This window comes from Dendropsophus ebraccatus, chromosome 11, assembly GCF_027789765.1.
Source record: "Dendropsophus ebraccatus isolate aDenEbr1 chromosome 11, aDenEbr1.pat, whole genome shotgun sequence".
NCBI classification, from domain to species: Eukaryota; Metazoa; Chordata; class Amphibia; order Anura; family Hylidae; genus Dendropsophus; species Dendropsophus ebraccatus.
The window spans coordinates 59,943,665-60,066,880 of NC_091464.1; the positions used below are offsets into that span (position 1 = coordinate 59,943,665).

At 44.7% G+C, this 123,216-nt stretch overlaps 3 protein-coding genes across 5 annotated transcripts; 2 read left to right on the plus strand and 1 right to left on the minus strand.

The window, feature by feature from the left end:
* Nucleotides 1-954: 954 nt before the first annotated feature.
* On the minus strand, nt 955-35,029 carry GET1 (guided entry of tail-anchored proteins factor 1). 2 transcript variants are annotated; one of them, XM_069946335.1, is made up of 5 exons: nt 34,905-35,029; nt 32,033-32,198; nt 17,538-17,605; nt 3,423-3,537; nt 955-1,287 (listed from the first exon to the last, which is right to left on the minus strand). In XM_069946335.1, the coding sequence occupies exons 2-5, from the start codon at nt 32,154-32,156 to the stop codon at nt 1,214-1,216; spliced, it is 381 nt and encodes a 126-aa protein (XP_069802436.1). In that variant the 5' UTR covers nt 32,157-32,198; nt 34,905-35,029; the 3' UTR covers nt 955-1,213. The 2 variants fall into 2 exon arrangements, with proteins under 2 accessions (XP_069802436.1, XP_069802433.1); XM_069946332.1 differs by lacking the exon at nt 34,905-35,029 and adding an exon at nt 34,668-34,893.
* Nucleotides 35,030-35,316: 287 nt separating this feature from the next.
* HMGN1 (high mobility group nucleosome binding domain 1) lies at nt 35,317-41,496 on the plus strand. 2 transcript variants are annotated; one of them, XM_069946338.1, is made up of 5 exons: nt 35,317-35,577; nt 37,275-37,340; nt 37,950-38,006; nt 38,990-39,118; nt 40,650-41,496. In XM_069946338.1, exons 1-5 carry the CDS (start codon nt 35,563-35,565, stop codon nt 40,689-40,691), a joined length of 309 nt encoding a protein of 102 aa, XP_069802439.1. In that variant the 5' UTR covers nt 35,317-35,562; the 3' UTR covers nt 40,692-41,496. The 2 variants fall into 2 exon arrangements, with proteins under 2 accessions (XP_069802439.1, XP_069802438.1); XM_069946337.1 differs by having other exon boundaries at nt 35,322-35,577; nt 38,987-39,118.
* A 17,074-nt stretch (nt 41,497-58,570) lies between these two features.
* Nucleotides 58,571-119,087, plus strand: BRWD1 (bromodomain and WD repeat domain containing 1). The gene is made up of 39 exons (XM_069946136.1): nt 58,571-58,691; nt 68,575-68,633; nt 74,734-74,763; nt 75,602-75,661; nt 76,989-77,136; nt 80,967-81,065; nt 81,148-81,308; nt 82,051-82,272; nt 83,168-83,268; nt 83,358-83,428; nt 83,552-83,652; nt 94,254-94,294; nt 95,077-95,178; nt 96,956-97,103; nt 97,204-97,338; nt 98,946-99,074; nt 101,204-101,429; nt 103,263-103,409; nt 103,509-103,677; nt 104,770-104,863; nt 105,058-105,210; nt 105,377-105,444; nt 107,264-107,462; nt 107,542-107,664; nt 107,754-107,861; nt 107,961-108,085; nt 108,999-109,081; nt 109,941-110,052; nt 110,134-110,195; nt 110,405-110,560; nt 111,310-111,430; nt 111,525-111,650; nt 112,848-112,929; nt 113,086-113,199; nt 114,341-114,493; nt 114,638-114,801; nt 114,961-115,199; nt 115,549-115,728; nt 116,659-119,087. Exons 1-39 carry the CDS (start codon nt 58,643-58,645, stop codon nt 117,576-117,578), a joined length of 5,580 nt encoding a protein of 1,859 aa, XP_069802237.1. The 5' UTR covers nt 58,571-58,642; the 3' UTR covers nt 117,579-119,087.
* The last annotated feature ends 4,129 nt before the right edge of the window (nt 119,088-123,216 follow it).

Below are 123,216 nucleotides of genomic sequence, written 5' to 3' on the forward strand. Positions count from 1 at the left end.
ACAGAGTGTACCATGTCGCCACGTGCAGGTGGTCGCTGACCGGCACAGTGATGTTTTTTGGTTAGGGACTCATGTGTATCAGAAGACCTGCACGTGGTACATGAGGCAATATGGTTTGGCCAAATTATATACTAACTTCTGATGTTGGTTTTAAATGTAGCTGAATAAGCTTTCGTGTCAGCCATGGGTGCGATGTGCAGCCATTTCTGTCTTTTTGGCTTGTGCATATTTTATGTATTCTGTCCCTTTTTTCATTGTGGCTAGCATTTGTGCTTTGTAAGACCCATGTGATCCAAATTAGCAGGAAGCACCTGTGTACATAAGGGGAGGATCTCCTAGTATTCTCCCATTCTACCTGCAGAGGAATGAAGAGAGCGGTAAGAGCTTGTTCACACTTGTGTTGCTTGGCGTCCACTTTTTCCGCCGGCGGTGCCTGCGGGGTTGGGGGGGGGCCCTTTAGGGTCTGGTCCTGTGACAATGAGGTTGCAGGGCCATTCCGTGGTCCCCCTTCTCTGCTTGCGCACGCTTTGTGGGGATTGTGGTCGCTGACCGGCACAGTGATGTTTTTTTGGTTAGGGGCTCATGTGTATCAGAAGACCTTCACGTGGTACATGAGGCAATATGGTTTGGCCAAATTATATACTAACTTCTGATGTTGGTTTTAAATGTAGCTGAATAAGCTTTCGTGTCAGCCATGGGTGCGATGTGCAGCCATTTCTGTCTTTTTGGCTTGTGCATATAAATACTATAATATTGCCTCCTATATACAATATAACTACTATAATACTGCTCCTATATACAAGAATATAAATACTATAATACTGCTTCTATGTACAAGAATATATACACTATAATACTACCTCCTATACATACAAGAATACATACACTATAATACTTCTATAACTACCGTATATTTTATCATACAGAGAATACAGAATGAATGCACACCACTAGTTATTGTATAGTTGTTCTGCTTTATTTATGTTACAGTGTAACAATAAGACATAATGTAATGATTAGATACGGTCACCTGATTACATACATTGATAAGATATCAGACAGCGGCTCTGACGGACGGATCAGCACAATAATACATGATCTATATACCAGCAATGAATAAATAGCTCCTAGACCTCCCATGGACTGTAAACAATGGCTGCACGAGGATGAGCGGGATGTGGACTGGTAGGTAATACTGTCTTTTCTGCGGGTCTCAGCTGATGGGGTACAGCATAATGGCCACTACTTTGTTGCACACCACAAGCCAACAGGTAATCCCTACACCACCTGGAAGTAGAAATTCATACATGGTCAATAACCTGGGTGCATGAAACAGTCAATAAAGGGTTAAACATGGCTGACACTACACCATAGCATTGCATCCACATCCCACTATCAGGGGTAACAAGGTGACAACCATCTTTTCCAAAGTCTCTAAATAATGCTATAACACAGTAACCATATAATACTACCGCACAGTGTTCACCACTGCCATATACAGCTGTGCTAATAATTGTACATATACCAGGCAGGATTTATGAAACTGTTGTATGTCACAATGTAAAGGTAGTATGGGGAAGGTAGTATGGAGCGGGCTCAATAGCTGAAGCTGGTTTATACATCTGGCTGCTGGTTGTGTGTTATGGCTGACATTAGTTAGGAGAGGAGATCACTCTGGTCTCAGATGGTTCTCCCTCTAGATGCCATAGTAAATAGCAAACATGGCATCTAGGTTCTTCGACAGTGGGTTATACTTCCCTCATCCAATGGTGCTCAATGGTTAAGAAGGCAACTAGGCCTCTTGTGAAGGCCTCTGGGCCTGCCATATTACAGCTGCCTGGCGGATAAGTGGTGAATATGGAGGACAAGTCACCATCTTGATCTCTTTGTCATGTTCCTTATTGTCCGCAGTGTGGCCCCTGGGGCATTATCCACTGCTGTTAGGGGGTCCCGCTGGCATGATGGAGTAGATTTGGTGTGTATAATGGTCAGGTAGGTGATACATGTCACAGTAACCTTTCCGAGATGCCAGGACACAAGGTCTTCAGCAGAACATTACCCATTATGCCCGCCATGTTGTCTTCTTCCCATGGTGCATCCTGGTGCCATCTCTTCCCCAGGTAAGTGATGAACTTGCATCCAGCCGTCCACATGATGTAACGTGACCCATCATGGAGCTTCTTCCATTGCCCCATGCTCCAGTCCTGATGCCCTTCGTAGACATTGTTAGCAGTGGACAGGGATCGGTACAGACACTATGACTGTTCACACAAGCTGCCATGTCCTGAGTGATCCGACTCCTCCTATTAGGAAGTTTTTCAGCAGTTGCTCTACAGCAGCTCCTCTGTATGATTGGCCCTCATAGGCCAGCCTCCACCCCCATACATCAATGATACTTGGGCCATGCTGTCTCTATACATCACTATTCGCCCTTAGATCCTTACATTTATCCATTTTTCCTTCTTCCACTATCAACTTCACCTGCTCCTAATATCTCCTCCCTGACAGACGCCATTGTCACCAAAGCATCCACATGATTCAAGGTCACTGACTACAACACAAGGACGCCCCCCCCGGACACTATCTTATCCACCCATGGGTTTCATTACCAGGCTAAATGTGTATCAGTGCTCTGTGAGTGCGGCATTATCACTGCTGATCAATCTGTCCAGAATATCCTTTCATGTCCCCTGCATGGCTTGATGTACATCCTCCTGCTGCCTGACACCTGGCGGGGAGGGGTCGGCACCATGTCTTTTATCACAATTTTCTCAGAGGACTTAAGTAGAAGTAGTAGAGATTTCCTCCCGGTCACAGTCACTTCACCGTCATCCCTGAAGAATCTAGTGAAAGCCCGAAGAGCTGGCGGAGTAGTTTGTGGTTCACAGGAATGGAGTTTTATTGCAGCCACAAACCAGTCATATCAGCCACAGCGCTGGCTATATATATTAGGACGTGTGTGCGGCCGGTGCCAAGACTTATAATAGCAACCTAAGCTTATAACAACAACGCTATAATAACACAGCATTACCAGCAATGTGCAGCCTGCAGATTATTATACTAGGATTATAGGCAATGGCAGTGTCCCACCAGCAGAACAGTGAGTGCAGCTCTGGAGTATAATACAGGATGTAACTCAGGATCAGTAATGTAATGTATGTACACAGTGACCCCTCCAGCAGAATAGTAAGTGCAGCTCTGGAGTATAATACAGCATGTAACTCAGGATCAGTAATGTAATGTATGTACACAGTGACCTCACCAGCAGAATAGTGAGTGCAGCTCTGGAGTATAATACAGGATGTACCTCAGGATCAGTTCAGGATAAGTAATGTAATGGTGTTCAAATTCTTGCTATTTTTGCTGATAAAGTTGTAAAGGTATTATTAATATTTGCTTGAGATATTTTCATATGTTTTTACCTGCTATCCCAGTGGGAAAAGCTACCAGGCGTTCCAGGGGTGCGATCCACTTACTGGGCAGCACAGTCACCGGCTCGGAGTAGTATTTCCATATAAGTGAGATCATCAGAGCAGCCTGGAAAGTCAGAGCAGAAATACAACTGTCACACTTTCTGCTTCTATATATGATCCAGCGGACACAACCTCTGCTCTACAGACGGCATCCACTGTAGTTTAGAGGGCTCCTGTAATCTTACCACACTGTTTAGTTTCAATACTGTTCAAGGTTTTTATTAAAGCTATATTTTTCAAAAATTCAAACATCTCTAGACGTATTCCAGTTTTTTCCTCTAGTCACTGGAGCATACACAATGGAATGAACCTTTTAGATTCCTATAGCTCACTTTACAGCTTTGCTGTATACCTTGGGACGGACTGAGCAGAGAAATCTCATTTTCAGCAAAGGAATAGATGAATGACAGCTGTACTGTATTACAGGAGGCCTACATAGGGCAAGCTAGTAACACTACATCCACAGAAATAAGGCTATGTATGTCCCCTGTCGTTTTATTGCCTCTGGGGGAGGAGCTTGTAACTTCTTAAAGGGAACCTCTTAAGTTGTTTTCATGCTCCACCAACCATAAAACAGGTGCTGGCAGTGTGGTGTCTGGAGTACATGATTTTTTCTTAAAAAAATGGGTGTTCCAGAGAGATCTTAGTTTACAAAAGATGCCAGGAAACTAGTAAATGGGGGGATCCAGCAGCTGCTCCCTTATGGCCACGATTGGCTGAGCATAACTGTGCTCAGCCAATCGCGGCTGAGCAGCTGATGACGCGGCAGAGGGCGGCCGTCACGAGGGGTGGTTGGAGTGGTTCGGCCGCCCGCCCGAAGATTACATTATTGTCGGAAGATGGCGGACGGGGGCTGACACGGATCAGGTGAGAATAGAGCACTACACTTTCGGGTCTAGCGTGGGTGGGAGTAAACACGGGGAAGGGGGCCATTACCTAACATAACATACATTACAAAGTTGTATAACTTTATAATGTGTGTTATTTAGTGAATATTTGTTTAGCGCCGCACTACCCCTTTAAAGACAACTTAGGCAAAACTTCTTTCCTCGGTGATTTAGCTTTCTGGCCTGCTTTCCCAATGTCCCCGCTGTGTCACTAGTATAGGGAAGGGGTTGGCCTAAACACGCAAGCAGATGACTCACAACTTCCTCGGCTCTGATTGGCTGAGCAAGCTGCGGAGACCTTTGAACAGCGGGAAAGTCAAACAGAGACAGCGTCAGGAGGATTGGGAAGTATAAAAAGTATGTTTGTAAGTGTTTTTTTTTTTTTAACCATTTCCTGCCTTGGCTACTTTTTGTTTTTGAACTTTTGTTTTGTCCTTCTCATGTTTAAAAGTCCATAACACTTGCTTTTTTCTTTACCTACAGACCCATATGAGCCCTTACTTTTTGCGACATAATTGTACTTTGTAATGACAGACCTCATTTTTAGGAAGGGGGGGGGGTTGGTGCATCACTCCTACTGATCTCTATATACTATAATGGGCGTTAAGGTCAAGCCCTTTAACATATGGCAAATATTTGTATGAAAAAAAAAAAAAAAAAGTAGATTCATGAAAATCAAATCTGTAAAAATGCAACCATTCAGAAAATGTAAATGCATGCCTAAAAGGCTTAAGTGTGCATCTACTATACAACAGACTGCTTCTCCATGCCGTACAGACTTGTTTTAGGCTCCTCCTAACCGAACAACAAAACAGAGGGACCAAGGGGAGATAAAAGTAACTGGATCAAGAAGCCAGTGCTGACCATTTGTATGCAGGAGACATTGCTGGTGTGTGTGTATGTATGAGAGACAACACATGTGGCTGCAGGATGTCCTGTACATATTACTGAGCTGTTATGCTGCGTTTACACGGAACGATAATTCGCCCGATTGTACAATTAACAATTTCGAAGTAACGATTTTTTTTTTTATAACGATCAGCGTTTACACGGAACAATATATCGTATGGAAAATTCGTTTTGGGATCGCTTAAGCCTATCTCGCACATAGGTAAAACCGGTGAACAACTGTTTACACGGAACGATCTGCGAATTTTTTGTGAACAACGATTTAAGAGCATGTTCAAAGATCAAATTGAACAATTTCGCGTTCGTCGTTCGATGCGTTTACACGTACAATAATCATTCGAATTTGATCGTTATCGTGCAAATTCGCACGATAATCGTTCAGTGTAAACGCAGCATTAGTGTCCCTTGTATCACTACTAGGGGTGACCACTGTCCTATGAGATGGCCCTTACATTATCATACCAGAAGGGGGCAGTGTCTCCTGCACATCATCACACTGGCAGGGGGCAGTGTGTCCTCTCTACATCACAACAGTAGGGGGCAGTGTGTCCTCCTCACACCATCAGACAAGCAGGGGGCAGTGTGACCTCCTAAGCGCAGGCAGGAGAGAAGTGCTCCCCATGAGGCTCCGTACACCAACCCAATTGCCATCAGATCCCAAACAGTTCCGGAATTCATCATTAGGCCAGCTTCACACGTACCGCAACGGAGTGGATTTCATGCAGCGAGTTCCGCAAAGCACTGCAATTCTCTGTAGTGTCATTCCCTTGGGCTCTATATTCTCAAAGCAGATTTTCATTCCGCTGCGAGAATGTACCCCCTGCTTTCTTAACCAATCAGCTGCCAGGCTAATCATCCTGCCCACGCTCCCGTCTGCTTCTACGGTTCTCTGAGGTCCGGCTCAGCCAACCAGTGGCTGCAGCAGGACAGCGTACTGATTGGCTGAATGGGACGCCAGGGAGCCGAGAGCCAGAGAAGCAGGAGTAAGCGAGCAGGTAATGTATTAGCCTGGCAACGGTGGGTTAAGTGGGCATGGGGTACATTCTTGCAGCGGAATGAAAATCCATATTGCCATATTGGAGTTGGGAAGAAATTTTTCTCCCCGGGGGCAATTTGCATCTGCCTCATAAGAGTTCTTGCCTTCCTCTGGATCAGCACAGTAGGGCTATAGGTAGAACTTGATGGACTCTTGTCGTTTTTTCAACCTTATTAACTATTCCCCATAAATATGCATGCTCAGTATGACCGAGTGTGCACAAGTTCTCAATAGGGAAGAGGGGAATTAGCTGCTGCCAGAAACCTCTGGTAGTGTCTCTTGAGAATAAACCCGATGTCATCTAATGTGTATGGGGTTGCGCTAACTAATGTACCACACCCCTATATTCATCAAGTTCATCCATCATGTAAAAAAACTATATAAAACTCCTTTTCATTATATTAGAACTCTAATAATATTTACATATACTTTGCCAGAAAACGTCGACCTGTACAAGTAGGAACCTGCGTCTGTATTACCCAAGGCATCGTGTAAGAATAGCACAGGCTATATGAGATCTGGTCGGGTGCATCCAGTACAGCCTCTGTATACAGGGAGTTACTATGGAGGACTGCACCTTTCTGGCAGAACGCACCAGTATGGCGCCTCCGGCTCTTTGGCTCTCACCCTCTGTATGGCATCAGGGGGGATTTCTCGGCATGTGATAAAATAACATGAAGGGGCAGCACACTGAATCCCTGTCCCTCTGTATTAGGACAGATCTCTCTGTTTACTCTACGACAAACATGAACAACCGGGTGCAAAAAAAAAGAAAAGAGAAAAACACGGTAGTGATGGTCTTAAAGGAGCAGGTGTGTTCTGTGAGGACATAAAGCCTCGCCGTGTGATCTGCACAAACCAGTAAGAAGAAGAGGATCATCCAAAATGCTGTTTTGTAAGTCAGATCTTGCCAAGGGCAAAAATTTCTACCGTGTCAATGCTTTTCATGCTCGAATTCTTTAACATTAGGGAGGGGCAGCTGCCCGGGCATGAAATGTGCTACAGCTACAGGGAATCCACTATAACCATTCTACACAAGTGTACTGGGTGTGGCGAGACAGGAAAAACCCTGAGCGCAGAAGAGCGTGGAGAACATGGCAGATATGTACAGGGTGCACTGTATGTTGTATCCCTCGCAGCAATGTGTCTTCTGTAAATAGTGGCCTGTCACTTTAAATGGACTCTGCCCATCCGAGGGACTGCTCAGTGAAGCTTATGTTTGTTTTGGCTTTGTATGTTTTCGGTGTATATGTTATAGATATTATTGTATTGCAGTAACTACTGCATGGCAGCTTACTGCTTTTGTGTTAGTAGTCATGGGGGGGGGGGGGGTACTGCCATAGTGCTCAAAATGAAAACGCCCATGATTAAGTTCATTTACTACGCCACAAAGCATACAAAACGCAGAACTTTGGCACCAATCAGGGAGTCTAGATAGATCATGAGAGGTGCTGTGGTCTGCATATAGAACGAGTAGGCCCGAGGCCTGCGAGCTTCCCCTGTAGAAGGGTTGGTGGACTGGAGGCATGAAATGGGCCTAGGAAAGGCTACAATAAGAAGGCTGCCTGTACCGCCAGGAGTGGCTCTAAAAGAGAAAATCGTTTAGTTTCTTATCCAAGAACAGCCTGGTTGTTGCTAAGCCCCTACCGATAAAGAACACAGGAACGTCTGGCCGTGCCGAACACTGTACAGGGAGAACTGGCAGTGGGCAGGAGATATAACTGTTTGTCCGTCAGTTATTGAAAGTGCATGGGGGCCTTTATAGGGTTCTATGTGGGCCATCGCATGGTAATGTCGTATTTCTAGAAACATTCAAGCAGCACCAACAAGGGTGAGGATAACCATTCACCTCTTGTACCTAATCTGAGAACCGTAACCAACAAGACTTCTGTGCCACTGTAGCTGGAGGAGGGATTTAGTAAACTTCATTTGTTTCAATTACTTTTGTCTGCAATATCACTACTACTGGCTATAGGAAAAAGGACAATATACAAACACGTGCAAAGCCATTACTACCGGCTATAGGGAGGTACTACACAGAACTCTATTAGCAATTCTCTACCAGTAAAATGAATCGGCAAGACTGGAAATTACAGATATTATGTAAGAACCATCATCACCATAATTCCTTTATACTCTCTATAAAGTTTAGGTTTACATGGCCTAGAGGGATAGGTGTGGTAGTAGAAGCCGTTGCAACCACATTTGGATTGTTCTGATGACTTTAGCACAGCTCAGTGTGGAAAATCACTATTTTAGAGGGATTGTCCACACTACAGTCTATTTTTGTTAGAAGACTCCCTACGTTGGGCAGTTAGAACCCCCAGCGATCATCTGGGGAACCTTAGAGCAGGTGTACAGTTTCTCTGCAGCGCCACCACAGGAGAAATAAAGCATTTCATTGAGCTCACCAAAATTAACAGTTGTTCTGTGTATTGCACAGACATACTGGGTCCTCTTGGAAAAAGATTTTAATTTTTTTTATACTCACTATGCTGAAGTTATCAGGAGCTTATGAACTATGGAAAAGCAGATCTCCAGTTCCAGGACAAGAACTGAACGATTCAGCATTTGCTAATGGCATAGACTCCTGGGCTGTGATACCCTTTGAGGAGGCATTCCTACCGGAGATTGTTATTAATATAACATAACAAGCTGATAACTAGGGGTCCCATTGCTACAATCCCTACCAATCTATAGAACGGGATGCAATCGCCTGCCAATGAATGGAGAACTCAGGGCAGGGCACTCAGAGTGCACTTGGCATCGGTGGTCAGACCCCCAGCGATCAGCCGGGTATCCCCTATGACTAGGAGATAATGATCTCAGATGGGAATACTCCATTTAATGGAGAGGAAAATAATAGACTAATGCAGTCTCTTCTACCAAGTACCAGAGTATCAGGGAAGCAGCGTGCACAACATTTTCTGTATGCATACTATTAAAGGGGCACTCCAGCTAAACTTCTAGTACTTATCAGCTGCTGTAGTAAAGTAAATGGTGTATTTTTTCCAGTCTGACAGAGTACTCACTACTGCCACCTCTGTCTGTCAGAAACTGTCCAGAGCATTAGCAGATCCCCATAGAAAACCTTTCCTGTTCCTGTCACATACAGGGGTGGCAGCAGAGAGCACTGTGTCATACTGGAAAGAATACACCACTTCCTGCAGGACCTACAGCAGCTGATAAGTACTGGAATACTTGAGATTTCTAAATAAAGTAATTTACAATTCTGTATAACTTTCTGACACCAGTTGATTTGAAAGAAAGAATCTTTTTTTTTTTCACTGGATAACCCCTTTAGGCTGTGCTGGCTGCCCATCTAACGTGTATGGCGGGCTTCTGGCTGTGTAGGGGGGAGTAGTTGACGGCTGCTTGACCACTATCTTATCTCTACAGGCAGCTTTATCAACCAGCCTAGTCTGGGCCCTTGAACAGTGCAACACATCTTTTAAATCTAATGATAATGACTCTGTAGACTCACTCCTAGTCTACACAGCAAAGTTAAAGAGGATGTACCACCCGGTACATCCTCTTTAATCTGAAGCCACGGATCGATCGGCGTCGGCACGGGGAAGCCAGTGCCACGGTCCGTTTTTCGGACCGCTGCCCGGGTCCCATGCACGGCGCAGTTCGATCCAGCGGTACCGGCCGCTGCTGAAGCACTGGAGGTCGGCGGGCCACCTTCAGTGGGAGGGAATTCCCTCCACTGTATGACGCGGCTTGCTTAGAATGAATGGAGCCGCATCATACAGGGGAGGGAATTCCCTCCCACTGGGGGGGGGGCGGCCGATCTCCAGTGCTTCAGCACTGGACAATACCGCTGGATCGAACGGCGCCGTGCACGGGAACCGGGCGGCGGTCCGTAAGACGGACCGCGGCACCGGCTTCCCCGTGCCGGCGCCGAGCGATCTGTGGGTTCAGGTTAAAGAGGATGTACCGGGTGGTACATCCTCTTTAAGAAGTAATCAGCAAGTAACAAGAGATAGCAATGAGAAATGACTGGAGATTGTGGGGATGGAGGGCTTCATATTCCCCTTTAAGTCAATTCAGTAACCATAGCAGCGATATAGGAATCCCTAAGACCTCCATACTGTTCACTAGATAACACCTTACACTAACTACACCTCATAAACAAGTGACGCATGTGATGAGACGTCCATCACCTCAGCAGGTGAGAGCAGTATTTATGCAGCTAATATTTATACTGCTAGGTCACCAAGAGAAAAAGATTAGTAGAAGATATAGTCACATGTCAAGGGGTAAACAGCTACAGCGCTGTACAGGAGTACAGTGACAGGTGACACCAGTATATAGATAACACAGACAGGAGTACAGTGACAGGTGACACCAGTATATAGATAACACAGACAGGAGTACAGTGACAGGTGACACCAGTATATAGATAACACAGACAGGAGTACAGTGACAGGTGACACCGGTATATAGATAACAGACAGGAGTACAGTGACAGGTGATACCGGTATATAGATAACACAGATAGAAGTACAGTGAGAGGTATCACCAGTATATAGATAACACAGACAGGAGTACAGTGACAGGTGACACCAGTATATAGATAACACAGACAGGAGTACAGTGACAGGTGACACCAGTATATAGATAACACAGACAGGAGTACAGTGACAGGTGACACCGGTATATAGATAACAGACAGGAGTACAGTGACAGGTGATACCGGTATATAGATAACACAGATAGAAGTACAGTGAGAGGTGACACCGGTATATAGATAACACAGACAGGAGTAGTGACAGGTGACACCGGTATATAGATAACAAAGACAGGAGTACAGTGACAGGTGACACCGGTATATAGATAACACAGACAGGAGTACAGTGACAGGTGACACCGGTATATAGATAACACAGACAGGAGTACAGTGAGAGGTGACACCAGTATATAGATCACACAGACAGGAGTACAGTGACAGGTGACACCGGTATATAGATAACAGACAGGAGTACAGTGACATGTGACACCAGTATATAGATAAGACAGAATCAGACTATTCGCCCTGGGGAATGGTCACATCGCCTTCTTCCTAGTCACAGATTAAAGGGGGGCATGGGGCTTGGAGTACAGAATATATCTCTAAATACTGGTAAAAACAGGTCAGGCAAGATTGCTGCCCCCTTAAAGGGGTTATCCAGCGCTACAAAAACATGGCCACTTTCCCCCTACTGTTGTCTCCAGTTCAGGTGCGGTTTGCAATTAAGCTCCATTTACTTCAATGGAACTGAGTTTCAAAACCCCACCCAAACTGGAGACAACAGTAGGGGGAAAGTGGCCATGTTTTTGTAGCGCTGGATAACCCCTTTAAGAATGTACTAAAAATGAAGGTAAAAGTAAATAAATCAGGAAAAAGAAACAGATTAGTGAGAAAGAACATGATTCTGTATGTGGCCCTGTTCAGTAAAAAAAAAAAATAATCTAGGTGATTCTCTTAAAGTAAATATGTACGACTGAAAAGATTTTTCCAGGTGAAAGGAAAAAAAGGCAAAGTAAAAGTGAAGCTTTTCATGGCTGTCAGTCATCCGGCATATGTTATGTTTAGGGGACAGCTGTTGTTTCTGTGACTACCGGTGTGTATAGGATGAGAAGACGACGCGTAACCTTTGTTATGAAGAGCAGTAGGCTCCTGCGCTGACATCACAGCTCACCTCATGCCTCCTGTGAATGTTTGGTGATGTCATCATTCGTATAGAAGCTTTTCAAGCATTGTATTTAGCTGTCACATCTTCTTGGACAGATTGGGTGACAACCCATCATTATTCCAGACGCAGTTTTTTTTTTTGTTTTTTTGACAGGACAAACTGTGGTAGACACAGGGTGTCCGTCCAGGGGTCTTCGCTCACACTAGTTGTAGTCACATACAGTCAGATGTCCGCCATCTCAGGTCAGTGTCATGCCTACTGCCTCATTTTTACTCACAGAAGAGTGTGTGTGTGTGTGTGTGTGGGGGGGGGGGGGGGTTCTTTAGTTTCAGCGATATACTTAGGCTGGGTTCACACTACTTTTTTGCAATCCTTTTTTTTCATCCGTTGTGCGGCCCTTTACATCTATCATTCATCATCTGCACTTCCCGTGTTGTATTGTTTCAACATGATTAAAAATGGAATGATTGCTCGTTCATTGGCTGATCATTGGGTCTATGACACAGGTCGATAATCTCCATGTAAAAGAGATTCAAATAGAATCGGTCAGCTGCAATTCATATTCAGAACTGCTGACACTGTTAGATGCTGTTAGGACAATGGGACACCTGGTACTTTTCATATATCTGTCTGTGTTTCCAGAATGTAGAAAAATGCTTTTATTTTCCTGTGCAAATTGTCAAAGAGGCATTCCCAATCTCCTAAAGTGCTGAGGGCTGTGATACCACCTCGCTCCCCCTTCCAGCCCTGTCTCTGCTTGGGCCATTGCTTCCAGCTGACTGTCAATCAAGCAGGGATAGGGATGGGAGGGGGAGCAAAAAGGTGCTACAAAAACATTCTGCTGTTATGGAAGTAGAGCCAGATATATGAAAGGTACCATGTATCTCCTTAACAGCTATATAATAGTGTCAGCAGTTTGGAAGGTGAATTGTAGCAGTAAGGCGTTTTCACATGGAAGTTAACACATATGGTTGAAATGCCGCTATGTGCTCAAGAATGGCCATGAGCACACCTTTTGTAGAATATGGCACAAAATAAGGGAGCAACTCTCCAAAATACATGGTCAAACGTGCCTTGTTTGTCCATGGAGAGAAGGGGAGCAAGCTACTGTCAGATTCTTATTGTGTTGGCTTATCTCTCTAAGAGCTGTGCAGATGGACTCCAACATACCCGATCCATCTCTCCCCTAAATATCTGTGATTGAACAATCGGGAGACCCCATACAAACTAGATGGCTTGCTGGTCCCACCAAAAGTGGAAGACACAATGATAGCCATCTGTCTGTCCTTTCTGGCCCAGCACGAAAGGGCTGGGTCTATGAGTGTGAGGTCTGCAGCGTCTTAGAGACCTTCCATTCTGGCTCAGGGAGGTGGCTCTCAAACAATAAGGAGATTGCTGGGATGAGAAAACTAAGTTTGTGCAGACACCTTGGCATGTTTTGTATATTGATCTTTTTTATTCTTCGAAAAGGTACAAAAAACCATAAGGTCTTTATTAAAAAATGTGCTCATCTTTTCTTCTACAGCCCCCTGCTCTGTCCTATCATAGAGTCTTATATCTCTTCTTCTGAAGGAACTTTAAAGTTGATCATGACCAGATAAAAGGTCTATAAATGTGATCATAAAGCAGCTTAGATGTTTCTTCAAAAGGAGAGAGAAGGACTGATAACCTGTCAGAGAAAAGCTCCTCTAATGGACTTCACTAAAAACAGGACACTGCAGAGGCTGTTGAGGGGAAAGTAAGCACTTTGGGCAATACCTAACGATTAGAAAGATGCCTAGACAATAATATAATTACAAAATTTTCGCCCTGCTAAACACTCAAGGGATCCCCTTTAATATGTAGGGAAACCTTCAATTTCCCTGCAGCACCTCTACAGGTTAAATAAAGCATTACATGGTGTTAAAATTGCTGATGGGTTCTCCAGAATGGGAGATGTTCCTTGTAAACAGCGACAGATGAGGAGCCCTCCATTAATTTAGACTTTCCAAAAATATTTGGAAACGCTCATATGTTCTGCTCTCTAGAAGACGATTACTTAGAGGAGCTTTTCCAGGATTTTGCACTGGTAACTTGTGAGGATAAAGCGCACCGCTTAAAAAAAACAAAACATGGGATACCTATAGCTATATGGGCTATACAGTATATGTGACGCCCATATCATGAGAAAATTTACAGTAGTAATGAAGCAAAGTGTTTAGTTATCTCTGCAATCTGCTTATCAGCTGGCTGCTTAATGGTACTTTTACACGGAACGATTTATCGTTCGAATTTGCACGATAACGATCAAATTCGAACAATAATCGTACGTGTAAACGCAGCGAACGATCAAACGACGAGCGAGAAATCGTTCATTTTGATCTTTCAACATGTTCTCAAATCATCGTTGATCGTTCCCAAAAAATTCGCAGATCGTTCAGTGTAAACAGTCTTTCAACGATTTCACCTATGTGTGAGATAGGCTTAAGTGATCGCAAAACGATCGCATAGCGAATTTTCCGTAAGATCTATCGTTCCGTCTAAACGCTGATCGTTATAAAAAAAACATTGTTCATTCAAAATCGTTAATCGCGCGATCGGGCGAATCATCTCTCCGTGTAAAAGTACCATAACTCACTGCAGCTCCATGCCGCTCATCCCCTGGTGCCAGGAAAAGCTGGATTCAGTCCGGGTAAACTTCTCCTGCTTCGCTATTACTGTAAATTCAATTATCTCTATATATAACATAATAAGCAATTCCTTCAATACCAGAATACCCAACCATTACCATAGACTCTGATTGATATTTCTATGTTGCAGTGTTGTTGAATAAGTGGATGGTGTGAATTGTTTTAGTTCAGGGTTTTTATCACCTCTAGGGAAGGTGTCAGAAACTGCTTAATTTGTTTCCCCCACTGTGGCGTCAGAATCCTGGAAATCCTTCCAGCTCCCACATATGTTGTTAAGTAAGACTATAGGGCTGTATCCTGCTGGGCATTTCTGTAGACTTTATAAGCAGTGGTGTCATCACGCTGGTCTCTGCCGATATAAGAGGCGCAGAGCTTTCCTTAGAGTTACTATTTTAGCATTTATATTGTCAAGCTATGTTATATTCTCCCTCATTTCAGTAAGAGGGACCAGGGCTGAGCTATTTGCTAGTAGTACACACAGTAATATCCTCTCTTACATCTATAGCCAGACACAGCACAACACCTTCTCCTCTCTGCTATGCCATGACATAGTCCTGGTGAAAGTATACTGAACAGGCTTGCACTGAGTAGGGTTAATGATTTCCAAAGTAGACTATTATAGATGGTATATAGGAGAAGAACAGGTTATTGATGCACTGGATTTTTGCAAGCTATTGTGTGGACAGACATGAAAAACGGAAGAATAGCAAGGAAAAGGTTGCAATGAGCACTGAAGTAGCTGGTGCTGTGCTGGGAGGTGACATACATAATATTATAGATAGCATATGGGGGGAGGGGTTACTGATACACTGGCTTTGCAAGTGGATATGAGCAGCAAAGCAAGGAAAGGATTACTCTGATTACTGTTGCTGAGCAGAGAGGGAAGCCTTGATTTACCTTGAATGAACAGTGCAGATCCTCTGGTCATTCACTAATACAGATATACACAGTCTCTTTCTCTAGTACAAAGAAAATGCTAAGCCCCACCTCCATGTCCTGTAATCCAACAGATAGTGGAGAGACAGCAGAGAAGGGAGACACCTAGAGCGTGACTGTCAGGATTCAGCACAAAGACAGTGTATAGACATAAATGGGGGGGGGGGGGCACACTAAGGATATCATTTTGGGGTGTCATATCTGCTCTGTAGTAGGCTACAACCATGTCGGGGGGAGCAAAATATTTTCCCCCTTTTTTTTTAGGATTTGAAGATCTTGTGCTCTGTTATTACTATCCTAAAGAGGCATTCCCATCCAAGTTTGTTGTCGCCCATAAAGGGTCAAACCGTTGGACCCCCACCAATCACCAAAATGAAGACACAAACGTCCCTCTGGGGTACATGGTGAGCGCTCTATTCATTGTGGGGGCAATTGGTGGTCAGACCACAAGCTTGCTATTCAGCTCAGATAGGGATACTCCTTTAAGTACATGCTGAGATATGAGACTCAACACTTGAGATTCTCATTCCTGTCAAGTGCTAAGTTGTTATAAGGAATTTGTATGGTTCCAAATACACAGATGTCTCCACATATACACAATAGACTGCCATGATTTAAGTGATACTGTCACCAGTTTTCCTGTGTGCTGTTATTTCCACCATAATTTACAGTGTCACTAAGGCGGGGCTTAGTGCTTGTTGAGAGGGAGTTCAACGGATGCTAAGACACACCTTAGTGGCACTAAATAACAGCACACAGAAATCTGTGGTGACAATATCACTATAAGACAAGTAACATGCAGATTTTATTGTATTTGGCGATATTGATCCACACAAGACTTATTGTCATACATCGTGTCATCGCAGTAGTGCAGCCTCAGGCATTGGGCCTGTAACTTCATGTGTTTACATCTCAGCATACAAGAACAATGAGCGAGATTTATGGCCCTGTATTATAGTAGGATTCTGTATTGCCCATAGCAACCAATCACAACTCACGTCTCATATTGCTCTGGTAAAATGAAAGCTGAGCTGTGACTGGTTGCTTTGGGATCTGTGATTGGTTGTTATGGGTACAACAGAGAATCTTACTAGAAGACAGCTACATAAATCTCCTCCGGTGATCTTATTTTTATACTGATGGGACTTTAAGTCTTGTTTTTACGTGATTAAGGGGCAAATTAAGCAGTAGCCGTACCATTACTAAATCTAAACCCCAACTGCACTGCAGTCACTCAAAAAAAATGTTTTGTATAATTTTATAGTCTTGGTGACCCAATTCCAATGGTATTTTTACATTTTTACTACCCCCTCCAGTTCCCAAGATATAGGGATTTTACTATTTGGCTGACTGCAATTAATAGTCAGATGGGCGTGGTTAAGGGGTTGTCTGGGGAGCAGAGGACAGCTTAAGTGGTCTGCTTCCCTGCGCTCAAATTTTGAGATTCTACATCTTGAAGTAAGCCTTTGAAAATATGGAGGGGCAGGGCTACGTAATAATCATTCTGTGTGGGCAAAACTACACCAGCATATGATGTAAAATAGCTCCACGGTGTCTCAGATATTGAGGAGACACTATGTAGCGATTAGACTTTGCATATGGGCATGTTTCGTCTGCAAGTGAATGCTGGGCTACATAATCAGCCCCCTCAATTTAACTGATGTCCCCCCATATTCATAACCCCTAAGAATAGCAGTCACACCTCATTTCTCAATTGGCTAAGCAGGAAGTTTTTGTGAGGTTCACATGCCACAGAAACCAGTGGGAACCGGGAGCATCAGACCAGCATCAGCAGTCAATCTGGTCAGGTACATATGAATTTTTATTTTTTTCTTCATTTTGAGCCAACTTAACATTTTCTTTCTAGGACTGGACAAACCCTTTAAATTTACTAAAATTTAAGATTTTTAAGAAATGCAACGTGGGATTCTGAAATGAAGCGCACCTACCTGCAACACATAAAACACAATGCTGACCACCCACTTGATCTTCGCTAACTGAGCCGTCCTGGCCTTTACTGTTGGAAGAAAAAGAGAAGAGAGAAAATCAATAAAAATAATTAAAACATTAAAATATTTTTTTTAAAAGGCATTGACGATCTTTACATTACTTTTTTTTTTTTACTGACCCAATAAATTAAAAAAAACCTTTTGATATGTTGTTGAGACATTCCAAAGTTTTGATCAGTTCTGGCCTGAATATTGAGATCCTGGATCGCACACATTTCTCCTCATTTAACACTACCAACCAAAACTTTTGCCATGTCTCAAGGACATCAAGATTTTTATAAAAGCCACCAGCACACTTTAAGATTAAGGCTATATTCCCACACAACATTTTTGCTCAGTATTTTTCAACCAAAACCAGGAGCGGATTGAAAACACACAGAAAGGCTAGGTTCACATACTGTTAAAATTTAGTGGATGGCCGAGATTTAACGGCAAATTACGGCCATTATTTCAAAACAATGGCCATTGTTTTAAAATAATAGCAACTATTTGCCATCACATGGTGGCCATCCACTAAGTTTCAGCAGTGTGTGAACCTAGCCTTTCTGTGTTTTCAATCCGCTCCTGGTTTTGGTTGAAAAATACTGATCAATAATACTGTGTGGGAACATAGCCTAATATGGACATATTCTTTATTTTAAACATGTTTTATTGGATTTTTCGAACATTACATTAATGTAAATAAAACAAGTTCTATTCTTGGACGTTTCACATTTAGTAGCGATGTACTTGTATGGAGAACAAATATATGAGTTGAACATATATACGGCTGTAATTGTAAGGTTAAAATGCAGCTGTGTTTAATTTAATAATGCGCTCTATTGAAGTCAATGGGACATTAAACACCATATTGAATAACGGCAGTAATTGATTATGATCAATAAGAGGAACATGTTCATTATTTAGGACTAGAGATGAGCGAACCGGGTTCGGGGTTCGAGTCGATTCGAACCCGAACGTTCGGTATTTGATTAGCGGGGGCTGCTGAACTCGGATAAAGCTCTAAGGTTGTCTGGAAAACATGGAAACAGCCAATGACTATATCCATGTTTTCCAGACAATCTTAGGGCTTTATCCAACTTCAGCAGCCACCGCTAATCAAATGCCGAAAGCTCGGGTTCGGATAGACTTGAGCATGCTCGAGGTTCGCTCATCTCTATTTAGGACCTTTTTTTACCAACCAAATGCACACAGCTTTATTTTAACTCAAAATTACGTTCGTATTTAGCTTTTATTTTATGAACCTAGCCTAAAAATAAGGTAACTTTACAACAGGTCACTATAAAAAGATAACGACTACAGGATCTGACTACAGATCAAATGGTAGAGAATATTTTAATAACAATTGGAGATTTGCTCCATTTTTTTTTTTTTTTTTTTATATTTAAAAGTTGGAATTAGCAAAAAAATAAATAAATAAATAACTTAATTTTCCCTTTAATTCAATGCCATGTTAGCACTTCCAAGAGGGAAAAGGAGCTGAGGAGGAGTTGGAGGGGGGGCAAATTTAGAGGCTACATTTTATTCTATTTTTTTACCCCAGTTACAGCCTATATATGTATATATGAAATACCTGTACATTTACCTTTTGTGAGTGTGGCCTAGTTTATATCTCCGCATTCATTTCTAAGGCCATAACTTCTATTTTTTTTTCAATTAGGTGTATTTTTAATAGCCCCACATTTGGGGTGTTAGGATGCTAGATTGCTGGAGCGGTATGTCTGTACTGTACTGATATGGAAACTGACAGCATACAGTATATACATATCCGTGCAAAACACAGCAATCACTGAGCTCAGGGAGACCAGCGACAAATAAATCAAATGGAGTACCCACTGAGGGGTCTCCACCGATGCATTGCCCCCTATAAATTTAAATATGCAAAAGAAGGGTCCGTGGAGTCTCAGTTACGAGTCTCAAAACATGGGAATAGCCAGATATCCCTCCAGAGGAGGGAAGCCTATTGTCAAGGGGGTGCCTCCCAGTGGGGAGATCACCAAACCACCCTGATACGTAGCTCCTTAAGTCCCACTCGGTTGCGAGTATTGGAACATAAATAGGGAAACACCAGGGTGGCCCCTTTTACGTCAAAGTATAACTCTGTGGCGAGTATTGCTACAAGACAAGGATTTACCAAAGCAGGCATCCATCCACAGACGATCGTTTCGGGGTAGTTGCCCCTCATCAGTGTGGAGTAGGATTCTGGCTAACGGGGCAATGAAAAAAAAATCCGTCTGTGGATGAATACCTGCCTTGGTAAACCCTTGTCATGCAATACTCACCACAGAGTTAGACTTTGACGTAAAAGGGGTCACCCTGGTATTTCCCTATTTATGTTCCAATACTCGCAATCGAGTGGAACTTAAGGGGCTACGTATCAGGGTGGTTTGGTTTTCTCCCCACTGGGAGGCACCCCCTTGTCAATAGGCTTCCCTCCCCTGGAGGGATATCTGGCTATTCCCGTGTTTTGAGACTCGTAACTGAGACTCCACGGACCCTTCTTTTGCATACATATCCGTGCAGCCTCATATAACCCTGTTTACATGGAAGAATGTACGGCCGATGACAATATATTTTTTAAACCTGCACTAAACAGGCAATCTGCAGAGAATTGGGCGTTTGGTCCGTCCTCAGCTGATTTTTACACTGCCTGATTATCGTTTCTTGCAACAGTCCTGGCTTATAATCGGCCCGTGTAAAAGGCCCTTTATACACACCAAAGGCAGGTTTGACTGACTAGGAAGACAGCGGCCATGAATTTCAATGGCTGCAAGCGGCGGATACAGCTGATAAAAATGTATAAGGTGTAACAGCCTCTTAACTTTCCCACCGACAGATTATGTTTGTCAAGATAGCAGGGCTCCAGATGGCGACCAAAATGGTCGCCAATGCGACTGACTTTTTGCAAATGGCGCCCAGATTTATTAATCTGGGCGCCATTTGCGACTGGCCCCGGCGGCGGCGCGCTGTCTCTTTAAGATGCGCGGCTGATGCGCGGCTGCCGGGGGTGTCCCGTCCTATCCCCGGCAGCGCGGCGCATCAGTGAGCTGCCTGGGGCCCTGACTTCCGGCACAGGAAGCGCACGTCAGAGACGCTTCCTGTGTCAGAAGTCACAGCCCCGGCGTACAGGAGCTCACTGATGCGCCGCGCTGCCGGGGATAGGACGGGACACCCCCGGCAGCCGCGCATCAGCCGGGGACAGCGTCCGAAGAAGAAGAGGATCGCCGGGGGAGCGGGTTGTCAGGTGAGTTTGTGTGTTTGTTTTTTTTTAAATATTGCTTAGCATAGAGGAAAGGGGGGGGGGCATCTATAATGGGGGGAGAAGAGGGGCCATCTTCAAGGGGGGGAGAGGGGGCCATCTATAAGGGGGGGAGAAGAGGGGGCATCTATAATGGGGGGGGGGGGAGAGGGGGCATCTATAAGGTGAGGGGGTATCTATAAGGGGGGGAGAAGAGGGGGCATCTATAATGGGGGGGAGAAGAGGGGGCATCTATAATGGGGGGGGGGAGAGGGGGCATCTATAATGGGGGGGAGGAGGGGGCATCTATAATGGGGGGGAGGAGGGGGCATCTATAATGGGGGTAGAGGGGGTCATCTATAAGGGGAGGGGGCCATCTATAAGTGTAGGGCAGACTGGCTGCAGACACTGGGAGATAGATATATGCACAATTATTATTATCAGGGCCCCTCAGGTGTCTGTATTGTAGGGGGTCACTTGCATTAGTCACTAGGTGAGAGATATATCTATCTATATACACATCTTGTGGGGGGTCACTATGGCTGCAGTCATAAGTCTAGCTCAGTATGTATAGACTGTTGCAAGCTTTTAAAGGGAACCTGTCACCCCCCGTGACGGGGTGACAGGCTCCCAACCCCCCATTAGAACCCCCTATACTCACCTCATCGCGCCGGGTCCCGCTTCTGAAGATGGTCGGGTCACGGAGATCTCAGCCGCTGCAGCCCGGCGCGCACACTGAGAGATGAGTCCAACGCTCAGAGAATGACGGAGCGCTGGACTCTCCCATCATTCTCTATGAGCGTTGGACTCATCTCTCAGCGCACGCCGGGCTGCAGCGGCTGAGATCTCCGTGACCCGACCATCTTCAGAAGCGGGACCCGGCGCGATGAGGTGAATATAGGGGGCTCTAACGGGGGGTTGGGAGCCTGTCACCCCGGCACGGGGGTCGACAGGTTCCCTTTAAGTTCAAGTTCAGAAGAGTAAGCCTCATTAAAAGGCTAGCCAAGTGAGGCTGAAGTACTGAGTCAGACTGGATATGGTTGTCAGACTGTATATGGTTGTCAAGTTGCAAGTTTCCATGTTGAACGTTTTCAAACTAAGAAAAGAAAGGATCTAAAGGAGGAGGCTGCTGCCGTGGCCTCTGCACACAGTAAGTCCCATTTAACATAACATTAATTTTACATGGTTTAAAATGTTGGCGACCAAATATTCTATTTGGCGCCTAAATTTTTCAGGTTAGGAGCCAATGGCTCCTAGGTAAATTTTTTAGTCTGGAGCCCTGGATAGGGTTCGGGCGTGTTGGATTTTCTGCCCAGGAGATAAAACCCTGCTAGAGGTGTCTGAGTGCAGTTTAAGACCCTATTAAACAAATCGATTATCGGCCGTATTCGGACTATATCAGTTGTTACAGCCAATAATCAATTTGTGTAAGATGCAAGATGTCAGCTGATTGTTATCTTTCAAGAGACTGAAACGGCAATAGGCACAGCAATGATCTGCTGCCAATGCTCCGTGTAATAGGAGCGGTGGTAGCAGACTGGACCATCTGACAATCACCCGGGTAGCCCTCCGGCTTTTACCCGCTCCTGCTCACTCACTGCCGGCGCCTGTAATAGCGCCGGCAGCGGGCAGGGGCACGGGGAGCAAGCAAGCGCTGACCTGACAGGTTGCCACTTGCTTGCTCTCCATATTGCCCCGTGTAATAGGGGCTTTACCCATCCCCATAAAGGAAGCATTTACCATCCCAAATAGTTTTGTTCATTACATTTTTTTTTTTTAAAAGCACACAATGTCACCTGTACCCCAAAATGTTACGAATAAGAATGTAAACTCATCTCAATAAACCTCAGTATGATACTTGTGCTGACTGAGGCTGATGAGGAGCCCTAGAGCTTGAAACACGTAGCTCTTTTTATAGTTGTGCACATTGGTTTTTAGCGTGGACTTCAATACAATCAGTAGACACTGGTGAGGACTGTATGTAGTGGAGACTAATAAGACTGTAGAACATTAGATGTCGAATAACAAAGTACAAGAAGAAAAGCTGGGCTAAGAGTTTCTCACTATTTGTTCTTCTCTAGGTGACTTTGGCCTCAGGCTCCCAGCAGACAATTCACATGATGCTTCCTGCTGATCCTTCTCACCTTCCCCAGACTACCGGGCATTAACCCTTGTTTACACGGACACTTGAGGTGAATCAGCCTTATTTACAAGGTATTCAGATTCTAGCGCCTGCGCTCTCTGCCACACAATTGCCTTTATTATGGAAAGACGCTCAGTTAATAGGTGTGTTCTCCCAAAACAAGCCTCTCCGAGGGGGCCGAGACAGAGAACAGGTTCGGGCCCAGGCTATTCATATGGAAACAAGACAGGAGGATACAATCAGCACATACAGCCATTGTGTGTATACATCATAAAATTCCTTTAATGCGGATTCCTGTAATCCAGAATCGGCAGACTGATCAAATTTAACCGAAAGATAAATCTGATGAATACATTTTTTATATGAGTAAGACATTTGAAATCATCATTATACTTGTAAGATTATATATCTATATATATATATATATATATATATATATATATATTTATTTATTTTTTATTTTTTTTGCTTTACCATATTTAGGTTATACCTTATTTCTATTGTATATTCTGTGTTATTAAATATAATATATATATATATATATATATACACACACACACACACACCCTTCAATAATCCAAAATATTTGATAATCTAAAATCCATCCATTTTATAAGGGGTGTACTTTTTTTTTTTTATGCACCATTGGCTTATGTATGGAAAAAATTTTATTGGCTAAAAACAACATGAAGATTAAAAAAAAAAAAAAAAATTGGACTAGTACATTTTATTGCAAAAACATAAAAATAATAGTTTACATAAAATGCTAGCGTACAGATAAATGTAGGGGCCTTTATCTTATTTTAAGAAAAACATGGTCCTGGAAACGTTTCCTTTGAAAGCCATATTGGTATAACCATGTCAGCCTAACTCGCAGTGCTGCACAACGTGCCAAATGGTGAGTAGGCAAGCTGAGAATTGTAGTTTTGTAACAGCTGAAGTGCATCATGTTAGGGGATAGAAGAATCGGGCAGATTGCCAGGAGCAACAAGAATGGTGAACAGGGGTCACCATTAGGGGACAACTGACCTCAAATCTAATGATCGGTGGGCTCCCAGCAGTAGGACCCCACCAGTCAGCTAGCTATTTCCCATCCTGTGAAAAACTTAAATCCTGGGATAACCCCTTTAAATATAATGTTAAGTTCCACAGTTGAATTAATATTAAAGGGGTTCTGAGGGAACACTGACCGCCTATGCTCAGGATGAGTACATGAGGCCCCTCCAATAAGCATAAAGAAGGGGCTGCATCACTTCCCTTTGTAGGTTGCACCGTATAGGCCGCCATGTCTGGTATTGCATAACCTTGCAGGGATGTTGCAGACCCCTACTGGGGGGTTCAGGAGACTGGCCTTCTCGAACAAACATTGGAGGCCATCGATGTCGAAGTTGATATTGCATCTCTGGATTTCTCTTGGCTACTGTCGCCATGACATGGATTCTGAATGGAGCGGTGGAGTGCATGAACGGCGTCCCAGAAACCAGATCCCTCCCAAAATAGCAGTTATCGGAGCATGAGCGACTTAAGAGATCAAGACTGTCAGAGGAAGATGGGAGCTGTGGTTCAGCAATCGCTGTAGAGCCACAAGTTGGAGAACACTGGCCTAAAGGCAACCATACAGCTACAATAGCTTTCAGCTGAACATTTGTTTGGCTGACAATTCTCTCTCCGAGAAAAAAAACGGTTAGGCATTAGAAATCCAACACGTCCGATCCTTCTCCCCCAACATCATATATCTAGTGAGAGAAGGAAAGCTTCTGTACATAGTAAATGGTATGCCACCATAGTCAGGAGGCTGCAATACATGTCAGACAATTGGGTTTGGGCACCTTTTGATTATATGAAGACTTTTAGAAGTCAAAGGATCGGCCAAAGTCTGCCAGGCTATGGTGGGAGTTGTAGTTGTGCAACTGCTGGAGAGCCACAGGTTGGGGGGACACTGTACCATGAAGTGCCCTGAAGAAGTTTGGGTCCTTGTGTAGTAACAAAAGACGTGGCTGGTGCAAGGGCTCAACGCTCTTAAAGGGGTTATCCAACGCTACAAAATCATGGCCACTTTCTTCCAGAGACAGCACCGCTCTTGTCTCCAGCTTGGGCGGGGTTTTGCTGCTCAGTTCCAGTGAAGTGAATGGAGCTTAATTAAAAACCGCACCTGAACTGGAGACAAGACTGTCTCTGAAAGAAAGTGGCCATGTTTTTGTAGCACTGGATAACCCCTTTAAGAAAATGTAGAGGATCCATAAATAAAACTATTGATAACTTATACTGTTACTACAGTTGTGTAAACTTCGAGCATGCAGCCATAGAATGTATCCATGTTTTCCAGGAATCCCTAGAGGTGCATCCAACTTTAACAGCCACCGGTAAACAAATGGCCCATGCTTGGGTTAGGACGAACCTGGGAGTGCTCAAAGTTTTCTCAACTCTATCTGATACAACACCATCAATCCTGGTACAGAATTATTGTCATTTTAAATAAATCCCAGTCTATATTGTGCTCCAGAGCTGTATTCACACATCTGCTGGAGATAGGCAGTGCAGACACTTATCTTTATTTCTGCTGTTACTTATTACGTGGCTTCTCGGTTATATAAATAAGGGTTTAGTGTCAGATGCCGATGCCGAACACCATCACAGGAACATTTGGTATCAGTATACATTACTCATTATGCTAAAGGCTCTCCTCTTTATGTGTAAATCGCTGGGCCTTACATAATGCAATTTGGAGGAGTGAGAAGGTTCATTTTGAAGACCGCTGATAAGGGCCATTTGGCCAAAGGGGTCTTCTGCTAATCACTAAGCTGGTTAGGACACTTGGATGGAACAGATGTAGACCTCCGCTGAGGACCCTGTTTATTAATTATACCCAAAGGTGATAACTAGGTTGGGATTTTCACCATGTAAGGGCCACCCACTTAGAACCATACGGGTATTGGTGATAGAGCAAGGTCACAGGGTGAAACTCGTTGTACAAGTTTAATAACTGCAAAGGAAAAAGTTATTAGAACAAGTTCTCACTGGTTGAAACCAATCATAAGTATCAATTGTTGGTTATATAGTGTATAAGGCTGAAAAAAGACCAAGAGTCCAACCTTATGGCTGTGGTGGGGAAGCTGCCGCCCTCCATCTGTTGCAAAAGTACAATTCCCATCATGCCTGGACAGCTAAAGCTTTGGCTAGACCAGGCATGATGGGAATTTTAGTTTTGCAACAGTTGGAGGACTAAAGGTTTCTGTGTTGACCCAGAGGAAGGCGTAAACCCACATAAGGCAGATGCCAATCGGCAGACAAATTCCTTCCTGACTCCAGTATAAATCTCTGAATTGATATCTCCAATGAATACTATACCATGGATGCCCACTGATTTTCTCTAGCACACCAATATTCATTATTATAACTATTACAAACACTCATATACCCCTTGTGTGAAGTGTCAGGTATATTGGATTATTGCATGCTCAATCCTTTGATTCCCCAAGAAAGTACTGGATCTAGGACTAATGCAGGCTCAGCTCTCTTTGCATTAATATCAGTAAGGAATTTACAGCTCGGAGGGTGGTGGCTGACGGGGACGGACATCAATGGCCGTAGATAAGACATAAGCGGGAGGTAGACGCTACGGGAAGATACCATTGCCATTATATTCTAGAAGGACAGTGATATGAACTACGGTGGGGCTGTCACACCAACACATTGTCCTGCTTGCAGACAGGACAATTACTAATTTCTAAGGCCTATTATATAGTGGCTGGTACAATTCATATAAGATTATGGTAGTGTATTAGGCCTTATTCACACCACCTGTGAAATTATGTCCTATGTTTTCGCGGCACGGATGGTATGAATAGACTCTTAGGATAAAAGGGACTTAAAATTGTCCATGGTCACGGATCAGCAACCACAGACATTTTTAAGTCCCTTTACATCCAATGGGGGAGATTTATCAAACATGGTGTAAAGTAAAACTGGCTCAGTTGCCCCTAGCAACCAATCAGATTCCACCTTTCATTCCTCACTTTGGAAAATGAAAGGTGGAATCTGACTGGTTGCTAGGGGCAACTGAGCCAGTTCTACTTTACACCATGTTTGATAAATCTCCCCATATGCCATCCGTGCCGCAAAAACATAGGACAGGTCATAGTGAGGAGGAGGATTGCAGCACAGATGCCCCAGGACTTACGCGCCCGGGTCATCCGGCGGCTGCGGTCCGGGGGGGGGGCTTGTTGGGTGGATGCTGTCCGGGGAAGGGGGGGCGGGAGGGGGTTAAGTGCATGCTGTCCGGTCCGGGGGGGGCGCGGGTAGGTGCATGCTGTCCGGTCCGGGGGGTGGGGTGCGGGGGTTGAAAGCTGTCCGGTCGGGAGGGGGCGGAGTTGGTGGAAGCTGTCCGGGGCGGGGGTCGTGGCGCCGGGAGGGAGGCCTGTGCTGCCGCTGCCTGTGCGGTTGGGAGGTAGGGGTGCCAGTGGTTGCGGGGGCCGGCCGGCCGGCCCTCAATTATCCGGAATTACGGGCACTTTCCTGATGTACTTCAGGAAAGTGCCCGTGATTCTGGCGCTCCCATAGACTTCTATGGGAGTGTCCGGGGCGGAATTCCGGATAAAAATAGGACATGTCCTATTTTTTCCGGATATATTTTCCGGAACGGACACCCTTCCGGAAAAATCCGGAAGGGTGTCCGTGACTAATTAAAGTGTATGGGTCCGGAAATCCGTCCGGATTTCCTGATAGGAAATCCGGATGGTTTTTCCGGACGTGTGAAGGGGGCCTTAGAGAAAACATTGCTGCTTTCTTGCAAAAACAGTGCCACCCCTGTCCTCAGGTTGTGTGTGGTATTACAATTCAGCTACAGTCACTTTAATAGAACTGAGCTGAAATTCCCCCCAGCAAAACTGGAGACAAGAGAGGTGCTGTTTCTAGAAGAAAGCGGCCATGCTTTTCAAATTCTGGCTAACCCCTTTAATGTCGGTGGGACAGGCCACCCATCTAATGTTTGTGGGGGTCTCCTGACACTCCAGTGATGGCAGATACCAGAGGAGGATGTTATTTTATACCAAGATCTTTGGATTCATCTACCATTGATTTCCACTATAGACCCATGAATTTTATTGAATGTAAAGTGCAGGGGAATACCTAAAAATAAAAAGGCATTCACATGTACAAAATGAAATATATACTAAACAGTACACACTTTAGGCGGACATTTACATATTGCAATCTTATGGCAATATGGGGCTGTGACTGATAGAATAAGTTCAGTATTGCAGACATAAGTTCAGTAGAGCTACAGACATAAATATGTTATGCTATGGAGGGCAGTATACCTTGTGGAGACATTGTACGTGTTTTACTAGTAGTTTGTGCTATACACTGTTGGATGCTGAATGCACAGAAGTCAGTGGAGACTGAGAAAATACATCTGAACATATGTGAACAACGCAACTCAGGCAAAGATGATCAGATCTGGGGCAGAACACAGCCCAGAACTCGTATGGATCTCATATAGAAATATACAGTCCAATATCCAGCACTATATGCCGGTGTAGCATTCTGCACTCTTACTTATTGCTATTGATCTTTCCCACTGAGGTTTGTATGAATCCACAGGGTGCATTCATGTGCTGCGCTGAAAGTGTGGTTTTACCCTACACGCAGTAAATACCCTCTTAGGGTCTTATTAGACAAAGCGGCTTTTCGATTTCTCAGATTAACAGTAAACAATCGCAAACCAGGGACCTGAAATCATTCACCATATTGCTGGTAACCAGAGTCATTATTTAGTATGTTAGTTATTAAGATCACTCCTGCAAGTTCCACATTGAAATCCGCTGTGATTCCCGTCGATGTCATTCTGTATGGGTTTACATACTAGCAGAGGATTTTTTTATTCCACTGCCAGTAAGTAAACACCTTCAAAAATCACTGACAATTCCACCTGTAGATTTGGTGGACAAGAGTGTACTACATGTGTAAAAAGACACACTCTCACTGAAAACATGTAGATCTAAAACTTAATAAATTTTATTAGGTATACATTAAAAACCTGGTCCACAATAAATAATTACCATATAGGTCAATCAATTAGATACAAACTGCACTAACCAAAAATTCATAGTGTGTTTCACAAATCGTGAGATGACACATCATACCCCTACCAACAAGTATAAAGGTCTTGCATAGTAAGTGGTGGCACCTATCTGCCACCCCGGTCTCTACGCGTTTCTCCCCTCTGGGATCATCAGGAGACCAACCAGCAACAAGCAAATAAATGGGGTCAAGACTACCACTAATCCAACATTTCACTCTGGACAATAAAATATAAATAGTGGGAAAGCACTGAAAAATTCATACTTCACCCTTTGGTGTCAAAAAACATACACAGCTCAATCAGGTAAAGAGTGTCACGATGGACCAACAGTGCAGTAATAAAACGAGGCTCACTCAGAGCCACTCACGATCCCCGCGACCAGATGTACGGTCTCGTATAGTAGGTCCTTGGCACTACTACTACTTCCCCTCAACCCACCGCTGCCCGTTTAATACTCTACCGTCCGTGCTTTAGCCTGTTTCTGTGGTTCCCGGATGTCCCACTCAGCGCTATCCCGTCACAACCACTGATTGGCTGAGCAGGATGCCAGGATGTTGGGAGCCTCAGAAGCAGGCCAGAGCACGGACGGTAGAGTATTAAACGGGCAGCAGTGGGTTAAGGGGGATAGGGCTTTACATATTCGCAGCTCAATTAAAAATCTGCTGCGAGTATGTAAACACATACAGAATGACGTTAACGGGAATCACAGCTTGTAATTGAGTAAACCCACCCTTAGGTCTTGTTAATATGTCCGTAGTTCTGTCCGCAATTGTGGACAGAACATAGGCCCAATATTATTCAATGGCCCTATTCACAATGTGTATACAGGGCCACGACCAGATCGCTATGTTAATGGCCTTAGGCTATGTACTGTATATAATGCAGACTTTATGCAGTGTTTGGCTACTTATTTATATTGATTTACATGGCATAAAATCTGCAGTGTACACAGTGCATGTGAACATACACCTAGGGCTGTGTGGCAGCTTCATGCACAGCCTGGTGCGTATAAGGTGCATCGAGCCTTTCCTGTATGTCTATATACCCGAGACCTGTATATGGAAGGGATCCCTTCACACTAAGGATCAGCAGTGATGTCAGATCATAAGCCGATGGCACATCCTAGCTATATATCATCACCTTACAAAGTAGGAATACTCTTTCATGGTGCGTTCACACCTACAGGATCTGCAGCTGATTTTCTGCAGCAGATTTCATTTAAATAACTGAACACAGCATCAAATCTGCTGCAGATCCTGTAGGTGTGAACGCACCCTCAAACAGCAAACAGGTGCAGACATTCTGCTACAATCTGAATTTACCTAGAAAATCAGGTCCAATCATTGTGGTAACATGCACAATGGACGATTTGCATTGGCCTGTAGTGTAGGGAGGGCGTGCAGGAACATCTGAGACTTCTCAGCCACATGTGAGAGGAAGTGCAGAGGTGTGATGGTGTGTTAGCATTGTACAGTAATGTAATCACTAACCTGCTATGCATACGTATACCTCCTGTTTATAATGCACGGTAGAAAGTCATTGAACACTATGGCACCGGGTTGGGCACTGGTGGAGATTTTGCATCCTAGACTGACTGTTCCTAATACTATAACAATGAATAAGGTATGGAAATCATTACATTGTCACTATAGACATGACATTAGAGGGGTTTTTCTATGGCAGACATGGCCGATTTTGCAAGTCAAGACAAGGGTCAAAAGTCAAGGGATTTATAAAAATGGAGTCCCTTCCCCATTTGGTTTTGGGTATATCTAGCCTCAACCAGACGTTTAAGGTCCTATTACACGGAGCGATTTTTAACGACTAATGATAAACTATCGCAAACGAGATTGTTTATCGTTAACCTGAAATCGTTCACCATATTATGGTACGTTTACACAGGCAGATTTATCTGACAGATTATTGAAGCCAATGCCAGGAACAGACCATAAACAGGGAACGGGTCATAAAGGAAAGACTGAGCTTTCTCCTTTTTTCAAATCCAGTCCTGGCTTTGGCTTCCAAAATCTGTCAGATAAATCTGCCTGTGTAAACGCACCATTACACAGAACGATGGCCTTAAGTTACGATCGTTATTGCGATCATTACTATGATCGTTTACTCCTTCTGATCGTAGCAAAACAATGAACAATGTGTAATTACACTGAACGACTAGTGAATTACATGTGTAATTACAGCTAACAATTAACGATAATTTCAGGTTCAGATCTACATCAACGATCAATGACATACAAAAGAGTTTTCTATCGTTGCTTGCAATTACACAGAATGATTATTGTTTAAATTCGAACTATAACGATTTTTTGCACGATAATCGTCCCATATAATAGGGCCCTTAAAGGGGTACTCCGGCGGGGGGCATTTTTTTCTGACATCGGGGAGGAGGTGGCTGAGGGAAACAACATCCACTCACCTCCCAGTTTCCAGCAGCGGGTCCCGCATCGTGGCACTCTGGTACTGGTTCCCGGCCGCTCCCTGGTGTCTGACACGGGCCTGAGACGATACGTCAGGTCTGCTCAGTCAGTCAGTAACAGAGGCAGGATCTGAGCGGACTTGAAACGGATCCCGACTCTGTCACTGACTGGCTGAGCGGACCTGAGATGTCACTATCTGTATTGCGCTCATCGGGCTGCGGCGCTCTGAAGTGCGCTCCGCTCCTTGCCAGGTGCTGGGAAAAGATGGATCCTGTCCTGGGAATCTTCTCTCAGTTTCCCTGGACGGGATCCATTTTTTTTCCAGCACCTGGGAAGGAGCAGCACGGAGCACACTTCAAAGCTCCTCAGCCTGATGAGCGGAATACAGATAGGGATGAAGCGCTTCGCTTCGTCCTTACTGTATATTCGCTCATCTCTACTAAACACTATAACGTGTAACAATTTGCTACTGGATCCCGATAGATCAATGGATGCCGTTAATAATAAAGCACTGGCGTATACTCCTAAGTGTATTACCATGGGTTTTCAGTTTGTCAGTCATCTTGTTGATTTTCCGCTCCAGTCTGGCGTATCTGGCGAACTCATCCATCATACTGATACTGGAGAGCTCTTGTCTCATACTTTGGATATCGGACCTCATCTGCTGCTCCTGCTCGGCATCCTTCTGCAGCAGCCTTGACACCTACAGGGAACAAACAGGGTTTTTTTTCCCCACTTTAGAACTATTCACAGTAGATGTAGCAGAGTTGGGTTTGTTATTTAGAACTTATCCTGGCGCATTGTCATAGGTCAACAGAAAAACATATTGCATCTTAATCCCCATATACTTTAGAGTAAGGTTGGCCAACCCCACGAGGACTCACTATGCTTCTCTGATAGATGATGGCTGGGGAGAAAAGGGTTGGGCATTTTGGATTTCAACTATCCGATGCTTTTTAATTTCTAAGATGATGAACGACTGTCAGAGCTGTCTGGAAACCTTACCTACTCTTTCCCCATTTACAACTTAAGGCTGGGTTCACACTACGTATATTTCAGTCAGTATTGTGGTCCTCATATTGCAACCAAAACCAGGAGTGGATTAAAAACACAGAAAGGATCTGTTCACACAATGGTGAAATTGAGTGGATGGCCGCCATATAACAGTAACTAACTGCCATTATTTCAATATAACAGACGTTGTTTTAAAATAAAAGCAAATATTTGCCATTAAATGATGGCCATCCACTCAATTTCAACATTGTGGGAACAGATCCTTTCTGTGTTTTTAATCCACTCCTGGTTTTGGTTGCAATACTGACTGAAATATACTGACTGAAATATACATATACTGACTGAAATATACGTAGTGTGAACGCAGCTTTAAGCTGTGTCATATGGGGTAAACGGGATAGCTTGTGGCTGAATGACTGTTCATCCAACAGCTGGTACTGGTGCCTTAAAGGGGTACTTATAGGATAGAAGATAACTAGCTGATTGGTAGAGTACTGACCACTAGGACCCCCACAAATACAAAATCCTCCCCAACATTCCACTCATTCTCTGTGAGGCCACTAAACATTGGTAAGCTGTGAACTTCTGGACATGGGAATACCCCTTTAAGACTCCGTCTTGTGTTGTGGATTATTCCCCGACTGGTGATTGATGTCTCCAAGGGTAGGCCATCAATCTCAATTCCTGGAAACCCAAGTTAGGGCTCTGTTCACCCTACGTTTTTCTCCCCCTGTTCCATTACAGTCTGTTTAAGGTTTATTTACACAAAATTTGGTCCACCCTCACTTCAATCTCCGTCCGTGCCATAGGCTCCATTCTATAGAGAGGCAGATTCCGCCTGTGCATAGAATGGAGCCTATGGCACGGGCGGAGTTTCGTGCAAGCATCGGATTATCCACCCGGATTCCATATTGTGCACATACCCTAAAACAGGAACTAAAATATTTGTAAAAGATCTCCCTATAGAGAGTACTTCAGAAAGCTGTGGCTGAAAACTGGATTCCTTCCACATCCGGCCCGGCGGATCCACACGTGGAATACAACTAACTTGCAGCTTCATAAACAAACTGTGATGTCATTTTCGAAAATTCCCACATACAGAAAATGCACCCACAGTCACCAGGCGGGGGCCAGAAAACCCGCACTGTGGCCTCCGTTCAGGTGGTTTCTGTTGGGGTTTGCGTTTTTTTCTTCTTTTTTTTTTTGCTGGTGACATAGAGCAGTGCTTCTGGATTCCAGTCCTCAGGCCTCACCAACAGGTCATGTTTTGAGAATATCCCATACAAAGAATACCTGTGCACTGAGTATAATTATATCACCTGTGAAATCCTCAAAACATGACCTGTTGGTGAGGCCTGAGGACTGGAATTGAGAAACACTGACATAGAGGATAGAAAACAAGTATACCACTCTTAAAAAACACAAACAAAACAAGAATCTTCATATGAAAACTGCCACTAATCTATTGCTGTAACTGCCATAAAGTGTGACATCTATCATATCTATCTATATGGAGGACGGATAATTATGTATTCCCAAAAATATGGTGTGTAAAAAATAAATAAATAAACCCGGGCATGCGTCCTGTATTCCACACAAGGTATAAACCACCACAGTCACATCCACAACCGATGGAATGTCCACAGAAGAACAATGCGGCTGAAGAATACACCCCCCCCCCCCCCCCCCCCCCCCCAACATTGTGTGAAGGTCACCCCTGTGTCACACATACAAGTGATACTAAGTATATATATATATATATATATATATATATAGTGAAGAAGCTTCCAGACAGATGACATGCATGCAGATAATAACAAGTCCACAGTGGAGGAGGAGTGCAGCTCTGGCGGACACAATGGTGGCACTGATGTGTTCTCTTGTGTAATCCACTGGGGAAGGAGGGGGGGGGGGCACCCTCCATACTGGTTTCCAGCAGCAGCCTCCAGTATAAGCTGAGATGCTGGATGAGGAGGTTACATAAGGTGACAGGGATGGAGGAGCTGCTATCTGCCCCCATCTCCCTGGATGTTGGGGGGGGGGGGTATAGCTACATGCTGCAATCCTCTCAGGGGGCTACTGCTGCTGGTCTGGTTGTTTTTATACAAATGGCGCCCACCTCTGCCTGCAATCTCCTCACAAGCTCAGGCTTACTTACTATTGAGGATAAGGAAGGAAGCTGAATTTTAAAGAGATTGCAGAGAAACACCGTGCCCAGCACTAAGAACCAGGCACAGCTCTCCGCCATGTTTCCCAGGGATCAGCACCGCGCGCACACACATACAATAGCAATCAGCCAGGCCCCGCCCCCTGCTTATCCGCCAGGGGGAGGAGCCTGGGAGCCTAAATACAACTCCCAACAAGCCGCCACTGCCGCCGCCGCCCCGGCCCTCACGTATAATAACCGTGTGCGCGGGCGGGAGCCGCCGGCCCGGTCACCCCGGTGGGATCCTCCGCGCTTAGGCCGTTGGGGTCTCGTGACGCTCCATCCGCCCCGCCGGCCAATCCGCGCGCAGCCTTCTATTTACCACCAGTGATTCAAACCAACGTGAAAAAAAACAATGGAGGGAAAAAAATATATATAAAAAAAATCCTAAAGCCGATTTACTTACGCACAGGGAGGGGAGGGGGCAATTACTGGATGACTGACAGACTAACCTACCCAGACAGGTGCCCGTGTTATGGTTTAAAAGGCGCTCTTTGGGCGAGCTCAGCCAATCACTAGGGGGAAGTGGGCGGGGGTAAGAACAAGCCCCGCCCCTCGGGCCCCCCTTCTGCCCCCCTCAAGCAGGTTGAATAGATAAAGAGGCGGAGGGATCCTATCCGGATTGAACTAGTTCTCTTGGCTGTGGCATATTAACCGCTTGCAGACGCCGAGCAGCCAGCTAGTTCTTTGTGAGGACTCCATCTGCAGGAGGAGGGAAGGGACTTCAGCGCTCGCTCCATTCACTACAGGCGCCTCTGCCGTTGGAAATAGCTGGAGGGATTTTTTTTAGAATTTTTTGTTTATTTTTTTGGCATAGAAAGCACAACCCCAGCCCGCCGTAATCGCCATGCCTAAGAGAAAGGTAAGAACGGGACGCTTTCCTCCGAGCGCCGGCTGCGGCCAGGAGACGCGGAGGCTCGGGGGACGCACTGCGCGCGGTACCGCTGCGGCTCCTTTAACTCGTGCGCTTGTTTTACCGCCAAAAAAAGTGCCCCCATTGTTCCGCCGGCGCGCGCTCCAACATGGCGCCTTTTTATTATTTATATATATATTTCTGTTCTTCCTTGTTCTCCGTGTGAACTTGTGTGCGTTTTACCTGGTTTCATTGTGTGCGGTTTTTTTTATTTATTCTTGGTGGTTGCGGCTTTGTAGTGTAATGGCGCAGGAGATGTGGTGGGGGAGGGGGGGCAGTAATGGCGCGCAGTGCTAGGAGAAGGGATCAGCTCCGTCTCCTTCCCGCCCGCCCCGCAGCCCTCCTCGGTGGCGGGTTCTCCTCCGAGCTCTCCTGAGCGGACTGGTCAGCCCCAGAAAGCGGGGAGGTCCGGACGTTCTAGAACGTTCACGACGCGCTTTAGCCAATGGGAGAGCAGCGGGCGACAGGCTGCAGCCAATGGGAAGCGGCTACGTGACGTCACGGCCCAACAAGTTCCCCCGTGTGTGTTGTATGTATGTCGTTTATGACCCTGACTGGGGAGGAGGTGGGGGAGAAAAGCCACTGTCTCCATGGATAGGGCATGTTCCACTCGTGCACACGAGGAGGGGGAGGCGGCCAGCGCCATGGCTTTGGCTCTTGTTTGTTTATAAGGCAGCTTACATTCTTGCAGCGCGCACACCCCCCTCACTCCTCCTCCTCCCCCCATTCTTTACTATGGATTTCATGTCCTGCGGTCATGTCAAGCTTAGCGCCCTCTGCCGGCTGACTGCTGTTTGGAGGACTGTAAGCTTGTTGCAGTGTAAGTCAATGGCAGCTGCTGTGTTTTTCCCTCCCAGCTTCACCAGTAATACTTGTTGTGGGTGCTTCTTGCATTTGCACTTTATTAAAGTGTTTTTGGTAGAAATTTGTATGAGTTGCAGGTGATCAGGACACATGTTTTTCAACAAGTCAATCGATAAACAATTGAGATTTTTTTTAACTACAGTGTTTTATGTAGTTGGCAGGCAAAGTTGTAAGGTGATAAATCTTGGCTTGTTACTGTGACAGCAGAGGGCATTTTCTATGATAGTTTTGACATGATGTAGTGTAAGGTCACGGTTCTATACGAGTAGTTATGTACAGATAGGACACTAGGGGGTGCTGTGGCTGCAATGTCAACACTTGCTGGTGGTTGTACTTGTTGGTTTTCTCTGCATTTTCTGATAGAGATTAGGCTTGTTCTCAGTAATGCTCTGTGCTGTCAGGTCATCGGGCTTTAGCAGCAATACAGCCCTATAGGGGAGGGATGGCTGATCCCTATAGGGTGCAGGAGTTAAAGGGGCATGTAAGGTTGACCTGTTACAGTAGATAGCCAGGTAACATGAATCCAATAAAGACTGTATGGCAGAGTTCTGAACTGTCAAAGTCTCTTAAAGGTGGTAGAAGTGTTAAATGAGTGAACTCATTGCTTAATGTTAATACACCTGGAATAATTGCTGGACTCCCAGAGTGAATACCAGGCAGGCTCTTGGCCCTGTGCCGTGTGTGTTCTCCTATGTGGTGTGTGATGGTACAGAGTCTAAAAACTTAAGTTTTGCCAATAGAATTTCTTATCTAAAGTCTAAGTTGTCTTTGTTTGTTTTCAGGTCAATGCTGCTGATGCTGGAGATGCCAAGGATGAGCCCAAGAGAAGGTCGGCACGGTTGTCAGCTGTAAGTATTATTCCCTTTAGAACAATTGCAGCTCAGCCTTGTAGAGGTATATAGATGTTATGTACAGCAGATACCCCCGCCAGTGGTTAAAAGCTTGTGCAGAACCAGAACTCTCAGCATGTACTGTTTTGAATAGGCTTAGAAGCTTTCAGCATGATGGGAGTTTTAGTTCTTGCAACAGGTAGTCACCCAACAGCTGATGGATGCACGCCATGACTTCTGCAGTCTCCATAAACAAGCTGGTTATGACTGTCAGAGCTGAGTAGCACGAAGAGTGACTAATGTTACTGCAGCAGGATGTCTTTTAGTCTCTAGAGATAAAAGCTGAAAAATTACAGTTCTACCAGAAACAGCACCACTCCTGTCCTCAGGTTGTGTGTGGTATTACGGGTCTACTCTAAGTAAATGGAGCAAAGCATAATTCTTCTAGTTTTTTACCTAATAGGAAGGAAGTCTATATTCAGTAACCTAATAGAGAAAAGTTACTATATGTTCTCTATACATGGGGGGGGCACCATTGCTCCAGCGTAGGTTTTATATGTAGACGCCTTGCGTCTTGGTGTTACGTTCTTGTCAGAATCTATAAGACCTCTTGTTGTATTTTTTCAGAAACCAGCTCCACCAAAAGCCGAACCAAAGCCAAAAAAGGAAAAGGCAGCAGTAAAGGTGAGTGTCACCTTTTGCAGTGTTCAGTCGGCTGACGCACTAAGACAGATGTGATTCTCCCATAGGGGGTAAAATACTGAGCAGCTGCCGGTCACTCTACACATACAGCTTTTGGCTACAGCCAAACAGGTGGTGCCAACAGGTGGCGGCCATGATGGCTTCTCCAGTTGTCTTGGTTTTGCATTCCTGTACTTTAGTCCTCATTCGGTTACAACCACATGTATGTCTATAGTCACATGGTATTTTGCTGTAGTACAGCAGAATTTAGAAACACAGCCTTCTTCCAGAAATGGTGTCACTCTTGTCAGGTCACGTGTGGTGATACAGCTTGGTAAATGGCGTCAAGCTGTAGTACCACATAACAGCCTGAGGATAGGGGTGGCACTGTTTAGGAAGAAAGCAACTGTTTGTGATCCTGTAAACCCCCCCCCCCCCCATGATGCCCTTACACAGAGATTCTTCTGACAGATTTTTGAAGCAAAAGCCAGGAATGGATTTGTAAAGACAAGTCTCAGTCTTTTATGACATGTTCTGTTTGTTCTGTTCCTGGCTTCGGCTTCAAAAATCTGTTATTTGTGTGTGTAAAATGGCCCTTCGAGCATGGGTCTCCAAACTGTGGCCCTCCAGCTGTTGCAGAACCATAATTCCCATTATGCCCGAACAGCTAATGCTTTTGATTTGGCTGTCCAGGCAGGATGGAAAATGTAGTATTGCAACAGCTGGAGGGCCCATGCTTTAGGGCAGGGATGGGGAACATTTGGCCTTCCAGCTGTTGCAATACTACAATTGCCATCATGCCTGGAAAGTCAAAGCTTCGCTTTGCCTGTCCAGGCATGATGGGAATTGTAGTTTTGCAACAGCTGGAAGGCCAAAGGTTCCCCATCTATGCCTTAGGGGGACACAAGAATCACTTATAGTACACCGCTTACTGAGAGTGGTGACTGCAGACAGCCCATACTTACCTTTTTGTCGTCTTCTAGGAGAAGTCTGAGGACAAGAAAGTTCCAGCAAAGGGAAAGAAAGGAGCTAAAGGCAAACAGACTGAAGAAACTAACAAAGACGAAACTAAGGAAGATCTGCCATCCGAAAACGGAGAGACAAAAAGCGACGAGGTGAGGAGCGCTCCCGGGGTCTGTGTGAGGGAGGGACACGAGGGTACAGCGTCTCGTTGTTAATGGTAACCACTTGGGGCTCTTGAAAAGTGGCAGCTGAATTCAGTGGTTGCTATGGGCAACAAGATCAGTTATGATTTGAATTATATCGTGAATGTTAATCAAGGGAGCTGATTGGAGGATCCTGGGAAGAGTGTAACAGTTTTGAGTTAACTGTCTTCAGAGACTTAAGAAGTTTGGCGAAAATTTTTATTTATGTATTGTATTGCCCCCCTAATGTTATGCAAATTCCCCAATATACACTTATTATAGGAAATGCTTATAAAGTGCTTTTTTTCCCTGCACTTACTACTGCATCAAGGCTTCACTTCCTGGATAACATGGTGATGTCACGACACGACCCGACTCCCAGAGCTGTGCGGTCTGTGGCTGCTGGAGAGGATCATGGCAGGGGGGATACTCAAGTGTCCCTCTGCCATCATTCTCTCCAGCAGCCACAGCCTGCACAGCTCTGGGAGTCGTGTCGTGACATCACCATGTTATCCAGGAAGTGAACCCTTGATGCAGTAGTAAGTGCAGGGTAAAAAACACTTTATAAGCATTTCCTGTAATCAGTCTATATTGGGGATTTGTATAATTTTGGGGGGCAATACAATACTTTAATATTTTTTCCCCAAACTTCTCCTTTAAAGGCCCTATTACACCAAAAGATGTCTGACAGATTATCTTACAGATCTTTTTTTTTTTTTCAGCCAAAGCCAGGAATGGATTTGAAAAGAGAAGAAATCTCTTATCTTTACAACCTGTTCTGTTTAGTCTTGGCTTTGGCTGAAAAAAAATCTGTAAAATAATCTGTCAGACATCTTTTAGTGTAAAGTCCGTATTACACTGCCCAAGGGAGTGCTGTCAGTGCTCGTTTACTCCCCGCTCGCTGCTGCCGCCATTCCATGCAGCAGCAAGTGTGTGAGGCTGGTGGGAGCTGCGGGGTGGCTGCCCGGATGATTGCTAGATTGTTCGGGCAGCCCATAGGGTGTAGCGGTGATCTGCTGCCGACGCTCTTATATGGAGCGGCAGCAGATTGCTGCTATATAAGTCGTTTTGTCTTTTAACATGTTGCCTCCTATTCCACGGGACGATTATCGGCCGAATACGATAGAGCCCTTACCTGAAGTCAGGAGGTGGTTTCCTGAGGGCAGTGTTGTACAGCCTGCAGCTATCCAGCTGTTGCCACAACCCGAGGACAAGAGTGGTGCTGTTAGAAGAGGGCGATGTTTGTCTAAACTTAAAAAATTCCTCTTAAAGGGGTTTATCCAGAATTAGGAAAAAGCACGGCTACTTTCAAAAACTGCGCCACTCTTGTCAGTCTTGGTGACTGGGACGGAGTTCTAGTAATATGCACAAAAACAGGAATGGTGTTGCTTTTGGCAGAAAGCAGCCATGTTAGTTTAAACCTGGATAACAGCATGTGCTTATGGGTTATTCTTCTAGACCCTTCTATCACTCATCCTAACAGTCTTTCTTTTCTCTTCAGGCCCCAGCATCCGATGGAGACAAGGAATCCAAATCTGAATAACCTACATCTGTTCAAGTCTTTTATCAGTGGTTCCTGTACCTCCCTTGTACAATTCAGAGGAATATTTTTATCAGCTATTTTGTAAATGCAAGTTTTTTAGTAGTTTAATTCTAGAAAACACATTTTTAAAATAGGAGGGAATCCCACCACGTCTGTTTGAGTTCTTATTTTTTACTGTTAAGTATTTGGAATGTTTTATGCCCATATATTATATATATATATACAGTTGTCTAAGTTGTAAACAGAGTGATGCGAGAGAGGAGCAGGATCTGATCCTGTCTAGTTTACGGTTAAATGTGAAAACAATATATATTTTTCTTTTTTCTTTTTCCAACTTATTGCCTTCTGCTATGTTACTAGCGGATTCCCTGACCAGGCGTGGGGATGGCAAAGCCCAGTGTTCCTATACTGGCTGCTGACATGGATGACATCATTATATATAAACTTTTTTTTTTTTTTATTTGTCTTAACATTTTAACTGTTCTCTGTACCCATATTGTCTTGCGTTTTTACAACCTAATAAAAAAAGAATCCCCTGGTGTTGGATTTCCCTCTAAAAAATTGTGTACTTATCTGTGATGTTACCATATTTTTCCTATTTTTGGGTAGTGGTATTTTATTTTCATTTCAGTAACTCTGTAAAAGTGCTGTGAATCTTTTTGAAATCCTTCGAGTGTGTAGTGAGTGTGATGTGAAGTACTGGGAAGTCATGAAAAAAAAATTACTACAATATAAAGCGGTTACCTTGTCAACCACGTCACTCCCCAGGGCGGCTGCATTTATCGTTTTTATGACTTTTTTTTTTTTTTTTTTTTTTCTCTTCTCACCATCTCCCAGACAATGGGATTTTAAGCTATTACATATGAAGATACTGGTACGAGGGGTGCTCTGTTTAAATTTTTTTTTTCTTTTACAAAGAAAAAAAAACAACTTGTATTTTTGGAGTTGAGAAAAGCCGCTAGTTTTTTTTTTTTCATTCTGATTTTTCATTTTTTTCATTCATGTTTTTATTCCTAAATTTCCATTCTACTAGAGTTTAAGGATAAAAAAAATGTACAGATTGTTCATAGTGTCTGTGTACTGATCACCAAACCAATAAAACCTGGTTGAAAAACAAATTATAGCTATTTTGTTGGATTGTGACTTGTAGCTTAGTGTGTAGTCTGCAGTATGGGAGTATACAATGCGTCATTGGGGGGCAGACTATTTGCCTTATGTTAACTTTTATCAAGGGGGGGGTTCATAGATAGAAGTATGCAAGACAGTCATGTTCATCACAAAGTTACTAAGTCTACAAAAGGTTAAAGGTGTTATTCAGCATTAGAAGAACATGTCCGCTCTCTTCCAGAGACGACGTGACTCTTGTCTCCAGTTCCGTGCAGTTTTATGCTCCATCCACTTCAATGGAGTGAAGTTTCCAAACTAGAGACAACAGTGCTGTTCTTTCTGGAAGAAAATGGCCATGTTTTTCCTAATACTGGATAACCCCTTTAAAGCACCACAGGCATTTTGAAAAATTTGCTGTCACAGGGACACATCAAAAGTTTTATATTATTGGTGTCTCACTACTGAGATTCCCTCCAGTAAGAAGAATGCAGAGTATATTGTACACTACTGTGTGCTGCTTCCTGCTCAGACTTCTGCTGCACTATAAGTAGTAATGAGCGAATGCTAAGGCTTGTCCAAACCCTCAGACTCCTGGAGAAGTTGGATGCAGCCCTAGGGAGTCCTGGAAAACATGGACACAGCCTATGGCGTACCTGAATGTTTGGCAAGTTCGCTCATTACTAATTTTTAAGTCTATAGGGTGGTGGGGAGATGTCCTGATCAATAGGGAGTGTCAACAGTGGAACCACCAATCAAAGCGTAAGATTTTTGTTGGCTCACATTCTACACTATCCTCTCGAACTGCATAAGCTATGCTAGTGGCATCTTTGGGGCAACTAAACTGCCTAATACTTTGACACATCTGGCAATCTTTTAGACAATTAGGGTTAAGTATTTGCTCGTCTCTAATATACAGTAAAAACTAAGCGAATTGCTTTGTAAACTTGGCGGTCAGCTTATTGGCTTTATAACTCAGTGCTGCGCTTCCCTGGGAAAAAAAACCTGGAAAAGCTTTTCTTAGTTTCCCAGGGCTCGATCCAGCTTTTCCCAGGGCGGAGCAGCACTGAGTTAAAAGGTAGCTAAAAGACTGCTGAACCAACAAAGCAATTTGCAGTATTACTGTATATTCACTCATCTCTAGTAAGTATGGTGCATTGTTATGGCACTTTTACACGGTGCGATAATTCGCACGATTAACGATTTTGAATGAACGATTTGTTTTTTTTTATAACGATTAGCGTTTAGACGAACGATACATCGTACGGAAAATTAGCTATGCGATCGTTTTGCGATTGTTTAAGCCTATCTCACACATAGGGGAAATCGTTGAGAGAATGTTTACACTGAACAATCTGCGAATTTTTTGCGAACGATCAACGATTTGTGAACATGTTAAAAGATCAAAATAAACTTTTTGCTCGTCGTTTGATCGTTCGCTGCGTTTACACGTATGATTATCGTTCAAATTTGACCGTTATCGTGCAAAAACGAACGATCAATCGTCCCGTGTAAAAGTACCATCAGACTTTCATGTAAAAGCTGCAAATAATTGCTGATCAGCACCTGTTACCAGCCGTCTACAAGGCTTGGTCAGTTGTACAGCTGGCAATCTGCTGTCAGCTGCACATCCACCCTGTTACACAGGGAGATGTGCAACTGACATGCAGCAGGTCGGACCACCTCAATCTGCCATAGAACAGTCTTTTGTGTGGTCTATTGATTTGGTGTAATACTATGTCAAAAGTGCTTGACAATTTAGTGCATTTAAGCAGCAACATCTGAGAATTGTGCCAGTTATGCGAGACAGCTTGTTTGTCTTTTTTTCTCTTTGGGTGTAAATGCCAAAACAAATTTTGGTGCAGACAATAGTCTCTCACTTACTGTGTATGTTGTTCCTGTACTGATCTTCCATAAGTTTGTATTCATGCTCTAACATTAGTTTATATACAGAGATGCTTGAGTGATATCCTGTATTATACTCCAGAGCTGCACTTGCAATTCTGTAGGTGTAATTCTGAGTGTAGGAATGTCATAATTATTTTCATGCTCAGTACCTGTACAGATTTGCATCCTGGAAATCACTTTAAACACCTGCACTATTAGCTGCTTGGTGCTATGGGGATGGAGCAGTGCACCTAACAGGCTTAGGCTAGGTTCACACTGCGTTTTCAGCATCCGTTTAACGGATCCGTTTTTTTTAACGTCCAGAAAAATAGGGTCAGCAACGTTTTTTGGTCCGTTTTGGTCCGCCAAAAAAAAGGATCCGTTTTTTTTTATAATGGAAGTCAATGGAAAAACGGATGCACACAAATGAATCCGTTTTTTGCAATCCGTTTTCCATGCGTTTTTTGCAAAAAACGGATGCGTTAAACGGATGCTGAAAACGCAGTGTGAACTTAGCCCCCTACTCCACAGTTTGGTAAGGCTAAGTGCTGAGGATTAAAGTAAGAGACATGCCTTCATCCTCCGTGTCTCCTGCGCAATAGGGGGCTGTCAGCAGGGATAAATTCATCTAACCTGCTTTTAGTCCTCTTTAAATACAAAGGGTCCTACATTATTTGTAGTGGCAGATAGTATATGGACAGTCTTGAATATTTACACCTACCCTGCCTGTGATGTTCATTTACATCATGAGTTGTGTGAGGGAGTATGATGCAGGCTTTGGGAGTTTACACCTTTTGGTAATGACCGACATCAGAGATAACACAGACGCCGGTTACTTAAATGCTTAGATGGCACTATGCTGTTTCCTGACTTCATAAAAGATTATTTGGTCAGGTAAAGGGTGCCAGAAAAAATAAATTGTCCCTTAAAGGGAACCTGTCACCCCCCGTGCCGGGGTGACAGGCTCCCGACCCCCCGTTAGAGCCCCATATACTTACCTAATCCCGCCGGGTCCCGCTTCTGGAGGTGGTCGGGTGACGGAGATCTCAGCCGCTGCAGCCCGGTGCGCGCGCTGAGAGATGAGTCCAACGCTCATAGAGAATGACGGAGCGCTGGACTCTCCTGTCATTCTCTATGGGTGTTGGACTCATCTCTCAGCGCGCGCCGGGCTGCAGCGGCTGAGATCTCCGTCACCCGACCACCTCCAGAAGCGGGACCCGGCGGGATTAGGTAAGTATATGGGGCTCTAACGGGGGGTCGGGAGCCTGTCACCCCAGCACGGGGGGTGACAGGTTCCCTTTAAAGAGACGTTCATGGCTCCAAAATGCTCTGACAATCCTTGCTCTGTATGCAATGTAAGAAACATGTATGTGTCTTTGTGGTGAGGCTTCCATGGCTTTAGCTGTCCAGGCATGATGGAAATTGTAGTTTTGCAACAGTTTGAGGGCTGCTGCTTCCTCAGCACTGGACTGAGTGGTTAGAACACTGTGGGCAGCCCCCAATGACCTTCACTTTCAGGACTGTGGAGTGGTTAAGACTAACTAGAGATGAGAAAAAAAGGCTTTGTTAAAGGGGTACACCAGAAAGTTATAAAGTGTCAGAAAGTTATAAAGATGTGTAAGTTACTTTATCCAGTTCTAATCAGCTGCTGTATGTCCTGCAGGAAGTAATGTATTTTTTCCAGTCTGACACAGTGCTCTCTGCTGCCACCTCTGTCCATGTCAGGAACTGTCCAGAGCAGGAGAGGTTTTTTATGGGGATTTACTAATTCTCTGGACAGTTCTTGACATGGACAGAGATGGCAGCAGAGATCACTGTGTCAGACTGGAAAGAAAACACTTCATCTAGGGCAGGGGTGGGGAACCTTTTCCATGTCGAGGGCCGGTCGGGCATTAATAAAATGATTCGAGGGCCGCATACCGTGTGCGGCAGTTAGTAGCGTGGGTTTGCAGCACCCAGGGCAAGGCAAAGTATTGTTCCCCTAGTTCCCCTGCTATTGTAGTTAACCCCCCCAGTGATGCCCCTTGTAGTCTAGTTAACCCCCAAGTCATGTCCCTGGTAGCCCAGTTAACCCCCATCAGTCATGTCCCTGGTGGCCTAGTTAACCCCCATCAGGCATGTCCCTGGTGGCCTAGTTAACCCCCATCAGGCATGTCCCTGGTGGCCTAGTTAACCCCCATCAGTCATGTCCCTGGTGGCCTAGTTAACTCCCATCAGGCATGTCCCTGGTGGCCTAGTTAACCCCCAAATAAAAAAAAATAAACATCCCACTCACCTTACCTCCGTTCCCACGTTGCCCATGTCCTCTTCTCTCCCAGGTCCTCTGTGCCGGTCTTTCTCCTGCAGGCGGCGCGCGATGAAATGACGTCATCGCGCGCGGTCCGCAGGAGAATGAAGGCACGCGCCGCTCTGCTGGGGAAGAAGTCGGCATAGACAGCATCCTCCTCTGTCCGGCAGCTGTCACAGACACCGGAGGATGCTGTGTATGCCGGCTCCTTCCTCCTCCAGAGCGGCGCGCATCACAGGGGAGCTGCGGGCCGCATCGGGAGGTCTCAGGGGCTGGATGCGGCCCGCGGGCCGGAGGTTCCCCACCCCTGATCTAGGGCATACAGCAGCTGGTAAGTACTGAAAGACTTGAGATTTTAAAATATAAGTACATTTACAAATCTGTATACTGTACTTTCAGAAACCAGTTGAAAAAAAAATTGCTGGAGTATCCTTTTAACGTTTGTAAGAAGCCAAACAATCAGCTTTTGAATCCTGCCCCCTGGAGAAGATGAATACATCCCGAGCACCGCCAAGAAAACATAGATACAGCCTGTGGCCAATGGCTGTATCCATGTTTTTTTAGGCAATCCTCAGGCTGTATCCACCTTCTCCATGGAAGGGGCAAACGGCAGGATTGTAAAAGCTGATCACTTGGCTTTGTAGGAACTTTACTCATTTCTATTTGTAACCTGAGTAAAAATAAAAACTACTGACATCAGAATTTGGCATTAAAAGCAATTTGATCTCACTATGATCGCAGACAGGCAGAACTTTTCCATTTTCCACAAATAACTATTTAGCACTATAAAAAATGCCTTTAATAATACAAAAAAAATTATGGCTCTTAGAAGGCAAGGAGGAAAAAAATTAGAACACTGGAAAATTGGGATGGTATAGAAGAGTTACAGCTCCTCCTCCCCTTCTTTCTCCTGTAACATACTGTATATAAAGGTTTCCATCATGCCCTTTCCATTCTTCCCTCCTGTAAAATATATATTAAGGTTTCCATCATGTCCCCCCTTTCCCTTCTTCCTCCTGTAACATATAGAAAGGTTTCGATCATGTCTTCCCTTTCCCTTCTTCTTCCTGTAACATGTATAAAGGATTGCATCAAGTCCCCCTTTCCCTTCTTCCTCCTGTAACATATATAAAGGTTTCCATCATGTCCCCTTTCCCTTCTTCCCCTGTAACATATATAAAGGTTTCCATCATGTTCTCCTTTCCCTTCTTCCTCCTGTAACATATATAAAGGTTTTAATCATGTCCTCCCTTTTCCTTCTTCCCTCTTGTAACATATTTTCCATTATGTCTTTCATGTAAGGGCCCTATTACATGGAGTGATAATCTGGGGAATCAGGCCGATTCGGCAGATCATCGCTCTGTGTAATAAAGACAACGATCAGCCAATGACAATGATCATTGGCTGATCGTGTCTTTAGGTCCTGACCTAAAATCCTTGTCCCCCGGGCACAGATTGCTTCATGTAATAGTAATGCCCGACCAATGGCTGATGAATCCGTAAATAAAATAATAAAGTTCATAGATAACCTGTCCATGCTCCCGGTGTTTTCTTTGCATTTCCTCGCTCCCTGCAGCCTCTGGTGCAATTTCAAAGCCAGTCTCTGAAGTGACAGGCCACTCAGCCAATCACTGGGCGGAACAGGACTGCAGCAGTCAGTGATTGGCTGAGCAACCTGTCACTTCCCAGACACGCTGAAATTGCTGCGTGTAATAGGAGTGGTGGCAGCAGACCCCTGCTGATTTCGATGGGCAGCCCAGATGATATAAGGATAATTCTGGCAGCCCCCCTGCTTGCTGTTTGTGCATGAAATAGCACAGGCAGCGAGCGGGGAACGAGGGGCAAGCGAGCGCTGAGCTGATAGGTCGGTGATCGTTTCCCCCAGAACATACAGCCTAAACTCAATTTAGGATTGCCTTCCACTTGTGTACAAATCATATGCCAATATACGTCCAATAACCTATACCGTGGGGGAGTACAGTTTCTCATTGAAGAGAACCAGCAATGCTTCATGGGAACACAGTATGCAAATTAGGTCTCTTTATTCTGAATAAAGGTCCTTACTTTGTAAATCAATGTTCGCCTTTGCAAGAAGACCAAAAGCTCATCCGTGCACAGCTGTTTCCAGGTACTTGGACCTTATAGAAGCGGCGGCTCCCTAATGATGAGATATATAGAACCTCACCATTGTTAAATGTAATGTTTCAGCCATATTTCCTGATATAGGAAGCCCCCAGCCGGTGACCTATAACCTCAGCATGTATGTAAACACTGGGGTTCCATTGTTCAGCTCTGGACACGCCGTCGTGCTTTGTTTTTCTTGGAGCCGCTCCACAGGGAAAGTCTTAATAAACATTGCACTCTGTGAGATCAGCTGATCGAGGAGCAACGGGAGGGAAAGTTTACAAAGTAAACTAAGTTTTGGTAATGTACTACTCTATTATGTTTATATCACAACATTGTTCTTTATGACATGTGTCAACCAATTTATTTACATTTCCATAAACAGCGGCTGTTAAAGTGTTTCTGTTACTTTGATCAGTCATGGTCTGGGTGCTGAGACCCTCACCAATTGTTGGCTAAGAAAAGGGAGACCTCAACTCATTAAAACTTTTGACATTTCTAACTTCTCCCAATGACTGGTTTTTCAGACAGTGTAAAAGTGAAGACAAATTCTCTTTAAGAATGTTTAATATTTGTTATAGTGCAATCCAGCATTAGAAAATACCCCAACAATAAGGATGGACTGGACATCCGGGGAATAGCTTATAGGACAGGACTCATTACCAGAAACCAACATTTTCTTGATCCAAAACCTCCTAACATCAACAATTCCCATGCCGCTAAACCATCACGCATAACTTTTGTGAACACGTACAACCCCTTCTCTCTCCTGATACATAAAACAACCAAACAGAACTGGCACACACTCCAGAAAGCCTACCCTCAGATTGAAGAGTTCAGAACTGTTCCCCTGATCTGCCACAAGAGACCGCCCAACCTGAGTGACAAACTTATCAGAGCTGACATAGGGTCCTTCACGAAAACTGAACACCAAACTTTCCTACAGACATAAGGGAAGGGCACATTCCCTTGCCTCCACTCTAACATAACCAAAACCTCATACATACCTATTACAGACCTGTAAGTTGGCAGCATAGTCATTCAGCCTCCAATGCTGTATATACGGCTGTGCCTGTCAGCAGGTAAATATGTGGTGCCTTAGATTACGAGCATAATTCATTCCGGGATTGTGCTTGTAATCCAAATTACTCTTAAACCAAAGCAAATTTTCCCATAAGAAATAATTAAAATGCAGATAATTGGTTTCATGCCCCCAAAATAATGATTTTTTATTCCGAATAACATGTAAAACAAATAAAACGAATATTTAAAAAACAACTGGATTTGTGATATTATAAGTTACTGTACAGTATAGCAAGCAGCATGTGGAGTATAATGTATAGTAAGTACATAAACCTGAAAATGAAATACAGCAGCAGTTTGTAGATACAGGATGGAACTGCAGATTTCCATAATGCAGTAGCGTAGTACTACAGGCTAGAATAGAGAAGAGGTCTGTGAGGTCACATGATCACAATGGGAAAGGTGTATGTGTTCAGCATGGACCAATCAGGAGGTGAGAATCAGAGAGCTGTGCAGGAGGACAGTGACAGAAACTTTTCTATTCAGCAGTGTGAATGGCTGAGTGTAAGTGCAGACACATTATAGCAGCAGTGTGTATAGCTGAGTGTAAGTGCAGACACATAGCAGCAGTGTGTATAGCTGAGTGTAAGTGCAGGCACATTATAGCAGCAGTGTGTATAGCTGAGTGTAAGTGCAGGCACATTATAGCAGGAATGGGGAGGATGGGAAACACAAGGGCTGACAGAGACTGCAGGAAGGAATGAGCAGGGCAGATGTGGGCAAAGTATAGCAGCAGTCTCTGTCCAGGGAGAGAGGGGTTACAGCTATGGAGAGATTATCTCCACAGTCCTGTCCCCTATGGAAGGTGAGGGAGACTTCCTGGGCCAGAGTACAGGGCTGTAGATCACGCTATACAGACCATGCCCCTCCCCGACTTTCCATCCCACCCAGTACAGCAATGCTCTTAAACTAAGTTATAATTTTGAAAAACTGTGAGCTCTTCTTACAAAACGCTCTCAATCCAAGTTACTCTTAAACCAAGGTACCACTGTATATAAATGTATGTATATATATACATATATATATATATATATATATATATATATAGACGTGATGTAATGGCATAGGAGAAAAACAAGCTCTACTCCTGCTGCAGGTTCTCCTGTCCATCCTGTTATCCTGTGAGAAGACAACACTGTTGGCACTTGTAGCTGTCAAGAAGCCATCACTGAGAGGAAGCTGGAGCTGAATATGTCTCTAACAGATTCAATGAGCACCCCATGTGTCACGTTTAGAAGTAGTAATGCAGACTTATACTAGGAAAAAGTTTTAAATACATTATGTACGTTATTATGTACCTGTCAATTTAGAAAACTTTTGACGCGTCAAAAGTTTAGATTTTTGGGCGGCTAGGTGACTCCCACCAATCACTAGAGGAAAGAGGGACAAGTGTGGGGTCCGTCTTGGCTGTGTGCACAGGCCTGGGAGAGGATGCACTTCTCCTGGATTTCTAGTAGGAAGGGACATGGGGCTTTAGACAGGTTGCCACTAAAGTCATATTGAAGGAGTGTGCTGTCAGTGCTAGGAGGAGCCAGAGTTAGAGAGTCAGGATCAGCAATCAGTACAGAATAAGTAATGTAATGTATGTACACAGTGACCCCACCAGCAGAATAGGGAGTGCAGCTCTGGAGTATAATACAGTATGTAACTCAGGGTCAGTACAGGATAAGTAATGTAATGTATGTACACAGTGACCCCACCAGCAGAATAGTAAGTGCAGCTCTGGAGTATAATACAGGATGTAACTCAGGGTCAGTAATCAGTACAGAATAAGTAATGTAATGTATGTACACAGTGACCCCACCAGCAGAATAGTGAGTGCAGCTCTGGAGTATAATACAGGATGTAACTCAGTATCAGTACAGGATAAGTAATGTAGTGTATATACACAGTGACCCCACCAGCATAATAATGAGTGCAGCTCTGGAGTATAATACAGGATGTAACTCAGTATCAGTACAGGATAAGTAATGTAATGTATATACACAGTGACCCTACCAGCAGAATAGTGAGTGCAGCTCTGGAGTATAATACAGGATGTAACTCAGTATCAGTACAGGATAAGTAATGTAATGTATGTACACAGTTACCCACCAGCAGAATACTGAGTGCAGCTCTGGAGTATAATACAGGATGTAGCTCTGGATCAGTATAGGATAAGTAATGTAATGTATGTACACAGTGACACCACCAGCAGAATAGTGAGTGCAGCTCTGGAGTATAATACAGGATGTAACTCAGTATCAGTACAGGATAAGTAATGTAATGTATGTACACAGTTACCCACCAGCAGAATAGTGAGTGCAGCTCTGGAGTATAATACAGGATGTAACTCAGTATCAGTACAGGATAAGTAATGTAATATATGTACACAGTGACCCCACCAGCAGGGGGAGAAGTGCGGGGTCCGTCTTGGCTGTGTGCACAGGCCTGGGAGAGGATGCACTTCTCCTGGATTTCTAGTAGGAAGGGACATGGGGCTTTAGACAGGTTGCCACTAAAGTCATATTGAAGGAGTGTGCTGTCAGTGCTAGGAGGAGCCAGATTTAGAGAGTCTGTTGGAGACTGTGGGAGTTGTCAGCCCAGGGGAGAGTCCATGAGGCTAAAGATGTGGAAGTTTTCAACCCTTGGGGCATCATGGCAATGTGAGCTGGATTGAAAATATGGAAAGGTGAATGACCCTACAGAGCCTGTGTAGTGCTGGTATATGCTTAGTGCAGGGTATGTAATGTATGTACACAGTGACCCCACCAGCAGAATAGTGAGTGCAGCTCTGGAGTATAATACAGGATGTAGCTCAGGATCAGTATTCACAGTGATCTTTTGATGTAAATGAATTCTAATAATAAACCTGATGTAAGGTGGACATACCTGTTATATATTCCCAGCATACTGAGCGCTGTACACAACATAGATGAAGTCACCCTCTGGTGTAGACAACTGACGTGGTATGTCAGAGTCTGTGACAAACCTAAGTAGATTACACTGTGATATGTAAGAGCAGGTGGACATGCTTGGACCCCAGGGGGCACTGGGCAGGTTTACACTTGATATAAAAGGATTTTATGATACAAATCCAAGTCAAAGGGCACAGGGTCATTACACAGTGTGGGATCAGATACAGTATACAGTTCTTGTGCTGTGTATCCTATGTGTTGAATTTTGTCTGTAAACATTGCTGAGCTGCAGTACCCATCACAGCCCATGGACAAACATGGCGCTGTTTCTTTGAAAAACAAGGAAACCTTTTTCCCTAATCTTGGAGAACTCTTTTGAGGATATGTTCACATCTCGTTTTTCTCCACACGTCGGGCTACACGTCAGGAATCATAGAAAAAAGGATGCGGAGGTGTGGCCGACGGCCACATTGACTTTAATGAGCATGACGGAGTCATTATGTGACAACGTTCTGCTCATTTGCGTGATGTACCACGCTTTTGACCACGCTTTTGAGTGCTGCACAAAAGCCATGTAAATGAGCAGAACAGTCACATAATAATTCCATCCTGCTCATAAAAGTCAACGTGGCCCGTCATGTGGCTGTCAGCCGCGCGTCGGGCTGCACGTCCGCATCCTTTTTTCACTGATTCCTGACGTGTAGCCCGAAGTGTGGAGAAAAACCAGATGTGAACATGCCCTAAGGCTCATACCAACTTTGCACCCACTTTTTATTACGCAAATTCATCATCAACAAAATGATGCAAGCTTTCAAATACCCTATAATGAATATTTCCTAGAGTTTGTTTCAACAGCTCCTATGCAGATCTCTGTACATCCATGGTAACAAACTACTCAGAAACCTGTGTACTCTGACGTATGTGTCTCCATAGTAACAGACTACAAAAAAATCTGTGTAGTCTGATCCCATAGTCATACTTCTTTCCACCTTTCCCTCCATATTAATAACATTTAGAAGGTTAGCAAGTAGTAATGGCAGAAAGAGAATATTACTACTGATATAGTATAATACGAATCCTACTATTGCCTGTATAAGAGTTCCCTACATCATCCATATTGTCTATATTAGTACCCCTTATGGGGCGTTTACACAGGCAGATTTATCTGACAGATTTTGGAAGCCAAAGCCAGTAGTGGATTTGAAAAGAGGAGAAATTTTAGTCTTTCCTGTATGACCTGTTCTCTGTTTATAGTCTGTTCCTGGCTTTGACTTCAAAGATCTGTCAGATAAATCTCTCTGTGTAAACGCACCATTAGCCTAGCATTCAGTCATGTTTTTGAAATACAGTTCCCGCCCATCTGATTAGGGAAAAGCACAGATAGTCAACCACATAGTAAAACCCCTACATTAGGAGTAAAAATAGCATAAAAAGTGTATTGGATATAAAACTCCATTTTTCAATTGACCACATGTCCTCTTTAGTTTAGTTTTATGTATTATTGTTTTTTTTTTTTACTTAAAAAGATGTGTCTGACTTTTCAGGGTAAAGTGGTCGAGTCCTGCAGTGATGTGCATAAATGTCATGATTACAGGTAAGGTCTGATTACACGCTGGGTCTTTTCACATGGAGGAGTAAAAGTGCTTCCACCACTGTACTATAAGAAGGCTCTCAGAGGCTACTTTTGGGAAGTGTTCCAAGCTCTTAGGGGGTGTTGGAAGTAGTGGTTACATGAGGGGACACATGGTGGACAGTCTCTGGATGGCCCAGACAAATTAACAGGATTGGAGGTGTAGTAGTGATGATTCCAACACACCAACAGATAAGTGATGTGTACAGGACATCCGGCAGCCACATGTGTTCTCCCCCCCCCACACACACACAAAGGTTTCTAGCAACGTCTCCTACAGATTATTATATTTCCTTGTCTGCCTGATCTCGAGGTTTATCACCTCTATGTGCAACTGTATCTCATCTTATATCTAAGCTAGAGGTGCCCAACTGTATCTCATATTTTATAAAGGTCAGAGGTGGCCAACTGTATCTCATCTTGTATCCAGGTTAGGCCATGTTCGTATCTCGTTTTCGGACCAACATATACTACTTTCGGACATATACTACTTTGGTGCAGGACTCAAAAGCATGGTTTTCCTGCTCAAAAGCAGTAAACGTCCGGCAAATGAGCAGAACGTAGTCACAAAATTACTCTGCCCTGCTCATTCAAGTCAATGTGGCTGTCATGTGGCCGTCAGCCGCTCGACGGGCTCCACGTGAACATCCTTTTTTCACTGATTCCCGATGTGGGGCCAAAAATGAGATGTCGACATAGCTTTAGAGGTGCCCAACCATATCTCATCTTGTATCCATGCTAGAGCTGCACAACCATATGTCATCTTTTATCCAGACTAGAGGTGTCCAACAGGTTCCTAGAGCCTCCGCACAACTGTACAGTATTCTCCAATAAACTTCTCCCTTTGCTCCAATATTCACACATATGTCATCATTACATCACACATATGTCATTATTACATCACACATAGACCACCATTACATCACACACAGACCATCATTACATGACGCATATATCATCATACTTAGATCATCATCATTACCTCACACATAGACCCTCATTACAGCGAACACATAGATCATCATTACATGACACATAGATCCTCGTAACATCACACATAGATCATTGTTACATCACACATAGATCTTCATTACATCACACATAGATTCTCGTTACATCACACTTAAATCCTACATCACACATAGATCAGTGTTACATCACAAATATAGATCATTATTACATCACACATACACCATCATTACATCACACACAGACCATCATCACATCACACATAGATCATTACCTCACCCATACACCATCATTACATCACACATAGATCATCATTACATGACACTTACATCCTCATTACATCACACATAAATCATTATTACATTAAACACATAGATTATCATTACATCACACATAGGTCATTAGTACATCACACATAGATCATCATAACATCACACATAGATGCTCATCACATCAAACACATAGATTCTCATTACATTACACATACATCATTGTTACATCACACATAGATCCTCATTACATCACACATAGATCATCATTACATATGATCTCCCATAGATCATTATTACATCACACATAGACAGCTTCTTTTGATTCCATCATCTCTCTCTTGGTTTTGTATTTCTGCTCAGTCGGTGTAGGTGGTAGATGAATGGTGGAGAGCGGGGTACAAATATTCAGGCTCCGTCTCTGGTTCTGTAGTAATAAAATAAGATTTCTATAAATGACATCCATCAAAGCCATGGGGTGTATGTGGCGATGACTGGAGGCAGCGCAGATCTCCTGCTGGGGAGGAAGGGGTTATGTATAAGCCGCACAGCATTAGTTCATCTTACAACCTGTTGAGTAGGATTATATGTTATTTTTGGATAAGTAAATGTTCGCTGGTTACACTGAAGCTGACAAAAAGAAATACCATCTAATTCTTATATCTGCAAAAATGTTTTACCATTCTTTTGTGCAATATTAATTTCATTTCTCTTAGAAAACGTTATTTTTCTTAGTCACTTTTAGATCACACGTTTGTGGACGATTGACCCCGATTTCTCAGTCTTCCTATAGCAAGTGATGACAGCTCAGCTTTCAGATCTGAACCATCTGTAAACCTAAGCTGTGATTAGTTGCCATGGGAAAATCAGACAGATTGCCCATAGCAACTAACCAGTCTCTTAAAAAATCCACATCTGTTCCCAGCAAACATTTACACCATAGTCTAGACAAGAGCCTATAGAAGTGGAATGAATTAGATTTGTTTTAAATTTCCCAATTTTTCTAATTTAAAAAGTTTGGTTTTGAGGAAATTTCTCAAAATGGCGGCCTTCATTTTAACAGAAGATGAGTTAGGCTGGGTCCACACTGCGTTTTTGCAATCTGTTTTTTTTTCATTGGTTGTTTTTTCTTTCTCCTTTTCCTGAGGAAAACACTCAGGAAACACTGATCAGGACAACTTAAGGGGGCTTGAGGTAATCTTTAATGTTTCCTGGCCTTAAAAATGGAGGAAAAAAATCATACTCACCTGCCGCAGGCTGCAGCGATGCTCCTCTCCAGCTTCTCTTTCGCTCTTAGGGCCTGTGCACACAGACTATGAGGTTGTAACGCCTGGAGTAGTGGATCCACTGGACCGTCACCAGCGATGGCACTAACCTCACCAGGGAGCGGAGTCTAAGGGGCCGCTGGTTTTCACCAGAGCCCGCCGCAAGGCGGGATGGACTTGCTGCGGCAGGCGACCCCCAGGTCGCTACCCCTGGCTTGGTTGCTAGTGACGGCAGGCGAGGCGTGGCAGGAGCAGTAGGCAGGAGATGGTGCTGGCAGAGGTCTGTAGGCGTAACCGCAGGTGACAGGCTGAACACAGGAGCAATGGTGAAACAGGGGAACAGGAACCAGGAACAAGGACTAGGGACCAGGTAGCGGATAGGAATCAGGAACAACAGGGGGCTGGGCCAAACGCTATGGGAAGCATGTAGAGGCTCCAACACAAGGGACAGGGCATGCTGGGATTTATAGGGAGTGCTAGGTGCAATTAACCAATTAAGGGCGGACTGGCCCTTTAAATCTGAGACAGCCGGCGCGCGCGCGCCCTAGGAGGCGGGGATGCGCGCGCCGGCCGGCACAGACGGAGACAGGAGCGGGGGAGAGGTGAGGCGCCCCCAGGGGCCGAACTAGCAGCAGCGCCGGGTCCCCGCACAAGGACGCCGGCGGCTGCATGGGGCAGGAGGAGGTCGCAGCGGTGGCCCGAAACACGGGACGCCGCCGCGGCCGTGACAGAGGTGTCTGTTTTTACTTCAATAAAGCGTTGCAAGGGAACTAAGTCTGGAGCTGGACATTCGTCTTTCCATGTATCCTGAATGGCTGTTTGCCGAACAGCAGTCCTGTGCAGCGTCTAAAGTTCCCAGGAGAATCAGTGAGCTGCAATAGAGTGTTTCACAGAGTACAAATGGCGGAATTCTCCGCTATGGAATCCCGACAGCCTCCGTGTCATTCTTGCAGTCTATGGGAGGCTTGCGCGCCTCCTCTCTACAAGCGGAATAATGGACATGTCAATTCTTCCGAGTGGAGGCCTGGAGAGGGGAGGTGCGCAAGCCTTCCATAGATGGTAAGTATGACACGGAGGCTGGCGGATTCCGGCAGTTTAACTCTGTGTGAACCCGGCCTTACTAAGCTGTGTGTGCATGAGTGACGCCACTTGTGCGCTGCCACACTGTGGTGGTGGTGGTGGGGTAGCGGCTACTTGTGGCTAGAGGTATAATGCTGCCTCTGGCCACAAGAGCTTCCGGCCAATCACAGTGCTGCATTTAACTGTATGTGCTCCTGTTTAGGAGTGGTACAGATAAAGGGCCAGCATCAGCACTCGGTGACACTTGCCCGGTTGCTGGGTCTGGCCCGGGTTGCCATGAAATGCATCTGGAATTGCGGACAGATTCCAGATGTGCAACCAGAGCTGTCTGGAATTCTGGATGCCCCAGTAGGGTTCTATAAGGCAACCGTGCCAGAGTTCTGGACAAATATAGGACGTCCTATATTTTACGTCTCGGCCACCCTCCGGGAAACATCCTGATGGGTATCCGTGCCCAAAAGAACGGGTCCAGAAATGTATCCAGACTTCCTGATAAGAAATTCAGATACATTTACTGCATGTGTGAAGGGGCCTTACTTAGGGGTACGCTGTATTATGTGTTAAAGGGTCTGGATTTGGAACTAGACTAAATCAAATCCAATGGCGGATTTCACCATATATATACAAGCATAGAACAGTGTTCCCCACATTAAGGCTCTCTAGCTGGTCCAAAACTACAACTGCCATCAAACACAGACTCTCAGGGCATGCTGAGAGTTGTAGTTTTGCAACAGCTGGGGCACAGGTTTAGTCACAGGCTTTCAGTGCATGATAGGAGTTGCAGTTGTGCTACAGAGCCACAGGATAGAGAACACGGACATAGAATCTGCTTTATTAACATTTTTAGCTTTCTTACAGTCTAGTCTGTACTAGAAAAGACCTGCTGCTGCACAGCGAATTTTTAAACTACAACTCCCATGATTCCCACGCCTCCTAACATCCGCAATGGACTCATGGGAAATGTAGTCCAAACTTTTGCCGTGCGCATGAGGAGGGGGGGGGGGACTACGTCGCAAATGTATTGTTGTAGTTCGCTTGAGACGAACCGCTTCACCGCCGCGGAAGAATATGGACTCTGATTGATCTAGGATTGAAAAAAAACAATTCTTTTCGCTAAAAAAATGAGTTTAATGATAATAATCGTCGATATAATACAGGAAATGTCTGTTTTGAGTGATTCGGAGCTCGGCTTGTAGGTAGAAGGAAAGGTAGGGGTGAGGGACTACTTTGTCTCGGAGCGGCCTTGACGCGGAGGGAGCTGAAGGTTCTTTGTGACGTGACGGAAGGGGCGGAGTTAGTGTGCAGATGAGCGGAGGCCGCGCGGAGGCTCGGAGGACGCTCCTGATCTGAGCCGGCATGGCGCTCCAGCCTGTGCCCAGCTGCTCCAGGCAGCCGGCGGAGTCAGGTAACCCGCTCCCCCCGGAGCCGCCTGTCCCCTCCATGAGCCGGCCCAGCCAGCACTCACTCCTTACTGCTCTACCAACTACTGCTGCTGTCACTTACTCAGCTGTCACCTGGTCAGGCTGTCACCCTGCTGCCACATAGGGTCCCATCTATGGCAGCCATTAGACAGTGCTGTAGAAATGTCGCCTTTTGTCGTATTATTTTGGTCACTGAAAACGCAGAAGTCGCCAATAGCCGCTGACTTTACGAAAAAACTTTACTCCTAGTCCGACCGTCAACTTCTGTCATTGACTGGTGGAGAACTACAACTCCCAGCCTGCCGTCTATGACTAGTGACGACACTGCTTCACCTAGGCGCAGGAATAAGGAACCTTTGGGCCGACAGCTGTTGCAGAACTACAATCCCCAGCCCTCGGCTGTCCAGGCATGATGGGGATTGTAGTTTTGCAGCAGCCGGAAGACCAGAGGTTCCGCATCCTCCTGCTCTCATCCAACTTGTAGGATTGGGACCGTACCCTTTGTTAGGCTTGTATGGTGCTCCCGCTGGGAGTTGTAGTCACTGCTCTATTCTCAACCAGTCCCAGCATTGATAATACTGTAGTAGCCGCCCCTGTCCCTGCACTGTAAGGTCCCTATTACATGGAGCGATTATAGTTTAAAAATTCACTTAAATGACCGTGATCTGCCCGTGTAATAACATCCGACGAACGAAAACGATACACGCACCCCAATGAGGTCTTCTGTCTAATATATCTCGTGTTATACTTCCTCATTATTACTAAATAATGTTCAGATACAAATCGTCAACTCCCATCATGCCCTGACAGGCTGCAACTGGTCATGTGACGTCTTAGTTCATTGTTTCCTGAACTGTGTCCCTCTAGCTGTACCAAAACTACAACTCCCATCATGCCCTGACAGGCTGCAACTGGTCATGTGACGTCTTAGTTCATTGTTTCCTGAACTGTGTCCCTCTAGCTGTACTAAAACTACAACTCCCAGTATGCCCTGCATGATTTGTTGAATCAGTGTCCTCCAACCTGTAAAGCTCCAGCAGTTTCAAGACTACAACCCTCAGCATGCCCTGACAGTGTAGGGTTCACCTCTTTGTTCTGTCAGGTCAGGATCTCTCAACCTGCGGCTCTTTAGCTGTTGCAAATCTACAGCTCCCAGCATGCCCAGACAGCCTGCAGCTGATGATCCCTGTGGTCTCTTAAATCAGTTTTTTTCCTTAACTGTGGCCCTCTCGCTGTACCAAGACTACAACTCCCAGGATGCCCAGACAGCCTGCAGCTGAGGATCCCTGTGGTCCGTTTTTTTTTTTTCCCCCTGAACTGTAGCTGTACCAAGACTACAACTCCCATCATGCCCTTCCAGGCTGCAACTGATCCTGTGAAATCTTACATCAGGGATGGGGAACCTGTGTCCCTCCAGCTGTTGCAAAAGTACAATTCCCATCATGCCTGGACAGCCAAAGCTGGAGCACTGCATATTCCCCATCCCAGCCTTAGGTCAATGTTTTCGAAACCCGTGGCTGGACAGCAGTTTCCAAACTACAACTCTCATCATGCCCTGGAAGCTTGCAGCTTTGATTTCCCTAACCTGCCACTTTCCATCTGTTGCACAACTACAAATCCCAGCATGTCCTGACTAACTGCAGGTGATTCTGTGATGCCTAGAGATCATTGTACTCCAATTTGTGGTTTTCTAACTATTGTAGAACTACAGCTCCCATCATACATAGAGCCTGTTTTTGATCCATTAGTGCTCTCTATACCTCCAGCCTGCCCTGACCGCTGTCTGCCACACATTGGAGAGCACTGCTGCTAGTGAATGCCAACATGGTTATAAAGAGCAGGGATGGGGGACCTTCGGCCCTCCAGCTGTTGCAAAACTACAATTCTCATCATGCCTAGACAGCCAAAGCTAACGCTTTCTGTCCAGGCATAATGGGAATTGTAGTTTTGCAACAGCTGGAGGGCCGAAGGTTCCCCATCCCTGAAATAGAGGGTTGCAGTATGTATCTGTATGTGGATGATGGGAGTCCTCACAGTAGTTCTCATTGTCAGTGCCCATGTTGGGCGGGGGGTTCTTAGCCGCAGCAGGTGTCTTGTTTTCCGTCTCTTTGTTGGTTGTCACCATATGGTCTGTCACTTCCTCATACATTGGTGATAGACGTGTAGGTTCAGTAACTGTATATATGCGTCATCCTCTGGGCAAAAGCTGGATTGTAATGCTTATTCACAAGGCTCACCCTGACTGGTCCTGTAAGATTTCCCAATGTTTCACACCTGTGTCCATGCGACCCTGCTTTATGGCATTGAAGCATTTTACGCTGTATGTGTGGGTTCACACGTACCGTATCCGCAGCGAATTTCACGCTGTGAGTACCATCCCTGTAATTTTCAATGAGAGTACGTACTCATTGTCATCCCCGGCGGCCCATCAGTGCACGGCCCTGCTGCAGTCACTGACTGGCTGTGCGGGACAGCCGGAAGCCTCAGATAAAGCCGAAGCGTGGAGCAGGTAAAGCAGGCCGATTCGAAAGATTATCGCTCCATGTAATCGTATTTCTGCATCCTATTGTACTGGTTTTGGATAAGGATTTGTCACAGTGAATTCAGTCCAGTATTTAAAATCTACTATTGTGGCTTTTGCTGCAGATTCACAGCACAGAACAGAAGTTTTATGAATACGGTAATTGTACTGACTGGGTAACATGTCAGCTTTACCACAGGACCCCCCCCCCTCTGAACTGCCGCGATCCCGGGTGCCGCATGTAGCCCGGGATCGCGGCTATTAGCGGGCACGGTCCAATCGCCGTGCCTGCTAATTAAGTACTTAGAAGCAGCTGTCAAAGGGGAGGGGGCTTTGTGTTGTCAAAAATACATTTTTCTTTTACTTTACACATATACTACAAGCCCCCCGGCGCCGGGGCCTGCGCCGTAATGGCGCTGATCCCGGTTCGGCATTCTATTGCTTTCGGCTGCAGCAGCCGAAAGCAATAGAACACTGATCTCATGAATTCGTGCAGTATAACTATCAGAGTGCATATACTAGAAGTCCCCCAGGGGGAATAACCCTAACCCCAGGGGGGCTTGTAGTATATGTGTAAAGTAAAAGAAAAATGTATTTTTAACACAAAGCCCCCTCCCCTAATAAGTGTGAATCACCCCCCTTTCCCCATTTTATAAATGAACATGTTTGGTATCACCGCGTGTGTAATCGCCCAAACTATTAATTTATCACATTCCCGATCTCGCACAGTAAACGACGTAAGCGTAAAAAAAGGAACATATATTTTCTTTAAAAGGTTTTAATTTTTACAAGCCATCAAATCAAATAAAAGTTATACATGTTACATATCATTGGAATCGTAACAACTTAAAGAGAACCTATCACCTAAAAATCACTGTCCCTATTATTAAAGGTCCTCTCTCCCTAAGTCTATTCCTGAAGATACAGACTGCCTTTGCAGTCTGTATCTTATTCTTTACCTAATCCTCTTCTTCGGTGCAGTAATGCCGGGGCGCCGCCATCTTGATGACGTCACGCTGGAACGCACGTGCGTTCCAGCGTGACGTCATCAAGATGGCGGCGCCCCGGCATTACTGCACCGGAACAAAGGAGTAGGTAAAGTATAAGATACAGACTGCAAATGCAGTCTGTATCTTTATGAAGTCTATTTATGAAGATACAGACTGCATTTGCAGGCTGTATCTTATACTTTACCTAATCCACTTGTTCCGGTGGAGCAAGGCCGGTGTCGCCATCTTGATGACGTCACTTTGCGTTCCACCGCTGGAACGCAAGTGACGTATTCAAGATGGCGGCGGCCGGCCTTGCTGTACGGAACAAGAGGATGAGGTAAAGTATAAGATACAGACTGCAAAGGCAGTCTGTATCTTCATTTTGTCTATTTATGAAGATACAGACTGCCATTGCAGTCTATATCTTATACTTTACCCAATCCTTTTGTCCGCTGCCGGGCGCCACCATCTTAGTCACTTGCGTTCCAGCGGTGGAACGCACAGTGACGTCATCAATATGGCGGCGCCCCCGGCATTGCTGCCACTCTGCATGACGGGAGCTTCCTCTCTCGCGCCGGCTCTTTTGAAAAGAGCCGGCGCGAGACAGGAAAGTAAAGTGTGTATATCTAAAAAATACAGTTAAAAAAATAATTAAGTGTATTTGCAAATATTAATAAAATTTAAATGTACAGCTAATTAGCAAAAAAAAAATTTTTGAATTTCGGCCATGATTGGTTCTCTTTAACCCCTAGACGACCCAGGGCGTATAGTTACGCCATGGAAGTCTGTCCCCAGACGACCTAGGGCGTAACTGTACGCCCTGGGTGTTTCTCCCGCTATGAAGCGTGCTCCGGAGCGGAGCGCGCTTCACAGCAGGTGGGGGCCGGCTGAAATCAGCAGCCGGGACCTCACCGGCAATGACACGCTGCAGCGATCGCGCTGCCGCGTGTCATTAACTCCTTAAACGCCGCGACCGCGGCGTTTAAGTGTAAGTGACAGGGGGAGTCCCCTGTCACTTACCGATCGGGACCCCCGCAGTGTGACTGCGGGGGTCCCGATCGGTAAAACGGGCCGCCGGAGGTCTCTCACCTGCCTCCGTGCGGTCCGATCGGCGATCTGCTACACTAAGCCTGCACAGGCAGGCTCAATGAGCAGATCGCCGATAACACTGATCAATGCTATGCCTATGGCATAGCATTCATCAGTGTAGAAATCAAACTAATCTATGTACAAGTCCCCCAAAGGGACTTCAAATGTGTAAAAAAAAAAAGTTAAAAACACTAACACACTACCCCAAAACCCCTCCCCCAATAAAAGTTGAAATCACCCCCCTTTCCCATTATATAAATAAAACATATAAAAATAAATAAACAAATAAACATATAATATACCGTAGCGTGCGTAATTGTCCGATCTATGAAAATATAACAAGCGTCATTGCGAACGGTAAACGGCGTACACGAAAAGAGGGAAAAAAGTGCGCGGATTACCGATTTTATGTTACATTATATATTAAAAAAAATTAATAAAAAGTGATCAAAACGTCCGATCTTCACACATATGGTATTAATAAAAACTAGAGATCATGGCGGAAAAAATTACACCCCATACAGCCCCGTAGGTGAAAAAATAAAACCGTTATAAGCGTCACAATAGGCCCATTTTATTTATAATTAATTGCCAAAAAAAAGGATTTCATTTAAAAAAAATATATAACATTAGAGAATCTGCGTAAACCTGCATATGGTTGTGTTCGGACTGACCTATAGAGTAATAGTATCATGTCGCTGTTACCATATAGTGCATTACGTAGACACAGGAACCCCCCAAACGTTACCATATTGCATTCTTTTTTGCGATTTCACCAATTTATATCTTCATAAATAATATATTTGGAATTCCGTCATACATGTTATGGTAAAATGAATGACTCCATTACACAGTACAACTATTCCTGTAACAAATAAGCCCTTACATGGCCTTGTAGATAAAAAACTGAAAGTGCTAGAGCTCTTAGAAGGGGAGGAGGGAAAAACGGAAACACTAAGATCAAAATTTGCGCGGTCCACTGGGTCATTTTGGGCCTGGTCCTCAAAGGGTTAAAGCGTAACTGTCATTTCAGGGCCATTTTTCTGAAAACATTAAATATCAACAGTACAAGTGATTTTAAGAAACTCTGTAATAGGTTTTATGTACTAAAAGAGTTTCCTTCTGTAGTGAAAAAGCAATCTCCCAGCCTCCCCCCTCACATCAGATGAAGCAGGATTTCTGTCTCCATTATGTGGCTATGGAGAGGGGAGGGGCTGTTAGGAGTGACTGAGCACGGAGCAGACCTGCACAGCACAACACCCTGCAATCTTCTCTCAGTAAGTTCATAGATAAGCACTGACCTTTCTGACACCTGAATTTAGCGTTTTAGGTGCCCAGAGAGTCTACAAACAGCTGACCTTCATGTCACCTCTTCCTGCTCCCTCATCTCCCACAGCCCCTCCCCCCTTCATAGGCTTACAATGGAGAGAGCAGAACCCGTCTTCACTGGCTTCTCTGTAATGAAGACGTGTTTGCCTGATAATGCACAGATAAGAAGTCAGGGGGGGAGGCTGGGAAATTGCTTCTTGAGTACAGAAGGAGGCTTTTTTGGCTGATGAAACCTATTACAGAGTTTCTTAAAATCGCTTATACTACTGATTTCTGCAATAAAAAAAAAACATGACAGTTACACTTTAAGGAACATATATAACAAGTCAGTTTTACCCTAGGGCGAACGGAGTAAAAAGCATAAAAATCATTTTTTTTTTTCAATTTCATTACACATATAATTTTTTTTTCTGCTTTCCCGACACATTTTAGGCAAAAATTACATCTGCCATAGCAAAGTACAATTAGTTGTGCAAAAAATAAGGGCTCATTTGGGTCTCTAGGTGGAAAAATGCAGGCACTATGGCCTTATATACACGAGGAGGAAAAATGAAAACGCAAAAATGAAAACTGGCTGTGTCCCCTAAGGGTTAAAGAGTCTATAAAAACAGGGATTGTTTCACATGACTGGCTCATAGCTATTGGTACCGATATTCAAGAAGGGGTCAAAGAGTGATCCTGTAGGGGTCAAAGAGTGATCCTGTAAGTCTAACATCTATAGTTGGTAAAGTATTTGAGGGGTTTGTAAGAGATCCTATACTGGAGTATCTTAATGAAAATAATCTTATAACACAGCACCAGCATGGATTTATGAGGGATCGGTCCTGTCAGACTAATCTGATCGGCTTCTACGAAGTGGTCAGTTATAGACTGGACCTGGGGGAGGCTGTGGATGTTGTGTATCTGGACTTTTCAAAGGCATTGATACTGTGCCGCATGAAAGGTTGGCCTATAAAATTATGCTGGGACTGGGGGAAAACATATGCAAATTGATAAGTAACTGGTTGTGTGATAGGAAACAGGGTGGTCTCTAATGGGACTTAGATTATGTGGCATTTACTAGTGGGATACCATAGGGTTCAGCAGAATCCATTTTTGCAGATGACACTAAACTGGGTAAAGTAGTCGCCACAGAGGAGGAATAATATCATATTACAGAGGGATTTGGAGAAGCTGGAGGCTTGGGTGGAGAAATGGCAAATGAAGTCAAATGTGGATAAATGTAAGATTATAGGGGTTGTCCGGCGCTAAAAAATTATTCACAGAATAACACACATTACAAAGTTATACAACTTTGTAATGTATGTTATGTCTGTGAATGGCCCCCTTCCCCGTGTACCCGGAAGTGTGGTGCGCTTTACTCACCTGTCACGTGCCGACCACGGTCTCCGATCCTCAGCAGTGACGTCTTCTTCGGGCGGCCGGCGGATCTTCCCGAGTGCCGGCCGCCCTCTGCAGCGTCATCCGAAGCTTACCCGCGATTGGCTGAGCATAACTGTGCTCAGCCAATCGCGGCTGATGACGCGGCCACGTCATCAGCTGCTCAGCTGCGATTGGCTGAGCACAGTTATGCTCAGCCAATCGCGGGTGAGCTTCGGATGACGCTGCAGAGGGCGGCCGGCACTCGGGAAGATCCGCCGGCCGCCCGAAGAAGACGTCACTGCTGAGGATCGGAGACCGTGGTCGGCACGTGACATGTGAGTATAGCGCACCACACTTCCGGGTACACGGTGGGGGTGGTGGGACACGGGGAAGGGGGGCATTCACAGACATAACATACATTACAAAGTTGTATAACTTTGTAATGTGTGTTATTCTGTGAATAATTTTTTAGCGCCGGACAACCCCCTTACTGCTTATGAAAAGGACCTGGGGGTATTGGTGGACAGTAAAACTAAAGGCCTTATTACACAAACAGATTATCTGCCAGATTTTTTCTTTTTAAGCCAAAGCCTTGAATGGATTTGAAAAGAGAAAAAAATCTGTCTTATTACCTGTTCTCTGTTTATACTCCATTCCTGGCTTTGGCTCAAAAAAATCTGTCTGTAACAGGGCCCTAACTTTAGTGATCAGTGCCAGGCAGGAGCTGCCAAGGCTAATAAAATAATGGGGTGCATCAAAAAAGGCATAGATGCTAAGGAAGAGAACATAGTTTTGCCTCTTTATAAATCACTGGTCAGACCACATATGGAATACTGTGTACAGTTTTGGGCACCGGTATATAGAGGAGGGCAACAAAGGTCATTAAGGGAATGGGTGGGTTACAGTACCAAAACAGGTTATCAAGCTTGGGTTTATTTACGCTAGAAAAAAAAACTCTTAAAGAGGATCTGATCACAATGTACAAATATCTGAATGGACAGTACAGAGATCTTTGTAGTGATCTTTTCACCCCTAGGTCTGTAACCATGACAAGGGGGCATCCTCTACATCTAAAGGAAAGAAAATTTCATAATCAGCACAGATGAAGATTCTTTACTGTAAGAGCAGTGAGACTGTGGAACTTTCTTCAACATCATGTTGTCATGTCCGATTCATTAAATAGGCTCAAGGGAGGCCTGGATGCTTTTCTTGAAAAATATAATATTACAAGTTATGGGCATTAGATTTCTGGTGATACATTGATCCAGGGATTATTCTGATCGCAACTGGAGGCGGGAAGGAGTTTTCTCTGTGATGGGGAATTGCCATCTGCCTCATAGGTGTTTTTGCCTTCCTCTGGATCAGCACAGTAGGATTTTTGTAGGTTGAACCTGATGGACTCTTTCAACCTTATTAACTATTTTACTATGACATGGCCAGAGGTGGCAGCAGAGAGCAACATCTCAGACTGCAAATAATACACCACTTCCTGCAGTACATAAAGCAGCTGATAAGTACTGGAAGACTGGAGATTTTTTTTAAATGAAAGTAATTTACAAGTCTTTACTACTTTTGACACCAGTTGATTTAATTTTTTTTCTCCAGCGAATCAAACAATAAAAAGTAGGACTTTCCCCATAAGAATTAGATCTTCACACAGTTTTTGTGACCGAGAAATAAAAAACCTATGGCGCATAGAAGAGGGAAAAATACAACTGCTAATGCCATAAATCCCTGCAGCCGGATGGGATGAGATGTGTCAGGCTGAAGCAGTGGTTGGGGACTCACTTTCTCTATGGGAAGTGTTAGGGTACTATTACACCAAGCGATAATTTTTTTTTGACGATTAACGATAAACAATCTCAAACGACCCGAAATCGTTTGCACAATTACACGGAACGATTATCATTACTTATGATCGTTCTTGCGGTTGTTATGACTTCTTATTACACCGAACGATGTGCAAACAATAAAAATGGGTCAAAATTTTATCAAACGACCAACGATTTCTCGGTCTTCTAAACGTTAGCTATTACACGAAATGATCGTTGTTTAAATCCGAACTGACTCACGATTTTTCGAACGATAATGGTCCCATGCAGTACGGCCCTTAGAGTGCGGCTTGCAATTCAGACTTTAGAAAGGGGCCATAGGAGAACTGCGTCCATCAGCCTGCTCCCAGCACAATGCTGGTTTATTAGAAGTCGCAGTGGTCTGACCTCATGTGATCTTACCTTTAGTGTTGTCATGGGATCTGTCTGTAATGTGGTAAAAGCTTGCAGTGATTACAAACTACATCTTGCATTATGAGCTTTCTGGGAGTTGTAGTTTTCCAGCATCTGGAGAACTGTGTAGTGTATTATGGCTAATAGATTGGGACCTGAGTGTGACCTCCTACCCCATTATGGCTCCTCGATAGACGTAATCTTGGCCTACATTATCCCATGAATGTTGGAGGGGAAAAGTGATAAGGGTTCTGGACCAGTTATATTTCACTTATGACTTTCTTCTTCTTGTTGATGTGATTCATTATTCTCGGCATCTCATGGCTCTTCCTTTTTTTCTCTTTTGCAGAGCTGTATTTCCTAATAGCTCGGTTTCTCTCCAAGGGGCCCTGTGCTAAATCCGCACAGGTAAGTGTCGCACAGCGGGTTGTTGTGTTCTCTATAGACACTTGCCACCTCCACAGTCACATTTATTATGAATGTTGGATGGATGGTGCAATGTTACATTTTGATCTTTGCCTCATAAATGCACAAAAAAACCTCAAAAAGTTACTGATCCTACTGGGTCTTACTGCTTCGGGGTAAGTGTACAGCAGTGTGTTCTACTCCCCAGTCGGGGCTTCTGAGTCTTTCATTCTATACTCTCTAAGAGAGTGAACGTGTTGGATTTGATTTAGGAAGAGATGTACACTGTCGCTCACTTTGTCATTACAGCAGGTCTCAGAAAAGAGGCCCGGTCTGATCAGTAACTTGTGACAAGTTTGAGGACGTGGAAATCTTCTGCCAATGACTGTAACATGCTGTCACAACACAAGTGTGCAAAAAATAAAAAGCGATAAGTTAAAAAAAATTATAAAAAAATTAACCTCATTTTGTTGTTGAAAACAAGCATATCCACAGGGCCTGACTAAGAGGGGGTCACAGAGATCTGTGCTGAAAGTATCTTATGAGAGCTGCTGCTCCGTTCATCCTCTACGCAGCCGAATGCAGCTTTTGATGCAAAGAGTTAAAAAACCCTATACTTACTACTCCTGGTCCCCTTCTGCTACTGAATGGCTCCATCCAGTTCCCTGATCTTATTACTGCTTCCAAGACAAGTGTGCGGAGTAGGACCTTCCAGCTCAGCCAGTCACTGACCTCTGACCTATACATGTTAAGGGGGCTGGGTGCTGCTCTCAACCATACATGTGCAACACACAGGGTGCTCACAATCTACAAAATAGGACAGTCCAGCAAGAATATCCAAAAAGATGTGGCTCTCTCCTTTATTTCTTGTGTGCAGGAATATTTTATTTAAAGTGTCACTTTAGTTATAACTTTTAAAATCTAAATCAACAGTAGATGTGATAAAGCAAGTTTGCAATATACATTCATTATTTTTTTTGTTGCTGTCATGCTGTAAAACAAAGCTGAACTTACCAGAAATCCAGGTCCAGTCTCCTGAAGGCAGATTTTCTGACTTATGATGGTTGAAAAAAACAGACTAAACACAGGAGAGTCACGGCCAGTACAGAGATTCACGGCTCAATGTGTCCATTAGCCACATGACTGCCTTCTCTCTGTGAGCGCTCAGATGGCCTGGGAGAGACAGGACTTCCTGTTTTCTGACACTTCCCTGTTTTTTGAGAAAAAAGTAAACAGGAATTGCCGTCTTCCATGATAGCTAAAAATAAAAATGAATGTAAATTTGCAAACTTGCTTTATATCACATCTACAGCTGACTTTGAATGTGACAGTTATAACGACAGTGACACTTTAAGTAATTAAGACCATTTACAGAGCAGGGAAGAGAGCTCAACACAACAAGTTCTTCTCTCTTTTTTGGATTTTCATAAGGTTTTTTCTGTTTTTACATGGCCCCAGCAGCGTGTAAATTTTATAAATGTTGGAATACCACCTTAAAATACAGTGCGTGAACATAGCCTTACATCTGAGGAAACTAAAGATCAGAGTTAAAAAAAAAAAAAATCCTCGTTCATTGTTGGATCTGTTTCCTCCATGGCTATGACTGATTGTAAGTGGATCCTGACTAGATTTGCTAGATCAGTCCTCCTTCTCATAAGTTTAGCAGGTGCAGATTGCTGCTCCTTTTGCTTCAATCCTCTTTTCATTAAAAGAAAAAATGAAAATTTACAGTGACAACAGCATGAGAGGCCGGAGCAGCCGTTCCTCCCCCATGTGTTAAAAATACCAGGCGTGCAGGTTGTTGTTGCTGCCGTGTAATTATAGCTCCGGCCTCTTCTCTCTGGATGGCTCTCACCAGGCTTCACTATTTAGATTTTTTTTTTTTTTTTTGGGTTGTAGGACTAGGCCACATAAAGAACGCTCCGGACAGCAAATAAAATGGTCACTGGTGCAACCAGAAAATATAACCATGTGTGTCTATGGGCGTATGTGTTGTTGTGCGGAAATTAGACTTGATTTCTGGCACTGGCATAAACTTGTGATACATTTCCCTCTAAGGTTTTATGCAGCAGGACATAGATCATAATAAAAACAAGTCATAAAACTGGGTAAATAGGAAAACACATGACACCTCACACACTTTTTTTTTTTTTTTTTTTTTTTTTATTATATAACAAAAGCTAGGCCAAAAACTCAGTGCACTCTTGGGCTGGATTCAGTTTTTTTCGCCTACATTAGCCTTATACGCATGTATGTACACACTACAGGGCGTGTACATATAGGTATACAGCTATGTACACACTACAGGGCGTGTACATATAGGTATACAGCTATGTACACACTACAGGACGTGTACATATGGGTATACAGCTATGTACACACTACAGCTATAGGAGCAGTGCAGACTAGGAAAGCTGGGTGACAGCCTGTGTGCCTGAGCTTTCCTAGGATCCTGATGGTCACATCAGCGGTATTATGTGGTGGTCATGGAGTGCAGGACAACCCATGTGAAACCATATTGGTTATCACCCAGATAAAGACAAGACCCAGACACAGCTGTAATAAGCGATGGCTGGATTCCCTGGATATCTTATACTGGATCCTGTGTCATCTTCCCTTCTGATGGATATGGAACACTTAGTGCAGGTTCGCAAATAAAGGGGGCGGCAGGGCAGGATTGAGCCCTGGAGAAATGAACCTGGATCGTGTCCGTATTGTGCAGGAATCCATAACTCCCAACATCTATGGGACAGCATGCGGTGCTGGGGGTCCTGGTCTGCACTCCCTTCCCTCCATCCTGTCACAGGGGGGCAGCTGGGGGTGACTGGGGCAGGGTATACCCCACCGCCCTGCTCTGTGCAGGCAGACACACCACCCACACACGCAGCTCTTCGGTCTCTAAAGGAGCAGGTCGCACAGACCGCACGGTCGGGTGATAGTGTCCTTGCAGGTGCTGCAACACCCCCATCCCGCAGCAACGTTATCACCCGATCCTGCAGTCTCTGCGACCTGCTCCTTTAGAGACCGAGGAGCTCTGTGTGAGAGAGGCCGGGAGGGGAGCATGTCTGTAAGGGCTAAGCAGTGTAGGAGGAGATACCCTGCCCCAGCTGCCCACCTGTGACAGGATGGAGGAAAGGGAGCACATCCTGGGACTCCCAGCACTGCATGCTGTCCCATAGAAGATGCTGAGAGGATTCTGGATTCTTGCACAATATGGATCCCACAGTCTCTGCAATCTGCTCCTCTAGAGGCCGAAGACCTCTGTGTGTATGACATCACCAATCCTGTGATGTCACGGCCCCACTCAAAAATGCCCTCTCAGCCAATCGGTGAGTGAGGCGGGACACAGCTGCAGTCACTGACTGAGCGGGTAATTCCTGTGGGTGATTCAGGAGCTCAGACGCTGACAGGGAACTGATAAATTGTAGCTATATAGATTGTAAGCTCTTGCGGGCAGGGTCCTCTTTCCTATGTACCAGTCTGCCATTTACCTTATTCATGTAATGTGTTTTTGATATTGTAGTTTTCCTGTTTGTTACCCCTATCGCTTGTATAGCGCTTTATAAATAAATTATAAATAATAATCTGGGACTGTGTGACCCCTCTGTATCACTGTGTGACCCCTCTGTATCACTATGTGTGACCCCTCTTTATCACAGGTATCTGGCATTGTTAGTGTTTTTTTGTGTATGGTTAATATTTAGCTAGAAACATACAATATTGTCAGCAGGAAAAGACCAGTACACTATGGCAGTGTCGGTACACTAGTTCAAACCTTTAGGCTATGTTAACACTATGTTAAAACAACGGCCATATTTCATTTTCGTTTTGCAAATAGTTGTCATTGTGTCAAAACTAAAACCCCATAATGAAATATGAACGTTGTTTTTACATAGTGTGAATATAGCCTTTAACTGTCCAGGAGCTCCTGACATTATTATTCATGAAGCTGGGAGCTCCCATGCCCAGTCCGGAGAACACCATCCATGTACGGACAGAATTCTACGGACGGAACACAGATGAGAAATGCCTGTAATGGAGTCTCCCCCGCCCGGACAGCATCTGTGATTAGATGCTGAGAGCGGGGGAACTGTACAGATATGCGCTGCGCTGTAATGAGGCAGCCGCGCGGCGCTGTCATTACAGCCAAGGCTGTGGAGTCCGAGTCGGAACTAGTCTTGGCAGGAGTTGGAAAAAATGTTCCGACTCCAGCTTTAAAAAAAAAAAAAAAAAAAAAACTTTTTTGAATTGAGTTGAACTTTTGTTATGAATTTTATAAGTTTTGCTCATCAATATATATTATGAGAAACATTCTAATAGGACACTGGCCCTATTACATAAGGGCGGTTGGGGAAAAGTTGTCGGTCACTACTTGGCAGTTTGTTTCTGAGCTGGAAGAGTCCTTTGTGTGTGGGGGGAGATCTGTGCTGTTCTCTTCCTGGATGCTGGATGACTGTATATAAGCATCAGTGTAATATGAAGATATCCTGTGTAATATAGATCAGGAGGAGGAGAAGTGCAACAGTAATCTCTGTCCTCAATGTGGTTTTCTTCAGTGTTCTATGGCTGCAGCAGTGTGTGTGTGCGCGCGCGCTATGGCTGCAGCAGGCTGTGTGTGCGCGCGCTATGGCTGCAGCAGTGTGTGTGTGCGCGCGCGCGCTATGGCTGCAGCAGGCTGTGCGCGCGCGCGCTATGGCTGCAGCAGGCTGTGTGCGCGCGCGCTATGGCTGCAGCAGGCTGTGTGTGCGCGCGCTATGGCTGCAGCAGTGTGTGTGTGCGCGCGCTATGGCTGCAGCAGTGTGTGTGTGCGCGCGCGCTATGGCTGCAGCAGGCTGTGTGTGTGCACGCTATGGCTGCAGCAGGCTGTGTGTGTGTGTGCGCTATGGCTGCAGCAGGCTGTGTGTGTGTGTGCGCTATGGCTGCAGCAGGCTGTGTGTGTGTGCGCTATGGCTGCAGCAGTGTGTGTGTGCTCGCGCGCTCTGGCTGCAGTGGGCTGTGTTTGTGTGTGCGCGCTATGGCATGCTCCCACACCCGCAGTGACCCCTCTATATCACTAAGTGTGACTTCTCTATATCACTGGCTGACCTCTATATTACAGGTATCTGGCAGTGTTTCTGTGTGTATGGTGAATATTTAGTTAGAAACATAGAAGACTGTCAGCAGAAAAGACCACCTGCTCCATCTAGTCTAGTTGTGAGTAGTTCAGGACATGGAGGCTGGAGACTGGCTGCATCCACTGCACACACAGGAGAATCTGCTTTATATCTTTCCTTATTCCCTCAGAAGTCGCCCCAGGATCATGTAGGACATTAGGGAGAAGCTGCTGAACCAGTGTGATAACTCCCCTGCTATATGACCGGCCATTTATGAAGGAGCAGGAGTAAGTCCTGATAAAATTCAGGAGTCTGGTTTGGAGCTGCGGCTTACCGACTCCACAGCCCTGATTACAGCCCAGTGAATATCTGTACAGTTCCCCCGCTCCCAGCATCTAATCACAGATGCTGTCCGGGCGGAGGAGACTCCATTACAGGCATTCCTCGTGCCTGTTCCGTGAGGAACCCGGAACGTGGGAATACAGCCTTACTGCGTCTATGAAAAGGAAGAGGGTAAGTGGCAGCCTTATGCTGCCAATAAAATGATTAGTTGATTATCAGCATGTGTAACCACTATGCTGGTGAGATGAGTGCAGCTGGCGCATGCTTATGTCGATCTTTCGGCATTTGATTACCGGTGGCTGAAGAATTTGGATGCAGCCCTAGGTAGTCCAGGAAAACATGGATACAGCCATAGGCCTCCAATCAAATGCCAAACAATCAGCTCGAGCATGCTTGAGTTGTGCTCAATTTTAAACAGGAATTCTCCAGAACCATGTGACAAGCTGATAAAGTAGTAGTAAGGTTGCTTCTACAAGCTGTGGATTCATGGGGTGAAAAATCCTGGGTGATGTTCATCTGATGTTGTGTTCACCTAATTTTGAGACCTTGTAAGGAACAGATATGTTCCTTATTAGAGTATGAGAGCTATTTACTATTTGCATCCCTTTGTGGCTGGAATAACGCCTTTATATTCTATGGCTAATAGCTTGTCTGTGTTTTGTGTCCAGATGCTGATCCAGGAGTTGAATGAACAGAATGTAAGTAGCTCTCGCCACACTGCAACATTTGTCAAGGGGTTGTCACACGATTAAAGGGATTATCCAGCCTCATAACATGGCTTCCTCCTGCCATCAGTATTGGATTGGTGGTGCACATCAGCTGTGTGAAGGGCTATGGCACTGGTTTGAGTACCACAGCATCTGTTTGCCAGCACCCATACCAGTATTGGCTTTAAGAAGCAGTTCACAAATTTTTTTTTTTTATTCCCCCCCCCCATCCACCCACCAGCGGTGATCGGTGCCCCCCAGTGCAGCTTCGATCTGGTCACGCTGCAGCTTTCAAATCCAGCGCACGCTCACGTGACCCGCTCCTTTTTCTTCCATGAACTGCTGCTTGAAGTGAAGGGGTAATGCTGCTGTTCTGTGCACCACTGGCTTGTATAGTACAGTGATGCAGTGAATATAAGGGAATCCTGTTCCAAGCTGCTGGTGCTCTTATATGGCTGACAGGACAGGGAGGCACATGGTACCTTTCATAACAGGATATGTTACTTGTTTACACTCTCTTGGTCCACATTACACTCAGTACATCCACATAAGAGGCTTTGTCCCAGAGTCTGTAAAATGTAGTGGTAGGAATAGTGCACTACACTCTGCTGTTTTCCCTGTCCAAATGACAGATACCACAACAGAATCCTGTAAGACCCCAATAGAAGGCACCGAGGTCTGTCGGCTCTGTTTGCGTCTATTGATCCAGCACTGTTTGTTTCTCAATTATAAAGTTATCCTGACACGTGTTAACAGAACCCCAATTACAGATATAGAAAATGGCAACCATGTGACTTTAACTTCTTTCCCAATGAATTGCCTTTAATAGCTACTTCCGAATAGAGTGGATTGGCAAGGAAACGAACACACAAGAACATATGAAGAAATGGTAAGTGTAATGCTGTCGTTGATATCTTGCCTATATACTGATAATTTTTTAGTTATTAATTTCCTAATTCTATATTTTGTACTATTTTCTGTAAGTGATCATGACTATAGCCATCTTGCCTGAGATGCTGTTAACAGCGTTCAGAAAGGTGCTTTACTGAAGCAACATGGACTATAGCAACCTGTATCCCGGACATGATTTATTGACTTCTATGGCAGTGTTGTGGGCATGCTCTGTAATTCGTGTGGGATTGGGGTGGGGTTTGAGAAGAGGAGCTGTGACATCGCCACCTATCGTGAATGGGGGATCCTGTGTTATGTACACATAGGTGTGATCTGTGCAGGACATGTAGATGTTCAGCACCGTCATTCCTTCTGCCCTCAGGGTAGTGTCTTTCCACTATAAAGACTTGCTTTTCAACCCTCCTTACTGTACATGACCCTCCTCTCTTTGGAGCAGGACTCTTGCAGCCAGCAGTGGCCGTGCTGTGTTATGTAATGTACATAGATCTCAGGTTTCTAATGTAGACCTAAATAAGGAGGACGTAAATCACACAGTGAGTAACGCCACCGGCCGTTCCATGTGTCTTTCCTTTACTCAGGTTGTGTGTCCGCGCACGGGCTGTGGATTGGGAGAGTAAATATGAACCCCCTGAAGACCGGCCTGTTTGGCTCTAGACTTCCTTTATGTCCACTTAGGGAAGTGAATATCGATTTGTTTAGTTTAGACAATCTACCGTAGTTTTCCTTTTTAAAGGGGACCGATCAGCCCAATTGGGCTGATTTTCACTGCTGCTCTATATGAAGCTCCTGCGGTATATACCAGCTTCATACCCTAGAAAGTGAAGTTTAATCCCCTGGTGCGCGGCAGGTAGTTATCGTGTCTAGTCACCACCCTCTCCCTGTCAGTGTGCTTAGCAGGGATCATTGACTGGAAGAGGCGCCAGTAAGGGCCTCTGACTGTCACTCATCCCTGCCAAGCGCACTTACTGGGAGAGAGTGGTGGCTACCTGCCGCACTGGGGGATTAAACTTCATTTTCTAGGGTATAAAGCTGCTGCGAGCTGCACAGGAGCTCTATACAGTGCAACCGGAAACCAAATTGGCCCAGTTGAGCTGATTGGTTCCCTTTAAGTGCTCTTATTTTCTGAAGAAGATAGAGTGGACATTTGGCGTTATGAACTGTTTCCTCCTCCCTATTGGGTGCCTTGTGGTAAAATAGTTGTGGCAAGTTTTAGGCTGTGTCATATCTTCATTTTGTGTGTGTTTTTTTTTTTTTTTTCTTAATGCTCTATGTAGTTCTCTATTACATTGCATTATCTCTTCTAGGTTTCCTCCAACATGACTGTCAACAGTGACCATTTGCTGAGAATTTGTCAGGGTTTAACTAATTTTGTTGACAAGAACGCCTCAGTTACCATATCAAGACCGAGCTCTTTACTTGGGATTGTCAGCAAGCCATTATGCACAGAAAAAGGTACTAATATTTAGTGAGTGGAGATGGGCTGTCTACTCCAGTCTTAAAGGGAATGTGTCACAAAGTAAAAAAAAAAAAAAATTAAATGATAAAATTTAATTTGTTATTTTTTTTGTTAATTTGTGTTTATTTTTTTTATTTTTTACATGTAAGGAAATATGAAAAATTAACTATCTAATTTTTCATATTTCCCAGTGATGGCCCCTAGGGGGAGCTCCAGCAGGAAAACTGCTGGTAAAAGTAACCTGATATACGGCTGTGCTGAAAAAAGAGGCAGTCTCTGCTCAACTGCTGTGACATCATCACCTCCCTCCTCTTTTCACAGGAGAACAAAGAGGGGAAAGGTGATAATGTGTACTGCTGGGCAGCGCCATTTTGTTGTTGTCTGCACAGAAGTACACCTTCAACAAGTGTGTCCCTAGCCCTTTATAATGCACCGCAGTGTCACATATTACACAGGTAGAGGAGCTATATAATACAGGAGGGTACAGGCTATTGTTCTCTGGTATCAGTAGTGTCACATGTTACGCAGGTAGGATATATATATAATACAGGAGAGTACAGGCTATTGTTCTCTGGTATTGGTAGTATCACATGTTACAGAGGTAGGATATACAGTGGTGCCCTGGATTACGAGCATAATTCGTTCCAGGACTGTGCTTGTAATCTAAATCCACTCTTATACCAAAGCAAAGTTTCCCATAAGAAATCACTCAAATGCAGACAATTGGTTCCACAACCCAAAAATAATGATTTATTATTGTGAATAACATGTAAAACAAATGAAACAAACATTCAGAAACAGCAGAATATGTGATATTATAAGTTACTGTACGGTAATGGAGAGGATGGGAAACACAGGGGCTGACAGACTGCAGGGAGCAGGAAGGAATGAGCAGGGCAGATGTGGGCACAGTATAGCAGCACTCTCTGTCCGGGGAGAGAGGGGTTACAGCTATGGAGAGATTATCTCCACAGTCCTGTCCCCTGATGTGAGCCCCAGCCTAAAGTGGATCTGCTATGATTTGGAAGGTGAGGGAGACTTCCTGGGTCAGAGTACAGGGCTGTAGACCCCGCTATGCAGACCATACCCCTCCCCCACTCCCCCTCCCACCCAGTACAGGGAGCTCTTACACCAAAGCAATGCTCTTACACCAAGTCATAATTTTGAAAAACTGTGATCTCTTAAAGGGGTATTCCCCCAAGAGCTAAAAAAATGAAATGCTCCCAAACCTAGCTGTTCTTACCAAGTCCTCCTGAGTATTTTGAGCCATCTCCCTTCTTTCTAGCTGCTGCCGTTCCTGAGTAACAAGTTTTTCTAAAAGATGTTCTATATTCAAGATAGGAAACTACATTTCCCATCACGCAATGCTTCTGCCTGATGATAGCGATGTAGCAGAGCTGAGAGGGCGATGTAGCAGAGCTGAGAGGGCGATGTAGCAGAGCTGAGAGGGCGATGTAGCAGAGCTGAGAGGGGGCTGGGTGAGTTGCAAGGGGGTGCGGATGTCGGGTGGCCCGGCGCTCTACTGGGGGGGGGGGGCTGCAGTCACTAGTGTCACACATGGAGAGCAGGTATATAATACAGGAGGGTACAGGCTATGGTTCTCTGGTGTCCGCAGTGTCACATGTTACGCAGGTAGGGGAGATTTATACACAGGAGAGAACAGCCTATTGCTCTCTGGTGTCACATGGAGAGGAGGTATATAATACAGGAGAATACAGGCTATGGTGAGTGTGTATAGGGGCTAATTGTACCAATTCCGAGATTTGGAGAAAGTCCTGTGCTCTGCTATGTACATCCACCTCAGTGAGACAGCAGCAGCTGATGGTGATAAGTGACTGTGGCTCCTATGCTGGGTCAGTGACTGGTTACATTAGGAGCCCCTACAGCTGTATGAGTTGCTCCTGTCCTGGGAGCTAATACATTATATATATATATATATATATATATATATATATATATATATATATATATATTATATATATATATATATAATTTCTCTATAGCTATAATCACTGTGGAGGATAATGGTAGTTAATGATAATGGTAGTTATTGTGGGGTCCCAGCCAGATAAGCTACCAGTACGTACACTATCCTCCACAGTGACTATAGCACCTCTCCTGTCAGCTCCCGAGCTCCTCTGCTAACAGCCGACCCTCCCCCCCTGATACAGCAGAGCAAGGCAGCGGGACAGATAAGAGGCCGGGCTGCAGTACAGTACAGAACTCCTTACACACAGCCCGTCCATCAGTCTCCCCATCCCCCTGCACATACGTCCTCTCCTTTCCCCTGACAGATCCTGGAGCTCCTCTGCTAGCCCCTCCAGCAGAGCGGCACAGATAAGAGGCCGCCTCCAGTCCTGTACATAACTCCTCACATTGTGGGGCCGTCCATCTCTCTCCTCATCTGCCTGCTGCCCTGCTGTCTGGCCGCACATACAGAGCCCCAGCACTGATGTTGCTCCCTCACTGCACCTCCGGCCGCACACAGGACCTCTCGCAGGACTTTCTGTAAGTTGTGCACTTCAGTAAGATGGCGCCCCCACCCTCCCACAGCTGTGTACTGCGCATGTCTTTGGACATGCGCAGCACACAGCTTGGGAAACAGTGTAAGTGAACGGGACGGACTCCGTCCCGTTCACTTCAATGCTGTGTGTATGCCGTACAGCATCTGTGTAGATGTCGTGAAATGACGTCATACACAGATGCTCCCCAACATGGCAGCCCCCTGTGCAAACATCAGTGTTTTAAAACACTGATGACACATGCCCAAAAAAAATAAAAAATGCTAAAGCATTTATCTTTTGTGCTTACATTTTTTTTGTAAAGAAGAAAAAAAGCGACACTATCCCTTTAAAGGCCCCGCAGAAGGCCATGTTTTCTTAGTGTTTGTGATGAGTTGAAAATCATCGTTTTACTGTAGTAGACCAGGTGCACATAACTAAATTTTCATTGATTTTGCAATAAATGTAACAGTACCAAGGTCCATAACCCATCCCTACCTCTCCCTACCAAAGAAACCAGTTAGTATCAAGTTGTAAAGAAAACATCATATAAAAAAAAGTAAAGGTATGACATCCATTGCATAGCGCCCTAAAGAGGGTCATAGTCCATCTTCATATATATTGGGAGTTGAATTGTTTTCAGTCAAGGAATCACGAGAGTCGGAGTCAGTCAGCAGCTCTTCATTAAGACATTATAGACGGATCCCATTGTTTTTAGGTGTCTGATTCTCTAATTCACATAGTCATGTTCCTAAATATCTTAGTCATGGAGGGACCATCAGAGAGCCAACCAGGCCAGCGCCTCCTGGGGTCAGCTTGCCCAGAGCTACTGCTGGCAATGTCCGATCCATAGAGAACACAGTAACGCTCAGCCGTGCCAAACATTCCTGTGCATGATGAGGGCGGGCGGTGGGCAGGAGATGTAACTGAAGGCTGTACGATTGTTTGGCCATCAGTTATTGAAAGTGTACAGGGGTTCTACACGTGGTGGAACTAACCCACACTTAGCAGGGATTTGCTTCAGCCACTATTGCTTGTGAATTTCTGCTAATCTGAGGACATCGGCATGGCTGGCTGCCATCTGCATTCAAGCATCTCGCTGGGAAGGAGAAGGTTGGTACCCCCATATGTAAGGGGGATCTTTAGTCTTATATTGATACTATATAAGTAATCCCCGGCACTAACTGTGGTAGGCAGAAAGTGGTGAGGGCTGTGAATCACTTGTAATACTGAGGTATTGTCTGTGCATGGCGCTGGCAACCTCGCCCCTGTGTATTTACCTGTACAGCACAATTTGTTTCCTTATGATAAGTTATCCTCCCTAGGGCACAGACATTCTCAGTGGAGCCACAAAACATTTGCCACTCTGCAACGAGGGAGACCCCCAGAAGTGCCTATTACAGCAAAGAGACCACCAAATATTGGTATGTTGTGTTGCTGTGCCCTTCTTATTTTATTCTCTTGTTTGGTTTGCTCTTTATTACTGGATGTATGTGTGCCTTTCAGTGAATGTGCATCATGGCAAACACTTAACCGGTGCTGTAAGCTTCAACTCTGCATTTCCGGTCACCATGTACCAGCAAATCAAGATGCACAAGAGGATTCTGGGCCATCTCTCTTCTGTTTACTGCGTGGCTTTTGATCGCACCGGTCAAAGAATTATCACTGTAAGTAGATGGAGGGCAAGAAAATTGCCATGGTCTAGTGCAAAAATATTACTTTGCCCCTTCTAATAGCTGGAGTCTGGTTGCTACATACTGTTAAGTATTACGCTCTGAAGCTGAATCTTTAGGAAAGACCCTTTTCTTAAAACAAACATATGTATGTATAGCGTGTTTAGTACAGTAGCTCAGGCCAGTTTGGGGCTGTGATTAGCCACACTTATAAATCTATTATAACTGCAAGGTCTGAACCTCCCTAGGAAAGGACCCCCTGCGCAATGCAGAGTTGGATTACAGACCCCTCTACACAATACAGGCCTCAGAATCAGGACCCCCCTGCACAAAACAGGCCCCAGAATCATCCCGCCACAGTTTAAATGCCAGAATCGGGGAACCCCCCCCCCCCTCTGCATAATACCGACCCCAGAATGGGGAAACCCCCCTGCACAATACTGACCCCAGAATAATGTATTTTTTCTGAATTTTCTTTTTTTTATCAGCATTGTAGAGGTTTGATTCACTGGTTCCTCTGGTATATCTGTTAGGAAATTTCTCCTTCTTGTACAAAGTCTGTAGTGAATGGTTGGTTGGGCACAGCTGTGGTGTCACCTGTTCTCTGCACAATGCAATATGTAAAACTTGCTGGACCCATGTAGGCAAAGCTGTTCCTTCATGTGATGACATTCATGCTCTTGATATGTCTGTTTTTTTTTTTTTGTTTGTTTTTTTTTTTTATCCCCGACATCAGGGCTCAGATGACTGCTTGGTGAAGATCTGGTCTGCACTTGATGGACGGCTGCTAGCCACACTAAGAGGTCACTCGGCACAGATCTCTGAACTTACTGTGAACTATGAAAATACCTTGATAGCTGCTGCGAGCTGTGAGAAGATCATCAGAGTGTGGTCTCTTCGGACCTGTGCCCCCATGGCTGTGCTGCAGGGTCACTCAGGGGCTGTTACCTCATTACTTGTGAGCATCAGGTCTTCATTTCCAGGAGCTATGATTTAGTTTTTTTTCACTCAATAAGAATTTACACACTGCACATCTACTGTATAAATTCATGTGATTCTGATTTTTAATAGTTGTAGTTTCACAACAGCTGGAGAGCCACAGGTTGAGGAACACTGCATTGGGGAATTCTACTAAAAGTTACCTCAATCAAAGTAAAATACTTTTAGGCCATGTTAGTGTTTCAGTATACTGAGTCATCGACGATGGTTAGAAATAGCTGTATGGCGTTACTGATGTATAACCTCCACAGTACTGCTTTCTGTACATCTAGGCCTGCAGCACTGCAATAGAGCTTTCCTTAAAGCGGTCCTTAAGGATTAGCAAAACATAACTTTCTTCCAAAAGTAGCTCCACACCTGTGCTTTGGTTCTGTGTGGTATTACAACTTGGCTTTATTTGCTTCAGTAAGGGTCCATTTACACATCTGATAGATTATCTGCCAAAGATTTGAAGCCAAAGCCAGGAACAGACTATAAACAGAGATCAGGTCATAAAGGAAAAACTGAGATTTCTCCTTATTTCAAATCCTTTCCTGGCTTTGGCTTCAAATCTTTGGAAGATAATCTCTCTGTGTAAATGGACCCTAAAACTAGGCTGTAATACCACACAAACAGGTGTGGTGGGGTTTTGAGGAAAAAAAGCAGCTCCTCAGTGTTTTTGGAGACTGGATACTTTTTAAATCCCCCTACCTAATGATGATTCTGCCCCAGTCTGTACAGCAAAGCTGCAGTGTCATCCAGGGGACGTGGATTCTGGGTGGTGTGAGCCTATATATTTAGGTTCCTGATTGCATTAACCTTTCATTCCAGCTTGCGTTTAACAGATGGTTCTACCCACTTCCCCTCTTTTCTAGTTCAGTCCATTGGTTAAAGGATCCACCAGATACTTGGTGTCTACAGGAGGAGATGCGACAGTCTGCTTATGGCACTGGGATGTCGATACCTTGCAATTCAAGTGTGTACCGCCACTTTTCTTTACATACACTTTTTTTTTTTTTTTTTCTTTTTTTCCCTCTATGTATTTCTTTTTTTCTTTAACTGCAGTGATCGTCCCCAGAAATTCATAGAAAAATCTGGCCCTGGAGCTCAGATGCTCTGTTCTTCATGTAGTGATGGTAAGTGGAGATTGCAAGCAGTCTGCTAAACGCTTAGCTGTGTTGTGCAATACAGCTGAGTATATAAGCCTACAGTGTAAACTAACCCAAACTCTACCACCTTCTTTTTGTTGTGTCTTACAGGTGGGATGTTTTTAGCGGTCGGTGGCAGTGACCACGCCATCCGGCTCTATTACTTTGGTAATGAAGTACCTGAGAAAGTATCCGAACTTGAAGGTCATAGTGTGAGTACCTAAATTCTCTTTATATTGTGTTGCTAAGAAAACTATAGACTTAAAAATATACCCAGATGGAGATGCCTAATACATTTTAAGTATCTGACTTTTTCTGTTACTATCTACCTTTTATCCGTCATTATTTTTCCAATATCCTAGAATAAGAACAAAATGGTAGAAATCTTTGCTAATTCGTTGAACAGAAAATAAAACCTCCCAAGAATTGGTATTAGGTGAAGCCCCTTCAGCCTCCAGTCTTCCTTGCTATGAGGCCACAAGGTTTACATCTTGATTTGGGAATGGTTGGCCATTCTTCTATGCAGATCTTCTTACGTTTTCTCAGGTTGCATGGGGGCCGCAGCTGGAGCCATTGTCAGGTCTCTCCAGAGATGTTCCATTGGGTTCAGCCTCCAGGACATTCAGATTTGCCCCTAAACCGCTGCTGTATTGCTTGGGGGTCATTGTTTTGTTTAAAGGTGAAGCTTCTGCCTAGTCTGAGGTTTTGATTGACAATATGTCAGTACTTTACTCAGCTTTCCCTACACTCTGACCAGTCTTGCTGCTCCCTCCTTCCCCCTATTTAGTACTGCCTCACTGCAGAGATGGTATGAAGCAGTTCCTGGTCGCCTCCAGACATGACGCTTAGAATAGAGGCCCATCCAGGGTTTATCAGATTAGAGAATCCTCCTTCTCACAGTCTGATAGTCTTTTTGGTGCTTTTTTGCAATTTCCATGCGACTTTTACATGTTTGTTACTACAGAGCAGCATCTTTCTGGTCATGAAACCCAGATTGGTGGAGGCTGTGGTGATGGCTGACCTGTATCTGCTAACAGGATCTTTGGAGCTTGCTCAGTGTGACCGTTGGGTTCTTGATCACCACTTACCAAGAACCTTCTCCCTCGATTACTTAATTTGGTGAAAGAGTCCTGGTTGTTCAAAACTTCTCTCATGTAAGACATATGGAGGCCGCTGTGCTTTTGCATCAGACATTTGTCCCCCTCCAGATCTGCTCCTTTACACAATCCTCTTTGAGCTCTACAGGCAGTCCTTTCCTCTTGGTACTTTGCTATTGGCTCTGATATACATTGTCAACTGTGAGACCTAATATAGACAGGGGCAGTGTCTCTCCAGATCCTGTCCAATCAGCTGAATTTACCACAGGTGTCCTCCAATCAAGGTGCAGAAACATCTAAGATGATCAAGAGAAGTGGGAGGAGCCAGAACTGAATGTCACATGTCTCAGCATGATTTCAATATACAGTGATCTCTTAACTTGCAGTGGTCCTTTCTGAACCATTGTAACTTGAGACCAGACTCAACACGGACAGTCAGGATCTGCGGCACGTGTAAATAACTAGATGATCAACCAGTGAAAGTGGCCATTTTACTGGTAAAACCTCCAGTATTATTGAAATGCCTGCACTGGTTGGCTGTCTAGTAGTGATTCTCTGAGTATAGTGTGATACATGTCCTGTGCTGCTCTTTACCTGGGCAGGTCTCAACATACAATATTTTCAACATACAATGGTCGTCCTGGAACCAATTATTATCGTATGTTGAGGGACCACTGTACCTAGTTGTCATGATACTCCTTTTAGAGAGTGTGTACCCGTATACAAACACCTCTTACCCATCCCGGTTCCTTGAACGGCTTCCGAGCTGTTTGATGCGCTCTTCTCTCTGGTCAGTGGCCCATCCTCACTTCGGTGTCAGCAGATGCGGGGGATGCATGGGCTTGTTCTGAGGTCGCTTTGGAAAATCGGCAGTAGTACTGAATAGAGCATGTGACCCCAGCTGGAATAGCGTTCAATATGTAATAAAATGAACTTCTAATGGCTTTTCAGGGTTTTCCTGTGTACCCCTTTGTCAGTGGCAAATATCTCCTCTAACCTGAGATGTGATCCATAAAACCCTGATTAGAGGATCATATGTCTGTGGGTTGAAGCTAATATGAGTAATAGAATAAATTCCTCCATTGCATTCTATAGACTTGTTCATGTGTGTAAAGTTCACCATTTATTGCCCATGTATAACAGCGTATTGATGAGGTAAACACATGAGCACATATCATTTGTACATTAACCCCTTAGGGACCAAGCCTGTTTGGGCCTTAATGACCAGGCTCATTTTTCAAAATCTGACCTGTCTCACTTTATGCGCTTATAGCTCAGTGATGCTTTAACGTATGCTAGCGATTCTGAGATTGTTTTTTCGTAACATATGGTACTTTATGTTAGTGGCAAAATTTGGTCACTGTCTTGTGTGTTTTTTGTGAAAAACATCAAAATATAATGAAAAATTTGAAAATTTTGCACTTTACGAACTTTGAAATTCTTTGCTTCTAAAAAAAAAAGGCACGTGACAAAAATTAGTTAGTAAGTCACATTATCAATATGTCCTCTTTATTCTGGCTTCATTTCGTAAACATATTTCACTTTTTTAGGGTGTTACGGGGCTTAGAAATGTATCAGCAAATTATCAAATTTTCATGAAATTTCCAAAACTGATTTTTTTAGGGACCAGTTCTTATTTTAAGTTGATTTAGGAGGCTTGTATACTGGAAACTCCCATAAGTGACCCCATTTTGGAAACTAGACACCTTAAAGAATTAATCTAGGGGTATAATGAGCATTTTAACCCTACAGGGGCTGGAGGAAAGTATTCACAATTAGGCCGGAAAAAAATTGAAAATAGAAATTTTCCAATAATATATTTGTTAAGATTAAAGTATCTCATTTTCATAATAAACATGAGAGAAAATGCACCCCAAATTTTGTAATGCAGGTTCTCCTGAGTAGAACGGTACCCAACATGTGGGCGTAAACCACTGTATGGGCACACAGCAAGCCTCAGAAGGAAGGGAGCACCTATTAGCATTTCCAGTTCAGATTTTGCTGAAGAAATTTCTGAGCGCCAGGTGCGGCATAAACCACTGTGTGGGCACACAGCGGGGCTCAGAAGGGAAGGAGCGCCAATTAGCATTTCCAGTTCAGATTTTGCTGAAGAAGTTTCTGAGCGCCAGGTGGGTTTGCAGTGCCCCTGTAGTGTCAGCAGAATAGAACCCCCCCAAAAGTCACCCCATTTTGGAAAGTACACCCATCAAAGAATACATCTTGGGGTGTGGTGACCATTTTGACCCCACAGGTATTAGAGGAAAGTATTCAAAAGAAGACAGTAAAAATGAAAAAATTGAATTTTTCCAATAACATGTTTGTTTAGTTTGAAATTTCTCAATTTCACGAGAAACAGGGGAGAAAACTCACCCCAATATATGTAACGCAGGTTCTCCTGAGTAGAACGATACCCCATATGTGGGCATAAACCACTATGTGGGCACACAGCGGGCCACAGAAGGAAGGGAGTGCCAAGCATTTTCAGTGCATGATTTTCCTGAAGAAGTTTGAGCGCCAGGTGCGTTTGCAGTGCCCCTGTAATGTCTACAGAATAGAACCCTCCCCCCCAAAATCACCCCATTTTGGAATGTACACCCCTCAAGGAATTTATCTTGGGGTGTGGTGAGCATTTTGACCCCACAGGTATTGGAGGAAAGTATTCAAAACTAGACCGTAAAAATGAAAAAATTCAAATTTTTTCAATAACATGTTTGTTTAGTTTGAAATTTCTCAATTTCACTAGGAACAAGGGAGAAAAAGCACCCCAAAACTTGTAACGGAGGTTCTCCTGAGTACAATGGTACCCCATATGTGGGCATAAACCACTGTATGGGCACACAGCAGGGCTCAGAAGAGAAGGAGTGTCATTTTAGTTACAGGCAATATGTGGGTGTTTACTGGTTATCTGGGGTGGTAATAGACAATCTCAGGGTGTTTACTGGCTATCTGAGGTGGCAGCAGGCAATCTGGTGTGTTATGGGCAATCTGGGGTGGTTACGGGCAATCTGGGGTGGTTACGGGCAATCTGGGGTGGTTACGGGCAATCTGGGGTGGTTACGGGCAATCTGGGGTGGTTACGGGCAATCTGGGGTGGTTACGGGCAATCTGGGGTGGTTACGGGCAATCTGGGGTGGTTACGGGCAATCTGGGGTGGTTACGGGCAATCTTGGGGTGGTTACGGGCAATCTTGGGGTGGTTACGGGCAATCTTGGGGTGGTTACAAGTAATCCAGAGTGGTTACGGGTAATCCAGGGCACTTGACTTTGGTGACAGGCGTAAAAAAGTGCCGGCACCATTTGGAACAAGCGATCAGTGGTATATAGTATATACCGCTGATCACTTGTACTAGGACCACACCGGGTGGTCACCGATCATTGCCCCATGCTCTCCGCCACCTCCGGTGGTGGAGAGAATGAAGCTTGGATCATTTTTAGGAATCCATCACTGTGAACAGAGTCTGTTCACAGTGATGACGGCGGCCATCTTGGATCAGATGGCCGCCCAGGGAGGGGAGGGTCAGTGGCCAGGTCACTAGGGTTAATTCTGGGGATGGGGGGACATGTTTTCATCTCCTCTCACTGTGGATTCACGGTGAGAAGAGATGAAAGCGTTCAGCTGCGCTGGCAATGCCCGTTACCGGTAGCCGCCTTTATACTGATAATAACGGCGATCACCGGTGAGGGGACTGGCCGGGACTGACCCCACACTCTCCCCCAACCCCTCAGCTACCTCCGGTAGCTGAGAGGAAGGGGCTGCAGGCATTACCGGCGCCGGTGCACTATTCTGCACCATCGCCATAAAGAGCTGATGGCAGCAGAATAGAGCCCATTAGTGATCGCCGTAAAAATCCGTATCGGCGGTCACTAATAACATAATACATGTATTCTCTGGGTCGCTACGGTTACGGCGATACCACATTTGTGTGAGTTTTTTTTAACTATTACCGCTTTGGCGCAATAGAAACTATCTTCCTAGCCAAAACCCACAAAAACTGTCGCCACATTGCAAGATCCATAGCGTTCTCATCTTTTGCGCGACAGAGCTGGTTTTGGGCTTATTTTTTGTGGGAAGATCTGTAGTTTCTATTGATACCAAGTTTTATATGTACATGACTTTTTGATCTCTTTTATGACGTATTTTCTAAAGTGGATTGATAAAATACAGCTATTCTAGTACTGTTTTTTTTTATTTTTTTTTACAGCGTGTGTCGTGCGATATAATTATTGATATAGTTTTATAGATTGGGTTGTTACGGACGTAACGATACCAAATATGTATAGGATTTGTGTTTTTGATCACTTTTATGTAATGTTTTATAGTGTATGGGGAATGTAATGCATCTTTATTATTGGGGGGGGGGCTGGGGGGGGGGGCTGTGTTGTGTTTGGTGCACACTTTTTTCACTTTTTTTTACTTTTACACTAGTGTACATTACTGTACACTAGTGTAAAATACTTTGATCACTGATACAATACATTGCAGTACCTGATGTACTGCAATGTATTGTATCATACCTCATGCTGACAGGCAATAGCCACGGCCACCCCTGTCAGCATCAGGCATCTCCATGGAGACCCCGGGGACCTTCATTAGGACCCCGGAATCACCATGGAGACATCGGGACCCCGGACGGCGCCGCGGGACATCGCGATCATGTAAGTGACCCACGGCGCCGTCCGGGATCCACCGGGACCCGTTAGATGCCGCTGTCATGGTTTGACAGCGGCATTTAACGGGTTAAACTGCCCGGAGCGGAGAATCCTCCGCTCCGGGCAGTTACAGGAGGGTGTCAGCCGTTAAAAGGCGTACGCATCGCAATAAAGCCCATTAGTGGCCGCCGTGAAAAGGCAGCATGGCGGTCACTAAGGGGTTAAATCTTGTTTTTTTGTTTTTTTTACTATGAAGTAAGGTATAGGATGGATATATAGGCTTATATACACTACATGAAACAGAAGATTGTCGGCAGAAAAAGACCACTTGGTTAATCTAGTCTGCCTTTTTTGTATCGCCTTTCTTATTATCTTAGGATAGATATATGTTTATCCCAGGCAGGTTTACATTCGGGTATTTCAGATTTACCAACCACATCTGCTGAAAGTTTTTAAAGTATCTGATTTATTTTTATTTTTTTTAAGCTCCATTTTTAAACCTTTTTTTGAAGGTTGTATTAGATGACTAGAGATATTGGCCTAGTGGCAGTGGGAATGCAGGGTTGGTTCTACCACACTGACTGATCGGACTATAGAAAACCAAATCAATCTCTGCATCAAAGGAGAAGTCTGGTGAAAATTTTTATTAAAGTATTGTATTGCCCCCCAAAGTTATACAAATTACAAATATACACTTATTAAGGGAAATGCTTATAAAGTGCTTTTTCCCTGCTCTTACTACTGGCTTCACTTCCTGGATAAAATGGTGATGTCACGACCCAACTCCCAGAGCTGTGCGGGCTGTGGCTGCTGGAGAGGATGATGGCAGAGGGATGCTCAGTGTCCCTCAGTGTCCCTCTGCCATCATCCACTCCAGCAGCCACAGCCCGCACAGCTCTGGGAGTTGGGTCGTGACATCACCATGTTATCCGGGAAGTGAAGCCTTGATACAGTAGTAAGTGCAAGTAAAAAAGCACTTTTAAGCATTTCCCGTAATAAGTGTATATTGGTGATTTGTATAACTTTTGGGGGGCAATACAATACTTTAATAAAATTTCCGCCGGACTTCTCCTTTAACCCCTTAACGACAAAGGGCGTATAGGTACGCCCTATAGCCGGTAAGGGCGTCCAGAGCGGGGCCGCGCGGCGACCCCGCTCTGAACCGCGACGGTCCCGGGTGCCGCGTGTAGCCCGGGACCGTAGGTATTAGCGGGCACGGTCCGATCGCCGTGCCCGCTAATACAGTAATCAGATGCAGCTGTCAAACATGACAGCTGCATCCGATTACCGGATCCAGCATCTCCCTGGTGTCTAGTGGCGGAGATCGCTCCTCCGGGATGTTATCCCGGAGAAGCGATCTCCGTTTCTGAAGCCGGCCGGGGACCGAAAGCAAACGAGTGCCGATCTCATGGATCTCTGCAGCATATCTATGCTGCAGAGATCTCAATGAGAGATCAAAGTGTATATACTAGAAATCCCCCAGGGGGGCTTCTAGTATATGTGTAAAAAAAATAAGAAAAGTGTTGTTGTGAATAAAAAGCCCCCTCCCCTAATAAAAGTCTGAATCACCCCCCTTTTCCCAGGTTATAAATAAAAGTAAATAAATAAACAAACATGTTTGCTATCGCCCGAACTATTAATCACATTCCTGATCTCGTACGGTAAACGGCGTCAGCGCAAAAAATCCCAAAGTGCAAAATTGCGCATTTTTGGTCGCATCAAATCCAGAAAAATTGTAATAAAAAGCGATCAAAAAGTCGTATATGTGCAATCAAGGTACCGATAGAAAGAACACATCATGGCGCAAAGAATGACACCTCGCACAGCCCCATAGACCAAAGGATAAAAGCGCTATTAGCCTGGGAATGGAGCGGTTTTAAGTGACGTATATTTGTTGACAATGGTTTGAATTTTTTTACAGGCCATCCGATACAATATAAGTTATACATGTTACATATCGTTTTAATCGTAACGACTTGAGGAACGTGCATAACAAGTCAGTTTTACCCCAGGGCGAATGGCGTAAAAACACATTTCCCCCAAATAAACAAAATGCGTTTTTTTTTCAATTTCACCACACTTTGAATTTTTTTCTGGTTTCGCAGTGTACTTTATGCAAAAATTCAGCCTGTCATTGCAAAGTACAATTAGTGACGCAAAAAATAAGGGCTCATGTGGGTCTCTAGGTGGAAAAATGCAACTGCTATGGCCTTTTATGCACAAGGAGGAAAAAACGAAAACGCAAAAATCGAAATTGGCTCTGTCCTTAAGTGGTTAAGACCTTTGCGCTGGAGGCTGTCAGATTCAGATATTTTTTGGGGACTGGAATAGTCTTACTGAGCTAGAGAGACAATGGATGTTTTCCATCACCTTTTTGTATGCTATCTGTTCTGCTATTTTCTTAAGTTGCCATTTTAGTTCTTCCCACATATGGTCTTTTGCAGCCACATTGTATTATGTTACGTTCGTCAGTAGTTCTTTCATCTCCCACTTGAAGTCTTCGGCAGTGGAATTTACCATTGTAGTCTCAGTCTTCCTGGTGTTGTGAATTTGCAGTTAGAACAGAATCCACAATAAAACTTTCATGTACTGTACATTGGTGGCTGTATATAACCCTATATATCCATCCTATACCTTACTGCCTAGTACGAAACATTATTTAATGTACAGATATTTCTCTGCTCATGTGTTTTTCATCAACACGCTGTTGTATATGAGCTTTACGTGGCAAACTTTACTCACATGAACGTATGTGGCAATACTGCAAACACCAGACTGAAGTCTATGCAATCCAATGAAGAAATTGATCCCATTCCTCATATTAGCTTCAACCCTCAGACATGTGATTCATAAAATCCTGATAAGATCATATCTGAGGTTAGAGGAGATATTTGCCACTGATGAAGGGGTACACAGCAAAACCCTGATTCGTGTTTGCCAGTTAACCTACTGTAAAAGCCATTAGAATTTTATTTTATTACATACTGGACTCTATTTCAGCCAGGGTCCTGTGCTACTACATCAGTACAAACACTACTTGATTACTAAGTATATTAAGTTTTTTGTTGTAACTATTGGCCTGTAAAGGTAAGGGCTCTTAAAGGACTCGAGGGGCTGACAGTGTAGTGAGGGTATCTGACCCTTGTGAGCATGGTACCTTTACTGAATCCATTTTTGCAGTAGCTCTGAGCAATCTTGAATATCATACTGTCAAAAAGGAGTATTGGCTTGGTGTTTGGGCTGCTCTTTGGCATGCCTCACCACTACTCCCTCTTTTTCACGTATATTTACTGCTGGCTGCCCTCCTCAGGTTTGTCGTCACTGCTATGCACCCAGGCACCGTTGCTGGCAAGGGCCGTGCATGCAGTCTTGCCAGTTCAGGCATTGCGCCTCTGATCTCTCAAGCCACACTCCCCTGACTATGCCATTCCAGGATTCCGAGCGGACTGTGTGTAGCTGGTAAGAGGTGGGAGCGATGTTCCTCAATAAACTGGTGTTCGCGCACTCAGGTACTGAAGCAGTGCCCTCAGTTTGGACACTCGATGCACGTACGTCACTCCTACGGCACCTGGGTGAGCGGTAATGTCAGGAGCATGCAGCCTGTCATGCGTGCACAGCAGGGACAACAACATCCAGCAGGAGGCCGTCCAGCAGTGAATATACATGAATAAAAAGGGAGGCGGAAGCAAAGCCACTACGCCTGTCTGACTCTTAAGGCCTTATTACACGGAACGATTATAGAAGACAACGATCAGCTGACATAAATGATGTTGTCTGTTTGTCTTTCAACATGTTGAAAGGCAAACCACTGCCGTCGCATCATGGAACAGGAGCAGCCTTCTTCTATGAGACCAAACATTATTCACAATCTACTGCATGGATGAGTCTACCATGCTCACAAGAAGCCACCTACACTACTGTCAGCACCCCAGGTCCAGTCCCTTTAACTTATTTTCCCCCACAAGATCTGTGAGCTGCGCAACCATTTGATATGTTCTGTCATAGCAAGTCAAAATATTTATGATTGGGTATTGGGTGCAGAATGATAGGGGGAATCTTTATTTTCTTTTAAGACACGACTGCAAAATGAAGAAAGTGGAGAGGTCTGAAGACTTTCTGATCGCATTATATATAAAGAATACAGATGCTTCCTCACTGTTCTGTCAGCTGTAGGTTTAGGATCAGTGAGACACCCCCTTTTGGTTAAGTCCCTCCTATTTTTCATCCTAAAGCAGGGACGGGAAACCTTGGGGAAAGCTTAGCTTTGGCTGTCCAGGTATGATTATTGTAGTTTTGCAACAGCTGGAGGGTTAACGGTTCCCCATCCCTGTCTTAAAGGGACTGTCCAGGATTAAGGTCCTATTACACAGGCAGATGGCGGCCCGATCAGTACTGTAAATGAGCGTCGATCTGCTAGTTTACTGGGCTTGTTACACAGCTTAAAAAATCGTTTAGCAAGGGCTACATGGACATTGTTAGTGATGTCCGTGCAGCCTTTACCCAAAAAGTTTTTTTATTACCTGTTAACGTTCCCGGTCTTCTCCTGCGCTCTGCTTCCTCCCCGGTCCTACGGCTGTAGCTTCAGAGCGGAGGTGGCCAGTGATTGGCTGAGCAGCCTGTCAGCTTTGAAGCTGCATCGCGGAACTGAGGAGAAAGCCAAGTGCAGGAGAACATCGGGAACGTGGACGGGAAATGTAAACTGTTTGTTGAATTGTCGTCTATTGGCTGCGCACAGCTATTACACGTAGCAATGCATGGTTGGCGGAACAATTTTAGGTCTAGGCCTAAAGAAACGTTCAGCCGATTGTTTCATCGGCTAATCGTTGTGTCTATTACATGGAGCGATAATCGGCCCAATCAGGACAATTATCACTCCTTGTAATGAGGCTCTTAAAAAAAAAAAAAAAAAAAAAAACACGACCACTTTCTACAATGTTTGCCTCACAACTCAATAAATTGTCACCACATTAGATGAGAGCGCCTGGCACCACAGTGATGTACCACATTAGAGATGGACTTGGGACAATGTTTCTCAGTCATTTGTGTTGTCTTATTTTTGTATTGTAGGATATTGTCGACAGCATTTTATTTTCCTACAATAGTGAAAGGTAAGTGAAACTTCCTTGTGGTCAGTACTGTAGGATGATTGCTGTATGGGATATGTGGTGGTCACACAGATGCGCACCATGCAGTGGAGGTGGATTTGTTGCATGGTTTTATTGCAGAGTTTCCAATCAGGATTTTAGGTTTTTATTTTAAAGAAAATTAACACACAGTATTTTCCTGTGTATAAGACTACTTTTTAACACAGGAAAATCTTCTCAAGTCAGGGGTCATCTTATACGCTGGGTGTCGTCTTATAGGGTCGGTGCTGAAAGACTTTAGACCGGAGAATCTGCAGTCGCCGCATGTGGTGGGGGGAGCTCAAATACGGCCACATCCCTGCCGTATGCGCTCACCGTATAAAGGGCAGAGCAAGCTGCAGGCGTATGGAAAAAAGATACGGTAGAGTGGCGCTGTTCCCATAAAAACACACCCCTTTCACTCATCTGGCTGCCCTTGTATCCTACCAGTATTACTGTACCTCCTTCTCTGCCTCTCAGATCTCACTGCTGTCTGATGTTTTTTTTTATTTGGTGTACACTGGAAGAGGGGTAGTCTTCTACGGTCAATATATCCCAAACTCTATATTTTAACTGGAAAAGTTGGGGGGTCGTCTTATACACCCAGTCTTATACGCCGGAAAATACGATATATATAGAACAGAACAGCACAAGTCTGAGTGAGCCCCGTCCTCCTTACTACGTGGAGCCATAGTGCAGACAATTTGGTGACTCTTCAGGTGACTCTTCTTGAAGCATTTACTTTACCTAAAATTACTTCACTACAGGTTTGTAAGTGGAAGCAAAGATGGAATTGCACGCATATGGAGACTGGAGGAGCAGGAGTGGCAAAGTATTGTGCTTGACATGGACACCAATCTAGATGACAGGTACAGTGCACTGTTTCTTATGAATGGATTCGGCTGCTTATGCTTAGAGGCTCTGTCACTATGATCAACTTCTTTTAAACCAATCCAATCCTGTTTAAAAAAAAAACAACAACTTTTCAATAAAGATATATTAAATTTTTGTTTGCTCCAGAAATAACCCTATACTCTTTTCTGCTTGAAAATTTGTCAGGATACATGACAAAGCAGCAAAAGTGTGGGCGGGTTCGCAGACATGGATAGAGGATGGGACTTACCTCATGCAGTGTAAAGGGGTGCGTCACACCAGCAAAGGGAAAGCCTATTCCGTTTTAGAGAACTGCTGGGGAAAGAGGCTATTAGAGGAATCAGGAGGGCAGAATTTGTAAATAACCATCCCTCAAGTTGACCTTTTCACAACCTCCCATTGTTTATACACATTGTGGAACTTTGAAGGGCTGTGACTCTGCCTCACACAAAGCGTGTATCCTTCTATTTGCATCAGGCACCCAATGCTGATGTTGGCTGCTTAACCCTTTATTTGCTGTAGTCACCTGTCTGATCACACATCACTGCCCTGCTGACCAGTGACAACTTAACTTTTTGACAGTGAGGCCCTTACAGCAATAGAAGACAAAATGAGAAAAGAAGTCAAATTTGAGTATTAACTCCTCCCCCACCTCCATCTCCCCTTTTTTTCAGCTAACATGCTCCTCCTCTTCTAGATGCTACTTCCTGCCCTCTAATATGTTGGCGGGGGGGGGGGGGGTTGCCTCTGGGGAGATATCCAAGGATCCTAGGACAGGGGTGTCAGACTGGCTGCACCCAGCTGTTGCAAAACTACAATTCCTGCAAAGCTTCAGCTTTGACTGTCCAGACATGATGGAAATTTGTAGTTCTGCTACAGCTGGGGGCCGCCAGTTTGATACTTATGTCATAAGGGAAAAATTTTACTGCAGTTATTAAAGGGTTACTGCCTGCTTTTTAATGGTGCCTGCCCCTGTCTGTGTTCTGGTTTACCTCTATCCTAAGGCTATGTCCTCACTGTCATGTGGAATTAAAACTGATGCAGTTGCTCAATAACCTCCTTGTAAATCATTTGCACGCTGTGCCCCCCTTCCACCTGGGTTCCAGTACGGTTGTTGCATGCATTCTTCCAAAAATCATGTGAGCCCCTTGTCCCCCCTCCTCCACATGGATCCACCTCTCTACGCCACTAGGCCCCAGGAACTTAACATCTGCTCCAGCTGCGCTGTCTGCTAATCCTCCTCAGCCCCTGGTCCATGCTAATCCTCTTCTGTAACATAACATTTTGCCCTACTGTGTAACCCTAAATGACCCTCTAGTTGAAGTCACCTAGTGGCTCAGCCCACCCCTACCAGTCTGTGCACCTTTTGATCCTGAGATTCTATACTCTTCCCCCCCCCCCCCCCCCATTTCCTCACTGGTGTTACCCCAGCTCCTTATGCTGCAGTAACTGGGTACCACATGGTCTCCTTTTAGATTGCATCCTATAGGTGTACAGAAGAAATCTTCCATAGGAGGAGCAATAATGTTCTACAGGTTACTCTCTTCTAGAATGTGTACTTCTATTTAAAAATCTCAAATCTTCTTGAACTCATCAACTGCTGTATGTTCTGCAGGAAGTGTTTTCAGTCTGACCCTGTACTCTCTTTTGCCACCTCTGTCCATTTCGGGAACTGTCCAGAGCAGTAGCAAATCCCCAGACACACAGGTCTAGACCAATGTGTTCCCATGCTTATACTTATATACTTATAATCTATATTTTTCTCTTTCTTAGATGCCATAATGATAGTATATCCTATTCAAAGCCCAAGGTTCTGATGATTGCATGGGACACCACAGATAGCTACGTGGTGACTGCAAGCAGTGTTCACCTACTGAAGGTGTGGGATTCACACACTGGGAAACTGCTGCACGTTCTGACGGTGAGTAGCTGGCGCTGAATCGGAAACTGTAGCTACCATAATAAAGGCAACATAGCAAATTCTCTTTGCATAAGAATAACCACTCGCTGTTTTTCTACAGGGTCATGAAAATGACATCTATGTCTTAGAACCTCACCCCTTTGACCCCAGAATGATGTTATCGGCAGGACATGATGGAAATATTTTCATATGGGATATTAAAAATGGCAGTAAAGTAACGCACTACTTCAATTTGGTAAGCAGCTTTTTCAAGTTAAAAAGGAAATAAAATGATGTATAGAAATGTTGGTGCTTAGCGGACATGGAGTATGCTGCAGTGGGGTGTATACTGCTGCATCTAGGAGGCTCTGACACAAAGTGGAAATTACATCCCCACCAGCACTGATCTGATTGGTGTTAGTATACACACGTCTGGGCCCCTGTAATCAGTTTCTAGCTGTTAGTATGTTTAAAGGGAACCATTCACCCCGTGGCCCCCGTTATAAACAGACAAACAGTCACATAAAGGTCAATATACTTACCATATCGCTCCCGGTCCCGTCCCGGATCTCGTTGTTGACACGGAGAAATCGCCGAATCTTCTTCTCCCGCCCATTATGGTAATGAGCTGAGATGAGTCCAACGTCCATAGGAAACGACGGACGAGTCCAACTTATTCATGAGGTCCTCTTCTCGTCGCCGCCCATCCACGCCTCCTGGAACTTGATTGACGTCTTCAGTCTTCAGTCTCCTCACGAATTCCCGCGCAGGCGCCGTTGCGAAGGTCTCGTCATCTCTTCTGCGCCTGCGCGGTAAACAGGATACGTGCTCTTGACGTTCCTGTGTACCGCGCATGCGCGAAGTCCAACACGTCACCAGCTCTGACAATCGGCGCACGCGCAGTAAACATTGAGGCTGTGGAGCGGCTTCAATTGTGAACTGCGCATGCGCCGAAAACGACCGTCACGGCGCCTGCGCGGGATCCGGCGAGAAGAGAGAAGACGAAGACGAAGAAGACCCGGCGTCAATCAAGTGTCGGAGGCGGGGAGAAGGCTGGACTTCGGGCCGGCGGCGCTCATTACCATAATGGGCGCGAGAAGAAGATTCGGCGATTTCTCCGTGTCAACAACGAGATCCGGGACGGGACCGGGAGCGATATGGTAAGTATATTGACCTTTATGTGACTGTTTGTCTGTTTATAACGGGGGCCACGGGGTGAATGGTTCCCTTTAAGACTTTCTCTTTACCCTATTTGTTTTTGGGCCATGGCACAGGATGTGTCTAGATACCCTGCAACCCCTTCCCTGTGCCACCAGTTAGTCTGCCATTTAGGTCACCACAAGCCAACCCCCAGCATGTAGGGCAGTAGTCACAGGTCATGTTCAGCCTCCCCCCCTATGGGCCCATTCCATCTACATCCCCTGCCTTTCTTGTCCTGTAGAGCTGTAGCAATCTGTCGGCAGGAGACCCAGAGGGCAAGTACTGTGCCCCACCGTTTAGGGCACTTAGTACAACCATCTTTCCTTACTGATCTCTGGCTCCTTGGCGCCTTCCCTTGCCAAGATCCTCTTAGGGTGGACTACCCTTTTCCACCTCAGGGTCATTGGTAAAGCCACAGCGCTGTGTGTAAATATATCTGCTGGCAAGAGTTTCTTTGCGCCCCCTTAGTCAGTACCCTTGCACAGATCTCACTATCCTGCTGAGATACAGATGATCAGGCATAAGCAGCCAACCATAGCGTGGGGTATGGGGCCTGTGGAAACCTCTGATTTATGGGCCCAGTTGCTGCTGCGACCTTTGCCGTTCGGATGGCTTTCATTCTTGTTTGTGGTTGCTAAAATCTTTACTTATTACTCCAACCAGATCGAAGGACAAGGCTACGGGGCCATGCTTGACTGCAAGCTGTCAGCCAATGGACAGCGCATTGCAGGGACGGATTCACATGGATATCTGCTGATCTTTGGCTTTGGAAATGGCAAATCATATGAGAAAGTAAGTGTGCATAAAGTCAGGTTTTGTGCGATGTTGTGTATTCTACTTTAAGGGCTACAAAAAACTTATTTTAATACCCTGCTGTAGGGCTGGGCGGTATACCGTCAAAATACCGATACAGTCTCTGGCGTCGGTTAACCGACCTCAACTCTGTCAGGATGGTATCTGCGGTATTTCCCCCCTCCCTCCTCACCCTGCGGCCGCATGCTTCGCTCCCCTCTGTTAATCTTCCTGAGGAGGAAGACTGGAGATCTGACAGGCTGCGCACAGGCGTGCTGTGTGCTCAGTGCTGTTGCTGCTTCCGGGCGGCTCTGGAAGCTGCACGGTGTGCCCTGCCTCCCCTCTCCCGTACATAAAGTGGCTGCAGGGGTCAGGTATGGCTCAGCACTCTGTCCCGCACAGGAATCCTCCTCGCCTCATCTTTTGGCAGTGCTGAAGCAGCCGTGTGTGACTATCTGCCCGGGACGCTGCCGGCAGATATATGTGCTACAGCACTGAGTGACAGGGGGCAGAGGATTCCTTCCTGTGCGGGAGAGAGAGGCCGGGGGAGCATGGAGGTGCTGACCTATAGCTGCCCCAACTGTATGTGCGGGAGAGGGGGGGGGGGGGGTCCAGAACAGCATGTGACAGTGACTGGGGGCAGATATTAGATAGAAAGGTATAGGAGCTAGAGAGATAGATAAATGATAGATGTAATGATAGATAGATAGGAGAGAGATAGGGTCTATCTCTCTCCTATCTAGATAGCCCACGGCACTCAAAGGGTTAATGGTGCGTAATGTACTGTAGATTTATTCAAAAAAACAGTGCAGCACATCGTTTTTTTTTTGTTTGTTTTTTTATAAATCTGCGTTTTGCACCGTTAACCCTTTGAGTGCAGTGGGATATCTACTTACTATTTGAATACGGTCAAGAGTCAAGACCTAGGTCCGCTGGCACCAACCCAACGCCAATTGAGCAGTGCTGCTTTTTCTCTTTTTTTGTATCCATCTATCTATCGATCTATCTCCTATCTGTATATATGTATGTGTGTGTGTGTGTGTGTGTGTGTGTGTGTGTATATATATATATATATATATATATATATACACACACACACTAGGGTAGATTTCTCAAACATGGTGTAAAGTGAAACTGGCTCAGTTGCCCCTAGCAACCAATCAGATTCCACTTTTCATCCCTCACAGACTCTTTGAAAAATGAAAGGTGGAATCTGATTGGTTGCTAGGGGCAACTGAGCCAGTTTCACTTTACACCATGTTTGAGAAATCTACCCCACAGTATAAAGATAGATATAGCAAAAAATATAGGCAGCACAATAAACAAACTGTGGGTGGCAGCAGATGAATCCCAGACCTTGGATCAAGTCAGCTAGTAAAAATATTCTGATGGTAATACAAACGTGAAAACGTGGATTTATTCCATATAACAATGTGCAGCAAACTTCACAAGTAATATACAACGTTTTGGCATCTCCTACACCATTTTCAAGTGGCACTTTTAAATGGTGTAGGAGATGCCAAAACATTGTGTACTACTTGTGAAGTTTGCTGCACATTGTTATATGGAATAAATCCACGTTTGTATTACCATCGGAAAATGGGGTTTTCAAAAGGGGTGTGGCTTTTAAAAGGGGCGTGTCATAATTATCGTTCAATTTATCGTTACCGCCGCTACATGTGCGATAAACCGCGATATTGATCTAGGCCATTATCGCCCAGCCCTACCCTGCTGTGAAATTTAATGTTAAAGGAGTACTCTGGAAACTTTTTTTTTTTTTTTTTTTTTTTTTTTTTTTTAATCCACTATTTATAGACAGTAATACAGATTTGTAAATCACTACTTTTAAAAAAAATCTCCAGTCTTCCAGTACTTATCAGCTTCTGTATGTCCTCGGGAAGTGGTGTATTTCCATTCTGACACAGTGCCACCTCTGTCCATGTCAGGTACTTTCCAGAGCAGTAGTAAATCCCCATAGAAAACATCTCCTGCTCTAGACAGTTCCAGACATGGACAGAGGTGGCAGCAGAGAGCACTGTCAGACACCAGTCCATAGCTACATCTGAAGTTTTCTTTTCAGGGCTTTTTATTATGAGCAGATTGTTAACAATGATTTACTCCTATTCCAGATTCCGGAGCAGATGTTTTTCCACACAGACTATAGACCCCTTATTGTAGATTCAAACCAGTTTGTCCTCGATGAACAAACCCAGCAGGCTCCACATCTGATGCCGCCACCGTTTTTGGTAGATGTTGACGGAAACCCTCATCCACCTGCATATCAGAGACTGGTACCTGGGAGGGAGAACTGTGCCGATGAGCATTTGCTTCCTCAGTTGGGATATATGGAAACTGGTAAGCACTCTGGAAACCCACCAGTATCATTGAGCCTTCAATTTACTAAGGCAGCCAGGGGCCTAAAAAAGAATATTTAACTTGTGTGATCTTATAAAGAATGTTTAAAAAATAAATAACCTGTGTGATCTTTGTGTTGGTAGGTTTGGTTCAGGTTAAATACTATACATGCGTTGCCATATAATATGACTTAGGCTTGTATTACACGGAGCGATTATCGTTCAAAAAATCGTTAAATCGTTCGGATTTGAACGATAATCGTTTCATGTAATAGCAGGCAATGATTAAACGACCAACGAGAAATCGTTGATCGTTTAATAGGATCCGGACCTATTTTTATTGTTTGATCGTTCGCACATTGTTCGATGGAATAAGAATTCGCAACTGAGATGTACGCAATACCGGCGACTAAACAACCGCAAGAACGATCATAAATAACGATCATTGTTCCATGTAATTGGGCGAACGATTTCAGGTCGTTTGCCTTAGCGGTCGTTTAACCCCTAGACGACCCAGGACGTAGAGTTAACGTCATGGAAGTCTGTCCCCAGACGACCCTGGACGTAACTCTACGTCCTGGGTGTTTCTCCCGCTATGAAGCGCGCTCCGGAGCGGAGCGCGCTTCATAGGAGTTTGGGGCCGGCTGCAGTGAGCAGCCGGGACTTCACCGGTAATGACACGCTGCCGCGTGTCATTAACCCCTTAGTGTAAGTGACAGGGGGAGTTGAAACGGACCGCCGGAGGTCTCTCACCTGCCTCCGTGCGGTCCGATCGGCGATCTGCTGCACTAAGCCTGCACAGGCAGGCTCAATGAGCAGATCGCAGATAACACTGATCAATGCTATGCCTATGGCATAGCAATAATCAGTGTACAAATCAAAGTACTGTATGTACAAGTCCCCCAAAGGGACTTCAAATGTGTAAAAAAAAAAAAGTTAAAAACACTATTACGCTACCCCAAAACCCCTCCCCCAATAAAAGTTGAAATAACCCCCCCTATCCTATTATGTAAAAACATATTAAAATAAATAGATAAACATATAATATACCGTAGCGTGCGTAATTGTCCGATCTATTAAAATATAACAAGCGTCATTGTGATCGGTGAACGGCGTACACGAAAAGAGGGGAAAAAAGTGCGCGGATTACCGATTTAATGTTACATTATATATTAAAAAAAATCTATAAAAAGTGATCAAAACGTCCGATCTTCACAAATATGATATTAATAAAAACTAGAGATCATGGCGGAAAAAATGACACCCCATACAGCCCCGTAGGTGAAAAAATAACTGTTATAAGTGTCACAATAGGCCCATTTTATTATTTAATTGCCAAAAAAAAGGATTTCATAAAAAAAAAAAATATATATAACATTAGAGAATCTGTGTAACCTGCATATGGTTGTGTTCGGGCTGACCTATAGAATAATAGTGTCATGTCGGTGTTACCATATAGTGCATTACGTAGACACAAGAACCCCCCAAACGTTACCATATTGCATTCTTTTTTACGATTTCACCTATTTATATCTTTATAAATAATATATTTGGAATTCCATCGTACATGTTATGGTAAAATGAATGACGCCAAGTACAACTATTCCTGTAAAAAACAAGCACTTACATGGCTTGTAGATAGAAAACGGAGAGTGCTAGAGCTCTTAGAAGAGGGGGAGGGAAAAACGAAAACACTAAGATCAAAATTTGCGCGGTCCACTGGGTCATTTTGGGCCTGGTCCTCAAAGGGTTAAGATTGTTTATTGTTAATCGTTAGTCGTCGAAAAATTGCTTTGTGTAATAGTACCCTTATGCTGTAACCTATTGTCTAAAGTTGATGGAGAAATCGTGGAACAAGTGGTCAGTCAGCAGACAAACTCTGATCAACAGAACCAAGATTCCAACCTGCGGCCGGACCAGAGGCAAAATCCAGAACAAGAACCCGGCTCCAGCGGTCAGGCCCCCAGTGCAGCCAGAAGAGGTACTGTAGGTGTAATACCCTACCCTACATGTGCTGTAGGGGAGGCTGTGTACACATTGCTGTCTGTTGTAGCTCCTCTACCTAAATTTTTCTTAATAGTTCCAGATCTTGCTTCTCCACCAAATATCGGCCTGAGGCGCAGCGGTCAAGTAGAGGGCGTTCGCCAGATGCATAATAACTCACCTCGCAGTCAGATTGCTACTGAGAGGGATCTACTTGCCTGGAGGAAAAGGGTGGTCGTTCCAGAGATTCCGAGCGTCATATACAGGTCTCTTTTATGTTACATCATCCTGTCATAGCGTCATACACTTCAGCAGTGAATGCACTGAATAGCAGTATAAAGCATGGAGGTGGTACAAATTTGTAACTATGGCCTTTAATTACTTTGGTGGATTCCGACTACAGCAGCTGAAGTCACTTATTGTCGCTTTGTACCTTGGATAGGTGGGAACTTTTAATATTGGGCTATACCACTTTAAATGGGTAATTCAGAAATAGAAAAACAGAATTTTAATATTAAAACTGTCCCCCAATTTAAATGGCTTTAAAGGGGTTGTCCGGCGATAAAAAATTATTCACAGAATAACACACATTACAAAGTTATAACTTTGTAATGTATGTTATGTCTGTGAATGGCCCCCTTCCCCGTGTCCCACCACCCCCCGCGGCCACGTCATCAGCTGCTCAGCTGCGATTGGCTAAGCACAGTTATGCTCAGCCAATCGCGGCTGAGCTTCGGATGACGCTGCAGAGGGCGGCAAGCACTCGGGAAGATCCGCTCGCCGCCCGAAGAAGACGTCACTGCTGAGGATCGGAGACCGTGGTCGGCACGTGACAGGTATGTATAGCGCACCACACTTCGGGTACACGGGTGGGGGGTGGTGGGACACGGGGAAGGGGGCCATTCACAGACATAACATACATTACAAAGTTGTATAACTTTGTAATGTGTGTTATTCTGTGAATAATTTTTTATCGCCGGACAACCCCTTTAAAGAGGTTTTCTGTGATTTGATGGCATATCCTGATGGGTAGGGGTCTGTTGTCCAACACCCCCGCCGATCAGCTTTTTGGCAGAGCCGTGGCACTCTGCTATACGTAGTGAACTGAGTTGGAGGCCTCACCTCTGTCTTTGGTTTAGTAGCCATTCAAGGGTATTGCGGCACAGTTCCTGTATTTTTTCAGTGGGAGTGGCGCTGCAGTAACCCAGCATGGCTCTTCTGGGTTGTATAAAGTTTTCCACTTCTGCAAGCGACTCAACTCACAAAGTCTCAGAAAAAGCAATAGAACATAAACCAAGGGCAGCATCCATGTGTTGTAGTAGAGGTTTATTGATGCTCTGTATGCCTTTCTATTACAGGAAAGAGGAAGATATTAGAATTGCTAAAGGAGAACAGGAAAAGTTGTTTTTTGCCCGCCAGAAGCCACATAATGTGTGTGACTCTTCAGAAGAGGTGAGAAAATCTCCTTTTTTGCTGCTGCTTTACTTTGGAATGGCATCTGGACTGACATGTCGTAGTTCAATCCAACACCTTGGAAGCTCACTGTGTGTGCATTTATTGGTATAGTCTTTGGGGTACCTATTTTGTCAGCTACCAAAGATTCATGTGTAGTAATACTTGTTACTGAGTGCCTTTGCTATGTCTAGGATACACTTCGAGCTCGTAATCTGAGACTACTTAAGAAGATAGCAGCTCGTGGACGACCTCCACGCCGTGCAGTGGAAGAGTTCCTTGAGCTCTCTTGTGAAGAAGATGATGGTTTTAGGACTTCTGCAACTGAAGTGGTAGAAGAGGAGGAGGCAAGTGGACATTTTTTTTTTTTTTTTTTTTTTAACTATATAGTGTACTGTAGGTAGGGACCTTTTTCTAAATCTTTATGGGGACCCCTAGCACACTCAAGATCACCTGCCTTGCAGTAGGTTATGGCAGCGATCATGTGTATAACTGGGTTTTTCTTATTTATAGATGGAAAATCAAAGTGACAATTCGGCGCAGTCAGCTTCTGAAGATGAAGATGACTGGAGAAACACAAGGTAAAAGTACAACTGCTAGTGTTTTGTGATTGTGCAGCCACAAGCTTGAACCGTATCATCTAGACGAGACATGGGCAACCTGCCGCCCTCCAGCTGTTGCAAAGATACCATTCCCATCATTCCTGCACAGCCAAAGCTTTCGCTGTGCAGGCATAATGGAACTTGTAGTTTTGAAACAGCTGGAGGGCCTCAGGTTCCCCATTCCTGGTCTATACTGTGTCCTTACTGTTTTTATACAGAGTATGCATCTCCATAGAGGTACGGCAAACTCTTGCCTGCAGTCATACCCCCATATGTCTGTCCCCTAACTTGTCACTGATCATGACAACCGAGGTCACTTGTCCTCCAAGAGAATGATGTGGCACTGTGCATGCTCAGCAATGCTCCATTCATCCACCATAAAGTTTCTGGACGTTGCCTAATGCTTATCTGTGCTATATTTAGAAGTATATACAGGTTCGGGATAGAGATGGTTAATAAAAGAAAGCAGGATCACACCAGCTACCTGCACCAACAGATTTAACTCTACCCTAATATTGAAACTACCCACTTACAGAATATGGACACACACAGAAGACTATCACTACTTTTATTAACATATTTAAAAATACAGTGTTAACTTTGTTTAAGAGCGTTTTGGTTTAAGAGCTCAGTTTTCAAAAGTGTGACTTGGTTTAAGAGCATTGCTTTGGTGTAAGAGCTCCCTGTACTGTGGGGGAGGGGCATGACCTGCATAGTGTGGTCTACAGCCCTGTACTCTGACCCAGGAAGTCTCCCTCACCTTCCAAATCTTAGCAGATGCTAAGATGCTGGGGCTTGCATCAGAGGACAGGACTGTGGAGATAATCTCTTCATAGCTGTAACCCCTCTCTCCCTGGACAGAATGCTGCATGTATGTGCCCAAGTATGTCCTTCATGCAGTCTTGTCAGTCCTGATTGGTCCATGCTGAAGACCCCCTTTTCCATTGCTGTCATGTGACCACACAGACCTCTGACAGCAGCCCTGCTTCTCTATTCTAGCCTGTTGTACTATACTACTGCATTATGGAGATCTGCAGTTCCATCCTCTATCTACAAACTGCTGCTATCAGGTTTATGCACTTACTATACATTAAATTCCACATGCTGATTGCTATACTGTACAGTAATTTATAATATCACATATTCACCTGTTTCTCATTTTGTTTTATTTGTTTTACATGTTCAGGATAAAAAAAATCCTTATTTTTGAGGTGTGAAACCAATTGTCTGCATTTCAGTGATTTCTTACGGGAAAATTTGCTTTGGTTTAAGAGTAGATTTGGATTACAAGCACAGTCCCGGGACGAATTATGCTTGTAATCCAAGGCACCACTGTATATGATATGATATACTAATAAAAAAAGTAAAAAAAAAATTACCACTAGATAATAAATGCAACTTGTCCACACAGCGAGCATTAATACAATTAGAGTGCAAGAAATATTATATAAAGTGCTTAATTGGGTCAGCAATACATATTTGCTGACCCAAATCTAGTGGTCATTTTTTACACTTTTTTTTATTAGTATATTGTCATATTTTTAAATTATGTTAATAAAAGAATTGATTGTCTCTGAACTATGCCCATAGTCTTCTGTGCGTGTCCATATGTTTAGAAGTACCATAGGCAGTCATGGGCAGCACCGCTTCATTCACTCCGGGAACTATTGACCTCTCTTGTTGTGATTGGTTAGGGTAAATCTTGCATAATTTTACATTTATTTGTTGGACATGTGTAAATTGCCATTACCTTGTATGAAGAATATAAATCTGAAACCTTGTTTGTTCCTTGTTGTAGTGATTTATCCAGTGAATACTCTGATTGGACTGCAGATGCGGGGATTAATCTTCAACCTCCGAGCCGCAATTCCACCCGCCGTAGATTTCAGCGGTTGCCGAGCAGCTCTGAGGATGAGAGTTCAGCAGTAGAGGGATCCACGGAAGAAAAGTCCACCCCCAAAAGGGAGAGGACCAAGAAATCACCTGGGGACCGTGAAGTATGTTGTGTGATGGGATGACCTCACAGGGTAGGATTTATGTTGGCTATGTGTACTATACGCTCTATTCTATATGTAGACAACAAAATTGCCTGAGAGAGCTCCTCTGAGCAGAGAAATCTCCACTGACTGGCGTCCATCTTGCTGGATCACAGACACTACTCCTCGGAGGTCGCCTTTTGTTCCACAGATGGGAGATGAAGTGAGTTTTATAGCTATACAAGAAGTATAATGTGATCACTCCTTCTGTTTTGTGTGTATTGGGACACTTAGTCATATCTGCTATTTTAGGTCATCTACTTTCGACAAGGTCATGAAGCCTACATCAATGCTGTTCAGAGAAGCAACCTTAGTATTGGCAGCTCCTTAAAGGAGCCCTGGAAGAAATGTGTGCTAAGGGTAAAGCATGTCTGTAGTTTTCAGCACATGGTTTGCTTATGATCTGTATTTAGCAAGTTTTCAGTGTGTTGGAGAGAAACTTACTATGTTTTTGACTAGGACCAAGAATTGGTGAAAATCGTTGGGATTCGATACGAGATTGGTCCTCCCACTTTGTGCTGTCTTAAACTTGCCTTGATAGACCATGCCAGTGGAAAGATCACGGATCAATCCTTCTCTCTCAAGTACGTTCTTATTAGTTTCTGTGCTTAGAGATGAGCGCAACTGGAGCATGCTTGGGTCTGATCATTTGGCATTTGACTATTGGTGACTGAAGTTGGATGCAGCTCTAGGAAGTCTTGGAAATCATAGATATCATAGATGGTTGTATTCATGTTTTCCAGGACTCGCTAGGGCTGCATCCAACTTTTAGCCATTGGTAATCAAATGATGAACAATCAGACTCTAGCATGCTCCAGTTGCGCTCATCTCTAGCTATATGGTAATCTAGAGGTGGTTGAACAAAGTCTACACATAGAATGTCAATGCGTGTGAAAGGGGCTGTACTCATTAGAGGATTTGCTTAAAAAAAAATTTCTGTTTTCTTACAGAAACAGTGCCACCCCTGCCCTCAGTTGGTATGTGGTATTTCAGTTTAACTCTATTGAAATGAATAGATTCAAGTGGTAATACCACACGCAACCTGAGAACAGGATCACCTGACACAATGCTCCCAGGACGGCAAATCAACCTGAGAACGTGTGCTGTTTTTGGAAGAAAGCAAAGCTGCAACTTGTAGGCAGATTTAGGCCTGCCCTGAGATGTCCTATGGACACTGCATACATACTGTACATTTGTATATATCATAGTCTTTGACATTTGACTCCAGCAATGATCAAAGTCTGTCCTACAATTGACATAGGAAGGAGACAGAAATGGTAAAAAGCAAACCTGGTTACAGTATAAGCCACAGTTCACACTAGTCTTTAATGTTAAAACCTGAAAATCCTGCCAGTCCTGTGGATAGAGGCTGTGGGATTGGATGCTGTTCTTGTAGAATAATATTGCAAAGATAAGTTTCATATTTGCAAGCCTTATTCCTAAATATAGTGCACATATTTGGCTGCATATTTCAGTTCTTTTGTATTTTGTCTTTAGATATCATGACATGCCTGACGTGATAGACTTCCTTGTGTTGAGGCAATTCTATGATCATGCACGTCGTACAGATTGGCAGGAGGGTAAGTTCATATAATGTGCATATAGGGAAAACAACTTCCTCTGCATATACTGTATTGATGTTGGTGAAGAAGTCCGCTCAGGTGGGCATGTCCCCGATGAGACTCCTTGCAGATGGGCTCCACATGGACCTTTTTTTATAACCGTATATATGTTAGGTTAATTTCACATCATGATTGCGTCCTCTTGCTGTGAAAATAGGGTTCTGACTAGAAATGAGCGAACCGGGTTCGAGTCCATCCGAACCCGATCGTTCGGCATTTGATTAGCGGTGGCTGCTGAACTTGAATAAAGCTCTAAGGTTGTCTGGAAAACATGGATACAGCCAATGACTATATCCATGATTTCCACATAGCCTTAGGGCTTTATCCAACTTCAGCAGCCACCGCTAATCAAATGCCGAAAGTTCGTGTTCGGATGGACTCGAGCATGCTCCAGGTTCGCTCATCTCTAGTTCTGACGTATCCACGCATGGGCACCTATTCCTTTCAGTGGTTTGCTGTCCTTTTGAGTCTGAAAGAGAAATTTGCATGCTCTCAAAAAAAATGACCTGATCGTAGTTAATTGATGACATTGAAAGTAATAGGGCCCCCAATGTACTTGGCCAAGGGGGTGTGGTTTAACAACCTTTCATCCAGCTGCAGGCATGACAGAGGCTCCTGCTGTTGTCTTCCTGCCAGACAGTATAGTAAGGAGTAGGCAGGATCGTGGCTGACATTCAGTGATACATAGACAAGATTTTGTTTTCAGACATTACATAAAAAATAAAATACGTATATAATTTTTCTTTAACATGCTTTTACACAATATATGGATGAAGCCGAGCTAGTTTTGAATGGCTGTAAATGTTTCCTGGCTTAGGTGACCGCTTCCGCTCCATAATAGACGATGCCTGGTGGTTCGGGACAGTTGTCGGCCAAGAGCCATATCAAGCCGAATATCCAGACAGTCTCTTCCAGTGCTACACCGTAAAGTAAGATCAAGAAGTCTAGTGTCCTCTACTAAGAAGCTATCAGTGCATATACGTGATCTGTGAATCTGCTTCTTGTCACAGGTGGGATAATGGAGAGAGAGAAAAACTAAGTCCTTGGGACATGGATGTCATTCCTGGTAATGGTATGTGGTTTGTTTATGCCTTAGATCATTTGCGGAAGATCTACAGCATGTTTGTGAACATACCCCAGTAGAATATTTGGTTTTGTACATTGATTGTCAGATAGCTTCTACAGACAGATTATGTACACTGCTCCTTTTCTGATGATTTTTGTTTGGCTAGTTAATGTTGGCTCATATCTCATACCTGTTTGTTCTCCGTCGTCTTTCAGTACTTCCACCTGAGGAGCCAGGAACCAGCATCTCAATTACCGAAGAAGAACGTGATACCTTATTATATAGTCCCCAGGAAGGAGAATGGGGAGAAGGGAACCAGGACAGTGAATGTGAGCGAATCATTTGTGGCATTGACCAGATCCTTAATCTAGGTAAGATGCTGACACACACACACACACACACACACACACACACATTGCATCTGTGTTTTTGACCCCTGAACTTGCACGGATGTTAGCAGCACTAAGGCTGCTTCCATGTTTTTCCAGACACAGCAACTCATTCAGACAAACCTGGTACCGTTCAGTCAGTCTTCTAGGTTTAATTTCCCCAGGTGGGGATGCCAGGGCACTCATCACACACTGATGGCTTAGTGTTTCCAGGAGATCCTTTTAAAGATTCGCCCATCTCATGTCTGTCAGCACTACTTACACTTTTAGACCATGTGACTCTCTATGGGGATTTGCCACCAATATACTACTATTCCACATGCACAAATCTGTATGTGAAACATGTGGGTTTTGCTGCAGACTTCACCCCTGTTGAATTAAAGGGTGAAAAAATTTGAGGCATAATAACATATGTTGTTGCAAAGTAAAATACTGGGCTCCGAGATGGATACTCACTGATGCTGCTGGTCTTGGGAGGAGCAGATAGAATTGGCAGTTTCCTGGTCTGTGTTTGGAATCCTTGTTAGGACTCAATTACTGGCGTTTGAGGATAGTTGTCACTATGACATGTTTCATATATTAGATGTTCTCATTGGTGCAGGTCTGGGTGCTGAGACCCCCACTGGTTGCTAAATGAAAGGATGAGCGGGCGATCTATCGTATAATGCTGAATTACATTTACTTATTCTTTGTTTCCTCTTTTGACATGCATCTCTTGTGGATTGTCACAGACTGGACAGGTCCTTTTTCAGCCCCTGTAGATTTGAGTGTCTACCCGTCGTACTGCATGATGATCGCTTACCCCACTGATCTCAGCACCATACGGATGAGGCTTGTCAATCGTTTTTATCGGTAAGAAGCTGCATCCTCTTCCTGTTACCACTTATAAATATTAAAGTGAAAAAAACAAAGTAAATTTCCTGAATGCTCATATCTCTTATTACAGGAGGGTTTCTGCACTGATTTGGGAAGTCAGATATATTGAACATAACGCCCAGACGTTCAACGAACCAGGAAGCAACATTACAAAGTTGGCAAAGAAAATCACAGCCTTGCTCTTAAAATTTATCATGTAAGAATCACACACAGGATGCTTGGTGTTACGCTTGTTACGGCGTTTTAGTTTGGTTTACCCGCGTGGTAAGCAGCAGAGAATGAGTCCTCCCAGGCCTGGTCGTTCGTTAAGAGCACTTATGTGATCTAGTTCTGAGCTGCTGCTTTCTGCCGAAGGCGCAATGAACTGTGTGTGAGCTTTTTTCTGTCCCCCCCCCCCCCCCTTCCGAGACAGCTGATGTAAACAAGTCCCTGACTGGCCTTATCTGCAAATTTGTGGCTTCTTTGTAATGCTGGGAGGGTTACTCTGAGGTCAAATTGCTGCTGAACATACTGTGATGAATCCTCCTGGCATTACAAAGGTGCGACAGATAGGTTGCAGATAAAGCCAGTCAGGGACTTTTTTACATGAGCTGTCATAATATAGAGTGGAGGGGGAGATTAAGAGAGAGCCTCAAACATATGATATTTTCTACCATATCATATGATGTGTCATCAGCAGAAAGCAGCTCAGAACTAGGGGAAGAAGACAGAATCGATAATAAGTATGGAAGGAATTGTTAGTCTCACAACGGGCAGCAACATATGAAAAGTTATGTTTGAGTGGAATGCCCCTTTTAACCACCATGTTCAAGAAAAAACGCAAAGAGGGCGGTGTCTAAATGGGTGAAAATTTGGTGGATGATTCTGGTTTGACGTAAGCTAAGAGCTGGTTTAAACGTAGACTAGACAGACTACAGATATTTTTTAAGAATAACTTACAGTAGGTTATCCAAGCTTAGAAAAACATGGCTGCTTTTAATCAGAACCAGCGCCTCTTGTGGCTTTGGGGTTTTGCAGCTCAGTTCCCTTAAAGCAAATGGAGCTGAATTGTAATACCACACAAAACCTGAGGACAGGGGTGGTGCTGCTTTTGCAAGAAGCTGTTTGTATTCTAATCTGGGATAACCAATTTACAGTGCCATAGTGGGAATCCAGGTGTATTGGCCGTGTTGCACTACCGTTGTTATCTTGTAGACATTGCAACAAAGCCACAATATGTATTTGCGCCTTGGAGCTTTCCATATATATATATATATATATATATATATATATATATATATATATATATATATATATATATATATATATATATATATATATATATATATATATATATATATATATATATATATATTTTATATAAATTTTTTTTTTTTTTCCTTATTCTCCCCAGGGACAGCAACACTGACAGTATTACAGACCTGAGCATGTCTCCCGAGGTGTCGACTGAGGGAGAAAAGATGTGTGATGGACAGGTACAGCCTTGCAAATCCTTATGTCAGTCATTTTGTATAAAGTAAAGCTTTTAGTCCAGTGTATCCAGCAGATAATGCTGACTTTTTTTTTAAGCAGTGTTTTTGTTTGCATAACATAAAAGCATCAAATAAGAGTGTATTTTTCTCTGACAATAGAGCGAGAACACAACCAATTCCTGGAAGAGTCGCTGTATGGACCTGGTTGACTTTATAATAGATTGTGAAGACTCTGAGCCCTTCAGGGAGCCGGTGGACCTAGAGCAGTTCCCTGTATGTGAAAGTTTTTTTTTGTTTTTTTTTTAACTACTAGAATCCCCATTGTCCTTTCACAAGGGGGTGGTATCACCTATTGCAGGTATGGGGAACAGTCTATCCTCTAGCCGTTGTAAACTACAATTCCCGTCATGTATGGACAGCCAAAACATGATGGAAATTGTAGTTTTTCGGCAACTTGAGGGCCGAAGGTTCCCCATGCCTGACCTATTGTATGTGGTTTATGTGCTTTTCTTGGCCACATGAGACATTGGTCAGAGGCTGTTAGGCTCAGTGTAGCTCTTAGGCTGGGGCCTAAGCAATTCCTGGTTATGGGATCAAAAAAACACTGTGTTGCATAAATCTGCCACTACTTCAAGTGAAAGGTAAGTGGCTGCAACCCTACAGTTTTAAAAAATCCATGTCCATTGAGTGGAGGAGTTGCATGACCAGGAGTAGACATTTAGCCCTAGCCCTGGGTGATAGCTTAAAGATCCACTGTCGTGTTTTTTTTTTTTTTTGCAGAAATCAATAGTCCAGGCTATTTTAAGAAACTTTGTAATTTGGTTTATTAGCCAAATATGCCATTATCTGCATTTAAAAAGCCTTTTCCCAGCCCCCCCCCCCCTCCTCCTTTCCATCTACTGCAAAAAATCAGGAAATTGTGACTTGTTGCATCAGACACAACCCTGTCTTTTCTAGGGAGGGGGAAGGAGGGAGTGAGTTGACAGCAGAAAGCAGATAACAGAGGATTACAGGCATGGAGCTGGGTGACAGCTGTAATCAGAGCTCAGAGAGGTCAGTGGTGACTCTCAGAGGAGATAAAGGGCAAGGTATTTGTAGATTAACTCTTTGTTGTCCTGTTTTGGTGTTTTATTTAGCTCTCTCCATAGGAGAACAATGAAGACAGGGGGGAGAGCTTCAAACTGCTTTTTCATGATAAAAATGCATTTTTCGGCTAATAAACCCAATTACAAAGTTTCTTAAAATCGCCTGGACTATTGATTTCTGCAAAAGAATTTTCACGACAGTGACACTTTTAAGTAAGGGTTCATTAGTAAGACCTGTAACTGTTCGTTTTATATTGTGTGTAGTACTTTTAAGGTACTTGTAGTTATGCCAAGGTTTGTACTTCCTCACCTTTCTTTTTCTTTGGCAGGATTACAAGGACATTATTGAAACGCCTATGGATTTTGGGACCATCAAAGAAACTTTGTCAGCTGGAAGTTACAGTAGTCCTTATGATATATGTAATGACATGAGATTAGTCTTCTCGAATGCAAAGCTGTATACGCCAAATAAGAGATCAAGGGTAAAATACCGTGTCCCGAAATTTTCATCTTTTATTTTGCTAACTTGTAAAGCCAAAACATAAATTCTGCTTCAGGTCTTAGAACAGACTTTGCCTCTCTTTGTATTATCATCCCCAATCTCGGTATTGTTTTTCCCTTTGTAGATATATGGTATGGTATTAAGACTGTCAGCACTGACTGAAGAGAGGATAAAAAGTATCCTCTTTGAGTACGAAGCTGCCCAGAAATCTCGGATGAGACCTAAAGATTGGCGCTTTATAAAGAGAACACCCGGAAAGGATGTGCAACATGAGAGAAGACCACTAAGGTCAGCTTTGTTGTCCATTCTTATTGGTGTATTCATTTTGGTTGACTTCTATAAGTAAAAAATAAATAAAAAAAACACCGCCCCGTATTGACATAGGTAAGAGACTATAGTTACTTGGGCACCACTGTTTAAAAGAATGTTATTACTTTTCACATACAGAAAAGTCAGACAAGCGAGACGAGCGATATCTGATGATATGAACCAATGTTTCTTAGAGATGTCTTCACCACAGCCTACCTCAAGTGGAGCAGCTTGTGCTACTAGTCCCCTCAGTGTAGCCAGCTCCTCTTCAAGACACCATAATGGACAATCACCTTGCTTCTCAACTACGTCCATCACTAAATCCCATGCATCAAGCAGAGAGCGAGACTCTTCACCAAGCTCCTCTGGGTCATCAGGTAAAGAAACTGGCTCTTTAACTGGGCACCCTGCATTATTTTACATGGTGATGTTAGAAGTATGCTGAGTTATGCCATGACAACCATACTGGGCCGGAAGAGCCTGGGGCAAGTTTGTAGAGTTACCCAGTTTACTTTATACATGCCATAGGCTGCTGACTGGGAATTATTTGGCCCTCCAGCTTTTGCCAAACTACAATTCCCATCATGGCTGGACAGCTTTCGGCTGTCCAGGCATTATGGGAATTGTAGTTTTGCAACAGCTGGAGGACTGGAGATTCCCCATCCATGGTGTGGGGGACCCTGTAGTGCTGCATGACTTTCTCTCAATATCTCATTCCTTATATAGGAAGCGAAACAGACTCCTCCTCTTCTACCTCGGCTTCTGAACATTCCTCCAGCTCTTCATCTTCTTCCAGCTCAAAAATAAATGAAAAGACTGATTCAAGTCCAGCATCACCCAAGGTTAACGGTGTGAAAACTAAGATGAGTAATGGCAGACTGAAGAGAGCAACCGCTTTGAAGCAAGGTAAATGACTAAGGAAAACCCTCTTACAGTGTAAATGACACTTGGCATCTGATGTCAGCAGTGAATTTTGTTAATGTAAAAGATGTAAAAAAATGATTAGATCAAGTTAACTTTGAATTGCTTTGACAGGATTAGAAAAACATGGCTACTTTTTTTTTTTTTTTTTTTTGCCAAAAGAATACCACCATGCCTGTGCACTGGTTGTCACTAGAGACTAGATGCAATACCAAAAACTTTGTGTATGGATATGTGTGTCTCTGTTTCTGGAAGAAAGCTGTTAGGTTTTTGCTATCTTGTACAATCCCTTTAAATACACAGCCAAGTTTGAGCCTTTAAAGAGGTACTCCATTTATATATTGGTTTAATAAAGTTATATAACTTTGTAATATAACTTAATTAAAAAAAGTTTTATTTTATTTAGTAGCCTCTTCGATTCAGTGGCAGCCCTGCTGTTCCCAATGTTCTGCTCTGATCCAGTGCTTGCTGAATTGAGTACCATACAGAGGCTGGTCCTGTTTCCCTCCTTATACTATGTATATATACAGTAATAGGGGGATGCTGCCCGTTGTTATACCACAACAGGTTAGCCTCTCCACAGCAGCTGCAAAGATGAAGTTGCACTTGGCACTTTGATACTGCTGAAATAAGAGGGAAACCCTACTTTACCTTTCAGGAACCATGCAGATCCTCTGGAGAAGGTAGACACTTAGCTTACCTGCTTAATCTAGACCAGGGATGTCAAACTCTGGCCCTCCAGCTGTTGCAAAACTACAATTCCCATCATGCCTGGACAGCCAAAGCTTTAGAGCTATTCTGGGCTAAGGAGTCATTGTTGGCAAATAAAATTATTTACAGAGGTGTTAGAAATCACACAGACTACCACATGACAGTCACCATTTTAATACTGATTACATTTTTTTTCTAATGCAGCATCTCAGGGCAATAACCAAAGGAGAACCGCATCCAGCAAACGGAGAATCTCAAGCTCCTCTGAATCAGACTCTGAATCTGCTGGAAAAGCTAATCAGAGAACGCGGAAGAAAACTCTTCGCAAATGCGCTGCCCTAGCAGCCAACAAGATCAAAAACATGTCAGACGTCGAGAACAGTGCCTCCACTTCAGACAGCGACTGCAGCGCGAGCAAGAACAGCCGGACCCTGCCCCAGCGGACAGCAGCGGAAAAGGCAAAGAAACGGCTGCTGCACAACAGTGATGAGGAGACTGGCTTGAGAAGTGACAGCGAGAGGGAACAACCTACTGTGAAAGTGCTAAAGTCTCAGTCTCCGGAGTGCAGAGTCGTCTTGACCAATGTATGTCCCACCGGCACTTTTAGAGGTAGATTCTTACCGTATCCCCGGAATGGGTTAGTGTCAGATACAGAGTCAGAACATGAATCACCTGAAAGGAAAAGACAGAAAAAAGTTGTTTCCCTGCCTCGGGCTCGGAAACAAAAACTATTAAGTGACTCTGACTCCTTATTGTCCAGTTCTGGTGAGTGTTCACCACCCAAGAATGCAAATGGAGTCTCTTCGGATACAGATTCCTCCAGCTCTGATGACAGCGAGGATGTTCGTACCAATGCAGGCATTGCTGCCAGATCCAGAGGGCATGACTACAAGAGGAAGCGTATAGTTAGCAGCTGCGATGAGGAATGGGAGGAAGAGGACAGAGGACGTACCCGCAAGTTAACCCGTCGCTCCAAAATCCGCACAAGAAACCAAGGTAAAAGGACTGTGAGGTACGAAGAAAATCCGGCTCACAGTGATGAAAACCTGAATGGTGCTCGTTCTGGAGTCCCCCGTCTCCAGAGGCTGTCCCTCAGAGAGCGAGCCAGGCAGTTCTTCCGCTAAAGCCACAAAAAGAAGAAATTGATAACTTTAACACTTATTCCAATTCAGGGATTTGACTTTTTTTTTCTTTTCTCTTTTCCAGAAAAATCGGATAAGTGAATGTGTCCACATGGGACTTCTTACTTGTTTACTTGCACTTGTTGTTAAAGCATTTACAGCACAGATGCCAACGTGTGCCTCGCGATGGGGCACGAAGGTCATCTGAGGGCAAAAAGTGTTTGTATTTACAAATATTGGGTATTTTCGAGGCTTCTGGCCATGTGATGCCGCATCTCGGCAGCCTCCTCTTTACTATCTGACTTCTAGGCCATTGAACACTAATTTGCACAGCTTACATTACGTTTACAAATGTCTATAGTTTTGTAAAAAAAAGTTGTTGTGTTTTTTTTGTTTTTTTTTATAAAGTTCATGTTTTTCCCCCTTCTTTTTGACACTTGAACACGGTTTTTGTTTCAGAATCCAGTAGGTTATTGCCGTTAATTTATTATTATTGAATAACAAAATTTTTCCTCTATATATTGAAGGGTCGTCGTTTTGACAAGTATCACTTTTTCTGTTTGTTTGTTTTTTTTCTCGGTTTTCCTTTTGGTGAAAATCGTTCTAAAGTATTAACTTATGAGACGTTAGCACGAAGTTGATTTTTGCTGTAGCTGTATTAGCACGGGTAGATCGCCATTATGAAGGTACAGCAACCACTAAGCGTCTCTAGCTCAAATGTTTGATTTCCTGCTTTATCTGCAGAGTTTGTCTTCCAAAGCTTACTTGTCTTAAAGTGGTTCTCTACCTAAAATAATTTTTTTTTTTCAAACTAAGCTTCTGTATAAGGTAACCGCTACCAAGCTGCTTTTCCCTGTGTCAGCACAGTGCCAATCCTAGTGAATGTCTGCCATGTCTATGCCAGGGTGTTTGGGGTATGTCTCATTGTTACAGCTGCTGCATGCCAAGGCCAGTGGCAGAGAGGTGTTGTGGTATGACCAGCTAAATCATTGGCCATCGCATGCCAATGTGGTTTCGCCCACTTTAGGCAGCTGCAACGTTAGAAAATACTTAAATTGAATGTGTAGGCACCCCCCCCCCCCCCAAACTGCTGTTGCATTATTGTGGTCATACCATGTGCGGTCGAAGGTCCGAATAGCCCCTGGTGCCGTCCATTTTATAAAATTGCTTGTTTAATCTGGCAGCACAGTGTTAATGAGGCTGGACCTAAAGCATCCATGTCCTAGGCCTAAAGCTCCTCTCTTGCTGACTGCCTTACCTACACCACCCCAGGGGCGTAACTAATAAGGGTGGGCAACAAGAAGAGGGAGACTCTGCAGGCCTAGGGCAGGGGGTGCTCTAGGCCCCGCCTCATTGACACCATGCTTTCAGTCTAAAAGATTGCTTATATCGAATGGACAGCATCAGGAGCTATTTGAACCCCAGAACTGCACATGGAATGACCACAAAAACACAACGGTACTGCCAGTTTGGAGTGGGAGGGGGGGGGTTGAGGTGCCCAAAGATTTTTTTTTTTTTTTTTTTTTAAGGTGCCCCTGAAACTTAAATTTTTTTTTTTTTACTTTTCTAAAATTTAGATCGGGAGAAGCACTAGGTTATGTAGTTCTCTCCCCAGCTCACTCTGATCTCCACCTTGCTAAAATACAGCGAAAGCAGCGAGCTAATGAGTGATGCACTTAGCTGGGCACCCCTTCTATATAATAATGGATATGGAGGAGGGGGGGCTGCAAAAACACCCAGACCCAACTGGTCTAAACATTTGATGTCCGAAGTTTTTTTTTTTTTTTTTTGGACAGTCTATTTGACCTACATCAAGTTTTTAAGCAAAAACATTTGGTGTTGATTGGTGGACATTCACTTTAAGCTTGGTTGCTATGGAGGCAGAGCTTAACAGTGTTCTAATTCAGTTCTTAGAGACATGTACCTAGCAACTAGACTGAGTCCAGGTATTAATTCCAAAAACAGCACCACCCCTGTCATCAGGTTATGTGTGGTATTACTAGTTTTATCCAATCCAATGAAGCTGAGCTGCAATACCACACGCACCCTGAAGACAGGGGTGGCACTTTTTCTTGTGCCTGTCATTGGGGGACACAGCACCAGTGGGTATAGGCTACTGCCACTAGGAGGCGACACTAGACAGAAGAAGAAGTGACTCCGCCTGGCAGGCTATACCCCTCCTACAGGCACCAGGCTAACTCAGTTTTAGTCTAGTGTCCGTAGGAGGTAGACACAGGTGCCATGCACCTCCATTTTTTTATTTTAGTTTTATTTCTTTCTCTTTTCTTTTAGGTTATCAGGGGGACCGTCGGCGTGGGCTGCCACATCAGACGCAGTTCCCCCTGAGGGTGCATGGAAAGTTTCTTTTCCCTGCGCCGGTCACCCGTCCCCCAACGCCCGCTCCCTGCGGCAGGATACCGGTCCCCCACAAAGGTGCGAGGTGACCGAAGGGGTGACCCTGCGCGCACCTGAAGACGCCGGACAGGTGAGTATTCCTGTCCTTAGCCTTCCTTGGGAATCTGGGGGGGGGTCATCCTTCCAGGGCACCTAGTTGCCCCCCTTTTCCCTGCCTCTCTCCCCCCTGTCTCTCTCCCTCCCTGCCTCTCTTGCCTCTCTCCCTCCCTGCCTCCCTCTCAGAGGCCCTGGGCAAGATGGTCTGTGCGGGCCTCTTTCTTCAGGGAGAGGGGGTGGAAGGAGTCTCTGGAGCTCCTGCACGCAGGCAGCAGCTCTATAGGGGCGACCGGGTAGTTTACCGGGCTCTTCTCCCTTCCTTTCTGCTGGCGGCCGCGTTCTTCAGCGCTCCGCGCCGCCGTCTCGCTGCCGCCGGCCTGCCCATAAATTTAGCCCCCGGCTTCTGCCGGAGCTAGGCCGCATCGGCGCACACGAGTGACGTCACGGGGGCGGAGCGCCCGCCCGTTTTCGGCCCTTCCCGCCGCTGGCTTGTCTCTTATTGGCTACTCCTGTAGCCCCCACCTGCTCCTTCCTGTGCCCCCTCCCTTCCTCCTCTCGTCTCTGCAGCGCAGCAGCTTGTGGCCACCTGCTGTTCTCTCTGCCTGCCAGTACAGCAGCCTCAGCTCCCTGTGCACAGCAGCAGCAGCTCAGAATCCACAGCATCCAGTGCAGCTCCTGCATCCAGTGCAGTTCCAGCATCCAGGCAGCTCCAGCATCCAGTGCGGCAGCAGCTCCAGGGTCGGGTAGGCTCACCCAGTGGGTGATATTCCCCTCCTCCACTCCCCAGGCTACCAGCCCTAGCTACCATGTCTGGTCCCCGGGACGACCCCCCTAGGCAGCTCGCTCCTGCGGCTGTGGCGACACACTTTGCGTGTGCTCGCTGCAATAAAAAGTTCCCCTGCGGTCAGCCTGGCCCCCTCTGTCTGCTATGCCTTAACCCTAGTGCCACCTCCCAGGAGACCTCCCCTGCAGGTTCAGATGCAGCCTCCCCTGAGTGGGCTAGGTCCCTGTCCCAGGCGATCGGTGACCTCTCTAAGCTGTCCCAGGTCATGATCCATGCCATTGAGCGGTTGCCCTCCCAAGCGCCTCCAGCGGCGGGACCCTCCAGGGTATCTCCTGACTCGCCTTCCAGAGGACGGTCTCATAAGAGATCTAGACTCTCTGTCTCACGGTCACCTTCTAGGAGATCTAGACTCTCTGTCTCACGGTCACCTTCTAGGTGTTCCTCAGACCCTTCTCCGGACAGATCCACTGCAGGCGGTTCCGCTTCCCAGCGACCCCTCTCCGCCACCTCGGGGGACCCCTCTGACTCTGCCTCAGAGTCCGACAGGGAGGATCAGCTGGCCTCTGCAGTGCAGGCCTTGATCCGTGCAGTGCGGGACACCTTACATATTGAAGAAGAGTCCCCTTCTACTTCCAGGAGTGAAGTCTCTTTCAGTCGCCATAAGCGACAGCCTTTGGTTTTTCCCAACCATAAGGATTTTGAAGATCTTCTAGCCAAGGAGTGGAATCACCCTGACCGGCGGATTCCATCCTCTAAGCGTGCCGAGGCCTTGTTTCCCTTCTCCCCTGACTTGGTCACTACATGGACAGTGCCCCCCTCTGTGGACCCTCCGGTTTCTCGACTTTCCAAGTCAACTACTCTGCCTCTGGCAGATGGTGCTTCACTCACTGACCCAGTCGACAAGAAAATCGACGCTTTTTCGAAGTCTGTCTTTATTGCGGCTGGTTCGGCCCTACGTCCTACCTTTGCTGCATCCTGGGTCAGCAAGGCTTGTTCCTCTTGGGCCAGGCAGTTAGTCCATGACCTCTCCCTGGACACCCCGCGTGAGGATCTCCTGCCTCTGGCCTCGCAGATTCTGCATGCGTCCAAATACCTGTGCGACGCTTCTCAGGAAGCTGCTCGTTTGTCTGCGCGGTCCCTGGCTAACTCTGTAGCCATCCGACGATCTGTTTGGTTAAAATGCTGGTCAGCTGATGCCGCCTCCAAGAAGGCTCTGACTTCTCTTCCCTTTGCAGGGAACAGACTTTTCGGGGAGCGGCTTGATAAAATAATCTCGGACGCTACAGGGGGGAAGAGTTCCTTGCTCCCTCAAAACCGGTCCCGGCGCCCTCAGCCTCACAGGCGTTCCAGCCGTTTCCGCTCCTTTGAGCCTCCGGCGCGTCGTCGCCCGGCTAAGGATGCGCCTCCAGCTCCTTCTAGGAAGCCCTCTTTCAAACCCCGCCCCTCCTGGCAGCCCCGTTCTCGCCCTTCTAAGGGTCCTGCCCCCAAGTCTTCTTCCTGATGGTCCTTTCCCTGTCGGGTCTCTCCCTCAAGTAGGGGGTCGTCTGCTCTCCTTCAAGGAGATTTGGCTCGCCCATGTGCCCGATGTGTGGGTACAGGAGGTGGTGTCTTCAGGATACAAAATCGAGTTCGCGTCCATGCCGCCTCCTCGCTTTTTTCCGTCAAATCTCCCACGCTCTTCGGCGCGGCTTTCCGAGCTTTTTCAGGCGGTTCAGAATCTCATAGCTCAAAGAGTTGTGGTCCCAGTTCCTCCCTCCGAGCATTTCCAGGGATTCTATTCCAATCTGTTCACAGTCCCCAAAAAGGACGGCTCGGTCCGTCCTATCCTGGATTTGAAACGGCTGAACAGGTTCGTTCGCCTTCGGCGGTTCCGCATGGAATCCTTGCGGTCGGTGGTCGCGTCTCTAGAGCAGGACGAATTTCTTGCATCTGTAGACATCCGCGACGCCTATCTGCATGTTCCCATCGCAGCCAGTCATCAACGTTTCCTACGTTTCGCCATCGGTTCTGGACATTTCCAGTTCGTTGCCCTGCCCTTCGGGCTCGCCACGGCCCCTCGGGTCTTTACCAAGATCCTTGCACCTTTGATGGCTCTGCTTCGGTCAAAGGGGGTGGCTGTCCTGCCATACCTGGACGACCTCTTGGTGAAGGGCCGCTCCAAACAGGACACTTTGTCCAGCCTCCAGATCACACTCGATCTCTTGACCAATTTCGGTTGGGTGATCAATTACCGAAAATCTTCCCTACTTCCCTCCCGCTCTATGGAGTTTCTCGGGATGCTATTCAACACCGAGACGGCCCGCGTCCTCCTTCCTCCCAACAAGGTTGCCTCCCTGCGCTCGGCAGTCTCTCTGCTCCGTTCGGGCGCCCCCTGTTCGATTCGCCTTTGCATGCGAGTCCTGGGCA

Coding starts and splice junctions, on each gene's coding strand:
- GET1 (XM_069946332.1), bottom strand. CDS start 34,757: ATGGCGGAGAGCTGTGCCTGGTTCTTAGTGCTGGGCACGGTGTTTCTC. Junction 3,538..17,537: donor TTGTGTTTTATGTGTTGCAG/GTAGGTGCGCTT, acceptor CTGACTTTCCAG/GCTGCTCTGATGATCTCACT. Junction 1,288..3,422: donor TTTTCCCACTGGGATAGCAG/GTAAAAACATAT, acceptor TTCTACTTCCAG/GTGGTGTAGGGATTACCTGT.
- BRWD1 (XM_069946136.1), top strand. CDS start 58,643: ATGGCGCTCCAGCCTGTGCCCAGCTGCTCCAGGCAGCCGGCGGAGTCA. Junction 75,662..76,988: donor CAAGAACATATGAAGAAATG/GTAAGTGTAATG, acceptor TATCTCTTCTAG/GTTTCCTCCAACATGACTGT. Junction 101,430..103,262: donor GTTGGGATATATGGAAACTG/GTAAGCACTCTG, acceptor TATTGTCTAAAG/TTGATGGAGAAATCGTGGAA.
- HMGN1 (XM_069946337.1), top strand. Junction 37,341..37,949: donor GGTCGGCACGGTTGTCAGCT/GTAAGTATTATT, acceptor GTATTTTTTCAG/AAACCAGCTCCACCAAAAGC. Junction 38,007..38,986: donor AGGAAAAGGCAGCAGTAAAG/GTGAGTGTCACC, acceptor GTCGTCTTCTAG/GAGAAGTCTGAGGACAAGAA.